Here is a 116,075-nt window from a genome sequence, read left to right as displayed (position 1 = left end):
CCAAAAAAAAAAACCAAATTGGAGATACGATGTTTGCACAGTGTCTTCGACACCTTCCCCTACTGGGACGAAATCCTCAACACCCACAGCTTAAAGGAGGAGAGGTTGCATTTTGGCCTACAGTTGTTAGAAGACACAGTCCATTGCCAGCAGGCTTGAAGGACAGGTGCCCACCCCTGGCAGCAGGATGTAGAGACAGGTGGGAGCAGTGGAGGGAGATGTATCCTTCTAGGCCAAGTCCCCAGACCTGCCTCCAGCCAGGCCCCACCTCAGCTCTGAATGTACCATGATCCAGTCGCTTTTTAAACACAGGAGGCTTTTAGGGACATGATAGAACTAAACAAGGACAATCTGCAATTTCTTAAATGTCGTAGAGCAACCCATTTGCAATACTCAGATTTCATGCGGCGTCCTTGCTTGCTGAATGGATACAGTCGGGGTGTCAGAACTTAGCCGGCAACCTGGAGGTAACCTGCATTTCAGCACGAGGGAGCTCTACTGACAAACATGAATAGCATCTTCTTGTTTGGCAGGAACTGTACTAAGCTTGCAGGGGCAGGTACGAGGATCCCCAGAGAACCAACATACACCTAGATCACTGCAATTCATATGTACTATAACAGAGGGGTGAAGATATTTCAAAGGAATGTTTTCAATAGTTCACCATTAAATATGACATTTGAAATAGGTGATTTTGCTTCTCCTCAGAGTAAGAAATGCCCTTTTATTTCTAGTTTTCTAAGAGGTATTTTTTTATTTTGTCTTTTTGACACAGGGTTGCTATGCAGTTCAGGCTGGCCTTGAGCTCACTTTATAGCGCAGGCTGGTCTCGAACTTGCAACGATCCTCCTGCCTCAGCCTCCCGAATGCTGGGATAGCAGGAGTGCACCACCATGCCTGGCTTCTAAGAGTTTTAAAAATTTAATTTAAATTAAACCTTCTGGAAGATAAAAACCCTTGAAGACATAAGTGTAGCAAAGAATTTTCTAAACAGAACCTCAGTTGCACAAGAGAAAGCAGCAAGAATCAACAAATGGGACTATATCAGTCATAAGCACACAAGTCAATCCATAGAGTGAAGAGACAATCTACAGAATGGGAAAAAATGAAAAATTTTTTGCCAGCTATGCTCCAGACAGAGGGCTCATATCTAGAGTATACAAAGAAGTAAAGAAGATCAAACCACCTAAAATGAAAAACCCTGTCAAGAAATGGGCAAAAGAAATGAACAGACACTTTACAGAGGAAGAAGTGCAAATGGTCAACAAATGCATGAGAAAATGCTCCACATATCTGGCCATTAGAGTGTTGCAAATTAAAACAACACTAAGCTTCTATCTTACTCCAGCAAGAATGGCTATCATTAGGAAATAAAACAATAACAAATGCTGGCATGGCTGTGGTGGAGAGGAACCCTCTTACATTGGTGGGTGTGTTAACTGGTAAAACATTATGGAAATTGTGTGGAGATTTCCCAAAGAATTAAAAGTGGAAATTCCATATGACCAAGCTATTCCTCTGTTAGGTATCTTTCCCAAAGAGCGAAAGTCAACATACTACAGTAATACATGCATACCAATGTTTATAGCAGCACAACTCATAATAGTTAAATCGTGGAAGCAGGCTACATGCCTACCAAGCAGCCTGTATGCCCACATAGGTAAAAGAAATGGGGTATCTATGTATCATGGAATGCTACTCTGCTATAAAGAATGACAAATTTGAGGCATTTGTAGGAAAATGGATGCACCTGGAAAAAATAATGCTGAATGAAATAAATCAGACACCTAAGCTTAAATACTATATGGTATTTCTCATTTGAGTGACACAAAGCACACACAAAGAAAATGATAAAGGATGGATAGACAGAGACAAGGGTACAGATCTTGTCCAATAGGGAGGTAGCCCAAAGGAGGAAGGATGAGGGGTGAGGAGGAAGGAAGGGGAAGTGAGAGGAATAAAGATGTGCCATGTACAGGGTCCTAATAACTCCAATCAATGAGGACATTATATCCATAACATAAGCTTAGATAAATAAGATTCACAAGTGTGTAAAAGGTGATAGGGAGCCAGAGGAGGAGAGGTGGGGGTTGGGGAGAGAAGGGGATTAGGAAAAAAACCCCAAGCTTTAATATGTACATGTAACAACTCCCCAAGATGACTGTAAATTGTGTGAATTACAAACATGTACTAATAAAATTAAATTTTTCAGAGAGAAAAAATAAAAAAATTAATTAAAAATTTAATTTTTATAATCATGAACAAATGTTACATTTATTTCAAAATTTTTTCTATATCTCTTCAAATGATTGTTTTTGACTACGGGGATTGTTTTTCTCCTTTCATTTACTGATGTGGAGACTTACAAAGTTTGTTATATAATATTTCCTAATTTAAATCAGTCTTGCATTTTAGGGATAAAATATATTTTCATAGACCTATTCAGATCTTTCATTCTTTCCATCCTTCCTTCCTTCTTTCTTCCTCTTTCCTCATTCATTCTTCTTAAGTTATACATTTGTAGAAATATATTTGTTTTACCTAAGTTTCTTAATGTGTTAGCATAGAGTTCTAATACTATTAATTTATTATTTAAAATTGATATAGAACCTGTAGTTATGGCCTCTTTATTCTTACTACTATTTATTCTGTCTGTTTTTTTTTCTTGACTATCATTTTAAGGAAGTTTTCACATTTATTAGTCTCTCCAATGATCCCACTTGGACTTTAATTATTTTTAAATTTCTTGATATATATATATCATTAATTTTGAGTCTTGCTTTTTTCCCACTGTATGCATTTAAAATTATAAATTTTCTTCTAAGAAATTCTTTAACTTCATCATTTATTTTGACATATTGGTTTTTCATATGTAATTCAGTTAAACTGTTACATAATACTCCAATTCTGATTATTATTTCCTCCTTCGCTATAAATTATTTAAAATTTCCCATAAAGCAGATTTTTATTTAGCTCTTTTTGCAAACTTCCCTGTGTTACCTTTTGTGTTGCTGGGACACGGTACCAAACAGCGGCAGCTTAAAGGAGGAGAGGTTTAAGTTAGCTCAGAGTTTTGGGAGATTCCGTCCATGGTTGCTGTCTCCTAGGCAGAAACATCATGGCAGAAAAACTTGGTGGAGCAAAGCTGCTTAGTTCACGGTGGCCAGAAATACTGCCAGGCAGGAAAAGGTGAGGTACCAGATACAGTACCAGAGGTCAAGCCTCCAAGCCTCACCCGGAAGTATGTTCCACTAATCCCCTGGGCTTCTCCTAAGCCGATCCCATTGACACAATCAAGTTTAATCACACATTATCTTTATTACCTTGTAGGCTGAGGACATAGCCTATGGAGTCTTTGAAATTTATTAGACTTGTTTTACGGTTTAATACATGGTTAATTTTTGTAAATAGGCCTTGAGAGTTTGACAAGTAGCTGGATGTGGTGTCCCATAATATGTCCTTTAGATCAGGCTTGTTACTTGTGTTATTCAAATCTATGTACTTGCTGCTCTTTGCTTGATCTATCAAGTGTATGAACATATACATTTCTCTTAATGGTATCTCAATTTTGTATTCATGCATTTTGAAAGCAGAACACATGCTTAAGAGTTTAAAACTGTCATATGCTCTTTGTGAATTGAAGCTTTTATTATTATGCAGTGGCTATTCTTATTTCTAGTAATGCTCTTTACCGTAATGTCTATTTTGTATATTAGTATTGCTTCACCTGCTTTCTTTGGTTTGAATTTGCTCAGAAGGAAATACCTTCCACACCGTTCACAGTGTTTAATACTGGGTGATGAGATGAAAGGTAATTTTTATTTTCTTTATCTTTTTTTCAGCATTTTCCAACTTATCTTTAATAAATGTTTAATATTCCCATAATTAGGAAACTTACACTGACAAATTTTGGTTTAAAAAATGATTGAGTCAAGAGAGATCCTTCTTTCTGGTTAGGCTTAGTATTTTGAGATCAGATTCTCAAACAGCTAGCTAGGCAGATAACAATGTTATGGTGTCATGCAACCAATTTTTAGCACTGCCACTTGAATGAGATCTTTCTTGATTGGTTACAAAAAGCCAAATTGAATGATATTCTTTTTTTCCTACTGCATTGTATATTATCGGGGATGAAAAGATGTGAAGTCTTACTTAACACTCCCAGACAGAACTGGTTACTCCCTCTGGGTTTTAAATGCAGAGATATGAATCTGAAGCTATGAATCAAGTGCTCATCCCTCTACTTAGTGGCTTTGAGCTGCTGGGCAGCAGGGACATCTTTCTTTCTGGAAGCGGGGAGCTCCAGACAGTAAGGCAGTAAGTTCCATTGGATGGAAGGGAGGGGATGCTGAAGCAAGGCCCAGCCTCAGGGATAGGGTTAAATGCTAGAGAGAGGTTAGGCATGAGACATCTATCTTGCTGGTAAGGAAGTTGGCAGAGGTAAGTGGTTCTAGTAGCTAAAAACTGGACATGGAAATATAGCATAGGAACTAGCCACTTAGCCCTACCAGTGATTTGGAAGCTACTTTTTTCAGTAATAAAGTTCTTTGTGTTTTAACTATTTCAGTTGGGTTTTGCTGCTATAGTTGTGCTCTGATAGTCATCTGCTGTACAGAAGAGGAAACTAAGGTTCAGAGATAGAAAGCGACTTTCTGAAAAAGTAGGTGTCAGGGTTGGATTGGGAGCCTATGCCCTTTAATGCCAAATCAGGGGTCCTTTGGCAACAGGACGAGTAGCGGATTCAGGGGTCATGCTACAGAAGCCCCTGTAGCTATTGTGATGGTATTAAGGATGCATACATGGAGATCTGAGGCCTTGGTGGCCTGTGATGCTTTGACTATATAATTGAATAAAAGCTGCTGCCACTCTCACAGGCTGGGCTAGACAGAGAGGCTCCCACCAACCCTCCACCCATTACTTCTCCTTTTCTGTGGTCTCTGTGGTCCCTTTCTGTGAAGCTGTTTCTTGCTCGTCCTTACTGGTGTTTTAATATTGAGACCCCATGTGGGTTTGCTTGTTCACGTTCATACTGCTCTGTGGGTTCCTCTGCTACTTTTCTAGTACTGTGTTGCTGCTTTGAAAAAAAAATAATGCAAGAAGGAACAACGGACCTATTGGTTGCTAGGCAGACAAAGAAATATTTAATTGTAATGACCAGATTCTTCATCTGTCTCAAACTAAACTGGTGAGCGATGTCTTCTCCTTCTTGGCCCATTGTTGGCTTGTTATCATAATTATAATTCATTCTCTCTCTCTCTCTCTCTCTCTCTCTCTCTCTCTCTCACATTCTGTTTTGTTTTCCTTTATATTTTCCATATTAGGAAATAAATTAATCACATCAGAGTCCAGCCTATCTTGGTCAGGGTTTTGTCTACAGCCCTACGTTAATCCTGGTACAAAGTGCTATTAGTGAATGAATGAACTGGCTGAATGAATGATTGAATGATTGAATGATTGAATGAATGAATGAAGAGCAGAGGCCATGTTTTGACTGTTTATCTTTGTATCTTAGCATCCAATTCAGAGCATAACACACAGAGAGCGCTGAATTATTTTACTTGAAAAATAAGCTAAAGTATGTATACATGATTGACATTCATGAAGAAGTTTTTTCTCTTTCATGTCTTCAAAATGAGAAACCTTGGTTTTTTCATCATGCACTTGCTACTTATCCAACAATTTTCTGGTTGAGTGAGTTGATACAAAGATCACTAAGAAACAAACCTTCCATAGCATCAACTTTAGGAGAGAGCCCTGTATGTTATATACCTTTAATACATGTCACAAATGAATAAATAAATGAATGATGGGATGCTAAATTTCTGGGACTTGATAGACTTGATATTCCCGTAGAAAAGACATTTAGCATTTTGGGCTAATGGGATAATGTCAGCTACACTGCATCAGTGGAATGTGTAGGAGTCTTTCCACACAAGACAATATTTCCCAGGTGGCTTTCTCTCTTGGTTGTGTTTCCTTCGGCTGGTCAGGGAGAGTGAGGATCCACGACACCTTTGCCTCTGAGTGCCGTGGGTGTGTGTGTGTGAGCAACGTCTTTGAACAACATTCACAGAGCTGACGCACTGGAAGGAAGAGAGCAGAGAACAGTAGCGAAAGCAAGAAGGAAATTTAAAAAGGAAAATGGGAGAGGTCAGGTGATGACACCAATAGAGGAGAAGGTTCAAAAATAACGGTAATATTTATGATGCCTGCCGGTTATCGAATGTTTGCCATAGAGAGCCTCTGTTGTGTTCAGCACATGTATCGTCTCTTAATTTTATTATTTTCATTGTGTAGATGAGTAGACCGAAGCTCAGAGGTTAATAAGCAACTTGTCTAGGCAGACACTGCTAAGAGAGAAAGCCAAGATTTGCTCTCACGGTTGTCTGGCTCAAAGCCATAGTGGTCACCTGGTGAGGGTGACGGAGATCTTCCAACGGGGCCCCGCATGCCTCTGATGTGCTATTTGGGGTACAGACTGTCAGCCACCTGCTGTAGGTGGGATATTTACATATCCACGCGTTAAAGTGCATTTATGTGTCTGTTAATTTCCACACACCTGGACACATACATGACACACACAGACACGGACAGATCCATAAATGCACACACACACCCCATCATCAACCAGGAGAATAAGAAAGGAAAAACTGGTTAATTTCTGTGTACACTTTGGCCCAAGTGCTCTGGAATAAATACTTAACAGCAAAGAGGCATAATAGATGACAAATGGGGCCCACATTCTCAAATGCCATAATTCTAGAAGTAAAGCAAAACCCTAACTCCAGCCTCACCTCCCACATATAGTGAGTAGAGTAAACAAAGCCACATAGACCAAAAAAGCAACAGAAAAATAACAAACAAAAGTTGAGGGGCCCTGAAAATACTTTCTGAATGTCCATTCCCCAAAGGGTTGAGGTCAGGCATATGGTTCTACTCATCGAAACTTAGACAAAGGACTTGGGCTATTTTATTCCCTGATCATTATTGTTGGTTAAATTAAAGCACGATCAAAAGTGTAATGGAATATTAATTTCAGTTACTGTAGCTAATTGAAAACATAGCAAGAGCTGTGACTATGGAAAACGGAATGAGAACACTCAGATGCACGTCCAAGTCTAGCTTACCCTTTTCAAGTTGGGCAGGAGTGTGTTTTTAGAAAATGGCCGTCATCCCTAGAGTCCATACCAACGTGCATCAGGAGAAATAACTGGCCTGGGAAAAGGGAAAAATGACTAACTCAGCTATCAGCACATTGCAAGGACACAAATTCAATTTTAAAGCTATCAATTGTTAATTTGTTCTTATGAAAGACATTGCAAAAATATATAATCCCTGTCAAGTCAAGAGCAGAGCGTCTTTCATCTTGCTGTCCTCGGTCTGAAGCCTGGGTCCTGGCGGTGAGAAACTGCTCATGAGTAATTGTTGGGAGACGGAGGGAGTGAGTGTTGAAGGCCTTTGTTTACTCTTGTAAACAAGAATGCTTTCTGTTTTAGACAATTGACCTCCCTCACCAATGAAAGTGCAGATCAGCAGGATTCCAGGAGGGAGAAGACAGCTCTGCTTCAGCTTCCTCTCTGAGAGCTGAAAAAGGGAATTGGGAATTTTTGTCTGTTTTGCCTATTACTGCATTCCCAGTGTGTAGAACTGCACCTGACACATATTAAGTGTTCAATAAACATTTGCTGAAGTAATGTACAAGTATTCAGAGTAGAGCTGGAAAGAGAGAATGATTTAAGCAAAGGAGACAAAGTGGAGAACTCAGGTTTTTTTTTTTTTAAAGAGATAAAAACCCAAAATTTCAAAACAAGATAATGGCAGGGGGTGGGGTAACAATGGTTAAAACTTTGTATATTGTTATCTTTAGTTACTGAGAGTACAAGATATTGGCATTTAGTTGTCCACACAATAGTAAACTTTTCCTTTCAATGAACTAAGAGAAATTAGTAGTATAACTTTCTTTATCTATCTATCTATCTATCTATCTATCTATCATCTATCTTTTTTTGCTTTTCCCTTCTTTTTCTCCATTCCCTTATCCCAGTCTCTCTTTTCTTTTGAAGTTTCTTCCCATTTTAAAATATCTGTTGTACATTTTGGATCTTATTTACTCTCTCAGCATCTCACACAAGGGAGATAATATGATGTTTACACATGTGCATCTGGTTTATTTCACTTATGAGTATGATCTCAAGTTGAATCCATTTACCTGTAAAAGTCTCCATTTTATACTTCTTTATGGCTGAATAGTATTCCATTATTTAAAAAAAAACACATCTTTTTTATCCATTCCTCTGTTGATGGGCATTTGAGTTGTTTCCAAGATCTAGCTATTACAAATTGTGCTGCTATAAACATGGGAGCATATATATTATGATGTTTTTAATTCTTCTGGGAAGATACCCAGAAGGGGAATAACTGGGTCAAAGGGGGCCTCCAATCCTAGTTTTTTGAGGAATCTGCACACTGATTTCCACAGCAGTTGCATCAGTCTACACTCCCACCAACATCAGGGAAGGGTTCCTTTTTCCCCACAGCCCCTCCAGCATTTGTTATTTCTTGATTTCTTGATAATAGCTATTCTTTCTGGGGTGAGATGGAATCTCAGTGTTTTTTTAATTTGCATTTCTTGAATGACCAGTGATGCTGAACATTTTTGGACTGGGTCTTTAAATTTGGAAGGTCTGGGTTTTTTTTTTTTTGAGTTCTTAACATAGAAAATTTAGAAATTTAGAATTTTACACTGTCATTTTATTTCTTTGCTGAGAGCTCTGCTGAGTTGTGAGTTCTCAAACATTATGTGTATTATCATTTGTTTTTTTCCCCAAAGCAGTATAATCTACTCTGTGGGATTAATCAAGTCTCTCTCTCTCTGTCTCTCCCTCTCTCTGTCTCTCCCTCTCTCTGTCTCTCCCTCTCTCTGTCTCTCTCTCTCTATTTTTTGAGAAGGGTCCAACTGTGTTTGATCTCAAACTCACGGCAGTCCTCCTGCCTCACTCTCCTGAATGCTGGGCTTAGAGACAGGCACCACTATACCTGGATTTCACCAGTTCCTTATGTATTGACATGAAGGACAGGGATACCTTTTCTAAAGGCATCGCTTACCTCCAGCTCAGCCAAAGTTTCTCTAGAGTAATTAAGATGCATGGGGCCGTGTTAGGGTGCTGACAGTGATTTTCATGTTGCAAGAGAATGTTATGTCTTTAAAGAGAATTTGCATTAAGTTTCTGGGCTTTGTACTCTCAACCTCTATTGCTCACTCACACCTGTTAAGTTTTCATAGAAGAGGCTTATTCTATGTACTCATCTCTTTTTAAAAGACATTCTAGTGCATATCAAAGGCCAGCGATGCAGGGATGTCCATGTGAGGCCGTGTTTAAGTAGCAATGTTCTTAGGAGGAAGGCACTGAGGAAGGGTCCTGAGCCTACACTTGACAGCATAATGAAGGGAAACTCTGACAAAAAGAAGCTAGATTTACTTTAGCAGGAGTCATTTGTCTGGGACTGAAAAAATGCCATCAATATTCAGTGGTTACCCTATATGGCATCTGACTTCTCTTTATAAAGTGACTGTGTGTGGTATTCTGTGCCTGTGGGTGGTATTTTTGGGCCCTTCCAGACAAGTATGTATATGCTGTTTGTTGTCTCCTTCTTTTGTTATACACTTACCCATCAACTTAAAGGGGGAAAAAGACTGTTGAAACAACATTTATTTTCATTTAGGCAGGCACCATATTTTCTGAGTCCATTTTGAATTCAGTTCAAATGATGGAAAGTTGGTGAAATTTTGCACAGAACCACAAATTGCCAGAATTGTCACACAGTTTGCTATTCCGTTATTGTTTCATGGTCATCCAGGGAGGTGAAGGCATGCATTTTAAATTTCACCTCTTTGGAATTGAATTCCCCCGCAAAGATGCAGGTAACTATGTTCCCATAGGAAGGAAATGTCCCAACAGGCTTTCTCATTCTCTTCTTGTCCTCAACAATATGAATGAGTCTTTGACATCACTGGTGAGCTCTCGGGTGTTACTGCCCACAATAGGGCTCTCTTTAGCCATCAAGGGAAGGGGAAAAGTCACAAGGGCAAGCAATAAAGCCACGGGGAAACATGGTTTACGAGTACAAAACTTACAGTAGAACTTTAGACAGGAAAAAAGTTGACAATGCAAGTTTAAGCTGGCCCCAGGCAGCAATAACTTACTGAAGTGGCATTTATTTGGCTGATAACCCAAGGTCTTGCTGAATTTGCTAGTACAACAGAAGTAATCTTTATGGAAGAATGAATTACAATAGCAGCTTGCAGTAACATTATTTGATCTTTCCGTTACTTCGAATGACCTTGTAAGCTCTCCCAGAGCTCTGGATTTCAACTTTCTGCTGTGCCTTTGAGACTATAGTGGGAATTCTCCTAATATTCCAAAAGACTTTTTCAGGAGGTTTGCAGTATATCTGAGCTGAAGTAAAGGAGCCAATAAAAATATAATGTGAAATTTTTTTCCCTCATGATGTAACTGAACTGAAAGCAGATTGGGCAGAAAAGTTCTGCTCCATGGAATAAAATGACTCACTCAAAGTCACTTGGACAGTGGATCTGCTTCAGGTGACACGTGGGTCATTATTATTTGAGAGCTAATTAAGCAGGTTGACTGAGCAGCCTCAAGGATTATAAGAAAGATTGCAATGCTTTTATGAGAAGCCTGGATATAATGAGAACAAAAAGAATGTTGAATCTTTTGCAGAGGCTAGTTTTTCTTTATTTTCTTTTTTTCTGCCTTAATTGGGAATGCTATAAATGTGCATTAAATGATTTTGTAGCTGAAAGTTTTAATTCTATTTACAGTACACTAAGAATCTTCAATGGACACATAAACGTTTATTTAACACAAGGAGGTCTTTGGGGGAGGGAAGAATAAAGTTTTATCACTTTAGGTTTAAAACACGGAGCATGCGTTCCTCCAAGACAAGCTTACATTTCCTTACACGCTCTGAATTCCAAACAAAACTCAGTCTGTGTGGGTAAATGTGTTGCTGCACCTGGAGAAATAGCTGAGTCATCCACGCTTTGCAGATCAGGTATTCGGAACTCGCATAATGATGAGGTAACAGATCCTCAGCTTCTCGCCCACTTCCTCAGCTTCCTGGGTCTTGCTCCAACATCACAGCTCCAGTTTAGGAATTTTGGGAATGATGTAGAGAGCTGTGAGAGAAAAGGCTGGAGGTATCAGGATAGTCACTCAAGGAGACCTTGAGTGTCTCTTTCTCTCTCTCCATCCACCAATATTTCCCCTTAATAAATTAACACAACTAAGTCTCTCTAAACATCAAAAAGAAAGAAGCCATTGCCTTCCCATGTTCCTCTTTACAAAGAAAGAGCCTTTTGCTCTTTCTCCCCTCTGAAGACAGCTTCTTGAGACTCTCTAAAGTTTCTTTCTTTCCTTCACCTTGGCTTCTGGACTCTGACCTCTTGTGGCCTGACTTCTGCCTCCCTTGCCTCTGAGCTTCTCTCTGAATTCAGTCCTGGCACCATTGCAAATCCAGAGAGCATGTTAAAGTTCTTGTTTTAGGCAATGTTTCTAGGGTTTGTGGTGTTGATCTCCCTTCTTGTTCTTAAAGCTCCTTGGTTTCCACAAACCTTTTCACTTGCTGTCATCCTATTTGATGAGTCTCTTCCCTTTCCTGTTGGTGTTCTCCAGCAGTCTCTGGGCTCCTCTTCATCTCCTGCATTTTTACTTATAGTTTCAGGTGCCTTATTCTATGCTTTGGACCCACATTTCCAATCGTTTCATGGAAACCTTTCATGTCTGCTCTCTAGATACCACAAGTTCAGTATGTCCCTTATGTACTGAATTCATTGTCTTTCCTCTAAAATCAGGCTTTCTTGTTATGGCTCTGATTCTGCTTAATAGCTCTGCCACATACTGAATTCCCTATGTTATCATTCCTAAGCCTCACATCCTTTCTACTCACATGATTATCCAAATTCTCTTGGTTTTTTATCCTAATGATTCTCTTGGTAAAAGTGGGAAGATGAATGAGGGATGGATTTTAGAGAAAGAGGGATGGTTGAATCTACCAGATTTCATTTACTTATCCATATACAGAGCTAAATAGCTAAGATTTTATAGGATGCTATCCTCGTCAGAAAATTACATTCATGAGCAAAACACACAGCTTCACTTTTCCAAGGAACTTCAGTTCTAGAGAAGAGAGATACACAATGAGTGGGTTTAAAATGAAAGAAGTTAATATTTATCATCAAAGGTTTATGGGGGAATTATAAACAGTGTGATGTGATGTATTTTTGGGCCATCTCTCTGATGAGGTGACGTGTTGGCCAGATGGTGAGGAGTCACCCAGGAGTGATCTAGGGATAGAGAGTTTCAGGAAGAAAAAAGACGAAGCACACAAATCCCAAGGCAATAATTAGTTTGGTGTATTTAAGAAGCAGAAACAAGGCCAGCGTGACTGATTCACTGTGAACCAGGAAAAAGTAGAGGCATATGAGGTCAGGGATTACAGAAGGGAGCTTGAATTTCATTCCAAGTGTGAGAGTAATTTATTGGCCATGGGGAAGGAAGAAACACCCATTAACAAAACATTAATGAAATATCTAATGGGATGAGGAAGTTGAGAAGTGCTAGTTGGATGGGGAAAGAGGATTTTAGTTTGGGGAAGTAATTGGTGACTCTGAAAGTCAGAAATATGGGGTTAGAGACTGAGGAATTAGTTGCTTAAAGATCAGAGTGGAGGCCTTGGATTTGGTGAGGTTACCACGGAAGCCAGCAAAGGCAATGATTGTAAAAAAGAAGAAGGGCAAAGACAAGGCCTTGGAGAAGCAGAAAAGAGGTAAACAGAGGCCTCACAGGAAATCTATAAGCATAGGGAAGCTGGTGCTCTCAAACATTAGCATGGGGCCTACTACAGTTTGAGCGTGTCTTCCGAAGTTTGTTTATTGGAAACTCAATCCGCAATGCAATGACATGGAGAGGTACGAACTTTAAGGTGTTTGGGCCTCTAGGATACTGCTTTCATGAACTGATTAATGATGTCATCACAAGAGTGAGTTTGAAATAGGGCAGGGTTAGACTGGCTGGGAAGGGAGGTGTGACCAGATCCCAAGACACAGATGCATAACAGTTACTGAAGCCCAGTATGTGGACTTCGAGGAAAGCTGTGGTGTGTGGAATGAACAAAAAGAGACAGCTGCTCTTGAGCACTCAGTGTTGTAGCCTTCCTCATGATAGCCTGCCCTATATATATATATATAAAGGGTGTACTTTCATTGTTCCTATTTCTTCTGTTTTTTATTTTTATTTTTACTTGGCCCGAACTTACTCTACAGAGCCAGTTTCTTCCTTATCCCTCATTTAAATTTTTTCCACCTCAAATAAATGTGAAACTTACCCATCATTTTTGCTTGTTTCACTCAGTTTTTCACTTGAGAAGGAAAGAACCTAGAAATGAGCTCTAGAAGAAGACTGCAGCACCCCAAAACCTGGAAACAGGTTCATGATCTCTTAGCGGGTTCCTGATGAAAGGATGAATTTGTGTCCCTCCCTCCCTGTCTCTGTGTCTCTCTGTCTTTGTCTCCAATATGCATGTGTTCCCCTGCCACGTGTGGTAGGCTCCTTAATCTCAGACTTCACAGCTTCTAGAACTGTGAGAAATACACCTCTGTTTTTATTATTACTCAGTCTTGAATATTCTGTTATAACGGGATAAAGTAGACCAAGACATGACTTTGACAGAAGAGACAGAAAGTGCTGTTAAACGTTCGGATGGATTAGGATCAAATGAGCTGGAAGCAAGCAACAGAACACAAACCTTAGAGAAAGGTGAGCTGTGAAGCTGGGGAACCCAAGTCAGCTCTTGGGCAGGATCCAGCTGGGCGTCCCAAGACCTAGTTTGGTCGAGTACCAATGGGAAGAGGGCTGTCAGGTCATCTCCCACGAGTGAGGTTAAGTTAAAGAAGTCAAGGTACAGACCTCCAGATGAAGAGTGTTGAAAACCACCACTGTGGTCCCCTGTAATAATTAGTTAACAAGGGATGAGTAAAACCATTTCTGAGGATCAGTGAGAGCCCAGCTGCGGTTAGAAAGCATTGCTTTATGGTGGCCCAGTTTCCATGGTTTCCTTTCTTCTGTAGCTTGGGAGAGGGAGCAGAGAAAACCAATTATTGTCCACAAAAAGTCTAGGTAGAAATAGTAGCTTGATGTTAGAGACTACTATATATTTTTCTCCTAGAACTACAATGTTATTCTGAATTTTATAAAACAACAACAAAAAACCAAAAAGGTGTAGGTCAAAATAAAATTTGTTATGTTTTTATTAAAAAATTATTTATGACTCAGCCTGATTTTAAAAATCTAGAGGAAGTGCAACCAGGGCTTTACGTTAGCAGAGCTGTAGCCATATACATTTAACTCTGATTTTGAAAGAAATTTGAAAATGTTGGCCCACTTATTATAGTGACTTGGGCTTTCATTTAGCAGACATGTACATTGGAAACCAGAATGTACAAATAAATAGTAATAGTATAACACAAATTTCAAATTTTTTGAGTGAAGCATTAACAATGTGAAGTTTTCCACTGACTGATATTTTAATGTCACACCCCCAACAAACCTATAATTAAAGTTATTTTGGCATTTTCATCTCAAATCCCTGATTTTGGGGGTTGGGCGGGTTATAATTTCCCTTTTAAAATGAGCTTCCAGATAAAATTTGACAGAAAATAAAAAGTCTTATCCTGACAACAATTTTCCTTCTACCTTTCCATCACGAAATATAGGAATACGTGCCTTGTTAGTTGTAAAAGTTATAAAGGTATTTTTTGAAATGGAATTGAACTTTTCCCTGCTCACTTGTTTGGATTTATTGGCCAAAGCATATATGTGGGAACTAAAGTCTGACTATAGACTAATTCACACAAACATTGGAGGTCAATATAACATACAATGGACCATTCTGGTGGAAGCTAGTATCCCCATTTCTTATGTTTTTGTTCTTTTAAGAAGAACATTAATTAATTCATATTTTTCTTTATGAGGAATACTTGTCCATGATTATACACAGACAAATAATTTAGCCTAAACTGCACATTTTAAGCAGCGTTAAGAGTGAGAGCAAGAACATCAAAATCAAAAACAACTCAAAAGTCAAGGCAGCTGAAGGATGATCCGCTGTCTCTCTTTGTATACTGTCCCTTTCTTTCATTCTTTTGAGCGCAAGAATTTCACACGGACCCTAATGGCTTCCCTTCCCACTCGTTCGTTATATCTGCTTACTGTACATGCAACTGTGTGTGTCCATGTAGGTAACTCAGGGGACAAATCTCTAAAAGGAACATCTTTAGCTTACTCTTGTGCTTCAGAGTTGAACATGCATTCTGATATAGGAGGAAAAGCTTTACACACTTCTAAAGCAGGGAGTTAAATTCTCCACTGGAATTCAGAGAGTAGAAGAAAAGTGCTTGGGAAAAATTTTATGCTGAGATGGGGGGTCACAGAAAGGCCATTCAATTCTCCTAGGCAGGTCACAGGGGCAGTGGGAGGAGTCATGGACCAGGGACCATTGGAAGAGCGCCATCCTTTAAATAGGTTTTAGGCACATCACTGGTAGGGAAACATCAAAATAGTCTTATACAAAAAAAATTCTAGGAAATGTCTCCTAAGACCTACCACAGGCCAAGATGAGGATGGGCTGCAGTGGAGAGTCCAGCCATCATTTATTCCCATCGGATGAAGTACTGAGGCACATATAAAAATCTTTCCCGAAATCATTTTGTGGCACTGATGGCTTCATTTTTCCTTCGGAGGAACATTTTTCTTATCAACCTCTTTCCCTCTCTCCTCCCTAAACTTATATATAATTTAATTTCCTCAGGAGTAACAGAATTCATACTTTATATGTATAAGTCCTTCTCAGAATCTCTGGTGTCACTGTAACATATAAATATGAAAGGAAAGGAGCGACGTCAGACACAACCCTTGAGTTAAATGCAGTGTTACTTAACGTAGTTCTTGATAAACCTTTATAGCAAATTAGAGGTTCCCATTTCCCCAGTGGGCTGGCTATAAGATGTTGGGAGTTTTTTTTTTTTTCTTTAACACAAGGCTCTTAAGAATTTGTAGCGATGTATTTTTAATACTGTCAATAAACAGCTTCCTCAAGACTCGGAGGGGCAATAATGAAAGCTGTTAACAAAGTGTGAAAAGCAACAGGCTAGCAAAGGTTAATCACACGGCTGCCCACTAATGACCTCTACGGCCCTCAGTTTAAACCCAACAGCACTTGTAAAGACCAATCACGTGAATAATTTCCTGTCTGAGGTAGCCTTTATGGTTAAGAATAAAAGCAGAGCTGATTGTGAATAGAAAGCCCCCCCGCAGGGGAGGTGGTTATTATTTTTAAGCTGATCTAAACACCTGGGGTTCCCACTGGACCCTATTAAACGTCCGCCATTGTGTCTAAATATTTCAATCACTTCAGCAGCAGTTGTGACTTAGAGCATTACTAAGGTAGTCTCGAACTAGGAAGGGGGGCAGGTGACAAGTGGCAGAGGCCCCCTTCTTCCAGGTGACGGCAGTCAGGTAGGCAGACTCCCAGGCTTTGGAGGAGATTTGGAGAGGTCGTCCCTTCCTCTGTAGCTCTTTGACCCCACCCTGCCTCAAGGAAGACCACACGGAAAACCATTCAAACCAAGCAAATTTTACTATTTTAAAGGCCTCTAGACTAGGAGATTCCATAGCTTGCCCTGGTAACCCATTGCATTGTTTAGCAGCCTCACAAAACAATGGTTTTCCCATATAAAGGACTTAAGTAATTTCTGCTGTGGGTGAGACCCATGCTCCTTGCCCTGTCGTTGGGTGGTTGTATTTTGCCCATACTTCCGCATTTTATTATACACTTGGTTAAACATTACTCTCTTCCCAACAAAATGGCTTGCCTTTGAAGATTTTGTGTTCCACCTCCAAATTACAGATCTGAGCATATTTAAGTGAAGAGCACTGACTCAAGCTCTTATCTGGCAACAATGACATTTTTAGGTTCATGGTAAGGACAGGGTTTAAAAGCAGTAATAGGGCTTCTAACTTCCAATTCAGTACCTAGAATTTGGGTGGTCCCTTGGGTCTTTCTTTACTCAAACTTCCTCTCTCTTCATTTGTATCATTTCATATTCCATGATATTATTTGTGTAACTATCTGTCTTCTGAATTGTACTATAAGACCCTATAAAGGGTAATATAGAGCAGAAGAATAAGAACGGTGTATGAATATCACATTTCATTTCCGCCTCTTGTAGAACTGAGACAAGTTACTAGCCAGACTAAGCTCAATTTTTTCTTTTTAAAAAATTTTTGCTACATGTTTGCAGAAAATGATGCTTATATTCCTGGTGGGGTGTTAGTTCATGTACTAGCACTTCAGAATTCTTTCTTTCTCTTCCCTCCCCTGCCCTCCCGCCATCTCCTGATCCCTTCTCTTTTGTCAAAGACTTCCTATTCCTATTTCCTATCTCTCCACTTCCTATTTCAATTTTCTGAAGGCAATGCCTACTGCCTCTAGTTGCTAGAAGGGAGAATATTATAATTTACAGATATAATACTTGAAATCTAGTAAGCATCCAGTATGTATTAGTTTTTGTCCCTTTCTTCTTTATTAACAATCCTGAATCCAGCGCAGAGACTTATAGTTAATGAAAGACCCTTAAGAGGCATTTAAATGTAGCATAGTTTGGAGTATTGGGTATCAAGCAGCAGACACAATTTTTTTTTTTTGTTTTTGTTTTTTGTTTTTTGTTTTTCTCCGGTACCGGGAACTGAACTCACGACTTTGCACTTGCCAGGCAGGCGCTTTTGCCGCTGAGCTAAATCCCCAGCCCAGCAGACACAATATTTGAAGTCACCTAAATAGGAAAGGGACGTATTCTTTCACCTGGCCACGCAGCAGCAAAAGCAGCTCAGGCATGGATGGTACAGAACTCTGGGAAACAGGCTGCTGAACACGCTGCGTCTCTCTTCTCTGCCGCTTGCCCAGATCCCCAGCTTTATTTTCTGAGCCTATTTTCTATTTTGATTGAAACATGGCCTTCTGCTGCTTTCAGGTTTACATCCTCCATCTTCACCACAAGGGAGGGAGCCATCCCCTCTGAGGTCCAGTTAGAAAATCACGGTGTAGGCTGTAGATTGGCACAAGTGGGTCTTGTACTCTTTCCCAAACGCATCAACGAAAGTTGGGAGCTGAGAGAAAGAATTGAGACGGTCGCTTTCTGTTAAATTTGTGTGGTCTAAGTAGGGTTAGGATCGATTTCATAGGAGAGGGACACTCACACTGCTGTGTACCAAGGCCCATCCCAGTGCTAGCATGTGCTTAGTATTCAACAAGCCTTATTTGAAAACAACGATGACATGAATGATCGCAAGTACAACCACAACCATAACGAGGAGACCCAAGGGACAACAGGACTGCATCTTGACACCGATTTCCATCATTACGCGTGCCCCAGCTGCCCGGGCTCCAGTTCTGTCTCCCCTGCCTGGTCCACCTCCTCCAGGCTACACCGGGCTCCAATCCCACAGCAGGCTAACGCCCACAGTGAAAGTCCATTTGTCCTTTCTAATTTCAGACCAAGCTGTCTCCTGTGGGACTGAAAACCTGATCTGATAAATTATTCAGTTAATAATAGATTTTTATGACTTAGTGGCACATTCCCGTGGATGATGCTAATGTACTAACGAGCACACACACACACACACACACACACATGCAGACACACAGCGGCAGGAATTTTATCCTACTGGCAAGGGACAGAAAGATTTTTGGGAAACAGGTATTGAGAGGGCAGGGTTCTACGCTTCCATCTGGAAATCACGTTGGATAGGAGGATTTCCACTTCCGGTACAAGCTGCCGCTGCCATCTCCCTGATTCTAAGACAGTTTATGTTTGCTCTCTTCAGTTTGGAGTTCAGGATTTTGTGATATTATTTTAGGGGCACAAAATCTGGAGAAAGAATGGAGTTAAGTGAGTTTTAAAAATTTATTCCCAGCACTGTTTTGCTTCATTTTTCTAGGCCTTCCAGAACCAGTGAAAGAACTGGGGGATGTCTGCTTCATCTGCGGAGCCGAGGCACCAGGTCTCTGTAAGTGCATATGACCGGGGGAGCTGGGAATGTCTAGGCCCTGAGGTTAGGGTTAGCCCAGCCCCTGAGGGTGCTGCGCATGTCCCTGTGTCATGTCATCTCTGTATGTGTGTCTCCGTCACTCCGTCACTTCTGTACAGCAGAACGTTACGCACTTACAGACCCCATTCCATAAACACTTATTAAGTGTGTACCATGAAGTGGGCCCTATCTTGGGACCAGCAGTTGTGAAATGATAGGACAGAATCCTGGCCTCAAGTTTCCCTCCCTCCCTCTCTTTCTTCTTCTCTCCTTTCTTTCCTTCTCTCCTTGCTTTCCTTTCCATTTTACACTGGAGATTGAACCCAGGGCTGCTTTTTCTTTCTTTTTAGTACTTGAGATTGAACCCAGAGCCTTTGTATTGACCTACATCCTCAACCTTTTAAATCTCTCTCTCTTTCCCCCCACCATCTCCATCTCCATCTCTATATCTCTACCTGGTATTTTTTGAAACAGAGTCTTTCTTCAAAGTTGCTAAATTGCCCAGGCTCAGCTTGAACTTGGGATCCTCCTGCCTCATCCTCCCAGAGTGCTGTGATAACAGGCACCACCAAGTTTCTTCTAATCTAGTAAAGGTCACATGTAAGAAAATACAGTACAGAACGGTGCCTAGCAAGCACAATGCAGTATTGAAACAGAGGTGTCGTGAGACAGAGTTGAGCGAGTGGGGCAGGACCCAGGACTGAGAGGGGCCTCCTGGGAGGAAGCAGCATGTGGACTTTGTCTCCCAGGAGGTCACCAGGCATGCTGATGGGTGTCGTTCTCCTGCACAGGATGGCCAGGTCCATCCCACAGGATGGCCAGGTCCATCCCATCATTCAGGTCTGCATGAATGATGGGAGCTAGGGCTCACTGAGAAAGCTTAGCCCCGACACGGCCAGGTGCTACATTTATGATCTCATTAAATCCTCACAACCCTTTGAGGGTGTGCACTAGCCATTTTATGATGAAGGCCAGGAAGCTTGGCGAGTGAAACTTCCCAGGGTCGTGTAGCTGGCATGATGCAGCCCCCGAATTCTGACTCCCATGGGTCAAGCTCAAGCCCTAGCCCCAGTGGTACACACAGTGGGAGCTTTAGGCTTGTCATGCTCTGCTCGCCTCTCTGACCCAGCTGAGCTTCCTCTGCTTTCCTGGGAAGACACTGGCTGGGCATCATTATTTCATTTGATGACAAAAAAGGAAGTTTTAGAGCAGGAAAGTCACATAGTATGAGGTAGGGCTAGACCAGCACGTGGGCTGGTTCACATCCAGCCTAGTGCCGTCTTCCCTGCAGAATGAATGGAAAGTCACACAGGCAAGTCACACAGGTATTGAAGCTATTGTCATGTTGCCACACATACCTGCTGCCTCCTCTTCCTGCTAAGCTTCCTGTATCTGATATAAAAACCCAACAAAGATGTCCCTACACAGCTGGGTCAGAGCAGGCAAAGACTACCTTAGATTCTTGCTCATAGATTACTCTTATAGAAGGAAGAATGTAGGCTGTGTCATGAATCCACCGTGCTACTCCAGGAAGGTAGATGATCTTACATTTCCATTTGAAAGGAGCAGTCAGAGGTGTGTCCCTTGTAGATGACTCATCATGAGAACTGAAAATGGTGTAAATAGCACACAGTGCCAGTCAAAAAAAGACAGGTTATTATCAAATGGATTTGGATGACCGGTGGTGGAAACGCATACTGGAAATGATGTTGCCGTGTGGGTGGAAAGGTTAGCAATACCCATGAATTAGCGAGGTGAGCCACGGTCCCATCTCCAGCGCAGTGTCTCTCAGGGTTTCCAGCAAACAAAGCTGCCTTGTCCTTGTCACACCACCCCTGTCCCAGGGCCCAGGGTCTCTCCTTCGGTCTCCGCTGAGGAATTCCAAGGTCAACCTTCACCACAAACAGAAAGTTCCTTCACGTGATTTGCATTCTTCTTACAAGGCTTCCAATGTTTAAATCTCACTATTTTGAAAAACATACGACCCCGTTGTTTTCCTGAGATAGATATTGCTGCATGGCTTTTCCCCCAATATGGAAGGTCCAAATTTAAACAGTCTTTCACAGTGACCTGCAGTTGGATATTGAAGTTGGGATGGAGCATTTCACAGATAGAAAAAAGAAAAAAAAAAAATATAAGGTTCCAAAGGAATTGAACCCTTGTAGGCAAATTAAAACACAAATCAAATGTGTGGTATGTATTTGTATAAATCCATCCAAATGAAACCTATCAATCTATATAACCAGTATACCCTGATAAAATGTAATATAATAGCCAAAGTCATAAATATATTCAAACACCTAATATATCTCATGTGTTCAAGGAGATACAGAAAGTTAGGATTGTAATAATATGAGAAAACCTTATAAACTGTGACTTGTTATACATGTGTCAGGAATTTGACAGTGCTGTCTCATCCTTACCTATGTCACTGCATGGAGGAAACTTTCCCTAACTTCCTCCTCATTCTCCTTGGCTCAGGTGGGCACTTCCCCTTCAGCATTCGCTTATCTGATGCACATCGTTCTCACCAGATGCAATACCACGCCATATTGTGATGAGCCATTATTATGTCTGCCTCATTGGACTAGGGTCCCGGAAATCACCGATCTGATAGCTCCATGTCCAGCATAGCTGCGCCCCAAGCAGAGCAGGTTCTCTGTAACTAGTTGGGGTATTCATGATCAACTGAATAAGTAAACTTTTGAATCTTCATTCTTAAGTGAAACTCTGTGACACAGATTCAAAGCTTTTTGCTGATAAACATTTTCCCCTTCTTCTTAAAAATAGACTTGGGAAGACCGAGTGCTATCTGTAGCACTGGAGTGTCACAATGAAGGAGCTTCTTAATAAATTACTCTGAGATAGTTTGCCGTACAATTTGTTCAACTTGGTGCAATCCAGCTGGATTAGATTCCAACGGCAGAGTTATGCTGAGGAACACCAAACAATATCATACTTGTGGAAATGCTGCTTTAACAGTTTAATAAAAATATGAGATGTCACAACACATAATTTACGCCAGATGGCTGCTAGACTTTATATGGTACCAATTTGAAGAGGGGAAAGATGCATGTAGAAAGGTCTGCAAAGTCTTCTTGATGGAAAACGGAAGTTTGAAGGACAGATTCTGTCTGGCTTGGTGGGAGGTAAGGAAGCACCACGGTTTGCCGTCTTTTTAGTGAGGACTCGAGTGCTTGGTTTCCTTGTGGCGTACCCTGACACCCAGCGAGAACAAATGATTCCCTCAAGGCCATGCTGACTTAGGATTGGGTCGCGGGGTCCGATGAGGGGAGAACTGGCCTGGTAGCTGGCCTCATGCTGCGGTGGGAGAAAAGCTTCCCATTCACACAGGTGAACTGGAGGAGAGACGCAGCCTCTTCACTTTTCTACTTCCTGAGTTACCAGGAGTAGGGTGATTCCACCTCCGTGATTACAAAATTGGCCATCTTTTATTTCCAAAGGCTCGCAAGCTTTTAAAAGGGGCATATTTTCCCCGGGACTCTTGGCTAGATCTAAAGTCTGTAGCAGGGATTCTCTGAACTCTTTATTTGACCCAAATTTATGTGCTTTCTAAAAAGTGTAGCCCCCACTGCGGTTGAACCTCTCCAGTTGTCAAATAATTGCTTGAACGTAGGAATGGGGTGAGGCATCTTCGCTTCCTTCCCGCTCCAGCTCTGGAACTCTTGCCTCTCTTTCTGTGATTCATTTATATTTTTAGTGATTTAGTGAATTTTCCTGTCTTATAAATTTGACTTATTGTTTTGCTAACTAGTCCTTGTGTTGATTCCAGAGTTTCAGGTTGAGAACAATTCTCGCATTTCAAGTAGATTTTATTTGTATTTTTTCAGACAACTGTTAACATTTGGAGCCTTGGGTGGGGGGCGGGGAGGGGCAGCGGGGTGAATCTAGAGACTTTCAAACTTGTTCTCATGCCTCCAAATTTCTGTTGAGCTTGCTAAGTAGGCTACATTTTCAGTAAAAAAGGAAGTGTTTCTAAGAGTCCAAGGAGAAAGCCTTACAAACACTTTCCCGCTTTTCAATATGAATTATGTCCTTTTGATTTTTTTCAAAGCAAGCAGAGACCAGGCCTAGCTTATTGGGAGGTCAGTCTGAAAATAGGTGAATCTGGATCTCTCTGACAACAACGACAAAAAAGGTCTTTTCTGGGGCACTCAAGCACATCATTCACAGTGGACTGTGTGTTATTCTCCGGGGTGGGTGCAAGCGTATACGCTGGAGCCTGTGCTCAAAGCCCACATAATATGGAAGTCGTGAAATAATGTATCCCCATCTCAGAAATAGAAACCGCTGAAGGAAAGATCCTTGGGAACAGAAACTGTGGCTTTTATATGACCTGATTTGAGACATGAAGCTTTTATTCTCTTTTTCTGTAGTGTGTGTATGTGTGTATGTATGTGTGCGCGCACGGGCACGGGAGCGTTTTGTTTTGTTTTCTGAAACCATACAGAATTTTACTCTAATACTGGGGAAGGTCTGTGTCTGTGTGCCAGTGCAGATAAAAAAGCCTCCTCTTAGCTCTTCTCACCTCCTTAGTAAAGGCCTGGTGGAAGCAACTTCCTGGAGTCTTCTCAGTAAGAATAAAAACATAATTCCAAGCAAACGTTAGGGAGAAACTGCCCGCGCTCTCAAACAGCACCCGCTGGCAACTCACTTGAGAAGAAAGTATAGCGCAAACACCTAATTTTTTTTTTTTCCAAAACTGCTTGTATTGGGAGTTCCTAATTAAAAATCCTCATGCTCTCCCTTCTTTTCCTGTTCAAATCTGCAAGGTTATTTAATTGAAGTCCTATTTTGTGGGTGCAGATGCATGATGGGTTTGAATCATCAAACAGATTTGGTGTGTTTTGATTGTTGTGCGCGCCTCATTGCTATTCCCAGAATGTCGAGTGCAGCTTATGCCCCTCCTCGGCAAGACTTAGAAGCACGAAACAGTAAAAGAGCCCTTTCTTCTCCTCCCGCCCCCTCGCCCCCCATTTTCGTTGAAACTTTGCCAATATCAGATCGCACTCTGTCTGTTGCTGCATTAAAATGAAGTCATTCCCTCCCACTCGTCGCTCTCCTCCACTCCCACCCTCCCTAGCCTTACGGGTTTCTTCCTAACTCGGGGAACCTCTTTGGCTAGCGATGGGCCAACTTTTAAAACATTTTAAATTTTTTTCTCTGCGTTTCTCTCCTTCGCGTTTCCTTCCCCACCCCCGCATGCTCCTCCCGCCCCCGCCCCCGCCCCCGCCCCCGCGGAGCTTTTCGGATTGGAGCTTGTGAAAGGGAAAGAGAAGAGGCCTGTTTTCCTCTCGAGGTGAAAACAGCCTTGGAACCGGCAGGTGCACGGCCCCCAAGCAGCTGCTTGCGACTTGCAAGCTGAAGCGACTGACTTGCCCCTCCAAGCCAAGAGCACTTCATGTAATCCTCTCGTGCAATTCACACTGTAATTGCAGACAGCCCAACCGCTAGGGCTCAACTTAGTATTATTATTATTATTATTACTACGATTATTTGGGTTGTTGTTGTTTTGCAGTGGTAACGAGATCCTCTGAACCGGGGACCCTCGTGTGAATTGGGTTTTTGTGTCAGAGGGGCTGTCCCTCCAGAAGAAGGATTCTTTTTTTTTTTTTTGTCTCGCTCTGAGCCCTGTCCCTTGCCCCCTTCAGCCCCTACCCCTTGAAGGCCACTCAGGGGTGGCACATGTGGAACTTTTATGCGGCTCTATAGGCCCTTTTATTGTCCCGTGGGCCTCTTCCTCTTCTTGAGAAAGGGTCTGGTGATAAGGTGCTGGCCCTGAAGCTTACGCTCCGGCGCACCAGCTTGCTTTCTCAGGGCTCCGTGTGTTTCTTCGGTAACTGTGGGGCAAAAGAATCTTTTTTTTTTTTAAATTGGTTTTGGTTTACTCAGGAGTGTTGTAGTCTATGAAACAATCACTTTACAGTTTTGAGGAAGAGTGGTTGAAAATTATTCGGGGGATATTCTAGTTTTTTTTTTTTTTTTTTAAAGAATGCGTTAAGAATGCTGAAATATTTTATTGCTGACATAAAGAAAACCTCGTATTTTGAAAGCCAAAAAATATCTAAACTATTACTGTATAGCTATGTTTAGCTTGTGATTTTCTGTAACTTCCGTTTACTTCTTATTGTTTACCAAAATCCAGCTGTTCATGACCGCTGGCATAGTTTTTATCAGAGTCACAGACGACCTGCGCCTATGCAATTGTTTCGATAGGTTATTTTTTATGTAGATTTTAAGTACAGTTTATTTGCAAAAAAACTAAGACTACCAAAACATCCCTGCTATAAGTAGTAAACAAATGTGACTTTCCTTGAAAAGGAAGTAATTCTAAAAAGAAAATAGGAAAATGTTGCTATTAAATTTCTGATCAGAGAGGTTAGCATTGGAAAGGCGTTTGAGATGAGCACAGAGGTGTCGATCTCACCATAATCACAGGATTGAAGAGAGGGTAGCTTCCCACTCACCTGGATCACGGTAAGCACTGCCATGCAGTGTCCTCCGCGTGCCACCCCCCCACCTTGTGCCATGTGCACACGTGGGCTCTGCCCTGCCCTTTGGGAAGCACTAGCGTCGCGCTGCGCGTCACTCGGGTGGTCCGAGGTCCACCACGGATATTTGATTTTGGAGTGGCTGCTTTTTAAATTGCCTCCTGATGTACACAGAATGTGTATTTCTGGTCAGAGAGAGACAAACACGACTGGCCTTTAGGGTTGGACGCTTGGTATCTGCCACTGTCCAGTAGTGGAATCAGTCAAACCTTGAGCGTAGGGAACCAACGTTCTAACAATACATCAAGGGGAAATTTAAGGAAACGAAGTTCCAACACCCAAATGGCAATAACAGGAATCAAAACTATGAACCAAAGGAGATTTAAAAAAAAAAAAAATTGGAGAAAGTTGAATAAGATAAAAAAAAACGTGAAATGTGTATTCTGGAGAATACTGCGAGCAGAGCTGAGGTGTTTGAGGTCTTCATAGGCTGGGATGTGACACGCAGCAGGTTTTGGCTGGGTAAAACAGTGGGTAAAATCAGAGCAGAGGCATCCTCATCTCTGTGTCTATGTCTGTATCATCTCTCTTCTCCACTAAACACCGTGAGTCAGAAAGCACAGTGGGGAAAACGTCCCGGCTCACCTCCACACACCCAGTCCCACACCCTCACACCCACAGTGCCGAGATCAAGGAATCTCACACATTTTCTTAGTAACAAACAAAACATTTTAAAAGATTTTTGTTCAAAATTCTTGCCCACAGCTAATAAAACTTCACTAGTTAACTCTTTCCAGCTATTCCCATTGGTTGTATGGCCTTAATGTCCCCATAACACTCTCCCTGCCATGTTTTTTAGCCTTCAGGATAGGGATGACAGCCCTGAAGATGCATAAAGCAGCTCACAAATGCTCCCTCAATGGAAATTTACATAGGAGCATTCACAAGCGGTCTCCTTGCAACCTCCGTGATTTTATTTCCAGGGCAGTGCCGCAGGATGGTGAGTGTTACGTGGTTCGCCAGGTCTCTGCCTGTTCTGTGGTTGGCTTGTTCATCGGCCATCTCTAAAGTTGGTGGAGTTTATTAAAAATGACCTTTACGACCAATGGGTCTGTTTCATGTCGGCCACAGAAGATGATGTGATCATTGCGCTAAGTACTCTAATAACGTAAGAGAAGTCTATTTAACAAATACTTGTTGAGGAATTGATATGTGAAAGGCTCTGTGCAGGGGCTAAAAGAGCAGGCACGTGTGCAATGACGTTTGATAAAAACTCCAGTAAGGGTAAAGCCTAGAACTTCGTAGAAGACACGATCAGTTCCCAGAGGCTTCCATAGAAGTTGAGAATTTAAAACCAAGTATGAGGGGCTGGGGATTTAGCTCAGCGGCAAAAGTGCCTGCCTGGCATGCGCAAGGTCGTGAGTTTGGTTCCCAGTACTGGAGAAAAACAAAACAAAACAAAACAAAATAAATAAAACCAAATACGAATTAGTTCGGGGAGGCCTGCGGTGGAAGTTCACGGAGAGAGAGAGTATTCCAGAAAAATGAGAAGCCTGGAAGACCTGGAGGTGGAGTGGGATGGGACGTGGAGAGCTGTACATGGCTCAGTGTGACCAGAGGTTGGGCATTAGGCAGAGGACAGAGGCAGAGGTTGAGGCTGATGATGTGAAGATGGAGTTTGAAGGCCGCATGAAAGAGTTCAGACTTGGTACTGAGCAAAACAGAAGCTTAAAGAGCCACACTGAAGTCTGAGAAGAAAGATGGCCCTAGGGCGGACGTAGACACAATGGCGCAGAGGGGAGGGTGAAGTGTGACTGGGTCTGAGGGAGCGTGTGGGTGGGTGAAGGTGACTAACTAGGACAGGTGGTCGTCTGGGGACACTGAGAGTGCAAGAGGTCACGGTGCCCCTGAGAGGACTCTCAATAAAGGCTGCACACTGTGACGGTGACCTGAGGGTGCGGGCAAAGGAGTGGCTAGGAGGTATGGAAGCATTTTTATTTTTGATCAAAGACACCATTTAGAGAAATTATTTGGACAACGTTTGGTTGAGTGTGTGTAGTCGCTTTTCTGTGTAGTATGTTCAATACTATTTGTGCTTCTATCCTAACCTTGACGATCAGCCTTTACTCTTAAGGGGAACATCAATTCCCGCCACCTGGTAATGATAGTTTTAAGAAGACATACACTAATGAGATGCCTTCGCTGGGCCAAGTACCGTGCTGAGTACTTGACATGTATTACCTCATTAATCCGCCCTCAAACTCTGGGAAGTGCCGTGATGCTGATACTGATGATGATCTGTATTTTACAAATGAGAGTGCTGGGGCTTGGAGAGGGGGATAACTGCATGATAGAGAAAGGACTTCAGCCCAGGGTTGATTCCAGAGCCTGAGACTGAAATCCAGCTGCCACAGTGAAGGAGGTAGAATGTCTAGGACACTGAGTCTAGTGGTTAATGGCACACACATTTACATTTTTAAATGAAAGAAACTAACAAATCAAACTTTTTGGTTTCTTTCTGCATCTTTCTCTTAGAATTATGCTCCAAGAAAAGTCTTGTTGAGTAAAAAGTCATGACTGTTCATTTCAAATTAAATTTAGTACAAAGGAATACTACTGTGCCATAAAGAAGGATAAACTTGAGGCATTTCTAGGTAAGTGGATGCACCTTCAGACCATACCCTTAAGTGAAATAAATCGGACACACATGTAACTATTGTATTGTTTCTCTGGTGTGAGAAACTGAAAGGGTAAATAAAGACCAAACTGTATACTAGGTATTGGGAAAAACCAAGAAAAACATTCAAATGAGAAGGGAATGGGGGAAGGGGGGAAAGAAGGAAGAGAAAAGAAAAAAGAATAGAAGGAAAAATGGAAACAAAACTTTTGTAAATAAGGAGAGGAAGAGGGGCTGAAGGGAAGGGAGGGGAATGGGTAAACAGAAGAATCAAGGTATGTGCAGGTGCCAATGCCCTATGATGAATGCGATCATTATTTATATCTAAAGTGCGCTAATAAATTAACTTAAATTAAAAATAAAATGCACTCAAACAAACAAATTACACTTTACTGAACTTGCAAAAACAAAAGGAAATACAAGCAGAACATGTCTTTTCTAGGGATCGATACTGAAATTTTGGAGGGATCCAATCTGCCGAGAGTACATCAGCTTTTCCTTTTGTATTTCACATTTGGAGGCCACTCACTGTCATAACCCTTATATTGGAGAAGATTTACAGAGTTGATCTATGCTATTCTTTATTAGCTGCCTGTCTCTGTGGAGAAATCAGATGTGTCATCAGAATTATTGCAACATGCTAGTAATGAAAAGAGTTTACAGGTCAAATGCCTAATCTCACACCCTCGTTTTACACAGAAGGAAGACAAGGACCAAAGCAGCTAAGGGACTAACTTGTCCAGTGCCACCCAGTGGGTCTGCATCAGGGCTTAAGACCAGAGTCCCTCTGACAAGGCGAGTTTATTGAGTGCCAGCCCATCTCTCCTTGTTTTGCTTGTTAGCATCTCAGGGGTCCCTCCTCCTGTAACTATGGTTTCATTTTCCATGGTTGCAGTTATCCATGGTCAGCTGAAGTATGAAAACATGCAGTGCAAAATTCTAGGAATAAATAATTCATAAATTCTAGATAAATTTTATATAACCATGTTATTATATCTTTCCTATTTCATAATTAGCTATTCTTGCTAATCCCTTGTTGTACCTAATTTATAAATTAACCTTATCGTAGGTAGACGGGTATAGGGGGAAACATTGTACATAGAGGTGGGTGCTCTCCAAAATTTTAACTGTCTACCAGGAGTCCTGGAGCACAGTCTCTGTGATTAAGAGGAAACCGTGTTATCCCCAGGGGCATTCATATGGTGCATCTTCCTGTACCAGTTTTACTCTAAGATTTAAACCCAAGCAAGCAAAATTGAAACAGTAGTTAGTAATTTAAAACCTTTTTAAGACATTAAAACAAACACGATCATATTGTAGAATCAATCATAGAGATTCAATAAAAAAAGAGAGGAAACTTTTAAAAAAGTGCCCTTTCTTGGAAGAGAAGGAGGAGAGCAAGCAGAAGCACTGGTTTAGCCCTCTCTGCAAATGTCTTGTGGTTCAAAAGTGCCCTCTGTCCATTAGAGATTTTCAAGAGGGAAAGTGTTCTGAGTCACCCTGGGCTCGATGGGATGGATAATAGTGAGCTACAGTTAATAACGTTGGCCATAATGATGCTGTTAAATGACATCGTGAGAGGGCAGAAACATGCTTTTCAATCTGCATGAATATAAAAATTAATATTGTTGAAATACGTGTTCCAAGATCCTTTAAAACAAGAGATTTTAATTTCTGATCTACCAAATTTAAATTTTAAGCTCACTTCAATAAATAATGTTACCAATTAAAAGTGCGCTACATGAATGAATGCATTTTGCCACCAGGGCTATCTTTGAAATGACGCGAGTAATCTGCTTTATGCCCACAAGTACTATAAATGCTAACACTTCATTCTTAACTCATCTAGTTGTCATTAGGTGCAGCAGCTGATACAATCTTCCATTAGGCACTCTCAGAGCTGTGGGTGGTCTTGGAAACTATACCATATGAACTGTAATACACAATAGAGTGAGTTAGGAATCTGGTTTTTTTTTTTTTTTTTCAGTTTTAATTCTTAATCTTGCAACTCCCATTGGTTGAAATTGAGCAAAACAATAAAAAGGGCCTCAGTTCCCACCTATATTGATGTGTTACAGCAGAGCCTCTTCTCTGCCCCTATTAATTAAAGAATCTAAATGTACAACAGTCTGGTCTTTTCTACTTAAATTGTTTCCTTACCTAGCCAAAGAAGTTAAAAGGACAATACTAGCAAGCAAGCTTGGCTGTTTACATTTTTTAAAACCAGATGCTTGTGAAATAAGATACTGAACGGAAACTAATAATGCACTTTAACTATACTTTGATTAAACTAGTGCTGAGTCAGTTTTGTTGGGACAATTTGGACAAAAACTACACGATTCACATCAATACCAAATTGACTATAGTGTTAAGATAAAAGGAATTAATTCCTAATGTTTGGAAACTCAATGCCACTTTAAAAGTCTAAAACTTAAGTGGTACATATTTTTAAAAAGTTTCTTTACAACTATGAAAATACCTTTAAGTGCCTTAAATATAACAAGCACTCAATAAGGAGCTATTGATGTGATTTTCCCACAAAGCACACTGCATTGGAAGTTCAGAGAAAAAGGAAAATGAAAGGTGAATTAACAATTTTGCATGAAGTCCTAGAAATCATATTATGGTGGTGATAGAAACCGGTGGTATGCATGGTCTGGCCAACTTGGGATAGAGAAACCTGCTTATAGATCTCTATGAAAACAGTCATTTATTCATCTAAATATTCTTTTTAATAAACATATTAAAATGGACATATTCTTTTTAATAAACCAACCTTTGTGTGTATGCGTTTAAATATAAAAAGAACCTTCCCATACACAATGGGATGGCAGGCAAATCGTCTCCCATTTCCTGTAGATGAGCTCCAAATGTATGTGCTTACAGGTTTTAAAAATATGAAATGAGCAATCTGCAGCCACAAAAAAGTTTCGGGTGAAAAAGTGCTACTTTTTCTTTCTTCCTGGCATTAATGACCCCTCCTCCTCTGGTCTTTTTCACTACAGTCTGGAGTCCTTCCTAAGAAGCCACAGCTATTCTCTGGGTAGAAGTATTTTGGTTCCTAATTTCAATTTCATTTTTTTTTTTTTTAGCTCAACAGGCAGACAACTTAAAAAGTTTTCTTTGTCCCATCCTGTTTTACTTCTTAGCCTCTTTCAAATGGCAAATGATATTACTATTCATTTTGCATCTTCCACCCCTACCTGCTGAGGTGCTTTTGTTTTTTAATGGTCTAGCCTTAATAATTAAAAATTCAATTCCCTCTCCCTCTCTCTCTCTCTCCCTCCCTCCCGCCCTCCTTCCTTTCTTCCTTCCTCCTCCAGCTCCTGGTCCCCTCACTCCTCCCTGTCCCCTTTGGAAGCCCCCGGGATGACACTGCCCATTGATGCAGCTCCTCATTAGCATTGCTGCTGCTCTGGCTCGGTGGTTTCAGAGGCAATCCGTCATGAGAAAACTGAAGAATGTGCCCCATTTGCATGATTCTGTGCCAGAATGCAACTTTTTCTCAGCTGTTCTTTGTGTAATTTCCCCTTCAGCATTCAACTTTCCCATGAAGTCCTAGAAATCATATTATGGATTTCCAACCCAGTTGAACTACTCCACAGATTAGTTTTATGTACTTGCTTCCTTCCCCCGACAACTTCATAGTTCTGCGAAAACAGAGCAGATAAGTGCGTAAAAAACAGGTTGAGTCTTTTGTTGTTTTGGAATGTAGGGCATGTTAAATGATTTTGAAAGTTCAGGGGTATGGATTACATGTGCAAATGTATATTTATTATGCATATCCAAATGAGGCCATAACACTAATAAATACTTAGGCAATCTGGGCTTCCTAGTCATCCAGGGACTGCAAACCACTCAGTAGAAACAGCAAAAGAGCTGGATGGGGTGCTCCCATTCTAAAAACTGTAAAATTACTCTTTAAAAAAAATGACCCTTTGGCTGCTGGTTGGAATATACTCACTTGGGTAACATACTGAAGATATCCTAAGAGTTTTAGTTATAACTACTTCACGTCTTATTTCATAATATTTTGGAAAGGAAAAAAAGTGAATTGAGAGAAGACAGAAAATATCCAACTTATAGCCCACTGAGTATCAAACAGAATAATATAACTTCAAGATAACTCCTTGCACTGACACGAAAAAAAATTAAAGCTTTTAAAATACAAAAATGTGGTCACTGGGGATTTGCTCACACGGTGATTAGAATTAGGTTGCAGAAGATTTCATTAATTATAGGTGACTGCCTTTCCCTGAGCAGACACTCAGGTCTGCAGGCCCGGCCACCCTCCCCTCCACCCCCGGCTCATCTCAAACTGTTGTCTAACCTTTCCCTTAATCCATCTCATCTTGAGCTGATGGGAACTGCTTTCATTCCACCTCTTGTGGAGGTAATGAAACAATCTTCTTATTCACTTGGTTCCTCTGAGCCGGTGACATGCAACAACAACAAAAAAAAGCGAGCGCCCTGATTAATGGCTGCTAATTAGCAATGTTAATGACCAGGTGTCCGAGAGTACGGCCAGCTTCGCTCAGCATGGAGCGATCTCTCAATGAGGGCCCTGCAAATCCATTCCCAGTGACCCTTCCCCTCAGCTGCCGGTAATGAAGCTCCCTGGCTCGTTACTCCTGGGAGGGGCACAGGAGGGGACCCGGGCCTGGGACCCAAAGGGGTCTAGTGGGTCTTCCATTAATTAAAGTTAGCATTTCTGTCCCCCAAAAGCTCAAAGGTAAAGAAGTGAGGAGATGTACTCAAACCCTCTTTTGTCTGGAGGAGATTTCTTTTTTCCTAAATAGAACCAGTAGTTAATTTTAACCGGCTACACGTAAGTCTGCAGTTTTGCCTACAGATTAGCTATACATATCTTCTCAGTAGATTCTTTTATGATCTCAAGATAATTCACATGGGTGAAGCAAATCTCACACTAACTCTCATACAATTTTTTTATCTGGGAGGTTTAAGTTCTCTTTTTTGCCATTCAGTGCAGATTACAAACTCCAGGCACCTAGAGCTCTGTTTAAAAAATAATAGTAATCCTTGAAAACATTATTCTTGATTAGAAGGTGGGTGGAGTACAAGTTATCTTAGTGCCTATATTAGAGTGAGGGAATTATATTATCTTTTAAAACAAAACGACGAACAAAACCAGGCTTTCCCAAGAGCGTTTTAGAGAATCAGCTATATAAAGACCTGAAAAATTATTTTACTAATTAGAGTTGGTACCTTTTCTTGAATGCTGACTAGAAAACTGAAAAGTGACAAGACTGAAGTCTTTGCAGATAATTAACCTTTAACTGTATTTGCCAATTGGTGACAAGCCGATTCTGCCCAAGAGTTTACACAATCATTTATTTTCCTTCCACTACAGAATGGCTTTGTACTTTCTCCAAGGGGAAGGAGGGGGGATGGAGTGTACAAGAAACAGACTAAAATGAAAGGAACTATACCATGTCGTTGTTTCTGCTTTTAGCATGCTCTTTATAATGTATAATTTCAGGTTATGTTACCATCTTGCCTGGCTGTAGATAGAGGGACAGATATGACTGAAAGGTCTTACGTTTGATAGCACTGTGATAAGCTTCTTTTAATGACATTTTAAAAGACTATGTCATGTAGGAGAATAAGTGCTATTATGAAAATACCAAGTATTCACAGGTGATGAAACACTACCCACATAGTGCACGTAATAGCTGGGTTTTAAAAATTATGGCCAATAGTTTGTAGCTGGCTAATAAGTCCAAGTGACATGAAAAATGTCAGAACTTTACTTTCAAGTGCGGACGAGGCCAAACAATGCTACCTCCTAACTTAACAAAAGGAGGCCATCCAGCGGGGAGTCTGGCTTCTCCTTCGTTGGAGTCTACCTACCATTGTGGTGATACTTGGTGTTGTTATTTTAAGGGGAAAAGATACAGTTTTTCTCCCCATGATTCAAAAATTTATCTGAACAACTCATTTGAAGACAACAGTATGCAATATAGCAACCATTGGTGAACTCCTACCATCTTGTCTAGTGAAGCTCTGTATCGTTTCTAATGGTTTTTTAAAATTATTTTTTATTCTCTTTAATGGTTTGATCAATCTTGCATTCTCACATCTGGTAATCTGAACAACTTCGTTGAAGATAACAATTTGTAATATAACAACCACTGTTAATTCCTATCATTCTGTTTTGAAACCCTGTATCTTTTTTGTTTTTGCTTTGCTTTGTTTTTGTCTATGCTGTTGTTATTTTGTCATTTTTTATTCTCTTTAAAATAAAAAAAGAAAATGTGGTACACTTTCCTTGCAGAATATTTAAAAAACATGGGACCGCATGTGCCCCTATGTTATACATGCTCACGTATGCCCAGAACCCACAGTCCTAACCCAGGCTATCCATGGCCGACATGTTGCTATATGTGTCAGGCATCTAGTTTTTCACATAGATACTTTTTCATTGAACTGAAATTGCATTCTACTGCACATATCTTATAAGCTGCTTTTTAATATGAACAATATAAGTTTAATTTGTTTTGAAATATTCTTCTACAACGCCATATTCTGACAGCCCCTAGCAAGAGCTACAATTCTCTGTCAGCCACGAATGGGTTAAGGGCGATGCCTATGGTGCTAACAGAACCATTTTACCGTGGCAGTCCAGCCTCGCTAGTCTCCTACACGGTGGACTGTGAGGTTTGGTTCAGGATTGAGTTAGATCCCTCCATCTTGCTCTGCGATTCTCTCCAGAGCCCGCAGAACAGTGGAAAGGAGCCAAAGAGAAGAAATAAATGAAGCAAAGGTGCACTCTGTCCAATTCATTAATTATTAGTAAAGAAAGGGCCACACTACAGAATCTAAGCTTCATGAGAACCGAGAATTTGTATATCTTCACACTTGTGTGTCTGCCGTGTCTAGAACCATCCCAGGCATGTGGTAAATACTCAATAAATATTTTCTGAATAAACAAATGAGCAACTAAAGGGGCTGGGGATTTAGCTCAGCGGCAGAGCACCTGCCTGGCAAGCGCGAGGTCGTGAGTTTGATTCCTGGTACCAGCAAAAAACAAAAAACAAAACAAATGAGCAACTAAAAAACAAATTTGACTGTATCTTAGTTTACTTTTTCTTGAGTGTCAGAGAGTAAGGAACTTTTATTTGGTGCCCTGGAAATGCCCATGGTGCATATCTCCTAAGAGAACGCATCCTCCTGCAGGTTGCTATTGCCCTGGAGTAGTAAGGAACCAGCACAAAGACAAGGCCTTGTATTTCTACCCAGAATTCACGTAAACCCTGAGACTTCCACTTGTTTCTGTGTGTCCACTTCTGCCTGCTGCTCTATTTTGTCAAAAGGATCTGGCCAAAAGAAAAAAAAATTTTTTTAGCTTTTGAACCCCACAGTTAATTTGGACTTGAAATTAGTGTGTGTTCTAAAACTAAATCTGGTAGTTTAAAGATTTTGTTTATGTCTTTTTTTCCCCACTCCTTTAGGTTTAAGAATTAGAGTCCATCTGTAGATTGAATGTTCGTTGGCCCAGGAAATGAATAAATAAGTTAGCAGTGACAAGGAAATGAGTTGTACTGAAGCTCCAAGTCAGCAGTTATGGGGTTTTAAAATTGGTAGGGCTGTTGTTTTTTTTTTTTCTTTTTTTTAACTTAGTAAAAATTATCCCCAAAATGTCCAAGGATGAAAAGAAAATAGCCACTCTGCCTCTAAGGCTGTTTTGCAGCAATTAGCCAAAGAAGAGCCGCATCCTCGGCAGGATGTTCTCTATTGTGTGTGGTGGGGACGGCTGTGCCTTGACCCCCTCACTCACCTACCCCTGGCGCTTTGTTCCGGGGGCAGAGGCAGAGTGAGACCCCTTTGGTAAACTTAGCCTGTTGTAATAGCGAATGAAGAATGCCGAGATGCATTCACCCTCTCCTCCATCCATCCATCAATCGCCGTATTAATCAATCAGCTGAGAAGCCTGGTTAAGCATCTCTCTACAGCCCATTATCCACATTGAGTCCAAGTAACATGGCTTCTATGCTTTGCAGCTTGTAGTTTAAGAGAAAACAACAATGGAGGTAAGGCACAGTGGACAAATAGACAACAGGTAAAACACTGAACAAGTATGTGGGAAGAAAAGCGTGAATAATATTAACACTGTCAATCAATTAACAGGTACTGATGGTGTGCTAATTACACACTCAGCCCCAGGTTGGGTCGCTTTACCAGTGAAATAGCTGAAGATCGGGAAGAAGTTTTGTAAACTATCATCTTAAATTGAGAAACTCACATTAATCTCCACTGAGCGAGGGGAAGGCTCAATGGAAATGTCCAGGGGTGAGGGGGTAGCGTGTTCCCATTGGGGGCCTGTTGGAAACAGGATGGCTAGGATGAAAGGGAGAACATAGAGGGCTTAGGGAGCTAGATTCAATAACTTTAAAGTGACTACATTGCAGAGTTGGAATCATTTTTTTCAGTTCTTTCCATTCTGTTGTAATTTTTTCTAAAACACGGAGGTAGACTCTGAGGTCTGTGGAGAGTGAGATGATGATCAAGCTGGCCTGAGAGAAGGCAGTCAAGGCCTGCAGAAGGAAACAGAGGAAGTGCATGTCACCCTTACGTTGGGTATCAGGGTGACAAAGCTATTCAGAAGGGTCTTGTTTCTGATTTGTGGTTCAATAAGGTTTTGGAAGAGGGTTGCGGTAGTCAGAACCCATAGTGTAGATGTCTTTGGTGACAGCAAGTTCAAAGTCCAGTGGAGAAGAAATTGTCCTGATTTGGGCAAATGATGCCTAAGGCCAAATTATGGATATCTTATTCCTCTAATTCATGATCTGAGAAAAGTAAAACTCTTATCACCTGAACTTTATATGATGTCTAGAAGTTCTAAATCCCAACTCCTAATCAAAGTTTGCTGACATTGTCTTCCTGGCTTACTATAGTGTTCAGCCCATTTTTTGGAATCTGGGTAAAGGATAGATTTTTGATAGATGAGCTTACTGTGGAAACTAACTGCGGCAGTGATAATGTCATTTTAAAAGGAGTAAAGAAAAAATCTTTGTTGGCTATCAACCCCATGGTAGTTACTGTGCTAAACACTATACATTACTTAATCAGTCTTTACAGTCTTCAAAATAAAGTAGTTTTGCTCACATGCTACAGACACTGAGGGTTAAAAGTCAAGTAAATGGACTCAAACCCTATATGTAGTTACTAACATTGTGGGTCTTCTTTTACCAAGCCCCTGCTTTCTCACCTAATTTGGACATCTTTCTTTTCTTTCATTGTTTCCCTTTAGATATATATTAGCCCAAATTGGGTGAAATCAAAATTTGGTATTGATACGCTCTCCCTTCCCCAATTTATCTAGCATACAGATTATAATAGTTGAGTGAATGTATGGGCTTTCATATTTTTGGATTACAGCTTTGGTACAGTATTTGGATATGGCTGTTGAATATCCAGGAAGTCTTTATGCTCAGGACCTGGTAAACAGCCTGCTTGGCTAAAATCCTTAAAGCATGAGGGAGAAGGTTTGATTGTAAGAGATTTTTTCACCAGTGGCTCACCCCAGAAAAGGGCTGGGGCTGCTGACAAAGTGTCTTGGACTCCAGCCTGCCCTTCTGAAATCAAGCCCCAGGCTTAGGAGTGCTAAGACTTCAATTTGTACTCCTAGGTTCTGCACAGTCAGCCTGGAATTTTGATCACCTGCTCTGATTTGTCCTGAGGTTGTGCTTCCCAGACCCTTATGACCATGTCCTTGAAGACATTAGAATAGCTTGCACTTTTATTTCCATGATGCATAAAAGTGTCTTTCATTACCTTTTAGAAATGTATTTGTGAGTTACTTGCAAAATAAGGAAGTTCTCCTAGGAGCCCTTAGCTATTTTTCAGTAGAGATATAGATGTAAATTGGCAAAATTATTGGAACATTGGCTCTCTGTGTTTTGACAAGGAGGTAAGAAGAGGTTGGATTGTGGTGAACACCCAGGGGAGTGTACAGATGGACTCGTAGTGACGACAGCCTGCCAGGGACCCCACGTGCAGTGCCATGTGAGTATTCTGAAGATCCTCTGGGTTTTATACTGTTTGAGAGAGAGAGATCTGTCAAAACCAAACCAAACCAAACCAAACCAACCCAAACCAAACCAAACCAAACCAAACCAAACCAAATCAAATCACATTTTCATTCAATTCTAAAAGTTACTGTGGGACAAACGGGAACATTGCAGGAAATTTGTTTTTAGTTTTGAAGTGAAAAAGAGTTAAAAGGTTTTCTCTGCTTTGTGTCTGGTCCTTCTAAGTGTTATTCCACCAAGTAATACTAATTTAGACTAAGGGAGAGAGTCTAGAGTGTTATACATTGCACTGCACCAGGTACTCTACATATATTGTACATTTTGTACATGATAGGTACTACTTTTTGTTTCATATGTGAAGAACCTGAGGATCTAAGGGATTTAGTGTCACAGAGGTGCTCATTGGCACAGCTGCACAGTGAAGTCTAGGTGCCCTTGAAAGAACTGTCCTAACGGTGCTGTTCAGTGTGGTAACCATTAGCCGTTATAGCTCTTTTAATTCAAATTAAAATATAACTGAAAATTCAACTCCTTAATCAAACTAGCCACATTTAAAGTGCTCATTAACTGCACATGGCTGGTGAGTGTAAGGGACACTGCAGATGGAGAATATTTTCAGCCATCAAAAAATGTTCTATTGGACAGAGCCTCTCTATAACCAAATCAATCATTTTTCCTTGTCATAAGTATTTGTGGAAAATAATAGTAATTGATCTTTTTCTTACTTTAGTGGAGATTGACCAGAGTAAAGATGGAAAGACAGAAGGTGAGAGTTCATGGTTTTTTTTTTTTTTTTCCGGTACCGGGAATCGAACTCATGACCTTGCACTTGCCCGGCAGGTGCTGTGTCACTGAGCTAAATCCCCAGCCCTGAGATTTCATGTTTTAAAGATTTCATATATGGGGAAGATTTTCAACAAATGGAGTAGTTTAGTTACAAATATATGTCTATAGTATTAACCAAACCAGTGAATACAGTAATGCCCTGTAATTATCTATTACTTCTTATTTGATGGGTACTTTCCTAAACTTGTTATACATTTAAACCCCATTGGTCCTCGCTTCAACTCTGTGAAGTAGGTGCCATGTTTATCTCCATGTTATGGATGAGCAAACTGAGGCTTAGTGAAACTGACTTTGTAAGATTATCCGGATAAGGAAAAGTGAATCATGTTGCATTCAGCTTGAGTTCAGATGTAGGGTGCATAACTGGGACTCCAAGCAAGTATATTTTATAGGTTTACTCAGGAGAAAATTTTGAGAATGAGTTGGTGATTAGAAATGGAGTTATAAAAAGCAAATCCTTTAAAAGATATTTCTGTACCTGTAAAATTGATATTATATATCCACATATCCACACACAATGTATGTACATATACATTTACAAACACATGTATCTATCCATTTATGAGACCAAGTCAGATGGAGTGTTGCTAGTGGCAAATAAGTGAGCTAGAAAGGAGAGGATCATATAACTGGACAAGAATGAGCACTATACAACTGATTCTGAGAAAATTCCCCTGCTTTCTTCAGCCACAAGTGAAGGAGAGAAACATCAATTAAGGACCTACCCCAAAAGGGTTCATTTTAATGCTTCTGTAACTTTTCAAGTTGTGAACTAGATTTAAAATTTCTGCAAATGTTATGGAAAAATTCTGGGACAAAGACTGAGTTTACTGTAAAGATCAGAAGTCAACTTCCTATTACTCTATCTGTCTATAATTTGTGCACTTGGAAGTAAAAATTCTTTTGTAATCTGCTTATCTAATGCATTCCCAAATGGTATTATTTTGCCCATCCATCTCAGTTAACTTCACAAAGAACAAGAGTGGCCCAAAACAAGAACCATATCCACGGAGGGTCAGTGCAGCATCGCGTGAGTGGCCTTATTGATTTCCTTCTGGCTGGACAGTGTCGTCTTATGGATAGAGCTTGTATTTTTTTCTTCCAGTACCAGGAATCAAACTCACAACCTTGCGCTTGCTGGGCAGGCTCTGTGCCACTGAGCTAAATCCCCAGCCCCTAGAGCTTGTATTTTAAGTAAATACAGAAGTATTTAGAAGGTGCTAGCTCTTATGTTTATAATTTTTAAATTAAGGAAAATAATATGGAAAACTAAATTAAATTTACATCATTAACAAAGTTCTTCAGTTCCCAAGTGGAAGTAATTTAAAATTCAGTTTATTTTGTACCATTTTAGCTGATGAGTGATTAAAAGTGGCTTTATATGAGAAACTTAGGACTTTTAAAAAATAGAAATACAATTCATATTTTCCATTTAATTTGGTATGATTTTCTAAATTAAGCTATTAGCCATGAAAATAAAAATCTTACAGTCATTTGGAGGATATGAAGTTACCTTAACAGACTGGCATGTATAACTCATCACTACAATGACTGTGTCTGAAAAGTTATCTTAACTTTGTAGTGCTATAATCTTATCCCTTTTCCCATCACGATGTCCACTTTAAATATTTATAAAATGGTGCAAAAACTGTTTACTGAAGAGAATATTTGTTTTATAATTATTCATACCAGTATCCATTTTCACCAAGAAGATAGAGAAGGAAGCACTGAATAATACCGAATCTGGTGCTATGTATTTTTTTTTTCTTCTATTTGAGTGGTAATTTCAGGGTTGGAAACAACTTTAGAGATCTGAAAGCTTTGGTGAGCTGACCCAGAACTATCCAGGGTCTGTAATAGTCGGGACTTGAAACCAGTTCTGTCTCTTCAGGAGCTGTCAACTGTCTAAGCCTTTGGTTCATTTTTTTATCTGATCTTGGACACACTAGCTCTTGATTTAATAAAAATGTAAACCATTTGAGAATAGACTGCCACCTTACTTTGTTAGCTACTGCTATCAAATAGGGACTAAGTCACCTATGTGTGTTATCCACGGGGTACTATGAACACACAAAACCACAGACATAGAAGGGACCTTAGAAATTATCTAGCTCAATCTCCTTGGCTGTCAGGTGGACAAAATGAGGAGTTCATAGGGTTACACAGCTAGTCAGCAGCACATGTGATCCCCAATTCCAGATGGTTTGATCTCTAGTCTGGTCTTCTTATTTCTGTGTTATTTCCAGTGCAGTGTACATTTCTGGGGGTGGGGTGGGGGGGTGAGGCTAGTCAGGTGTTCAAACAAGGATCCAAACATTGTTGAGGCCTATTGACTCTTGTTCCAGTTGCCTTATGGGTGGTTGAGACATTGACAAGGCATAAATATTTGCCAAAGAATCATGAATAAGCTCAGCTGGGAATAAACTTTGATATGCAAATGACAGAGGTGGTTATAAACATGAAAAAAGTTTCTTTCCTTTTGTTTCTTTGAAAATTTTTAAAATCGGTGATAAGAACACATGGAGTCAGGCACATGTTTAAGAAAATAGCATCTTCTGTGGGCTCTTGTTGCTTTTGGGAATACTGCATGCGAACCGGGGCTTTGATAATTTCTGCAAAGCATAGTGGCACGAGGAAAGAAGGCTGCTTGCTGACAGTAACCTACAGACAAACGAAAACCCGGGCTGTGTCCTGAGAGTTTTAGGTAAGCCAGGCTCATAATTTGATTTGAGAAGAGCTACTCCAGGCTACTGTGTAATTACAGAAGCATTCACTCGGCTGGCTCCTGTTCGCCGCACCACGTTCTACTTCATTGCCCTTTATACTAAAGCCCCTGTTGATGAGAGGGCGGAAACAGTAAGTACAAATAAAGCAATTAGCAGGTGGGGAATGCTACCACTGTTTAAGGATAACATGCAATCTTTATTGGTACTTATTAAGTAGAAGTCTAGAGCTTAGAGACAAAGGGAAATATCGCAAGCCACAAAAATGAGGAGCAGTGTGGGAACGAGAAGAACAAGGGGGAAATTAGACCAACGTATCTATTTGATATTTCAGAATCTAACCCCAAAGACTAGTTTAAAAAATGTCATTTAAAAAACCTCCATCGTGTTTATGTTGCAGTGAGTTCCATTCTCAAGTAAAATTTGCCTTTCTAGAAGAGTTTTCTTCCTCCTTCTGTTCTCTTTTATCATGCGAGTTAATTTGAAAAATATTTTTAACAGTTATTATTGTGTTCAAGGGAGTTTTGAGTTTGGGTTGTAGTCAAACCCACCAGCAGGGGGAGTTAGGATAATTAGCAAACCTTCTTGGTAAGGTCCTGACATTTACAGCGTAGATTCATAGACACGGTTGGCAGCATTGAAAATGCCCAGGGTGGATAAGGGATATAATGGGTGAAATCAAGAGGACTTCAAAAAAAAAAAGAGGACTTCAAGTGTTCTTGAAATCCTAGCACAGCTATTGAAAGTGGACAAGAAAATAGGACACAGGCTTTCTGTGTCCTTTTGCAGAGAATTCCAGGCACTCTGGCTCTCAGTTTATTCATCTGAAAACAGGGATGATCCAACCAGAATGTTATAATCCTTGTAACTCCGTGGATGGCATTGCTCATTCTGATCTTACCTCATTTTGTGTGACCAGGTAGTAAGGCAGGGTATAAATGATTACATTCCTCTCAGAACAGCCCAAAGAGATGCCTTGCGTCTGGTTTTGGTCATGTTCTTTTGTCTTGGGATCTCTTACTAATTAAAACTCTGCTCACCAGTTCAACTACTGAAGCGGGGCATATATTCTGACTTGAGTGGTAGATTTCTAGTTGCCTCATGTAAAATGAAAGCATGGGAGTTGGAGGAAAGAATCAGTATGTTTTGCCTTTGATTTAGAGATTGGTGGGGACTTAGAGATGGTGGGAGGGTACTGTGGACTGAGATGTGCACAGCTTTCTATAAAGGTAAATTTGCTATAGTAGGGGTGGCTTGCATGCTAGAGCACCAATTGCTATTGGAACATTAAATTCTTTTCATCCTAGGGAAATTATAGTTCCTTTCAGGGGATACTTTTAGTGCTCAATATAGGTTTTTCATCTTCCTCTTTCCCATTCTTTCATCAACTAGCAGCCACTTGAGGTAAACACGGAAGATCGAAAGTAAAACCTCTTGGGCAATGATACTGAAGGAATGTTCATTTCATCCTTTGGTAGAAACTACAGCACCTGGATAGGGCAGGGCATTATCTCAGAAAGACTAAAGGCCAAAGAGGACAGGACCAGACCTTCCTCAGCTTCACTCAAGGGAGGTGACTCACTAGGAAAGCAGGCAAAGAGAATGTCACGAATTGCGCAGTGGTCACTGCCTTGCATCTTTGTTACCTTTTAATAGAGCTAGTAAATATTAGAGTGTGTATGTCATGAACCTTCTTTGGAAAAGTGTAAATTATGTGTTTAAAGTGGTTTTCGTCTGAGGATTACCATTATACTTATGTACTTTTATTATACTAGTACTGGATGTGCAAAACCATGAAAAGTTCTAACTGATGCCTACTAAGTCAAAATTTCACAGAGGTACAGAATTCCCACCACCTGTGAGCTCTCTCACTGCCACCATCATCATCATCACTGCCATACCCTGGGTTAGTTGTAGTCTTTCATAGTTTTGTAAGGCATTTTCATGTTCATGGATTCAATTCTTCTTAACAACTTTATGTATTATGTAGGTTAGATAATATCATAGGGGTTTTCGTAACTATTAAAAATTTGATTTTTATTAGTGCATAGGTGCAGTATATAAGGGTTATATTGCACCATGGGGAATCGGTGATGTCCCTAACACATCTTCATGGTTTTGAAGGTAAAGAAATAGACATGAAGAAGCTCTCTGACCAGCACAAGCTGGCAGCTTGGAACAGTAGCCCAGTGCCGAAATCAGTCTGAATCAGAACTGGTCTCTACCTGTTCTTGCTTTAAAGATGCATGTGCAAGAAACTAGAATTTGTTTCAGTAATTACCCAGCTCTTAGGAATTGTTAGTACTTTGTCAAAAAATGAATAGAGCTGAAGATTCACACATTCTCTTGAGAGCGGGCTCTGGGAGTCTTGGTATTTTAGAAATGTGACAAGCAGCGGAACAGGATACAAAGAATGTGATTCATCTTTTTACCACCCCTTTTCTTACCTCGACGTTGTCAGGTTAAGAAAAATAAAGCATGGGCAAACCCAGGTGGTTGTGGTTGAACAGAAGGATGGGTGACCCTCCCTGCTTAAAGGCCTCAAATGCAACTCCCGGCATTGCCGCTCTTCTCTAACGTTCGTCCTCCTCCTGGGAGTAAGCCCTTGATGGTGCTTGGAATCCACATTGGGAATTTTTCTGCTTTGGCAAACTCAGAAGTATACATTTCTGCTGCCCGTTTTGTCTCGTCCAGTCTCAACTCCTAAAAATTTCTTTTTCCTCTACTTAGTGAAATGCAGTTGACAGCGAGTCAGTGCAGTTTATATTGATGGCAAAACTTCAAGAACATACCCATTGGCATTTTGAAGCAGTCTGCGTTTAGAATAAGCACTCCCGCCTCAGTGTTTATAAAGGTCTGATGCAGTTAAAAAGCAAGTGACTGCTGCAGATTCTTCCTAGTGAAGGAAAACATGGTCTTTATTTGACTGTGAATGGAATCACAGATACCCACAGTCTTCATCAAACACAGATTCTCCAGCTCACAGTCTCCCGCATGGTTGCCTTTTAGGCTTTCTTGTCCTCCTCACGGTAGCATGAAGCCTCTGGGAGCCTGGCCTGGAGGAAGCCAAAGGGAATTATCTCCTTACAGGTCATCAGCAGTGGACCATGAACGATGACTGATGCTTCCAGGTTGCCGGGAGGGAGTGGCCACACTGGATAACATCTGCCACTCCTGCAGGAAATGTGGGGCATCCCATTCCAAAGGGTCCTTGGAGCCAATAGCCTCCTTCTCTTCTCTACTCAGAAAACGTGCTCCCTGTTATAGTGGGGGATATGTCCAATACCCAGAAATGTTTAACAAGGAGAATAAACATATTGTAAATTCACAACTGAAATACTCTCTGAAGTGTAGACCGTGGCCGTGATAGCGTGGTGTGGAAATAACGTGGTTGTCTATTTACTATGAGCGTTTGATGACCGGTTGGCCTGACGGCAGATAGGATAACATCTCCCTTCACTTTGTGGAAGCCAGTTCCTCCTGGTGGTTCAGGTCTGTTTCTGACTAAGCAAGTTGTTCCTTTAGTTCCTGTTTCAAGGCAATTTCTGATGGTGGACACAGGACATATTTTTCTCCGCTCGGCTCTGTGTCTGTCTAGTCATCGGTCAGTCGGAGACTCCAGGTTGGAGGTCTACATAAGTTGGAATCTCGCTAGCCTTTCTAAACCAGATGAAAGTACACACCCCAACTGGCTTATAAAAGAAGTTCATCTAATCACATAATGCCTCTGTAATGTGGTTTTTTAAATTAAGTGACCCACAGGATATTAATCTAGTGGTAACAACTCCCAAGGGACGTAGCATTGGCAAACACTTCAAGAGCAGCTAGAACTACTATTAAATGGGATGTTCATTTCATCTGAACATATGGAAATCAAAACAAGCCATGGGGGAACTGCAGTGCTCTGTACATGCTATATTGTTCATAAACCTGTCATAAATAAGTGCCTCTTTAAAAGAAACCAATTAATAAATGTGCCTTGAATTACAAAGTTTAAATATTCCATAATATGGGATCTCTTTCCCTGGCCCCTCCACCCGAATTCCCACTCCTGCCAGGGGCCCCTTGTTATTCAAGCTGTTAGAACATTTTCCACCGTGTAACACATCTCTGTTTTGTTGTTGTTGATTGAGCAATTTGGTTGGTCCAGCAGCTTAAAAAAAAAGAGGAAGAAAAAATCTGTAAGCTATAAAATGCATCTTCTTTCTTCCTTTGTCCGTGTATTAGAGTCTGGCTTGGCGCTAGAACCCCGCCCCAAACCTCCCACCAAGAACATGTCATATTTCTATGTGCTCGTGCATGTTCAGCTCTACCTCTTTTGAAATGATACCCAAAACTTAGCAATGTTTACATAAGTAAAAGGGAGTTTCACTTTTATGCTGCAATTTCTGCATGGAGCATAGAGTTTTCCTAGCCATACCTTGTACTTTGTTCATAGGTGAGCTTCTATTTTTCTAATGTGATGGTTTTATCCACCTTTGACAACAGATTTTTTTAGGAGATTATACACCTGGAATTAACTTTTTCTGCCAAGAACTGCAGTGCACCTGGAAGTACTAAATCATTTTTAGCTATGTTTTTGAAACTTTTCAGAGTGAAATTGCATCTCTTGAACTTCACTTGTCTCTTGAGGAGAAGCTAAAGAGTACAGTTGGGTAGGTGTGTATTCGCTGGTGCTATGAAATAAATATATTGAGGGTGTGTTACTCACCACCCAAACACCAGCTCCCTGAGCAGCTCACTTCTTAAATGACTCTGCTTACCGCATAACATATGGAAATGTGAGTCTGCACTTTCAGCAGATTGTTTGCTATGTTTACACCAGTTCTCACACTAATCCCCATTAATGTTTGATATAGTGCCCAACAGGTCGAAGTAGATGTCAGACACCGTATCTCTTGTGTACATGTTGGGCATGATATCCATTTAAACGAGAAGAATGATGAAGAAGAACTTATAGGGATTTCCTTTCTTTAGATATGTTTGCTAACTAAACTCAGTATTTTGAGAATGTGAAATACTTTCTGTGAGTGTGAAAGCCACCAAAACAAAACACTGATTAATGTTAAAAACTCCTGCAGCGAGTTCTTTGTAAAATCCAGTCGCACTGTTCAGTTGGGAGATGTATGACATTTTCTGTCTGTTGTGAAATTGGTAATAAAGTCTTGTGAGGTACAATTGTAAGCATATTCACAAGAGATTTAGAATTATGAGTCAGAAAATTTTTTGTAAACTCATGCCAACACATTAGGAGATAATAATGTGTGTGTTAGAAATTACTTACATGATTTCTTTGGCTGTGGTGAGGGGTATATGACATTCAGAGAGAAAAATTCCTTTCAAGTTCTACTCTCAGTATTAGGTCTCCTGTTTTTACCAAGAAACCTGAATATTTTCTTGACACAAAGTCATAGGGGGAGAATAACAAATGCTTTCTGTCCCTAGGCATCTTAGCTCTGCTGTGTTGGGTTAAACTCAAAGTTTGCCAAACTGGTTCTGCTTATTCTTGTCCAGCCTGGATAATTTCTTCTCTTGGTTGTCTCTGACACAGTGTCAGCATTTTAGAGGCCAAAAGTTCCCATAGTGACAAATCACATGAGTATAAACACTTATTCTATTTAGATGAAAACTCTCTAAGCTTAAGAAAAGGACTAGAAAAATGATGGATAGACCAACACATTCAATTCAATGATATCTTTAAGCAACATAAGAATGATATTGTCAGTGATAATGTAAATGACTTTTAATAAAAAGAAGTAAAGAAAGACAACATTAAAATATTCTGCTTTAAAGTCAAATGCCTATAACTAAATTTGTCCAATTACTATTTTCTGTCATTGTGGTTTAATTTTACATGAATGGGGCTAAGTTCTGCCCCAGGTATAGATAAACTCATTATGTCCTTTAAGTAGTTCAAATTTCCTGATAAGTAGCAGTCAAACTGGGGAACAAGCAGAATTAGTAGCCAAGTCTCATAAACGACTGGGAAAAATTGTATCTGTCTCATCCTTCTGGTTCCCACACACTCCGGTTACATCATTACTTAGCCTGTAAATTTGGGGGCCAATGGCGCACCAGAGCTTGGGTCAGGTGACCAAAACATCAAAATGTGTCTGAAACTTTACCCTAAAGATGAGGTTTCAGCGGAGGCCTCTGGATAGCCAGCTCCTCCATGGCTGCTGTGCAATTTTCGTATTTTATTTCACCTTTGCTTTCAGGCTTAGCTTTTGGTCCCACAGATTGATGGCCAAAGCAAACTGGTTGATGTGGGTTTTTCTGTGCAGGTGCGTGGGCAAAATTGTTTCCTGTACCACATATTGTACCCAGTTACATAACAGCTAAAAACCAAAACAACACAAAACAAAAATAAATTTTAAAAGACAAAAATGAAAACTAGGTCTTTCCTGTAAATTGAGTTTCATCAGCAGAGGGAATTCTAACCTGTTCCTTTGCCTTTTACCTTTTTTTGGTGGGGGGAGGCGAGGGGTTGTTTTTGAAAAGTGTCTTGGGTTTTATTTTATTAAAAAAGAAAAATCCACAAAACTCAAAAGCCCAGTTTGTCAGGTCTTCTGGATGCAACTCCCCGAGATGAAGCTGAAATGCTGCGCTCTTCTTAAAGGAACGGAATGTGTAACTCTATCGCCTCGCTAGGGTTTCACAGGGCAGGAATGGTGATGACAACAACTGCTTGTTTTCCGCAGATGTAGAAAGGCATTTTTTTTTTTACATGTGCAGGAAGCAACAAAAAACCTGGTCTTAGGGGACAGGTGAGTGAGTTGCAGTGCAAGAAATAAACCAAATAATCCTTAAAGTTGCCGTCACACAGAGCCCCAAGTTTGACACCTCTGTACACAAACCTATTTTCATGTCCAGGTTTACCTTTCCCTTGACTGTTACAAGAGCTGTTGCGAGCATTATGACCGAACATTTGCTCTGAATTCTCTCAAGGGTAAAATCCACCCGAAGTGGCAAATCCATTGAAAAACAGCCTTGAGGAGTTGCACTCAGGTGTGCAGAGAAACCTTCAGAAAGCAGGAGTTATGCACTAAAGAAGGAGTGTACCTGAGTGAAAATTAATTTTGTAAGCCAAACCAGAAACTTGGCCCATGTTCATGGATGAAAGGATTGCATGCAAAATGCATCCCATGAGTTAGATAACTAACAGTAGTATTTAGTAATCATTATACTGTGTGCTAGGGATACCAAGACGGTGGTGGGGTGATCTTGATGATACCAGCCAGCATTGATCTAATGCTCATTATACACTGACTAGGTGCGCTACCACATGCTTCCTCATCCTTACAGGAATCTAGAAAGGCGATTGTTACTCTCCTTTCACAGATGGATAAACTGAGGATCAGAGGAGTTAAAAGATTTGCTCAAAATCATGGAACCTTGAAGTGGTGAGCCACGGAGACAGGATTCCAACCGACAGCCGATCTGATCTGAAACCTCTGTTCTCAGCAGTTCAACCACATTGTCTAGAGATTGTGTAGAGATTCGGTTTTTTTCTTTGTTCTTAAGGAGTTTTTAATCTTGCGGCAGAATAAAGCAGGTGGAGAAATACATGAAATTATACATGCTGAAAGAACTGCAGGACTAAATGCTGGTGGAGCATCAAACTTTCAGGGAAGACACGGTTTGGGCCAGAATATTTCCCAGGAACCCGTGCCTATTCCATGGCAGTGAAGAGTGGGTGGTAGAGACTGCTCAGTTATCTTTTCCCCTGCAGGAGATCCCTGGGAAATAACTGATCTCTGGTTTTATTCTGCAAAATGATCATGGAAAGTGCTGTGTAAGACAGAGCAAACTCCTGTCCCCACAGGTGCCTGCCAAATACAGTAACTAGGTGCTCACATATTTTCCAGTACAAGTGCTTCATTATTCATTCATGGTCCAGGTCTTCAGTACATGCTGTTACTAATATTGGGTTTCAGCAGAGAATAATGAACAGGAGCACTGGCCTGAATGTCTTAACCCTTTTTAAACAATGTTTGCAGTGCTAAGCTCTATTTCTGGCTTAATTGGGGTCTTTACATAAACAAGAGGAGGGTTCTATAGCATTGGGAAGGCGTCCTCGTCCACAGCTTAGCAACAGCAGAGGTGAGAGCCTGATCCGGAACTGGGGAAGGCGAACGCCGGTGGGGATTTCCCCACTTAGGTCTCTGTGTTTGTTCCCATGTCAAACTAGGAAAGGGGAGGTCTCCCGAGTGAGATTCCAGCTACAAAGCCTGGATCAGCTCCTGGCTCAGAAACTCCTCCCATCAGGAAAGGAGAGTGAGGGACAACCAGCTCTGATAGGGCAAGGGCCCCGCTCAAGTAGCCCCCAAAGTGCAGCTGACCTCTTCAACAGGCGTCACAGACACAGTGTCTAGGGCACCCACAATACTTTTAATGTTTTAACTTTAATAACATTTACAACAATAAAAGTGAATTTAATAATATCAAATGTATGTTATTGCTTCCAGCGTGAGTTACATTCAGCAGTTGTAAAGTATAACAGTGGATTATTGTTTGGGGGAAGAAATGATGACAAGACGCCTGAGCCCCTTGAGAGTCATCCTGTGGCCCTGCCTGAAAGGGCTGCTTACCAGCTGGCACTGGGACGGGGTGGCTAGCCCAGTTACAGGACTTCACTGCACATCCCAATTTTCCTTGCTATTGTTTTCTCACTGTAGATGTTAGTGACACTGAGTCTTCGAGAGGGAAAAAAATAACACACACAGAAAAACTCTGCGGGTTACTAAGAACATTAAGGTCACATTTCCTCCAGGTCCCCAACAGTGCCCTGCCTGGTTCAGAGTTAGAATTCAATGATTAGTTAAATTTAATTGAAATGATTTAAGGAAAAAGCACATGGGTGCATATATTCACTAATACAAGAACTGTTTACCAGTACCAGCTGTGTGTTGGGTCATGCCTGGGGTGTTAGGTACACAACAGGAAATAGGACGGATATTCTCTCTGAACTCAGAGCTTCAAAGAGCAAAGGGAGGAAACACAAAAAGGACTTTTTTTTTTAAAAAAATAAAGATTGTTTTGTGATTTTCTGTGAAATGAGAATTGCTGAAACTCAACTAACTGGGCTGATTGTCCAAACACAGAGTGGGTGAATGTTGTCTCTGAAAGGGTTAATGCTACTGCTAGGCGGTTTTCTCTTTGCTGTTGATGAGTCTACTAAGGTACATGCTCAATTGGACATTTATCTAATGGAAGAATAACTTTTAATAGGGGTCCCAGAATCCTTTGTTTTAAGGAAGCACCAAGCTCTACTCAGGTTCTCACGATGGAACGTCTAGGCAACGTGTGAGTCTTGCCTGTCCATTTATGTAACAGACATCGATTAAGCACCTGCTATGTATCAGGCTCTGTGCTATCTTTTTGGCTTATAAGGAGGAAACAGTAACACACCTCCCTTTGTGGGGTTTGTATTCTTGCCAGACAGGGACAGATACTAAAATATTTTAACAATGGGCAAGGGAATAGCAGGTTTCTGTGCCCTCCCAGTGGATGTTTTTTATTCTGTCTTTTTGTAACAGCAACCCAATTTTTCTTGGCATATGGTTTTACATAGGTCCAGAGATCCTGCCTTTCCCAAGCCAGCTTGCACCCAAGCTCAACAGATCAGAATATTGGATTTTGAGGGACTGGATCTTGATTTCATGGACATGTGACTGGATTCTGGAAAAAAAAAAACAAACAAACAGGTAGACATTGGTGTCACATACTAATCATAGGGAGCCACATGAATGAGACCTGTGAATTAAGGGTGATGCTTGTTTTAATTTGCCATTGACAGAGCTGAGTTATTGATCTATGTTGACTGTGAATCCCTTTCACCGGATGCCTACCTTTTTAGAAAAAAAAAAATAGAAAGACAGAGATCGCCAAAAAGAATTTAAGCATAGATATATGATGTTTGGATCAGCACAATATAATGGAAAGAGCTTGAGAACTGCAGATTTGGGTCCCCAGTGAAGCTTTATCACCTGTTTGGGTACCTCAACAGTTGCCTCGAGTCTAAAACTGGACGTGTAGCACTGACTTCACCGCTGACAGCTCACGCTGTCTTCATGATGAGTATGCTACCAGATTGGTTAGAAGTTTTAAAATAATGTACAAAAATGTGCAAGAATGACTCTGGGGAAAGGGAGGAAATAGAATTGCAAGGCAGTTTGCTGGCAGCTTCGCCACCTCCCCCTCTCTTCGGAGAGCGTAGGCTTAGCGTGATGTGTGGACCGGAAATTCATCAACAGCCTAGGTCTGTGGCTCATGACCCCTGCCTGGCACGAACACTTCTGTCTCAGCACATCTGTGATTGCCATATCACCGGCCTTTGCAGAACGGAGGATTAATTTTATTGTGCACTGGCTCAGCAGATCTGGTGACATAATATTGCACGACGAAGAAGGATTACTCACCAGTTTCTGGATGCAACATTTTTAGAAACCAACTCCACTTAACGATAAGCGTTGGATCTAACAACTTCCCCCTTCTCCCCACTCCCACTCTCCAATCACCCAACCAACAAATACCCCTAATGCAAAAACCAGCTCTCTTGGGACCAGATGGGTACAATTTCTCTTCAGGATGAAACTCTGGATATTCTTCCGAAGGAAAGGTTTTATTACACTTTGTCACTTATTAAAAACAGATGTGCCATGTTCATCATATGTCTTCAAGAACTTTTTTTCTCTTTTCTGGGTTGATGGAAAACAGTTTGTGTAAGGCAAAATAATACAGCGTTTGTGAGTCATTTCTGAAGGAAAAAATAGGCAAACTACATAGTCTGTGAGCCAGGCAGGGAGCATGGTGACATTCCAGGGCAAACAAAGAGGAGACCTCGTTTCTATTCCTGTCATACTCCCACTCAGGGTTCTGATGTATCTTCTTTTCACCTGTGACCTCCATCTGCAGAAAAAGGGATTCGGAGATAGGCTGTTGCAGGCCACCTGGCAGCACCTGGCCGCACGCTGCATCTTGTGTCCCTACCTCACACTAAGCCGGAGCCACTTCTAGGATCTCATCAAGCCTTCTTGTCCCCACCCCAAACATGTTGAAAAGGATTTTGGCCCTTCTCTAGAGCTTCTCTGTCGCCCGCTCTTCTGTCACTTCTACTTGCTGGTGGCAGACCAGCTGCTAGCCCCGTGTCACTCATCAGCCACGTTTCACGTCTGTGCAGTGTGCAGAGTGGGCGAACAGGGCACTACGGGCGGACGTGAAAGTGAGATAGGTGTTTGCACGCATGTGCCCTGTAGCCACTGCTCATGGCATGCCAGGCACTGCCCTGAGGTAGTTTTCTGTTTGTTACGTTGAATTTTTGTGGCAGCTGTAAAAGGTAGGAAGTTGGTGAGACCTGCATTTCAACCCTGCTCAGTTACTTCTTTGTAGAAATATGTAAGCTTGTAAGTAGCCGGTATTCATATGTGTATGGCTAATTCACACGTTATCTGTTTATATAGTTCCAAAAAATGTCTTATCTCTTATATAGCTGGAGATTTAAAAAAAATACTTAAAAAATATTCTATTAGTATTCTTTGTGTTTGAAGCCCACAGAACCAAACTACATATATACTATGTTCATTTTTAATAGCACAAATTATAAAGAAAATGGCTGAAAGTACACAAGCTGCTTTAGTTTAGTGCAAGCAGCAGACAGTAAAATACAATGGTCTGCTTATTCTGCTTGATGGACATCCACACTTTAGATCAATTTGCACTCTGAGAAGACAGCAGGTTTTCTCCCATGAGCTTGAGGTCCGAATCCCTCTGCCCCTTTTTCTGTGACATAATCTGCCCTTTGGCCCTTTGGCGAGACTGAGTCCTCTACCTTCTAAAAGTCTTTCCTTGGTCCTCTGCTGACATGTGCATTAAATACTGATTGTCTCTGTTCTGTGAGCATGGCAGATATGGAGAAACACCTAACTCATGCTCGCAAAGCTTATCCTAATTGGCACCATAATCAAAAGTTGGTGGAATGCTTCAGAAACTTACCCGGAGACCTGGATTTGCTGTTTTTTCAAGTTTTGGTAAAATAAGTGCTACCTTCCTTGTGCTTGTATTTTCTTCCCTTCCAAAGAACGAGCAAGGAAGCAAAGCAAATTGAAAGCTGCGGCATTTCTTCTTGCACAGACCTCCCTTCCCTCTTTTCCTGCAGCAGCCAGTGCCCCGGCTGCTGGGCCAGCTCCGGGGTTACGCACAGACAGTCCTCATCACCCGTGCTTTTTAAAGAGGAAGGGAAAAGTGTAGCTGAAAACACCCTGGAGGAAAGAGTGTCTTGCAGAGCAGCCAGGGCCCTTTTCATCTTCATCCGAAGGCAGCCGTCACCCAATTTAATGTATCATTTAGTTCACCATTAGTGTAGAAAGCCTCCCCAGGCCTGCTCGAGATGACCCTGGGGCTCCACAAAAGGGACCGAGAGGGAGGGTTACAGCTCTCACTTCCCTGTGTAGAGCCCCTTCTTAGAGCAAAGCACAAGCGTGGACCTGGAGCCAAATGAGGAGGTTGAAGAGGGCGAGCTTTAAACGACAGAGAAGTGCGCTCTCCAAAGCTGTGGGTCCAACCACCCAGAGATGCGGGAGAGCGCACGGCACACTTGCGGAAGTTCGTGAAGAAAAATGGACGGAGGAAGAAAATCTATTGAGAAGACACTCCATGAGGGCATTGGGCCTCATGTCAGCTACTCCTCACAATGCCATGAATATTTTTACGATTCAATCCCAATTTTATAGCGTAGCAGACATACTCCTAGAGGCTGGGTCATTTCTCCAAAGCAGGAACGATATCTGAAGCCAGGTCATCTGCCCCTGTCTTTCCCCCTGTCGCTTTCGGGTGGGTGTTGGGATCAGCACCTACTGCAGCCTCTCCCAGTAAAACCAGGCCACGGTGCAGTCTTCCCAGCTGGGAGCTCAACACAAGGCTGAACTCACTGCAACTCCTTCTCAAGGAGCTCAGGAGAACAGTCCTTCCTATCTCACAGGCAGAAAGGACAGGCGCAGGGCGGCTGGCTGTGGGTGGGGCAGTTCACCTACCCAGTCCCATCACAGGGACACCCGCCAGTCCCCATATCGGACCTACAGTTCATGGTCTGTGAGTCAAAAGCTTATTGCTCATTTCTTTATTCATTTTAAATCCATACAAAGTCTTTGGATTAGGGTAAGAGTTCTGGTTGCTCATTCTGCTAAACTACATTCTGTTGCTATCTTCTCCAAATGTGTGCTTTGAGATTATTTTAGTTGTGAAACTTAGTTTGGTGGTTTGAGCTTGCAGAGAGTAAATCGCTGTACAATTTCAGGCAATCAATTGACTAGTCTACCATAGAGAGTTGGGTGTCTTTTCCACTGATAATCCTATTTAATGTATGTGTGATTCACTACAGCAAGATGCAGTTTAATGTAATGTGCCAGGATATATTTAGTAGATGTGTGCCAACATATTTCTTGCCTCTCGTTACACACTTTTGTTTTGGTACCAGGAATCGAACCCAGGACCTTGTGTTTGACAGGCAGGCACTTATGCCGCTGAGCTATACCCTGGCCCTTGTTACAATCTTTTGAACACAAGGTTTGGAGTTGTTGCTCAAGCAAAATATTGACAGAATAGGCCATGGTAATGACAAATATCATGATAAAACTCTGTCAATAAGGCATCTGCGATAATTGTTGGAATGATGATATTTTGTCATTTAAAATAATGAATTTTATTCAACAAATAAATCCAGTGAATTACCCAACCCTGGTCAAATGTCAGTTCTACCACTTACTTGCTTCATATTCTTGGGAGAAGGTTTATGCATTTTCTAGGTCTTATATTTCTCATCTGTAAGATGGGAACTAATATCCCAGATTTGAGCATTTGTTCATGAACCTGAGAATTAAATGAAGTAAATTGGCTAGTGTATGTACTTGGTATGTTACAAGTGTTTATTAGATGGAATTTATTATCATTAACCCTAGAGAGCAGTGCCTACTTAAAAAAGCTTTGCCTGACTGGGATTTAGTGATATTATTCTGAATTGGAAATTCTCATAATAGAATGAAGGGCACCCATCATAATGTACAAATATTTTTAACATGGAGATATTTGAAAATTGAAACCAACCAACCTCTTAATCTGATAATTCCAATAGAAATGGAAATATATGAAGATTATTATATCAAATCTCTACATACAGACAAGCTCCTATATATAACACAGATGTTATGATAGACATCAGCATTGGTAGTAAGGTTTGATTCATGTTTGCATTAGTAATGCAAGACAAGAATATACATTCTTGTAATTTTCTTATTCATTACCAAAATAATGTGTATATGCCACTTACGTTTAAAGAACTCTCCTGTCCAAACTTATGGTAGATATAATGTAGCAAATATAGTGGTTTACCAGTCTAAGCTATGGAGCATGAATAGAATTTCATAAAGAAAATTCTTTTTCTCTGAAAGGGGGACTGCAGAGGCTACATACTTGATAACAAGTTATAACCCATTAATGGCTTGCTATGTGTTCTTTATCAAAGCCTTTTAGGTGTATTTATGTTTTTAGACAATGAGTTCTCTGAGCAATTTCTGAAGAGTTCGTAAAACCCAGATTTTATGCTCAAATGTGCACTTGCTTGGTGAGTAACTAAGATTTGGGGGCTGCTCCTCTTACTTCTGTATTGGAGGGGTTTCCTTGCTTATGCCAAGTTTGTGGAGGGGGTGATCAAAGGGTTCTGTGGACAGAGCACTATACAGATGTAAGAAATTTACTTAAATTTCCTTTTTTGGGTAAATATCTTCCTTGTTGTAGTGTCCTAATTATTGTGTCTTGGCACATTTGTTAGAATTTGGTGAACAAATACATGTGAAAGACATAATGTGGGAGAATCGCTTCACAGGATATAATGAAAGTCAAAAGTGAATGGTCTACTTAGTCTGTAGATTAACTAGAGATGGTCAATGATTTTTAATATGTAATTCATGATGAATTTTTCATGTTTGTTTTGCTTCCTCCTAGATCTTCCTATTGTTTCTTTTATTAAGGAAATGTGAAATAGGAACAATTAGCACTGTTCTTAACATAATGAAATATATTACCTGTTCTAACCTCATTTCTTCAAATGCATTATCCAAATAACCTGTTTTAACTTCATTTCTTCTGAGAGAATTATTTATGACCTAATTACCTACTACTTTTTGAGAACTAAACTCTTAGCTAAACAAGGAGCGGATCCTTTGCTTTTATAATTTATTTAACAATATCCTTAAGGATAGAATGTCCATTAAGAATGAAATAATAGTAAATATATGCTCAAAAACCATGTGAACAAGGCATTCATATGGTTCCCCAATAGCGATCTTCCCAATTCCCAGATTAGAGGAGCCACAGATTACTAGCTTTAAATAAATATTTTTTGTCTTTCACTTTCCACTTTTAAGTGTGACCAATTGTGAATCTGACTCCTAATTTTTTTGCCTTAATACATCTGAATATGAATAGATGCTGTTGCTAAAAGAAACCAGGACAACTAAAAAAAAGAAATAATTTGAGAATGAGACAGAGAGAAGGCTTCTTTAGAGATCAGTGTTTTCTGGAGTGGAAATTTATACATGCAAAAAAACTCCAATCAGAGCTGGGGATGTAGCTTAGCGGGTAGGACTCTGCCTAACATGTGTGAGGCCCTAGGTTCAAGTCCCAGCAACACAAAATTTTAAAAAATTTAAAACTTGCCAGATGTGGTGGCACATGTCTGTGATAGCTTCATTTAGGAGGCTGAGGCAGAGAATTGCTGTGAGTTTGAGGCCAGCCTGGGCTACACAGTAGTTGAAAGCCAATCTGGAAAGCATAGCGAGACAACCAATCAACCAACCAACCAACCAACCAACCAATCAACCTGAAAAATTCAAATGATTTAATCAGGTGAGGAGTTGGCATGGTTAAAAAAAGGCACAGACATAGACTTCCCTTCCTGAAACGCCTTCCCGCTCCCAGTTCTCGTGTTCGTCATCCCTTGTACTAAATACATTGTGGTTCGTATTCCTGGCTTCCGAAGTGAACTGTCATTTGCCATAACCAAAAAGATACATTAGCTAAAAGCACTGGGATATTTTAGAGCCAGTCTTCTCAAAAGAAAATAGTTAAGCTTTACACAAGGAAATATTCTACCATTCGCTTTATTTCTCTAACAATTTTCTGGCCAAGAAGGGAGCAACAAATACTTATCCATGCTCAAGTAATCTCAAATAACTTCTTAGCAATCCATTTGTTTTGAAGTGCCAATGCATATTCAGGATGTCGTCTCCCTGACATTTCTTCCTCGCTATTGTTGGATTTGCTAGTTCAAAAGAAATATGTCTTACAGAATTACTCTTAATCACATGGATTGAGATCAATAGTAAAATAAAATATTACATGTTGTCTACTGAAACACTTCATCACATTTAATCTTACAGATCACATTGGAAGGTTATAAAATATGAAAAATTCACACGAGAACAATGAGTGGTAATTACTGAAGATGCCTGTAGGATAAATTTCATCACTTAATGCCTTTTTCTTTTTCTAAAGGATGTTATGGTTTCTCATGTGCTGTTCATTACCAGGATCAAGAAGAAGATGAGTTGTTTTAAGACAATTCAAGGTGGAAAGGCTTACGATATACAAATAATTTACATTATAATTTTAAATAAACCCTGATAACAGAAGTTCATACTTGTCCATAGTTTCGGCTAGTTGTGATGATCAAAATTTTTCATCAGAACTTTAAGAGTTTGAAAGAGATTATTAACTTCAAGCAGATAGGTGCTTCCTCCTGAGATCTCAAGATTGAGTAGCTAAGCATAGTTTCTCTATGTGAAAATAAAATCAAGGTCTGTCACTGTTTGTGTCTATTTTCTCCTTCCCTTCCCTTCCCTTCCCTTCCCTTCCCTTCCCTTCCCTTCCCTTCCTTTCCCTTCCTCCTTTCCTCTTTTCCTCCTTTCCTTCCTTCCTCCAGTCCCCACCACCTTTCCTCCTTCCCGCTCTCCTGTCCCATCCTTGTGTTCCTTCTTCTGGATTTTACTTTTTATATTCCACTTCACTAATAAGACGAAACTGGAGTCACTGTCCTAAGGTGAGCAAATGTTATATCTCAGTATAGGCACAAGAAAGAGATGGAGTTGGATAAAATTAAATGAGATTATGGGTTAAAATAAACATGGGAGTTGATTTAGAAGAAAATTCATAAGCTCGTTCTTCGATGCCATGACACTGTGTCAGAATAATGTTTTCTATCCCTTCCTCAAAGGTGTCCACATCCTAATCCTGGGAGCCTATGAGGATGTCATTACATGGCAAAGGGGAATTAAGGTTTCAGTTAGAATGAAGGTTACCAATTTGGTGGTTTTATGATAAAAAGATCAGGCTGGATTCCGTGGGTGGGCCTAAGGTAACTGCAAGCGTCTTTAAAAATAGAAGAAAGGATCTAAAGAGGAGGTCAGGATGAGGTGATGTGGCTTTGAAGAGGGAAAAAGGAGGTCGTGACCTAAGGAATGCTGGGAGCCTTTAAAAACCGGAAAACGCAAGGAGACATATCCTTCACTATGAAGAAAATTTAGCCCTGCCGATACCTTGATTTTTGCCCATTGCCACCTATGCTGAACTTCTAATCCATTAAACTACAAAATAATAAATTTACATCCTTGTACACCACTGAGCATGTGGTAATTTGTTGCAGCACCAACAGAAAACAGATACTAAATATACTCCTCCCCAGGACAATTTTCTTTTTTGTCTTTTTGAGACAGGGTCTCACTATGTAGTTCAGGTTGGCCTCAAACTTGCAACGATCCTCCTGCCTCAGCCTCCCAAGTGCTGGGATTGCAGGCATGTGCCACCAGTCCTGGCAAACAATTTATTTTTTATTAGTAGTTTTTTTGTGGGGAAGAATGTGTAAAGGAATATGTGTGCTATGGCTTGTATTTAGATGTACCCCCAAAGCTCATAGACTTATAGATGGGGCTTTTGGAGGTGGCTGGATCTAGGGTGTATGAATACGACGAAGGGAGTATGAGAACTGGATTAACCACCGATTGGTTTAGCATCGTTCTGCGTGTGGATATTGGGAAAGTGCACCCTGGATGTGGGTGACACTATTTAATAGGTTGATAGCCTGAATTGAATAAAAGGGGAAGGGAGATTCCCTGCTGGCTGCTTTCTGCCTGTCCCACCATGGATTGATTCTTGTCTGCCGTGCTCCTCTGCCATGCCATCCTGCCTTGGATCCAGCTGATTATGGACTGAAATCTCTACATACTGTGAGCTACATAAACTTTTCCTCCTTTAGCTTTGAATGTTGGGTATTTTGTCTCAACCAGAGAAAAGTAACTAAGAGAGTATGTATCCTAACTTCTGTCTTATGGTGGAGAAAGTAGCTAAAATGAATGAAAAACTCTATTCCCCTCACAGCTGATGGTTTTATATAATGAAAGCTTGTATTGTGTTGTTCCGCAGCATTTTATCTTATTTGCAAAGACTATGTTGACTTTCATTGGCTTCTTTCTTAGCCTGAGTGGACCTGGAAAGTGGAGGAGCTCCTCTGGGCTCATTTGCACTCAGAGAGCTCACTTGGGAAGTGACTTGAGGGATGACAGGTGGAAGAATTTGTCCTTAGTCCTTTGTCCTTCGACATTTCCTATGGGTCAAGAGTTCTCTCAGGTGGTGCAATCTCCCCTTGCTTGGGACATGGATACACTTGTGACCCATGTCACAGCTCCTATGGGTCTCTTGCTCTTTCAGCAACAGAAAAATAGCATGGCGAGCCACAGACATGCCCAAAGCAAGATGTGGTCAGTACTGGAACACTTTCCTCCTTTCCTGGGTAACATTTCCTCACAGTCATGACTGCCAATGGCCTCAGAAGGAAGAGTGGTACAAGAAGCATCAGATGCAGTCCACGCTTTTCTTGCACCAGGTATGAAGACCAGTTTTCTCACTGGGACCTTCAGAGTGTTAGCAGCTGCAATCACTCCAGAACAGAGCTTAATACAAGGGATTAGTGCAACGAGCTGCAATCCTTGCTGCTTCAAATGCGCTACAATCGCAAAGGTATTCATCACCTAACTTCTTCAATGCCTATTCTAGATTTCACTCAGCCTTGGCCAGCATTTCGGCTCCTCTATGCTGTTCGCTTGGTGGTGTGCCAACATCTCCAGGCTTGAGGAATCCGAGCTCTTAATTTCCTCCTTTATGCTGGGCTGTGATTGCTAGAATTGGTTATTTGCCAGTATCACCTTGCATAGAAGTATGCAGACACCCACCCCCGGAAAGCCCCCTGTGTTACAGACATGGTCCCTCTGCTCCTGCTGTATAGCGAGCAGTCCTGCCCCTAGGGTGGTCACATCCTTTGCCCCCTCCCCTCAATGGAGTAACTCGTTTCTTTCCATGCTGAGTCACTGGTATGAAGAGCCCAAAGTAACCGGCAGTAATTGTAGCTTCCACCTCAACGAAGGTCTTGCTATTTGCCTTAGAGAAAGCCGCACTCTGGGTACCAGGGCTGTTAATCCTAGGAAATGTAAAGATGCAGGCCCGAGAAGCGTACATTCTCTAAGTGGACTCCTGGGAATCCATTGGACGTGATAAGAGGGCTGGACAGGGATACAGACCTGCTTACTCTAGTTATTGGAGGACAGAGCGTAGCTAATTGTTTAATTTGTATACTTTGTCTTTGGCACCTTAGTTTATTTATTTTTAGTAAGCAGCCCGATTGTTCTGGTAAGCCGATTGTTTTCAGGGGACGCTCTACATGTTCATGCGTTGATTGTTGTGCGTCTTTCCTTGAAACCAGACCCCTTGATTTGAAGTGATATTGGGTTGGAATCTCCTGATAATTAATTAGAAATTCTATATGCTCTTGAATGGTGGTTCTGGAAGGGAGAGGCAGACAGAAAAATGAAAGCCAGGTGAGAATCTGCCAGTTCTAGTAAGGATGGATCACTGTCGCTCCAGGGTGGAGAGAATCTCCTGTAATCAACCTGCCACCAAGTGTCTGGTTGATCTCAAGCTTTGTTGCTTTATAAGGGCTTCCTAGGAGGTGGGTAACACCTTGGTAGAACTGGGTGTACAGTAGAGCCCTGATGAGTGTGTTTGCACTGTTGAGTCCATCCACGCATGGCCGGTGTTTCCGTCTCTTTGGGCCAATTAAACCTCTCCTCTTGAATAGTGAATGGCAGGTACTTTGTCCCAGGGACGGGAAAGTGAACAGTGCAGCCGAAAGGTTAGTTGGGAGAGACAGGCCTCCTAAGAGGTGGGGCTGAGGGCAGTACACTTGATTTTTCACTTTTTATGCCGGAAGAAGTGGCTCAAGAGGATAGACATGTGGGAGTTCCTCTGAGTGTCCCCCGAGGCTGTACTGTATTTCAAAACCTCCATACTGGTTTTGGCCAAGTGAAGCAAAATCTCAGTTTTAAAACCGTAGTACAATTATCTGCTGTGCTGATTATCTAGTGCTTCCTACTAAGCCTCCTGTATGTTCTGGGGGCTTACAAAATCAATGTATTATTCTCTCTTAAGTTTCTGTGATTGGACTGTGCTCAGCTGGGCAGTTCTGGCCTGGGGCCTTTCATGTAGTTGCAGAGACCAGTTGGAGTCATTTGGAGTCATAAGATGATCCATTCAAGTGTTGGTAGTGACGGCGGATGTTGGGCAGCTCTCCCACCTCTGTGACCTCTTCACATGGCTTCAGATTCCTCACTTTAGAGCAGTCTCGAGGGTGTCCGACTTCTTTGTTGCTGGTTACATACGATAGGATAAAACCCAACTGATTTTTCCTACTATCCTCTAAACACAGAATACTTCTAGTCATCAAAATGTGTTTCTCCTCCCACTTCAGCATCCAACAATAATGACACTAAGTAGGTGTCCTGCAATTCACATCATTTCTCACGCTGTCTATCTGGAGATGGCATTAGAACCCCAGGTTATGGCTCGGTTCCATAAGAACTGCTTCCCCCTCCCATGTTGGTAGTGAGTTTCCACGTTACCCACAACTCCTTTCTGAATGGGTTGCAACGTGGAGGCTCCCCAAGGCCCCTTGTTCGGTGTGAACTTTTGATAGCCTGGCTCATAGGACTGAGAAAAGCACTTTGATTATGCTTTTTTTTTTTGATTATGCTTATTGGTTTACTAGAAAAAATATTACTAAGGCTGCGTATGAACAGCCAGATGGAGGGCTATTCCCAGGGCAAAGTGCGCAGGAAGGGGTGCAGAGCTCCTAACCCATGTCTGAGTTTACCACTCTCCCAGGGTCACCGTGACAGCAGCACCCTAGAAGCTTCGCAAACCCTACAGTTCAGGCATTGTTATGCAGGCTTCATTATGCAGGTCTGATTGATTCAGTCTGCAGCTCATCTGCCTTTCCTGGAAGGCGGTGGTGAGACTGAAATTTCCAAGCTTCTAATCACATCTTGGTGTTTCTGGTGGTCAGTTTACACCCAGGAACCCAGCAGTGGTACCGCGTTAAGACGAAAATACTCTTTTCACCGTTGAAATTAAAAGGGTTTTAGGAGTTCTGTGCTAGGACTTGGTGTCAAAACCAAAATTCATGTTGTGTAATATATCACAGTGGCACAGAGGCTCAGAGCTCCAAGCGAGCAAGGCAGAAGCTACACACTTTCTCAAAGTCTGGCTGTGGAACTGGTCCAGCTTTCTCTCTGTCATATTCCATCGGTCAGTAAGTGACTAAGTTCAGTTCCGATTCAAGGGGAGGGGATACAGAGTCCTCCACGCAGTGAGATGAATAGCCAAAAATTTATTCCTGTCTTTAATTGGCTGCCCTGGCTTTCAAAAGAAAGACCAGCAGGATTTCCGGTCCCTTGTAAAGAAACAGAAATACTGTTAGAAGACCAGTGAGTATGGAGTTTAAAAGGAAATAAAAATTATGATCTTCATCTTGAGAAAGCTTAGCACCTCATTAACCAAAAAGGGAGATAAATGCTGTTTAGAAAAAGAATTATCTCCCCCTGCTTCTGCATTCTAGAGGAGGAACATTAATTAAGGCATCAGATATGTCAGAGGTTACTGGATTTCTTTTGAGCTTGTTAGAACTTCTGGATGAGAAGGATAAGTCCTACTTAGGCAAGACCCAATTAGGAAAAGTTTAGCTACTATGGCTAAATTGCTCTGTGTTGGGAAGTTAACAATAATTCTGGATTTTCTAATAGCAGCAGGCAGGCACAAGAACTCAGAAAAGAAGAAAGAGATGGAGAAAAATGACTCAAGAAAGAATTGTTAGCCTGATGGAAGAGTGAGTGGTCTCGACTCAGAAGCCCCCAGATTTGTTTGAGATGACATCATTACTTACTAACAGGTAAGTGACTTTTATCCCCCACTACAAACTTAAATACGGAGTGCTTCTAAAATTCAGACATGGGTGCACGGCTAGTCCTTTACACATTTGTACTTTAAAAGTTTTTGTCTTTTTAGAGAACATGTCAGACTAATGATTTAAATTTTAAGTGTGTAATTAAGTAATTAGATTTGAGATTTTTAGGTTAAAAGTTTAATCTATCACATTTACATAATTTATATCAGCACTTTGGAGGACCAAAAGACTATACTTAAGGGGAACTTGAAAACAATGAATTGATAAAAAATACAGTTAAATATATTTTAGCCAGGCGTGGTGGTGCATGCCTGCAATCCCAGCACTTGGGAGGCTGAAGCAGGAGGATCATTGCTAGTTCAAGACCAGCCTGGGCTATAAAGTGAGCTCAAGGCCAGCCTGAAGTGCATAGGGAGACCCTGTCTCAAAAAGACAATGTATATATATTTTAAGGTATTTAAGTAATTAAATCTATAATTCATCTAAGGTTCTGAAAAATGTTTGCTAAAAATGGTAAAAATGTTTGCTAAAATATGTTAGGTTTTTATTTCTTATGTGGTTAATTTAAAATCTCATAAAATTTTTATTTTGTAACTACAATAATGTAAATATTAATTTTTAAGTCAAAGTAAACCACTGAGCAATATTATCTTTGCACAAAAACCACTTTCAAGGGCATTAAAAAAACCTCTCATAGTTAATGATGTTCACCCTTGGAGGAGAAAGTTCTGGTAACGGGACACCCTCCTGTCCATAGGTTGCTTTCTAGACATTTTGATTTTGTGACCTTTGCAGATTCAGTCAAAAAACCACATTGATTGGGCTTTCAGACATCGCCTAATTATCCTCTCCTGTTCTTTTAATTCCTCGGTAATTCCCTAGATGGTGACATTTTTCTCAAGTGATGAGTGGCTGTTATGATTATCTCGACTTCTGTTAGCTAGTCTTTCCAATGCTCTTCTCTTTAGCAGCTGGACAGACTGAGTTGCAAGTTTATGTGAACAGGGAATGGAGCCTGGCAAGTTTTAGGCTGAAGGGAATGTGTCAGAAAACTTAGGAGCTGGGGAAGAGGGGGGATTACAATGAAAGTCTGTGTGATGACTGCAGTACTCACTAAGAAAATCATTATAGCAACATAGGTTGGTGTGTTGATAGCTTTTTTTCCCCACAAAAGATTAAAAGAGAAAGGAGAAAGGGAAGTGGATGAGACATTCCTGTGATCATACAGCCTAAAATAGTAGACTTCAAAGCTCCTGGAGAAACCGTTCTTGTAATCCACTGCTTAATTCCCCCTAACTACTAACTGGCAGGGTAGATTGGAACAGCTTAAATATTTATTAGGATTCCCTGTAGGAAACTAAATAGATGCAGTGACCACTGACATTTGGGGAGTGAAGCTTTTATTTCTCCCATTATTTTTGGGTGAAAACTTTTTGTTTTGAAGAGCTCAGAATTCTTAAGAATACTGATAATTTGTTGCTTCATTTCATGGGCTTTACAAATGTCATATTTTCATTTCCTCATTTTTTTTTTTTTTTTTTTGCATTCTGTAAATACCTCTAGGCCAAACAGTGTGTGGGATTCTGCCTGGAGCTTCAGGGCCAGGACGAGATTAGAGTTAGAAGTGGCTGGTGTTTAGTTGGCCCGTTACTTCCCCAGCTCCTCTCAGCTACAACCTTGGACAACCCATTTCCTCAGCTCTTCTTAACAAGGACAGGGAGGATCTGCTGTTGTTGACTCGGTGTGGGGCCTCAGCCAGGCTCTTTGGAAATTGCTTGTCCCTATTGTGTGAGCTTGTGCAAGTCATGAGAGTTTCTCTTCCCATCGGAATCCCAATCTGCAGATCCGAGGGCTGTTCCTCAACTCAGCTCTTCCCAGCTTCCTCTCCAAGGGCCCTGTCTTGCTCACCTTGGCCTCAGAGAGTAGATGGGGAGGGGCCATGCACAGGACGAAAGAAGATATGAAGGTTAGAACTATGAGGCTGAAGCCAGCTTTGACCTTGGACTGACCCATCCACAGCCAGCAGCAGTTTGCAGGCCCTAGGTGGCTTTGTCCTCCCCATCTCATCCTGCTGTGTTCTACGGAACCATCTTCTATCCTTAGGGGCCTCTCTCTCTCCTGTGCCACCTATGTTTGGTCCTTCCCTCATTAGTTACTGTTCCTGAGAGTTTTTTCTGGCTTCGATATTATCATAATAAGCTTGGGAAATGAGTTGCAACCAAAACCAAATCATACTACTTACCTTTGAATATATTTAAGTATTAAAAAGTAGTTTTATTTACTTTCAAATAGCATCTTATAATTTATACAATTCCATTTAAAGTAGTCTTATATGCTCAATATGGATGATTATTATCTGATTCTTTGAAATTCAGATTTTTATAGAGATAAAACATAGTGGGGAGTATTTAAAGTAAATGAATTTACACAATAGAATTAAGTTTATATTTACAAATATATAAAACTGTGTTAGTTATGAAATAATTTCTCTTCTACAAGCCAGCATTTCCAGTATATAGACAAATATTTGAGAAAAATGAGCAGCTTTTGATTCAATAAAAATACATTATTCTAATAGGCATTTTTAAAAAGTGAAATTTATAGTTCAAGAGAAATATGAAAATAGTCAAACATGCTACTAACACATGAAACAAAAATTATAAAAAATGAGACGCTGTTTTCAAACTATCAGAGTGGCAAAGAAATGACATAATTCAAAGGTGTCAAATGAAACTACTATTATAGGTGCTGGTACAACATTTCTGAAGAGCAATTTGGCAACAGACATTAGGAACTTTAAAATATGCATTTTTTGGAGATCTCCATGTACATGAATATATTTTAGTAACAGCAACAAGTTGTAAATAACCCAAAATGTCCAAATGTAAATTATGGCACAGTACATGAAACAGAGCTTTTTAAATTGACAATCCGCATTTTGAGAAAAAAGGGCAGGTTGTAACGTTGACATTTTAGAAAAATGGTGCATTTGAGAGATCAAGTGAATATGTAACTGTTCATTGGTAAAATTAAAGATGATTTTCTCACATTGTATGCCATGTTTCCAAGTATAGAAAATAAAAATATGACTCTTCTTGACACAATGACTCTACTTCTAGGAATTTATTCTAAGAAATTACCAAACATGTACAAAAAGGCTGTCCACTGTAACACTGTATATAACAAAAAAAAAAGTAAGCAATACAAATGTCCAAAACCAGGAGCTTAATTAAACCAATGAAAATGCAATCATTATAGTGGGGGCTGTAGAAAAATTGTTAATGATATTCACTGGTTCTATGCTATATTTAAGTACAAGAGAAGTAAGGTTGAAAATATTATCACCATATCACTCTATTTTAATTATATGTTCGTCATGTATTAATGGACTAAAACAGTGATGGCGAACATTTTAGAGCCTTCAGTGATAATAAATAGCCAGTTTCGGCACACGTGCCGTATGTTCCCCATCCAGTGGAAACGGACATCCCTATGCCAATGTGTTAATAATGTCTTCCACTGAGTGGTCTGATTATAAGATATTGAATCCTTCTCTTTACTTATTTTTATATGGTGGTACCTTGGATCATGAACTTAATTCTTTCCACAATTCTAGTCACAAACTGAATTGGACAAGAACCCGATCAAATATCCTCACAAGGTCAACATTGAACCTAGCCATTGAATTTGATTCAATTCTCGTCCAATTTGATCAGAATCATGGAGAGAACTGAGCTCATGAACCAACGTACCACTGTACCCTAAATTTCATATCACCTTTATAAATAAAAGTGGAAGTTAAAAATCATTATAGAAAGAGAAAAAGGATCGGTCAAATGATTGCTTGTGTGATTGAAGGTGATGGTTCTCAAACGATTTACACTTGAAAACTTATTAAGAAATTCAAAGAGGTTGTATTTATGTGGGTTCCACATATTTATATGTACTATATTAAAGTTAAAACCAACAAATTAGGAAATTTTGTGCATTCATTTAAAATTGCAAGGTTGTGAGTTCGATTCCCGGTACCGGAAAACAAACAAACAAACAAAAAAAATAAAATAACAAGAGTAGATGCATGTCATGTTAACATATAAGAACAACAACTATATTTTCCCAAAACAAAACCATTTAGTGAAAATAGTTGCACCGTCCTACATTTTTGCAAATCTCTTTAAAGCCTGGCTTCTGAGAAGAGAGCTGAATTCTCATATCTGCTTCTGCATTTAATCTATTGTGGTGTCACCGGCTCTGCACTCTCTGGAACACTCCACTGTGCCTTCCCGACTGAATGACCACGAGAGATAAATTAATAAATAGTTATTATCTTTTTGAAGGTAGTATTATTTTGAAAACATCCATCAAAAATTGAAAAATTTGAAAACTTCCCGTGGGAGTTTCTGAAACTTCTGGGGTCTGCAGACTGTACCTTGAGAATGGCTGGTTTAGGGTATTCCAGCTGGGTGGTGGGAAGAAATGAATCAAAACACAGCAAAGGTTTGCTATGTGCCAAGAACTACACCGTGTGGGTGGGAGGGCCAGCGGGTCTGCTGATGGATCCAGAAGCAGCACCTTGCCATGGAATAGGAGAAGGCAAAATCTGAGGGACGCTGAAGAAAGTTTTAGGGTTCTGTGCATGATGTCAGCTTTCTAATCCTAAGACCAACCCGAGGGCTGCACAAGAGCCCCCACTCCCTGAACCTGTCTGCAGGTCTCCTGGCCTGGTTCCTCGCGACCTAGGTCTCCGTTGCAGAGCTGACTTCTGCTCTTTTGGATTACATATTTCCCTCTGGGTGGGCATCAGGCCTGCTGGAGGGCAGGCATGAATTATTGGGGTTTTCAGCGCAGAGCACCCCGCCTGGAAGCAAACCTCTGTTGGCTGATTCTGAGCCATGATCCCAGCATAACTTCAGTGCACCCAAGGGCCGCGGGAAAACCTAAGGCTGACCGTACTTTCAGAAGGCAAGCCTTCTTTACAGCTAGCAAAGTTTGCAAGGCCAGATTTGAAATTATGCTTGTCTGGTGTGGTTTATCTGTCATCTCTATTTCTGAACTTTACTTTTGGGTCATCTCTGAAAAATACGCAGTTATTACTCCTTTGCATGGCTGAGTATGTGGAAGCAGGACATCTGCAATGCATCTGCAAAGCCTTTTCTGTGCCTATAATGAAACATGTGCTTTGGACCTCTCTTCCCGTCCTCCTCCACCTCTAGTTTTACTTATCCTGAAATACATGCTTCTCTATTTGCCCAAATTACCAAATAATTACTTTTCTACGTTCTTGTCAAAAGCCTGTAGATGCATTTCTAGGAGGTGCTTTCCCTCAGGCTAGTAACCTTTGCCCTTTGGAAGCAAGCCTCTAGTCTTTGCTACCTGGCCCCTACAACATGCACATGACTGCGAAGGAAAGGAAAGGTTTGATTCACCTCTGCTACATTTGTACTTTGTGCTAGCAATATATACAATAAAATCATGGTGAGTTGATCCTAGTGGAACAACTCTTAAAATACCTTTCTTCTTGTTTTCCTTTGTACCTTTCTGTCATCATACAATACAGGTTTGTTGAGTTCCTCCTTGGAGCTGGTCAATGTGCTAAGTTAGTATCAGGTTGTGTAGCTCATATTCCTTGGGCTCTGGAAGCTCAGAGTCAAAAAGCCAGTGCAAAGCTACATACTGTTCTTTCTCTCTCTCTTTAGTACTAGGGATTGGACCTAAGGTGTTGAATTATGTATACCCTCAGGCCTTTTTATTTTTGATTTTGTTTGTTTGTTTGTTTTTTTCCGGTACCTGGGATTGAACTCATGACCTTGCGCTTGCCGGGCAGGCGCTGTGCTGCTGAGCTAAATCCCCAGCCCCTTATTTTTGATTTTGAGACATGGTTTCCTTATGTTGCTATATTGTCCAAGTTAGGCTTCACTTGTGATCCTCCTGCCTCATCTTCCCAAAGTGCTGAGATTACAGGTGTGTGCTTCCACACCTGGCTGCACCTCTCTTTTGGATGTGCAAAGTAGTGAGAGGAGTTTAGATTAAGATAGTATCCTGAGCACATACCTCTCCTATTCTTAAAATGGGCACAAGAACTACAGGAATAGTATTTCAGAGGGCAAGAAAGTAACTATACTGGAAACCAAGAAAGAATGATAATAGTAGACCAAAAGTCAGAAGGAATTCCTAAATGTTAGAACCATAAACCAGAACAAGTAGAATGACTTTATGGGAGTAGCTCTTGGAAGACATAACCTGTGGAAATGGTGCAGAACAATGACCTGACGAGTGGACTTACAGCCGGGCGGGTTCTAAGGGAGCGTGGCTCAGGGTCCACAGCTGCAGAAGGAAGGAAGGTCTCCCAGGTCCTGCTGTTGCTGCCCCACATCCCTGCCCCATCTCTCCCGACCTGTGCTGATGGGAGGCAGCTGCTGCGGGGCTCCCAGGCCAACAGGACCGGCACTGGAGCCAGAAGGGCGGCAGATGCCTCAGGCAGCTTCTTAATTCTCTTCCTCCAGGAAGCTGGGGAGCCTCACGCCTGGAAGAAGAGACCCTGGCAAGTTGTTGGCGGCACATCCCATCTTTCTACTGGCATTGCTGAGTCTGCTTAGAGTCAACACAGCAAGCAGGGCACAGGGATTTTAAAAAAATCATCCCACATTCCTGGTGTGGCTGCACCAGCCTGTGATCCCAGCTACTTGGGAGGCTGAGACAAAAAGATCTCAAGTTTAAAGCCAGTCTGGACAGTCCAGAGAGATCCTATCTCAGAATGAAAAAGGACTGGGGATATAGCTCAGCAATATGGTGCCTCGGGTTCAATCCCCAGGGTCACACAAACAAACAAACTCCACATTTGTGGAGGAATAAGATAAATAAGAATTTAAAGTAAGCATAATTAGTATTGGAGGACTCTAAGGTATTATTTTATGCAGCAAAGATAAATAATAAGAGATTTTGGAGGTTATTTGTTACAAATGATGAACAATAGTGAATGAAAAATTCTTCTACATCAATAAAAAGACCAATAATACATTAAGAAAATGGGCAAAGATAAGAGGATATAAATGGTTTTGAAAATTTTGAAAAATGCCCATTCATAGGAAGAAAAATGCAAACTTAGAAGTAGAATTAGAAAACATTTTTGCCTACAAGATTCATAAAGTTTGAGTGCATTGATAATGTCTTGATTTGGTAAGAGAGTGAGAAAATAAGATCCCAAATGTTGCTGGTGAGAATAAGATCAGCTCAGTCTGTATGCAGCATATCTCGGTCGCTTTCTCATCCCCGGGACAAAAGACCCCACAGCTACAGTTTAAAGGAGGAGCAGTTTATTTTGACTCACGGTTTTAGAGGGCTTAGTACATAGCCGACTGGTTGCAAGGCAGGAAGGGCATGATAGAAGGGCACAGTGCAGGCAAGCTGCTCACATCATGGCAGTCAGGAAGCGGAGAGTGAAGCAAGGATCCAAGGAGGGAGACACATGTACCCTTTGGGGTCTTACCCCCAGCGGCCACCCCCTAGCAGCATATTTAGCTTTAAACTCATTGCTGGATTAATCTACTGATGAGTATAGAGCACCCACGATCCAATCACCTTCCAAAGGCCCAACCTCTGAACACATGAGGGTTGGGAAGAATACTAAATCTAGTGTTTAGAATACTAAATCTAAGCCATCACACAATGGTTAGAGAATTTACGCAACAGATATCAAGTCATAAAATGCCCTTGGCCCAGCAGTTATACTCCTAGAGAGTATAACTTAGCTAAGAGGTATATATGCATACAAGTGAAATTTTACTTGTATGTGTACAGAGAAATTAACTGTATTTTTTTGTACTAGTATGATACTGGAAACCACCAACTATCCCCCAAAAGGAAGCTGGTTAAATAAACTACAACACTGCATGTCTGTACGAGGAAAAACTATGCATTCAAAAGACAGCATAATTGTACAACTGGGAATTTATTCTAAAGATATTTTTGCATATAAAAGATATATTTGCACAGATACACTTGTGAAGTGAGTTAAATGATATATGAAATAGGTTATTGAAAAATTTGTTGTTTTGCAGAAAGTTAAAAATAAACCAAATGTTTCATAGTATAAGACTGATTTAATAAAGTACGGTGCTTTCAAGGGATGGTGTGCAATTTCATTGTGAAAATGAATGCATAAACTCTACCAGTAAGATATGGAGAGGCCCCTGCTGAGGAGATTCTGTTAAGTGAAAGGGCAAGCACACAATGTTATCTTTTGTGAATGTGCAAGTGGGAAATGTATGTATCTGTACTGTGCTTACAGGGTAAAGTGGATACAATGCAAGAAAATAAGAATAACGATTCTATGGTTTGGTACTGGAAACCAGGGAGAAGAGGAATTTAGGAGTTAAAGAGTTTTCACTGTATGCCTCCATTAAAAAAGTAATGAACAATATGAATGTATTATTTCCTCAATGTGTTATATCTTTAAATTTTTTTTGAAGAAAAACAACAAAAGTCAGAGCCAAAAGAAAAAATAATGAAGTGGTTCCCTATGTACTTATATTAAAAATGTCCCAAACTTTTTGCCCAGTAAAAACAAAAGATAAACAAACAAAACACTTAATCATCACTCTACATAGAACACGTATTCTTTTTCCTTTCTATTTTCTTTTTTAAAAGCCCAACTCTCAGCCTGCATATGCATGAGCTATCTCTGGGGAAACGGACAGGAAATTACCAACAGTGGTGTCCAGGGAAGTGAGCAGAAGCCTGGGGGACAGACATGGAGGGATGTTACACTTCGCCGTACCCCTCTGTGTACATTTTGAGTTTTTCCTACGTATATGTTTTACCAACTTAAAAAAAAAAAAGTTTTTCAAAACTGATATCACGAAGTATTCAGTAGGTGAGTTCAAGAGCATCATGAAAGCAAGTTAGGGAATCTGATGTCTGATTAAATCTTCCCACTGGTGGAAAATATATGGTATATGCAAGAAATATTAGCATAAACACTGGGAAAATTGAAACCATACTTGACTTTGAAATCATGTAGAAAGGCCAGTAGGACAAATCTTTCCACTTTCTAATTAATGTAATAATTCTACTTCATCCTATATCAATACAGCAAAATACAATTCATAACAAAAGAAGACAATGAGAAATTTCAATTAGAACAAGGAGGAATCCAAGCTTTTTTTTTTTTTGTCTTTTTGAGACAGAGTCTCTCTATGCAGTTCAGGTTGGCCTTGAACTCACTTTGTAGCCCAGGCTGGTCTCAAACTGGCAACGATCCTCCTGCCTCAGCCTCCTGAGTGCTGGGATTACAGGCATGTGCCACCATGCCCGGCTCGAGTCCAAGCTTTTAAGTAATCACTGTTGATGTGCTCCCACTTCTAAGAACTCTCAGTTTGGGTAAAGAAAACAAAGAAGAGTGAAACTCTGACTATATTACTAATTTCTACTAGTTCATTGAAAGGAACTGTTAGTGCTTACATGGTTTGATCAATTTTGCGTGCCTATATCTTGTAATCTGAGCAACTACTTTGAAGACAATATGCAGTATAATGACCATTGTTAATTGCCTATCACCTTGTTTTGAAATTCTGTATCATTTTGGGTTTTTCTCTCTTTAAAATAAAAAATAAGAAATATATCACATTAATGTTAGCAAAAATAAAATTTAAGTATTGTTAAATTAACCTAAGGTGAAACAGAATTCAAGGGGAAAAAAGCATCAAATTGTACAGAAAAGAATATTTTGTCTTGAGAGGTGGAAAAACCCATAAGAATATTTAACAGTCACGAACACTATAGATCTATCAGCATAGCTTTAAAGTATACAAATCAGCCAGGTGTGGTGATGCATGCTGTAATCCTAGTACTCAGGAGGCTGAGGCGGGAGGATTGGCAGGAGTTCCAGGCCAGCCTGAATTACATAGCAAGACCTTGTTTCAAAAAAAGAATTAAGGTGTGTAAACAAAAAACAATTAAAAATATGAGAGAAAAATAATAAATTTTTAATCATAGTGGGAGACAACTGAGTAGAAATTGCCAGAACAATTAGAAAAAAAAAATGAGAAAGGATCTAAGGTTTTTAAATAGCACTATTAATATGTTTAATATTTGCTTGGATCTGAAACAATTCTGTTTTGGCAAACATGCACAGCACAGAAAAGTAACCATTTATTATTAGTCTACAAAGACAATCTCAACTAATTGCTGAAAGCAGAAATCACACAGACCACATTCTCTGATCACAGAGCAGTAAAATTAGAAACTAATAGGAATAGAAAAAAAGAAATCACTCATCCATTAAAATATAACCTATTCTTCAAAGTTAATTAAAAGAAAATGGGATGAATTGGCCATTTCTGGGGGGCTGGCAGAACTAATTTCCTTGCAGTAGTGTATCGTGTAGTACCCAAAGTGGGTTAAAAAGCTCTGCTCTTGGTCCCCTTCTCATTTACAAAAACTTTATTTAAATTTTTTTCTTAATTCTTTTCTTTTTCCCATCCTCTTTCCTCCCACTCCCTGCCCCCTGTCTCTATCTCTTGTTCCACTTCCCATTTAAGAAAGATTTCCCTACTTCTTATTACCAGCTTTTATTTTGCTACTTATTTATATTGTGAGTTTCTCATATAAGAGAAACCACAGAATATTTAGTCTTCATGTCTGATTTATTTCACTTAATATTATGGCCTCAAGGTGCATCCATTTTACAAATGCCTCAAACTTATCATTCTTTATGGCAGAGTAGTACTCCACTGTGTATAAATACCACATGTTATTTATCTATTCATTTGTTGGAAGGAGCAGAGAGGGTAGGAGGGGTAGGGGACAAAGAAAATTGCTAAGACCTGTTATGTATGTGTATCAATTTCCTACAATAAATATAATCATTATGTACCGCAAACATGTACAAATAATAAAAAATAAAAACTCAGCTCAAGGTAGCCTTGTGTTCAGGGGGAGCATCCAAGTTGAAGACTTTCATGTGCCTACGCACTTTGAGTCTGATATAGCTAACCTTTGGGCAACATCAGAGGACAGGTCATGGGAGACATTACCATATCTAGAGCATTTGCAGCCAAACGCATGACAAAATTAAATTAGTGAAATAATAAGAATGGTTTAGGAAAAGGTTACAGAGATACAGGTAGGTCTGTTAACATTCGGAGGAGTTCAGCATTAAAAGAGAAGGTTTATTTTGTTATGTATTCTCCTTTCCCCAAAGTTAGGGTGAAGCACACGCTCATGTAGGAAATAATTTGGAAGAAACAAATGCCTCTAAAGAGGTTACAGCTCCTTGCTCTTTTCTCCCTGATAAATGGCGCTGCCGTGGAACTGGAACACTTTCCAGAAATGCTAGATGAGGGATTCAGAAAACACCTCGGCGTTGCTTCCTGACTGCTCTGTTGGTGAAAGGTTTACCTGGACCTTGGGGCGGGAGGTCCCAGTGGCCAGTGTCTCTAGTGGGGTGTCGTGTGGGTGACAGTTGTTCACCGGCACTACTGCCATGGCCGTGATACAGAGAGAGGCCTGGAACTGGGGTCTGCCCTTTCCCAGCCAGAATTCTTCCTGCTTTTTTTCTTCTTGCTTAATCTTTCCTTCAAATATTTCTTTTCAGGAGTATAAACACTTAACAAGTCGAAGATCCCTTAATAAAAATACTCAGTGCAGTTTTACTGCTTAGAGGTACACATCTTTAAAAAGTCAATCAGAAAATAAAATGTGACTGCTTCTCAGACAATGCGTACTCTGTAAACCCTGGAAATCAGGAAGATGGTATAATTGGCACCTTTCCTGTGTTCAGCCAGTCAGGGCCAATTAAAGGGATTCATCTGTGTTAATTTTGCAAGCAGTAGAGAAGCCTGGGATGGGAAAATACATATGGCAAGCCGGAGCACAGAAAGCGGCTTTTTGGCTCAGTCTGAGAGAGCCCCAGGGCTGGGACCTGACACTCCTGATCTTTCTTCCTTATCTGATTACAAAGTATGATAAAGAAGAGGAACATCTTTTAACTGCAGGGGAAATTTCAGCTCTCCAAGGGAGGAGTGAATCACTTCACAGTTGTGAATGGACGAACATGAGTGTTATTTGTTCTTTTTTTTTAAAAAAAAAATTCACTATCTTCTCCCTGAAGCACCCCAGCCCCATCAGAACGCAAGAAGGAGATGCACATAGAAGGTGAATTTCAACCTTACATATGGCTCAACTTCGCAGTGGTATTGACGATAGGAACCTGCTTAAGATTTGCCTCTCCTATTGACAGTAGCACACTTGCTTCCCCTGAAGTCTTCTAACTGCCTCCCCCGTGGGACAGCACAGAATGTTAGAGAAGCATCATTCAACAGTGTTTTCTTTACATTTAAAAAAAATCGTGGGGATTAGTTTTTAAAGCTAATGGGAACATGAGCCTTTGATAGTTTTGTTTTAAAATTTTTGACAAAGGGTTTGTTCTGTGTAAATTTCTCCACCAATAAAAACTGCTGGACACTAAGAGTCCCCACCTTTTTTCCTCCTTGTTATCACAATCAAAATGCATTTCTTTGCAATGCATTTTAGTACTTTAAATATAATATTTTACAATTTCAAAGTAAATAATTAAGATTTTATAGACATAGTGAAAAAATTCTACCTTTAATTCTCACTCTCTTAAAAGCGCAGAGCACACATCCAAAGTGAATTAGCTTAGCTCAATTTCTACAAAGGCAAGGGCACCATAATAGGTGACAGTTTAAAGTGGGCGGTGATTTAGAGTAAAAATGCACAAGAATAGAGATAAAAGATTTGGGATTCAATTCTGACTTGTTCCCCATGTATGCCACGTAGAGCATGTTACTAAATCAGTTCCCTTAGCAAGGAAGGGAGGGTAATAATACTTCATTAAATTATTGTGAGAATTACAGAAATCTACAGAAGTGTGAGTTCTCGGAAGTTGGCACTGCATTTCATTAACCTTTTTCTTTTTCTCCTGATTGTTATTAATTATTGTTCTTTAGCCAACCCCTCCATGGTACAGCTGGATTGTCAGGGACTAAAATATTAATTTGAATGTACTTTTCCTTTGAAACCTTCTAGTCACATCCTCCGTGAGTTTTATCCGCTTGCTGTTTTCTCCCAAGGCAGAGTGGAGAGTCCTAGAGCTACAGTCTGATAATCAAGCTAATGACTCTTGCTAGGAAGAGGTTTCAGACTGCACCTATTTCCCAGGTCCTTTTCTCGTGTCACCTTTTACCTCTCTGCTTTCTGCTCCTTTGGCTCCAGACATACAGGACTTCCTGGTATATCTCTGGGCCTCTATATATATATATATATATATATTTTTTTTTTTGTCTTTTTGAGACAGGGTCTTGCTATGCAGTTCAGGCTGGGCTTGAGCTCACTTTGTAGCCCAGGCTGGTCTCGAACTCGCAATGATCCTCCTGCCTCAGCCTCATGAGTGCTGGGATTACAGGCTGTTGCCTCTGGGTCTCTGCACTTGCTGTCTTGAGCACTCTTCCCAGGTGTCCCCTGGCTGGCTCCCTGTTGGATAAGGTTGCTCAAATCTGTGTGACACCCCTGTGCACTCTGTCATCCTTTTAACTGCTTTTCATACTATTGTTACCAAGTGAAAAAAAACCCCACATATTCATTTGCTTTTGTTTGTTTGTTTTCCTTATTATCTATCTCCTTTTACTGGAATGGAGCTTTGTCAGGTCAGGGACTTTGTGCACGCAGTTGATCCTACATAAATGTTTATAAAATAAATGATTAGATGATTGAACAAAACAGGATTTCCAAATACCTCTTATACCACAGGTCAAGGTGGGACTCGGGCACGCTGTTCCAGAGCTGCATGCAAATACTTTCACATTCTGCACCTCTTCCTGTTCTGCTTTGATGTCTGTCTTTTCTGTTGCATGGTAAATTCTTTGGGAGCTGGTGCTCCTGTTTATTTGTTTCTCTGTCTTTCCCTAAATACCAGGCTTGGCACCTAGTTCACTGTCATACTTTCATTAAGCAAAACAAACTGACACATTCCAGCTTGTGTAATTGTCTAAATTAAGGAACGTAATGAGGACTGCGATATTAAATTTGATTTGGTTGTGCTATATATATACATTTACAGCATACATTTTTATGTTATATACATCATGCAACTTACACTTTATATCTATAGCTATATACATATATCCTGTACTTTTTTTTAAAGGCTTAAAGGTATTCAGCTGGGTACTTTACAGTGTTTCTCTTGCTCCTAGAAATACCTAAATAACACTTCATTCCCAGCCTTGCTCCTCAGTCCCAGGCGGTGCACAGATAGACTTCCAAATCTCTGGCAGAAGAAAACTCCTGTGTTATGTCAGCTGTAAAAGTTGGTGGGATCTGGGTTTGGTTTTTTTTTAGCAGGCAATTTCGGGAGGAAACAACTTTCTGATCAGCTGTTATCAGCTCCCCTTTTTCAAGTGAGATTGTGTGAAGAAGCGTTTAAATGGTAGGCACATTTTTGCAAATGTGTAGCACACCAGATTTTCCAGGGAACCAAAATGGTTTCCCTGGATCGCAGATTTGCTTTAAGTCTTTCTTGAGCGTAGGGAGAGAGAGGGTAGAAGGGAGGGTGGACATGATCAAAACTTGATGCGCACGTGTATGGCAATGTCACAGTGAAACCCACTCACCTGTACAATTATTATGAATTGATAATTATAATTTAAAAACTCATGCAATCAAAAAGCACTTCACTAATAGTGAAGTGTTGATTTTCTTACAGTGAAATTCTGAGAACTCCCTGTAGAATTTGTGGCTGCATTAGAGAAGTTCAGTGTGTCGTGTGTGCTGTAGGAGCATGAGGTTTTAGGTCCTGCCTGTTTTCACACTGGGCTGTCCTCCCAACAATGCTATGGGCACCCATATGAGAGGTGACTGCCTGGGGCAATGCACCTATGCTAAAAAGTAGATATATGTTTGGCTTTAATTGGTAAAACCTGGATGCATGCCTGGGAGACATTCCTGAATGCTGCTTCTTGCTGGTGCGTGATTAGAAATCAGCATGTCTGGGTCTTCCTGCTAACTCTCTTACCACTTTCTTGTTACGTCTGTCAGTCATTTGTCCTCTCTGAATCTCATCTCTATGGAAAAAGCACTTTTAAAATACCAAGACTGCGTGTAAACATTTAAACAATTAGTGTTTTCAGGTTTCTGACGCTCTACTCCACTCTACCAATAAATCTCCAACTTTCTCTGCACCCTACCTCACAGAGTAAATGATGGCCTGATAATGACGAAGGTAATTACCTTAAGAGTATGCAGAGGGTGTCCCATAATTTATATGTCAATTTACTGCAAGTGACTATTGATTTGGCTTGTTTGCTTTTACTCTGAAGAATGTCTAGATAATAACCTGTTAGATCACGCAGCAAAGCGTGTGTGTAACAGGACCCTCTTCCTGTTGACAGAAGGTCAGCGTGCCTGTCTTTGCTGTGCTGATTGACATCTCTGTGCTGAGTAACAATTAGAAATCTATATACATGTGCTTGCTGCAGCATTGACAGCCATTGTTGACGGAGGCGGCAGAAATGGGGCCAAACCTGAAGGACTGGGATGTGCTTCAGTCCGGACCTTATCTGAAGCACCAACACTTTGCTTTCTCATCCTCATCATTTACAGCATTTCTTTCCTTTTTTTTTTTCCCCCTTAAGGGGACAATGAGTCTTGTAGGAACAGGGATGCACCCTGAGACCATAATCTTAAGGTGAAATGAATCAGATGGGCAAGGGTATACACCACTTGGTTTCTCTTCTAGGAGAAACTCAGAGTATAAGTAACTTAAAGAGAAGAGCAAAAGATCCATAAAAGGAACAGGGAACCAGGACTTTTGCAAATGGGCAGGAGATGCGGGGACCAGGAGACAGAGCGGGGAGGAAGGAGGGGCGGAGCAAGGAAAGTTAAAAGAGTTAAGATGTGTCATGTATGCGTACCAGCCTCCGCCATAAATGTAATCATTATGTACTGCAAACATGTACTAATTAAAATTTTAAAAATTAGAAATAAAAAATAAAGAAATAAAAGGACAATGAGCAAGTCAAGGACCATTTTATTTCTTCAGAGACTTGGAGGTTTATTTCCTTATAGTCAGCTAAGTGACCCTAGCCTTGAGCCTATGTCTGTTTTAGGCTGCTTCTTTGAATTCTGAATGAATTCGATTTTTAGGAAGACATTTTTTGCAGTTCAGAATCTACTTTGTGTCTTCAGGCAACTGATTCAGTCTATGTCATTGCCCCAACCTGGAAATATTTATATAATTCTTTTGGTAAGCTTACCCTTAGAGTAGTACATAGTGAAACTAATACCTTAATATCTTATCAGTAAATCTCTAAGGTAGAGATAAGGACCTTTAATGATCCGTTAAACACACCGGGCACCAGATGAATCAGGAACCTGAAGCCATACTACACTCAGTCACCCAAGCCAGAAGCCTAGTGATGGTCTTTGACACCTTCTTCACCCTTTCTGCCTCAACCAAAGGGTCCCTGACTCTACCTCCAGCACACACACGGACGTGATTATCACCACCTCTGTGGCCACTCTTACAGCCATCGCTTGGGTCTTTATTTTGTCTTGACACTACTGACCTCGAATCTCTTAGTCTCAATCTTTCCTACCAAATTAGAAATCAAACTTTCTAAATGTAGAGGTTACTATCACAGTAGTGCCTAGTGCATCACAGCTGCTTAGTATATGTTCTCTAAATGAGAAAAGGGGTGAATTCTTGAAGAGAAAGCCCGGGACCCACAGCAAGACCCATGGGGCTCTCCACGCTACCATGCGTTTCACTGGTGATATGTGAGGAGGTTGGGGCATTTCACTAACAAATACCTTTACATCTGTATAGTTAACTTTTATGACTGATTGCCTATTATTGGCAAAGTTACTGATTTTACATATGTCAAAATGACACCGAATGTACTTGTAAATACACTACGTTATAATGGCAAGTTCATTTCTAGAAAGGATCTTAAGTAAAGGAGAGGATGGATGAAATGGAGCCAAGATCAACACTGAGAAGACAGCACAATAATCCTAACCCAGCTCACTCACTGTAAATATCTGCTTGCATATTTGTCTGCCCTATTAGACCATGGCTTCCTCTGGAAGTGTTAGTCCCTCCACAACACTGACCTGTAGTAAAAGGAAAATATTTCTTGGGTGACTGAAGTCAGACCAACCCAGTTTGGGTACTGCCTGGATGAGGACCTAGTGAATGTTAACTGCCAGGAGAGTGTGCAGACAAAATCTTCAATGCCCAACCAGACAGCACCTTCAGTGCCCAGCCTTTGAGATTTGTTAGTGAGCAATTAGACATGCATTTTCAAAACTGGTCCCAAACCAGTTTTTTATGAAATATCCATGTACTATCAAAGAGTTTCAGTGAAAGGTGACAAATTCAGCCAATTATTTGAAGAATCAGCTTTCTTGGCACCAAATCAGAGAAACCATGCAGAAGACTGAATATTTACTTCCTCTTTTGATTTCTATTACTGTATTGTGGTAAGTATGTGTAGTTGGCTGCTTTTGTGAAAGGTGCTAGAAGAAAGGTGTTACAGTTCTTGCTGAGTAAAATATAAGAATCACTTTGAAAAAAGAGTTTCAAGTGATGTGTAAATGCAGCTCAGTCTGATATGTTAAGAAATGTGCTCTCTGGTATATTTTGCAATTTAGTGAAGATGCTTACAAACTGTTTCCATAAAGAATTTTTGATGACATCTTTTAAATACAATATCACTGCAGTGGGTGCAAGGTTCTAAAGGTGTTTTTGAAAGGGGAGCAACAGTATATGTATCTAGAGCTCTTCCTAACAAGGCAACTTGGACCATGATGTGGAACTGGGTCCCTTATTGGGGGCCTGTTAAGCAGCTGCCCACGGCTTTCTTGGTTTACCCTGCTTTTCCATCTGTTTTACCTGTCTCTATTTCTGAATAATTTATTTTGCCATCTGCATAAATAGAGCACCTGTCTGAAGGCTAACTCTTACACCTGAATAATTTAGAGAAAATAACCTCTTTCATCTTTATTGAAATAATATAATGACTTTCAAGAACAAAGCCCTTAAATAAGTAACTCTTGGGGACATTTCTAGATTTTAAACTATTACACTGACAATCTTACAAGGTTAATAATCGATCTATGTTTTTAGTTAACATTGCCCTCCACTCCAATTTTTTTTTCTTGAGATCACTGGTTCTAGAAGCTGTTTTGGTTTTTGAGTTTCTTGCTAGTATGTTTTAGGCACCTTCATTTAGAAGAACCATTGTTTATAGGCAATTATGACCCTTTTTTGGAGACAGAGTCTTGCTATGTTCAGGCTGGTCTTGAATTCACTATGTAACCCAGGCTGGCCTCAAGCTTGTGGTGATCCTCCTGCTTCAGCTTCCCAAGTGCTGGGATTACAGGTGTGCACTACCACACCTGGTTTGACAATTATGCCTTTTTAGAACCTAACTTAAAAATCAGCTCAGCTTTTCACTATCTGTGAGAAATGGCAATATCTCCACAAATGTTTTTTGATAACAGTTTACTTCAGTAAATGCTCACATCCCCATTGTCAAATAGGCGTGACACTCTCTAATAAGCAGTTCACCGGGATGAGGTTATCTTGGTGAAGAAACTATCTGACATGCTTTCTACTGTGAAAGGAAATTCAGCTGTGGTGCAGATTTGTGAACTGAAGGGAAACATCCGAGTTGAACTTCTGTAGAGCAAATTAGTAATCAATAATCTTCTGAACTTTCAGTCACATTTCAGTGATGACAAAAGTGAGAAGTATCTCATATCAAATCTCTAGTCAGGCCACTAGCTATGTGACCTTGGGTGATTTACTCTGTCTTTCTGAGCTTTGGTCTCCTCATCTGTAAAAAGAAGATAATCATACTTACCCTATAGGCTCTCGGCAGTGATGGTGAACCTTTTGGAGCTTTCAGAGACAACAAACAGCCTGCGGCACACGTGCCATAGGTTTGCCATCACTGCTAGTGAAATGGTCAGCATGTGAAGAAGCACTTAGGTATTGATAATGTCTTTAGTTAGTATTTATTCACATGAAATACACGCTTAAGACTAGTTAATTCTGCATTATATTGCTAAGTAAAGTTTAAGCAGTTTTCTAAAATTCATAATTTTGAAAAAATTGTGAAATTACTTCCCACTACTCTTCTTCCTTTTATACAGAGTTCTCTGAACATAACTGTAGTTGAAAAAGTAATACCTCTAATGTCATCAGCGGTCTTCAATGTGCGCAATAGCGGTACACCTCATGCTACACACTCCCGTGTGGAATAATTCAGTGATGCCCTTCAGATAATTAACACAGAGGCTGCTCAGACTGGCCCTGGATAATTGTTCCTTTTGAAATCCAAGATCTGGTTTTCTTAATTTTCTAACTTCTCTTTGGTTCCCAGCTATCATTTCTTGCAACAGTATATGGGTTCTTCCGCGGCATTCCTTTCTCTCATTTTACCTTCCTGCTTTTAATCTGTTGCAGGTTTATAACATAAAATTCTAAGGCAAGAGTTTTCCTCTATAAAGTGCTTTAGTCCAGGAATATTGAGCTATTTTGTTGTTCACTGGCCAGTGGCTCTTGATTTGTGCCGGAGAGCTGGCTTCTGCAGCCTTGAAATATAACTGCATTGGCTTGCAAATCCGCTCTATAAGAGCTGAAAGTGCTTATTAGATAAAGACGTGGTTACTATATCAACTGGGAAAGGGGCGGAGTAAATTCTCATCTATCCAAAAATTAAGCACTTATAATTCAAACAACTGGAATAAAGCTAAAAAAGACTACAAACCAAGAAAGGAAGTTTAAGTTATTTTTGGTAATGTTTTTAATTTTGTCAGAAACAATTGTGCTCAAGTTATTCACTTGTACTCAGAGTATTCACTTTCATTATGGAATTCTTACTGTAAGCCAGACAATATACGATACAATGTAAATACCAAAGGAATGAAAGGTGAATCATCTCTAGGAAAAGGTCAACCTGGTAATGGCATGATTAGGGGAAAGGAGCTAGAGTCATAAACAAGTACAGTAAAGTGTAATGGAAACTGTGATACTCATATGCACGTTCAGAGTATAATTAGGAGCACAAAAACAAGATGGTCCACTCTACGCTCAGGGGACTGAGGAAAGGGGAACACAGATGTCTGGATAGGGTCCAGAAGAAAATGGGATAGGCCTTAAGCAATGCATTGCTGTCCTGGAGCAAGATTAGGCTATTTATGCTATTTAGAGACTGATGTGGGGAATCTAAACACTGAAGTGGTAGCTTGCACCACTGTTCAGGTAGCAAAGAGGACCATAGACTGGAATAGGATGCAAGAGCAGAGAGACAAGGTGGGTCTATCATGGTGGATCTGTCATGAGGGAATTGAAGTAATGTGCCTAGAACTCTGAGTTTTGAAGCCGGGGCATCATGGGAAGGCTTTAAACAGGAAACTAATGTGATCAAGTCTGTTTTTTCCCAAAGATTATTCTGATAGTACTGTTGTGGGTGGAAAGAAGGAAAGGAAGAGTAGAAGACCAGTCACAGGTAACAGATTTCTGGCAATAGCTCAAGAAAGCCATTGTTGTGAATCCTGAACCCAGGAAGTGGGAATGAGGGGATGGGGTGGAGACTTGGGAGGTATTTAGGAGGTAGGAATCAACAAGGACTTGAAGATTGATTAGATTGCAGAGGGTAAATAGGGGTGACCCTTGTGAGGGAATCTCAAGGTGTGAAGAGTTAAGGACAACTGCCAAGGTCTTGGCTGGGGGGCTCAGAGTGGCGAGTGCTATTCACTGTGATGAGAAATAGGAAGGAGAACCAATTTTAGTGAATAATTAATTTAGTTTGAGACATGTTAAATTGAAGGCACTTGTATCCTAACTGGATCCCTGGTGCACCATTCAGCTACTGTACTCACTGGATGAATACCTGCATATTATCCTATGGAAAGACAGAGTTAAAATGCATAGATTCATCTGGTTAGTATTAACAGCACATGGTGTGTGCGAGAGATAGTGTCTGGGAATAAAGGTTGAAATAGGGGAGGGAAAAGAAGGCGAGGCATTTTGTAGAAAAATCCCAGGTGATTTCCTGTTCAAATTCAGTACGAGTTTATTCTTCCCCCACCTCTGTGTTCTATTTGGGCCCTCAATGGGCTGGATGGTGCCCAGCCTCGCTGTTCTTAGTCTACGGATCCCAATTCCCCCTTGTTTTTCGATGCATCTGCACAGCTGCACCCAGAAATAATGTTTTACCAGCTAGGTAGCCACCCCTTAGCCCAGTCAAATTGACTTGCAAAATTAACATGAAAAGCCTGCTTTTTGTCAGTTTGACACCAATACATCCCCTTAAACCATACTTCACCTCCGAATAAGAGACAATAATGAGGTCATCATTCTGCCCAGCTTCCTATAAGCACCTTGCACACAACTAAAAATATCATCCTTCCCTCAGGATAGGGGGAGGTCAGGTGTTGGATGATGCTAACTTCCCTTGATATCTCACAATTAAATATTTTCGTGTAAAGTTTATAGTTAAATACTTACATGTAGTAAATAGATCTTATATTGCATGATCAGAGAATAAAAGATACTTCCTCAGTATATGTGTACCTATACACAAATGTCTTCAAAATAGACAGGAAGTAATCCTGATAATTTCAGTCCTCATATCTGAAATGGATCAGGTGGCCACAGCTTGTATTTGTGACTGTTTACTGCTACTCAGTCTGTGTTCCCTTTGCCTTGGCACGGACCTCAGCTGGTCATGGTTCTTTACCAGTGGGTGACTTTATTCCTGCGGGGTCTAGGTAATTAGTAGTCCTGCCTAAGTTGGGTTGCTGTAGGTTTCCTTTGACCTTAATCACAGGGCAGGAAGAGACCTGTTTTCCATCTATACTGTGGAATAGCAGCCCAATTTCCCCTTTATAGTCCAGACCAGTCACTGGAGCCATCACCGTAACGTCCTTCTGTTCCTGTTGGCAGAAAAGATGAAGGGACCTAAAACGTCTGGATGGCGGCCTTCACTTCCAGTTCAATGGAATCATTTTTTAAATTCTCGGTAGAAGCCTTGCTCTTTCAGGAATTCAGACCTGTTAGCCAACCCGCAAGCATAAACTCATGGGAACAGGAAGCAAAATGTGCTCGTGGGTCATCAGGGTAACAGTGAGCGATACCACCCTTATTTCCACACCTTGATTCCTGGAGCTGTGAATCCTGGTTCTTGGAGAAACCCTAATAGATAGCCAGACTTCTGGAGGTCTTGGGTGCAGTCCAGCAAGGTACTGCCATCTAGGTTATCACAGAGTCTGTGAGGAAAGGCTCTTCTATAAGTCACTCAAACCAGCTACTTTGGGATGATGGGGAACATGGTAAGATCAGTGAATTCCATGAGCATGGACCTATTTTTGTATTTCTTTCCCTGTGCAGTGAGCTCTTTGATCAGGAGCAATGCTTTGTGGAATATCTGATATTGGGTAAGGCATGCTATAAGTTATGGGTGGTAGTTTTGGCACAAGTGTTCTAGCAAATCTGTATCCAGTATCCTTTACAGTAAGGACAAAATAGTGCCCTTCCATGACAAAAGTGGGCCAATGTAATCAACTCGCCGCTGGGTAGCTGGCTGTCACGTTGGAGAATAGTTCCAAATTGGGGGCTCAGTCTTGGTCTCCGCTGCTGACAAATTGGGTGGGTGGTGGTGGATGTAGACAAGTTGGCTGTGCTGATGGAAAGTCTACGTAGCTGGGCTTGTGTGTGGTCTCCATCCCTGGTACCATAGCCAGTTTATCCACCATCCCATTTGGCAGTGGAACAGTGGCTCGGGTGAAAGGGTGACTGAGATCCACTGCATGAATCATCCAATCCCCTTGACAGTTAAAACCCTCTCTGTTGAGGTCACTGTCTGGTAAGCATTCACATGGGACACAAATACCTTCACATTTTTTTACCCATTCAGAGAGGTGTATCCACATAGCTCTTCCCCAAATGTCTTTGTCATCAGCTTTCTAGTCACGTGTCCTCTAAGTCCCTGACCATACAACCAAGCCTTTGGCCACAGCATGAATCATAGCTTTTCTGGCCACTTTCCCTCCATGCAAAGTGAATGACCAAGTGTGTCACTTGAGGTTCTACCCACTGGGAAGATTCTCCTTCACCTCTGTCCCTCAAGGATGCCTCAAACAGGGGTCTAGGGTTAGGGCCTTCGTATTGTACAGGAACAGCTATAAAGCAGCCCTAGTTTCCTTTTCCTCTGTCAGTGGGGGGTAGGGAGCTCCTTATGAGGCTGTAGGTGCAGGCTGGAAGAAGAAGGCGTGGTAGCAGGAGTGGGGACCTTGGGAATTTGGTCTGCTTCTCCTGGGAACTTACTAACACCTTCCAGCCCTGCTGAGTTCCGATCACGCAGATACCACTTGCATGTGTGAGGGAGTTTTGCTGTGTACAAGCAGCTGAATAGCTCGGTGAGTCAGCTATCACCCAGTTCATGCCGGGCAACTCAGGTTACATGGTAATTTGATGGCCCGTGGTCTAAGGTTCAGTTTCTACTAAGGTCCAGTAGCAGAGCCGTGTCTCTAAAAGGGACTTGTTATCTGCAGATGAGGACAGAGTCTTCTAAAATTCTAAAGGTCTGTGCTGTGATTCACCCACTGGGACTGCCGGTGCCTCCCAACAGCACCCTTAGGTGCCACAGACTTCCAGCACCCTTGGATCTGATGAGTCATATGGCCTCAGTGGCAGAGCAATTTCACAGACGCTTGGACCCGCTGCACAGCCTAGCTTTTTGTAGGCCCCATGAAAAACCATCGCACGCCTATAATCCCAGCACTTAGGAGGCTGAGGCAGGAGGATCACTGTGAGTTCGAGACCAGCCTGGAGTACAAAGTGAGCTCAAGGCCAGCCTGAACTGCATAGTGAGACCCGGTCTCAAAAAGAAAAGAAAAAAGAAAAAAGAAAAACCAGCAATTGTTTTGGTGTCATTTGATAAGTGGGTAAGGCACCCAGGTGAGGAATATGTTACCTGCATAATAAAAGCAAATGCACTAGGCACTGTGCTGCTGGCTTGGATGAAGGAGAGGACAAGTACAACGGATTCTTCATGTTAGAAGGGCTATTTCAACCTGCCCCACAAATTCCACTGAGGCAGAGACTTCCGTATTTTAGTGTGGTTTATTTCATACCCCCTACCATGTAAATGTCTTATCCATAAGTCTAGGGGAGGTGTTCTGCTCCCTGGGTGAAGTCATCAGAATGCCGTCAATTTAATGGACCAGTGTGACTTTTTTTTGAAGGGGAGAGGCCATCAACATTGTTGCAGAGTGAAATATGACACAGAGCTGTCTGCAGAACTGATTTATTCCTGAGGAAGGACGGAGAAGGAACGTTGCCGGTCCTGCCCGCTAGCCTTGACAATGGTAACGATGAAGAGGAGAAAAGAGAGAAATTTAAATGAGGCAAAGTAGGAAACGAAGAGACAAGGGTGCACACTGAAAACAAATGTTTCCTTGTATAATGAAAGGAATCCACAAGGAGTCCAGGGTAACGCATATGTAACCCTAGCATGTGGTACACAGTGAGTTAGGTATATAATATGGGTATAACTATATATATACACATATATGCATTTATATAGATACAGGTACACTGACGCATATGAAAATGTACTATGATGTAGCGGGTGATTTTAAAAGACACACTGCAGCTCTCCAGAAGGCTAATAATACAAAGAAAAAATGTAAAATCAGAATAAAAGAAAAATAATTGAGAATCCAAGTTAAATCACAGGGATGAAAATGTCAAAGCATAAAAATTTCTCAATTACATCTTATGAAATATTAAAAAGAAGAAAGGAAAAGGAGAAAGAATTTGCGTATCCAGTTTAATAGGTATAAATGCTATAGTAAGAATGCGGGTCTCTTCCGTTGGCCTCATTATTTTAAGTGATAAAAATCTCCTTCTTTAAAGAAAACAGGTTAGGCACCCACTAGAATAGGTGCTCAGTGCAATTGTGATGTATATACTGACTTCTTGAATTAGACACAAGACCCATGATGTGGATTTTGTGTTCTCTGCACACTCCACATTGTACACATTCCTGTCACGTTGAATGCCTGCCAAAGGCTCTGAGGACAACATTTCCAGCCTCAGAAGACTCCAAAGGAAGGTGACTTCCTTGAGACAAAATATGGCTCTGCCTCCTCTGAGGGAGCCTCACCTGAAGATGGCCTGGCCACTATCAGACTCTGTGGGCGGCACAGTCCTACATGCGCCCGCCATGTTTGCCTGAGAATGCAAGATGCCGGAAGAAGACCGTGGAAGCACTTCCTTCTTCTCGTCTCAGCTTGGGTTAATGCAGCCAGCGCTGTCCTTCACAGCTGAGGATGAGAACTGGAAGGAGAGAGGGCAGGGGAGAAAGACGGGCGAATGGCCTTCGTTTGCCTTCATGAATGTGTGGGGAGGGGTGCTGGGCTCGTGCTCTAGGTAACAGTCATTCCCTTTTGTGACGAGGAGATTGGCTAAATATCTGGATATACTGACATGAGGTCTTCACTGAATTAGTAACTGAGCTCAAAACTGCTTGTAGGACTGGTATTCACTGGGAGATTTATTAAGTCCTCTGGTTTATGTCATCTCTCTGGCACTTATTGTTCCTAAAAGGTACAGTTTTAGTCCTCCCAGGAGATCTAGAGACTGTCATAGATACCTTGGTTTCCAGCCTTTGTTTCCTTGGCAAAATAAATGCTTAATAAATACTTATTACATGAAGATGAATCAAAGATAAAGGCTTGCAAATTATGAACGGTAAGATAATCGCTTGATGGCTGGAGATCTATTTACCATTCACCTTTTTCAGCAAATCATCATGGAAGTGATTCTGTACGTCTTTGTAACTTCAAAGATTCCCTTCATGTTTCCTGTGTAAATAAAAACACAGAGACATACTATTCCCTCATGTTGTCAATATTTAGATTAATCTCTTACATTTTAAGGGGTTACTCCAATTCTTTCGTAAGCCCACCGGATTCTAAAAGAAGTTTCCTGCGAGGTGATGGCAGCTTATCTTCTCCCATACCTACTTTCTTAACTACATGGCACATTTTATTTTCTTCAAAGATTAACACCCCTTTGCTTCTATATGTAAAAGCAGGGGTCAGGAATCTCAGAGAAAACACTTCGTCACAATTCCACAATAGTGAGAAAACACAGTGGCAGACTCGAAAGTCTATCGTGGTATTTTGGCTTCCTGCCTTCCTTTACTTTTACAGTGAGGAAAATCGAGGTGAGACCTGACCCCCTTTCGGAGCCCCTTTCCTGTGTGCTCTGTCTCCAGCCAGGGGCGAGACTGACAGAAGGATAACACTCAGTGCCAAGCTCCCCTGCCCACTCAAAGACCCTCCCTCAGGTATCAGTTGCTTGGCTGAGCTTTGAGGTCAACTAGACACCTCCCCTGAGACTTACCTGGCCTGAGGGACGGGCGACCAGAAAATCCTCTCAGGGAGAGCAGCTGTTATCTGAGCTAGGATCAAAGTCCCCTCTGTACTCCAGAAAAATATCTCCCAAACTGGGTCTCTTTCTCCATGATTCGAATGAATGTTGAATGAGTCCCCAGGGACGCCAGTTGCTTTGCTCAGGAGCAAGCTATCAGAAATAGCGTGCAATGAAAATTCACCTCCTTTTTAGGGCTTTTTTTTTTGTTGGAACATTTTAATACATTGTCTCAGAGGCTCATCAGAAGTTAATCAGGAATTTAGGCAACAGGGAAATGTGATGATTATTTTTTTGTGTGTGACGGTTTTCATGTGTGGATTGGGTTTTATCTTTTTTTTCCCCTGAAGTACAACGCTGCTTCACCCTGGTGACATCCACAGTGTCCATGAAAGGCACGGTGAGCATAAAAAGCCATTGTTCCGTCAGTTTTGTACATGACAGTGTTAACAATGATAAGTGGCTTTTCCATTGGTTGGATTTGGATTGCAAAGTGGTAAAGTTTTTTGTGCCATGAACCAAATTTTCTTATGGTGACTTTAAGCTAGGTGGCTTGCGGGTGCTTAATGCAAGAATGGTGGTCCAGAAAATTCTAACTATAATTTTCCAACATGAGCCATTTACCTGGTGATTTTAGATTTTCAGAGACTCAAATCCCAATTGGTGCTTCCTTCAGTCCACTGTGAGGCAGGTCTAGACACTGGAGTGTAAACTCTTCAAGATCTGGTTCGTGTCTCAGCCACTTTAGCATCTTAAGCCACTGCCACAGGGCCTGGAGTACGGCAGAGGCAACACGTATCTCTTGAAGTGAGTGGAGATGTCAGCTTCTGGTTAGAAATACAGAACTGATGAAATGAATTAAAGGTAAAAGTGTCACAGGGACAAAATGTGTAAAGAGAGAGAATATAGCATGTAGAAGTATGCTTTTTAGATGAGCCTTTTTGAATGTATACATTCTTTTCAGCAGGAGTGGATTTTGCTGACACTGTAGTTATAACCAGCTTTATTTTTCACATTCAGGTTGCCTGTTTAAATTGCTGTGTTTGGTAGCATTACCAGTGGGTAGGTGGGTGGGTCAGATATTTTAGTCATGGCACACACTATTGTACAGACATCTGTTATATTGAATGGATTATTTTGTTTATCAAGTTTCTTTGAATAGCAATTTCAGTTTTGTATCTTATTTCCTTCTTTGATGAGGGTATTGCCAGCAGATGCAAGCTACATATTGGCTTGAGTTTCTTGCAGTTCCCTGGCTAGTTTTTTTTTTTTCCTTTTATGAATTTTCTTTTTCCTCTCCTTAGTACTTCTCAACAACTGTGTCTTTCTAAACAAACTCAGCGTTTTGAACACAATCTCCTAAAATTAACAGTCTCATTAATTCCCCTTGTAAGACACATTTCTTATCTTCCCAAGGTCATTACCAGTAATAACACAATTTTCTTTTCCCCCTCTTTTTTTTTTGGTCTTTATTTCTGATATTTTTTTCCATGTACAAGTAGCTCATTTTTCCTTAATAATAAATATACATTGAGAGAAGAGTTTGTAGTTTTGTCCAGGATATGATTGAACAGTTGTTCTACTTAATTAACTCACCCAAGCCCCCTAGGTTAGGGTTTGTGCTAGCAGGTTGGAACACAAAGGATCAGAAGTTGACATTTGATTTGAGTAACCCGGAAGTCAGACAAATGTAAATTAGTGTTATGGTAACCCTGAGGAAGGGATTACAGGGAACCAAGAACCTAGGGTCAGGATAACACATCTGACATTGATGATGATGATATAGCTGTGGTGACAGTTAATACCCAGCATTTAATTGTCAGATATCCCTTGAAACTTATCTATCTATCTAACTATCTGTCTCTCTATCTCTCTCTCTCTCTCTCTCTATCTATCTATCTATTTATCTACCTATCTCCTACTTACTTACTTAGATCTGACAACAACCCTGTGAGGTAAATATTATTAAATATTATTATCCTCACTTTACATCCAAGGAAACTAAGAGAAGTAATGTTAATTACAGCCCTGAGTTCAGAGGGAAACAACTGGGAAATGGCTGACTCAGGATTCAAACTAGGGCCAGAGAGCTCCAAAGTATAGATGTTGAGCCCAACGCTACGTTGTGTGTGTCTACACGACTGGAAGGATTTGGAGGGATGATTTCTAGGTGCTGTGCTGGGTGTTAAGAATGAAGGATAAAGTGTAAGCTGCTTACAGTCTAAGGGAGGGTCAGAATTGAGAAAGGAGGACAAAGAGAAGGTAGAGGGTTCTTGGAAATAGGAACCTGGTCCATTGAAGACTCAATGAAGGTAAGGCAGGCAATGATGTGAAAGCTTGGGGATTCCAGAAACAGTATGAGTGGAGGCCAAAGCCAACAGTGTGGTTGGGAGGAGATTCCCCTCGCAAGGTAGTACTGGAATCCAAGTGGGATCCAGAGATGAACATAGAGACGTAAGTGTTACATAGGAGGTGTTTGGTGATATGGTGTCCCCACAGCCAAGACAGGAGTGCTAATAGAGCCCTTGCCCATTTGGAGGCACCCAATTCTCCTTTTCTTTTGCCACAAGAGGGGAGCACTGGCCTGTGGGGCCTGTGAGCAGGTGCTCACTGCCCCAGGTGTTTTCCACCTGTGTTCCACCTTCGCGCTAGGCCCGGCTGCCGGGTGTGCGTGGGAAGCTGGCTGGCTCCCCTCCCTGGCTTCTTGATCACTTTGGGGTGTGTCCTCCTCTTCCACAGTGTGGCCGTGAGTTTGCATGCTGGTAACCTTGCTGTGTTATCATACTGTGTCCTTTCTTTCTTCCTTCCTCCCTCCTTTCCTACTTTCCTTTCTCCTCTCCCTTTCTCTCTTTCTCCCTCTCCTCTTTTTACTTTCTCTCTCTTTTTCTTGCTTTTTTTTCTTCCTTTCACCTGTGAAAGAATCACATGATTATGTTGGATAAACAAATATACACTGCCTTAGTAGTTCGATGGGACTGCAAAATCAGCAGGTTAGCCATCTTAGGGAAGATGCAAAAGGCGGAGGAATATGTAGGAGAGAGATTGAGAAGGAATTTAAAAAGTGAAACACTAGCAAAAATAAGATAGAGGAATACTATGAAAAATAGAAATATGGGCTCGCAAATGGTTTGCTAATGTCTTGTAGAGTTCAAAATACTGGGTTATTGTAGCTCCAAAAATTTTTCCTACCTTTATTTATAGCACTTCAGTACCTCGTTCCACTGCAGTTAACTGTGAGATCTGTGAGTGTGCCTCCTCTTTCGGTATTTCCAGCGTTTATCCCAGTGTTGGTGGAAAGCTTGGCCTGAGAGGGGCAGAGGCTTTCCCAGCAGGGTGGGTGGCCCTGTAGTTTGCAGCTGAGACCCCCTCCAGCACTCACCCACCCCATGGAGGCTTAGCTCACCCATAAATGGCGGTAGAGCAATGCCGCATTAAGGCAAAGATCCACACCTGACTTTCTCAGAAGCCAAAGCCCTTGCACCTTCTGCATCACTGCCCCATCTCTCCTGATATATTTTCCTTCTTGGGGCTCATCCTGTGCCCTTTATGTTTCCTCTGTGCCTTGCCACGGGTTTTAAACTCAATATACATTTATTAAGCAGTAACTTTGTGCAGAGCACTGTGATGAGACTCTCAGTCTAGCGCTAGAGTCATGTTGGTGTGGGCTTATTAAGTGGGGAGCTCTTAAGTGGCATAAATAAATGTAGGATATTGTTCTTTGCATTTTCTAATGTGTAAAAATCAGGGTAGTCGTTAATGTTGGAGAGATGGTGAAAGGCTTAAGTGTTTGAACATACGAAGGGGGTGGAGAGTTAAATTTACTAAGTAATATTTACTCTGTTTTTTTGGAACTGTGGTGGGAATTTAAACATATCCCTTTTTGCCCTCAAATGATACCTTGGAAGTTGTTATTTCCATTTTGTCACTGAAGAAGTGTAAAGTGTGGAGAGTTCCAACAATGGAACCAGGATCTGAAACAAAACATCAGCCCATGCCATCGGACCACACCACTTCCTCTCAGAGACTTGGAAGGAGACCTGGAAAGACAGTTCATCCTGCCGGAAGCTGACTCTGAGGGCTTGTAGAGCTGGCAGAGATTTGTGTAAGGAGAGAGGGGAGGGACAGGACAGAGAAAGGGTTACTATAAGGGGCTTCCTGCATGTTCAGGCGATCACTCACTCCCACTGTGAGCCAGGCCTTAGACCCTGAGCATTCAGTGAGGAAGGTGGTTCTGGCCCAAGCCTTACTGGGCAGAGAGTGTGGGGCAGGTACATGGACTTGGGACATTCGCCGGACATCTGTGTCACCCTATAGAAGTACTGCTCTTCCAGGGTGCAAAGTTGAAGAACACCAGACTGAACAGTGTTCGAACCTTTGCATCACAGAAACGGATGTCCAACAGGTAGTGAGGGTGAGCAGAGTGTCTATACCCAAGGGTGGCTCCAGGAAGGCCTGGGTTACTTTTTTCAAAGGTACCATTTGAAGCAAATCTATTTTGACACAATTCTTATTTTGAAAAATACTTCTGACTTTACCTTAACATTGAGCCTTGTAAGCTGGATGTGGTAGTACAGGCCTGTGATTCCAGCAACTTGGGAGGCTGAGGCAGGAGAATTGCAGGTTCAAGCCCAGCCTGGGCAATTTAACAAGACCATGTGCACCCCCCAAAAAAACCATATTTAAAAAGGCTGTGGCTATAGCTCAGTGCAAAGGCCCGGAATCCAGTGCCCAGTAATGCAAACCAAAACAGCAAAACAAAACTGAGGCCCTGGTCTCTTTTGCCTCCTCCATCTCCCGTGAGTGGTCTGCTCCTGACCCGGGGGTCCTTCTGTCAGGTGCGTGCTGGCTCATCTGCACCTGCTCATGGTGCTGCCTGTGGCTTACATTTTAACAGCTGGTCCCCGCCTGCGCTGCCCGAGTCCCCGCTGGGCTGCCACCCCCACCCCGCAGGCAGGCCCAGTGAAATGCGGGTACGAGGACTGGAGGAAAGATATTAGAGGGACCAGGACTGCAAACACTCATGTTAGTTCTTGCTTAAGGCTGTCCGTGCTTTGTCCAGCAGGCTCCATCCCATATTTATTTTGATCCCATGGTAACCCTGTGCCACGTTGTCATATCAGTGGCAACCCTCGGCAACCAGAGAGACCGCCTGAAACATCCTTCACGATTTGAGTTCTTGGGGAGTTTTGAAATCTGGAAACAAAGTAGGGAACGCATGGGGGAGAGAGAGAAAGAGGAAGAGAAAGTGACTGACAGACAGGGAAAAGGAATAAAGTCAAAGAACTGGCAGAAAATGGAGCTGGCTTCTTATTTCAACAGAATGCAATTTAGATTTTGTTCTACAATAAGCCATAATGAGCAACAAAATCAAATTGATTGTAAAAGGACGAGTCTCCAGGTGTTTGGGCTGGTTTTTTTTTTTTTTTCGGTTTTGTTTTTGTTTCTGTTTTTTAATATAATTGCTGAGGGGAGGGGTTGCCATTCAATTGGTCGGCTTTAATTCTGTGATAGGAAAGGGTTAAGTCACTTCCCTTTACTTGTCCATAGCTCAGGAGTGGACATAAAACTTGCATGTGACGTTTCACCACCTTCCGGCTGGAGGGAGCTCCCTGACGCTCCGAAGGTTGCTGGGTGAATGTGTTGAACCTGTGCCTTCCCGAGGTCCACACAAACCAAGTCACATCTGGAGGTATAATAAAAAGGCTGGGAACTGCTACATGGTTGTGAAACAGGACAGATGTTTCAATATATTCCTCAGCCTTCATCACTTCCTCCTTTTTATGAGACAAATTCTCTTTTCTCCCTGCAAGCTTGACATTTTTTACAACTCTATTGAGTGCATAACTGTTCCTCTACTCTATTCAACTCCTTACCTTATAATTAAAGAACACGTTGTTATTACATTTAATTGTCACTCTTTACATGTTGATCTGATTATATTGCTTTCTCCTTTTTATTAGGAAACTGAAAGTCTGTGACAGTAGCTCTTCTGCCCTATTTTGTCTGAGGTAAACAGCTTTTCCTAGAGCTTTTCACACGGGTTACTTCCCTGGTGAAATTTCTGTGCATACCTTCTATGCTTTGTTGTTCTTTGGCCCAAACTCGATCCCCTACTCTCTTGATTTTCTTTCTGCGATGCCTTCAGCGTGTAGCTTCGTGCAGATAGATTACCGTCTGCTCGGGGAGACTGAGATTCTATCAGCTCTGGTCCAAGTGTTGTGCCCTAGCAGACATCTTTGGGAAAGGGAGCCGAAGCAGCAGTGAGACAACATTAAAGACAGACTTGGCAACGCAAACAACAATTTCAGAGAAATTTGATTCCTGTGGAGCTAGCCCGGAAAGCTCCAAACGATTCCCGTCACTGTTTGTTGAGATGAAATGTGTGCCGCCCTGAGAATCTGGTTCTCCCAGCCAGTGTCTGCCCTTGTTTCTTGCTTACAAATACATCCCATCACCCAATTTTACACAACTTACTTTATGTTCTATTTGTGCGTGAGTCTGGCTACCAGCATCTCAGAGTGCTGCCCTGGGTGGTATTTCGGGCCACTATCACCCTGTAGGAAAGACATAAAAGTTGTGATTCTTGGATTGGATCTGGATAACAAGGAATGTCCCCATTTCTAGGATTACGGGAGCACACTTGACTGGGGATACTGGTTTTGTCTTACCCTATTAAGCAAGACAACCACAGACGAGGACATAAACAGAAATAGGAAGAATCTGTTTTTAGAGACCCTAATCTTTCCTCACATTCTTCCTTTGCCAACATTTTATCTCAGGTGTAGAAGTTTCCTAGGGCTGCTCTAACACAGTCATGGTATAAACTAGGAGGCTTTAAACAATAGAAATCTATTGTCTCACAGTTATGAAGGCGATACAGCCAAGATCAAGGTGCTGGCAGGGTGGTTGTTCTGAGGGCTGTAAGGGAAGGATCTCCTTCAAGCCGCTCTTGCTGGGTTGTAAGTGGCTTTCTCCCTGTGTCAATACATGGACCTGGCTCTGGCCAAATTTCTCCTTTTTCTGAAAGCACCAGTTAAATTGGATTGGAGCCCACCCAAATGATGTCACCTTAGCTAATTCTATGTGCAATCGTCTTATTTCCACATAAGGTGGCATTCTTAGCTTCTCGGGGTTACAGTTTCAGTTTATGAATTTGGGAGTGGGATAAAATCCAACCCATTATATTAGATATCCAATTTTCTTTTTTTTTTTTTTTTTTTTTTTTTTTTTTTTTTTGGTTTTTCTCTGGTATGGGGAACCAAACTCACGACCTTGTGCTTGCCAGGCAGGCGCTTTGCCGCTGAGCTAAATCCCCAGCCCCTCAAATTTTCTTTTTCTTCCCACTTCTTTCCTCCTTATAAAAAATTTCTAAGGCATTCAAGGGAGGATGGGAAGTCACAGCTTGCCAAAAATGCTTACATTGTCTTAAAGTGTTAAATATTGGCAAACTGATAGAAAAGACCATAAAGCAACGCAAATCTTTTTTTTTTTTTAAATTTAATTGCTAATCATTCATTTTGTATGTGCTTGGGGACATAGTACCTACCAGGAGAATCTGTGTGGGTATTTGCCTATTTCACCTACATGTAGGGCTGTTCATGGTAGTAACATTTGCTTGTTTGCTTTAGAAAAGAATGTGATATTTGGAAAAACACAAATCAAAGACATATTTATTTCTTAATGTGGAACCTGGGCTATTGCCAAAGAATCATTGATTAAAATGCAAATTCCTGGATCCCCCTGCACACCCAATGACCCCAAATCTCTGTGAATGAATTTGGGACCTTCCTGACAAATCCTCCAGTGAAATTTCAGAGCCATTCACACAATGAAATAAGATGGATTGTACTGGGGAATGCTGGTTCATTGATAGGTATCACATGACGTATGTGAGCATGTAGATCAATTTTCTCAAACTTTCCAAAATCCATAGGCTGGAGTTGGGAATGATAATAAGGACTGGCTGATGATGATCATAAGGCCTGGTCAATGAAACAGGAAGATGGTACAAAGCTTTGAAGACACACATTATTTTCTTTCACATACACTCCTATTCTTCCAAGAAGTTGGCCTGCTGCCAAAAGCGAGATGCCCTTGAACCTGAGGGACAGTCGGCTGTGTGCTGCAGCATTTGGAAGTGAAGTCGGCCTTTTCTAATCAATGCAGCCTTAAGAAGTAGGACTATCACACTCTTTATGATAGGCGGCTACACAAATTTACACACATACCAGCTACACCTTCTGCATTTAATTTTCCATTTAACACACACAGACAATATATATTTGTTTTCTCTCTAGGTAAAATTACTTTATTTTTGCTCTCAGGTGAAAAAAATCCCTGAAAACCGCAAGTATTTAAAAAAAAAAAAAACAAGAAGCAATTTAGGAAAGATTAAAAGCAATTGTTCTGTTACCCTTGGCAACAGAATCTGGATGCAGCCAATCAGCAAAGTTGATATATTGTTTTGACACACGTGCACATATTTCTAACATAAATAGCAACAGAGACCTAATAACAGTAGGTTTTAAAGCTGGAAACTGATGTCATTTCAAATGTGTCAATCAAAGAGAACCCATGAAGTGTTTTTTTCTATCAAGCTGACATTAAGTACATGCTGTACCGGCTTCCTAAGTGATGGTAGACTTTTGTCAGGCCATACAGGAGATGCTAAATCTATAATTACACTCTTGCTTCTTGGGATGTGTCCTTTAGCACATCTCAAAAAGAAAAAAAAAAAAAACTTGAATAAGAAAAATAAAATTCGAGTCCTACAGGAAAATTCATCTATTCATATTATCAAAAAAGTGTGCTTATAATAATGAACAAAATTAGACTAGAATTAGCTTGTTTATCCCTAAAATAGATGCATTCCTTTATTGCCTATGTCTGTTGAATTTATGATCAACTTGTGCCCGTAAATCCTGCTATTTAAATTTTTAAGAGTCTCTCAGAAATTAGCGTTTGGATAGAACAATGGGAGAGAACAATAGTATTAGGCTGCCTTGAAGAAAATAAATGGGATGGTTAGGAGTCCAGTCCTGCTGACATTTACTGCTCAGTGTGAAAGGGATGGCTCATGGCTCAGTCGTCCTTCCCCTGAATAGCACTAGTAGTAGTATGAGTTAAGGAAGAGAGAAGGAAAGAAAGAAAGGAAGGAAGGAAGAAAGAAAGAGATGTCCTATTTATTTAGTGCTTAAGTGGGGAGTTCACCATGCTAAAGTGTTTCGCGGCCATTATCCCGTGTAATCCTTCCAATAATTAAGCAGTGGGAATTACTTATCCCACTGTCAGATGAGGAAGCTGGGTTACTTGCTTAACTGCCCTGGAGTGGCTGATGAGTACGTAGCAGATTTGGGGTGTTAATTCAGACCTATCTTGCTCCAAAGCTTCCTCTTTCACCCACTGTTCACGCAGACTCATTGCGAGTGTCTCCCTCCATGGCAGGGGCCTCAGGATGCCGGTGACACTGAAGATTCAATACAATCCTGGCTTTGTCCTCCAACAGATGCTTGACCTGAGTAAAACCACACAACTCTGAGTCTCCTCTTCCTGATCAGCGAAGAGAATCTAATCTATTTCCTGGAGCTACTGCAGAAATCATTGAAATATTTGATAAAATTCTTGTGCTTATCCAGGAGCTTAAACACAAAGTAGCTTTCTCTTTGTCTTTCTTCTTTTAAAAATCTGTCTCAAACACTAGGTGACATGAGGTAATTGTAGATGCTACTAATTTTTTGAATAAATGACTTACAAAAGTGTAAATTATTAAGATTTAAAATATCTACCTAGTTATCTGAATAAAGGTACAAGGAAAGGTCCAGTTCAACTTTTGCTGCACAATAAAATCACCGGAAAACTTTTAAAATGACTGAACCTTGGCCTCTAAAGATTTTTGTTTACTTCATCCAGGGACAGCAAGAGCCCATATATACTTTCTTTATTACTTCCCCCTGTCTTCTATTAAAGTGAAAGTTACATAACATTAAGATGAACACAATTCTGAAGCAAATAAGACTGTGGCATTTTGCTTATTCACACTGTTGTACAACTATCTCTACCAAGTACTAAAACACTTCATCACCCCGAAGGGATACCCTGTACTGATTAAGCAGGAGCTCCCTTTCCCGGTCCACCTCCTCCCCTAACAATCACCAAAATGTGTTTTGTTTCTATACATTTCACCTACTCTAGGTAGTTCATATAAATGGAGTCATAGTACATAGTCTTTTGTGTCTGGTTTCTTTAATTTAACCTGTTTTTGAGGTTCATTATGTGTCATAACTTCATTCTTTTTATGGTTGAATAATATTCCGTTCTATGGATTCACCATAATTTATCCATTCATCTGTTGATGGATGTTTGAGCTATTTGCACATTATGGTTATTGTAAGTAGTGCTTCTGCAGACATGCGTGGACATAAATTTGTTTGTGTAACTGTTTTAATTCTGTTGTGTACATCCTAGGACCAGATTTTGTGGATCACATGGCAATTCTACGTTTAACTTTTTTGAGGAACTGCTGGAGGGTTTTCTCCACACCCGAACCATTTTACATTCCCACTAGCAATACACAAGGATTCCAATTTTTCTCCATCCTTGAAAACTTGACTTTCCTTTAAAAATTTAGAGACATCCTAGTGGATGTGAAGAGGTAAGTTCATTACAGTTTTGATTTTGCATTTCCCTAATAAGGCTGAGCATCTCTTCGTGTGCTTGTTGGCCATCTGTATATTTTCCTGGAGGAATGTTTATTCAGCTCCTTTCAACTCACCCAGGCACAGTAGTTTTCAAGATGGTCACTTGCTACCACAGGTGATTCTGATGTGCAAAGGCTGAGAAGAATCATGGATGTAAGAGGAAGTGAAGAGCAAATAAAGAGGATGTCAGTGTCTCGTCTTTGCTGTTGTACATGGATGAAACAACATGGTGTGTAACGTTATCAAGCAGCGTTTGACAAACTCCTGCTACACTTGAAGAATTTGAGTGACAAGAACACACTTGAGAATATGTGGCCAGTGTATGTCTTGTGAATCTGAAGAGGTATCAAAGAACAACTTTTTCTAGTTTTATTCTTTTATTAATACATGTTTGCAGTATATAATGACTACATTTCTTGTGGTGAGTGGATACATCTATCTAACACATATGCTTTCTTTTTTAAAGAAGAATTTAAAAGGCCTAATCTCATGTCCTATATTTAAATAAAATGCCTTACATATACAGAACATCTGTCTCAGGGAGGTCAAAAAAGTTTAAACACCTTACTGCATTTTTTATAATTAGGGTACAGATTTTTCACATCTAAGAAATCATGACCGAGGACAATAATAGGCCTGAGCTACTACTGAATTCAGCAGAAAGCTGCAAGTTATTTGTATCTTTGGCCTCTGTGGGCTCCTCTGTTTTTCCTTCCTCCTTCTCCTTTTCTCTTACTTCCTTTTTGTCATTCTTCACCTAATCCTTTCTCTTTCCCTCTCTATCCTGTAAACCTTGCTAGGTAGACAAATAGTAGAAAGTTTTATTTTATTTTTGTGCTCTAGTAAGATGTGCTATGGTCATTGTCACTTTATTTTAGTGTTGACTTTTTGGAATGCCTGTCCTGAAGTTCCCAGGTTAGAGAAATGCAAAAGTAAGAAGAAACCCATAGAAATGCTTAGATATCTATTATTCACTTTCTAACATAAAGAAGTGGCACTTATGTATAGGGGATGACATTTCCTTTCATGAAACAGCCTCATTAGAACTTTGGTCTTGACTGTCAATAGCATTGTTGTCAGGAAGTACTGTAAGTTGGGGTCTCCAGGTAGTAACCTGGAGAAGGACAGGAAAAGGCGAAGCAGGGGTGGACAGAGGAATCAGGAGACTGTTGTAGACCTGACAACATCATGGCCCACCCAATGGAAAGGTCTGGAGCAAAAGTGGCCCATTGATGATCCCATCTTAGCCCTTGTCTCATTGGTTCAGACCCTTGGATCATAACCTTGTGCAGTCACTGTTCAAAGGAACCCAGAGTAACATGTAACTTTGGCTCTGATACTAAGGCTGGTTCTGAAGAAGCCTACGCTGGAAAGTGTCCACATACCAGGTCCCTTCCAACTGCTCCCCTCAAAGGGGCTCTGAGTGGCTGTTCATGTTGACCACAGGACCTCTTTATGTGTCAGACTTCACATGGGCAATTATGGTCAAGAAGCAACAAAATGTGTGTTAGTTATCTCTTTGCCTCTAACCTAATAATTTTTACAATATATGTTGTGGATTTCTTCAAATAACACAATCCTTTCACCTCTAGAACTTAGTCCAGTATTTCATGTGTGTCTTTTAGACTTGTCCTTTGGTCAGCTAATCTCAGCACCGAAGTTCTGTTAGGACGCAACACCACTTCATAAATGTAGAGATAAAGAAACCGGGCAGAGTGCTGATCCGCAGTAGGTGATTGGTGAGGTTTGTTAAGCGGACGCATGAATAATTAAATTATGCATGAACTGCAGCAGGACTCCTCTGAATGCTGCTTCAGCACCATGATCTCAGGAGTGGCAGCAGGACGATTAACATCAACATGTCAGAATCAAGCCCTGATTTGAGTTTCTTGAATGTTTTCAACTCGGTTTTGAGATTTCGGTTTCAAATATTTGGACCATAGCAAAAAGTCAAATTCAAAAGGCATTTTGCTGGAGAGTTTTCCAACTTCACTGTAAAATCCTTGTGTATTTTAAGGGAAATTCAACCCATATGCTCCAGTATTTAATTTACACTTAATCATAAAACAGTTGTTTCATAAGAGTCTAAAGTGTCCAAGAAGTCTTTGGTATTTTTCTTCTACTTTTTTCCGTAGAAGTAGGAAGTGTTGATTAAGGCAACCTAAGAAAGCCGCCCATCAGAGACTCTGGGCTGAGAACGGAGTAAGCAGTCCTGGGTGTTCTGGCTGGGGTTCCAAAGTGGGGAAGATGATTTATCCTTTTTCCTGCCTCCCTTCCTGTCCTGTGGCCTGTAGTTCTGTTATACTGTGTGGAAACTCCCTGTGAGGCCTTGGGGACCAACCCTGCCCTCAGTCTGTTTAGTGGGATAAACCTTGTGACAGTCACCATAGCTGTTCACTGTGGCCTGGTGTTCTGTCACAGGGTGGTGGGGGCCATCCCCAGGTCGCTAAGTGAGGATGGCATCTGTCTAGGGGCCCAAGGAGTAGGAGCAGTCCTAGTTGAAAGGACTTGAAAGAAATGTAGTGCTGGTTCCCAGGTTTATGCATTGCCAAGGAGCCTGCTCTGAGGTATAGTTACTTATTTCTAGGATATCCTGAGACAGGAAGAGAAATTTGGGGAGAAAGTTTGCTAAAAATTAAGGTATGATTAAATATGTGGAGAGGAGGAGATGAATTAAATATAATTGCTAGATCTTTCTAGAAAGTGATCTGAATGGCGCCACAGATTCCTACCAGGTCATGGTGAGTTTTCTTCACCAATGTAAATGGGAGTGGGGCAAGCAAAGCTATTTAAAAATGTTCGTAGCTGAATTTAACATAAAAGAAAGAACTTGGTTGGGCATTTTCTTAAAGTCACAGGTTTCCCTTGAGTGTGGTAGCTTCCAAACACTCAGCCCAATCAGTCAGTGAGGGGGCCGTGATGAGTTCTTCCCTGTTACGGAGATGTGTTCTCTTACTCCTCTTCACTTGGATTTTAGAGACATTTTGAACAGCTCCATGCTTGGCCTGGGGTGCTGCCTGGTAGTCCTTTCCTCTGCAGGGACAGACATGGCTTGGTCATGCTGGGAGTGGTGACACAGGGTGGCTGTGGGGAGGCAAGAGAAGTTTCCAATTCAAGTGGCCCAGCTGGGCTGCTCATGCTCCCCCTGCGCCCTCATGATCTAGAAGCTGAGACAAGATGGCCGGGGAGGTCCTCTGTGGTAAAACCCAGCTGCTTTTACACAACAACTCTAAATAACACAGTAATAATTTGGGGATTCAACTGATGTATGCCATGTACCTGGATGATCAATTGCGCTGAGAATGAAACCCTGGTGGGAGAATCCATGTATTGTTTATTTCTTACTTTTCTACAAGACTTTCCATTTTCTAATCAGTGAGGGAGGCCCTGAGGCGGGTAGTTTGGCAGGCAGATGCCTGTCCCCACCACTAGCTTGCACAAAGTCAGGGATGATGCGGTCAGAGGGAGAAATCTTCACCTGCAGAAGAGGAGGCACAGCAGGAGGTACTGAGGCTGGTGCAGAAGATGGAAACAGCTCCAAGTTCGATTTGTTAGGGTGTCTTTTGAGAAGAAGAAGAGGAGGAAAGAAGAGAAGGAGGAGAAGAAGGAGGAGTAGGGGAGGAGGAAGGAAAGAGGAAGAGAGGGAGGGAGAGGCTTGTGACTATAAAAAGTGACCAGCAGAGCGAGCCCGGGAATCAGACCGGAGTGTTCACCTTCACTTTCCCAGCTTTGGGTGCTGCCTTCCATATGGAGAGAAGAGACAATGTGCAACAGACTAGAGGACGCCTGAGAGGTTTTGTCATGATGGGGGTGGTAAAGTCAGAAATATATACGTGCTTTACCCATTAATAGACAGTCCACAGGTTGTACGTCCCTCTAGAAAGTACTTGGACATATCAATCGATGGTCCAGGTGCATGGCACTGAAGCCTTTCTGAAGATTCTGTAAAGATGTGAATCTGTCTACAAGCCAGAGAATCTTGTGACACCTATCAGAAATGTGTCTGTACAGGTGACACAAATGGCCTTCACGTATATTTTTAGAATGAATAAACCATTGGTCTCAGTTCCTGTTTAACATTATTTTTATAGACAAAATCTGGCTCAGGAATAAATTCTCTCCTATTTCATTCAACAGATGTTCATAGAATTAAGGGTACAGAAGTCAAGTTCTACAAGTCAATGAGCCTTTACTTCACGTATGTCAAGCTTTACTAATAAGCAGAATAAATGCAGAAGAGTTAGCGAGGCATGTCATCATGTGACTATTGGGATAAGCAGAAAGGTGGGATGAATGAGACAGGCCTCTGTCAAAAGGTAGGCAAGCTGCAGGTATTGTCTGCATGGATAGTGATGAAAGAGTGGCTACTATTTTGGGGGTACTTTCTTTAGTAATGTGAAAGAGTTTACCTATTGAAGAGATTGGGAATTGCTCGTCATTTCTCAAGGATCTGCGTGCTTGATCAATTGCTAGGACTGGTTCCAATGGCCAGACAAAGTAGCGACCTTTTTAAAATAGTCAATAAATTTTATTTATCTGCTCCTCAAAGGTGACATTGCCAACAGTCCCAGATTCACATACAGTACAGTCTGTATTTACTATGTACAATTTACGGTAGTATTTTTTCCTCTGAAAAATGTAAGTACAGAAGTTAAGTAAACAATGAGGTACTGCTATTTCTTCAGTTTTCTTTTGGGAAGAATTTCATGTCATTTGAAAGCTATTCTGAATAACAACTTGATTTACGGGCTCAATTAATGTTCCTTTCATTCTTGTTGTCCCTCTTTTGAAAGATTTGCTCACCTTATTTATTTTTAGGGTGATTTTTTTTCTCTTTTTTCAAAGATCTGTGCAACACATTTGAGGTGAAACTGGATTTTTTCTAATAAAGTACAGCATTTGATTGACTATTACTTGCATTGTCTCTTGAATATTTGCTAAAGACTAGTTCTTTGAGCTGTGACATATGATAAACTCCAAACAGTAGCCCCCTTTTCAAAGATGCTTTAATTTCCTAAGAAACCTTTGCTCTGTTGCGATCAGAACTTACCCTATGGTTTTAGCCACCATTATTCTTTTGGAAAATATACTTCTGTCTTGGAAAGTTGCCCTGTATGGGGCTGGGGATTTAGCTCAGCGGCAAAGCGCCTGCCTGGCAAGCGCAAGGTCGTGAATTCGGTTCCCGGTACCAGAGAAAAACCAAAAAAAAAAAAAAAAAAAGAAAAAAAAGAAAGTTGCCCTGTAATATATCAATATATAAAAGTCTGCCTACATAAGCCATCTAATAATGTATGTCCATATATTATATAAAGTTTCTAATAATTCCTCTATAAAGAAAAGGTTTGGGGTAAATAAGAAAGTTTTTCAACAAGTTGTTTTGAACTCTGGCCTTATCCATAAATAGTTCTTTTTGTTTGATTCAGGTTCTCTTTCCAATCTGTGTGTCCTTCCTCTTGTGTTCCATACCTGGTGTATTTTTTTCTGTTTCCCTCCTGACTTGATAGCCATCACTTCCTTAAAAGAGAGGCTCCAGACCTGCTGTCCTAGTGGCTTTTCCCGACTGCTCCTTTGAGTGCCCCTCACTTCAATTTTATTCCAATTCTTATAAACACACTCATGTGTACTTAAGTGCATTGTAAATATTTTCTTTTAATTTCAGGTGTGTGGGTTTTATATTCCATAAGCACATAATAAAATACTTATTAGAGTCACACTTACTGAAAAATATTATTCTTGAAAACCTCTAGAATGTGGGCTTTATGGAGGCAGGGATCTTTTTTTGTGTACTGATGATCTGGAATTCCTAGGATTTAGCTAGGATTATTGTACTGCTAATATCTGTTAGCTTATTGAAAGGAACTGTTAATGTGTAATTGATCAGTCTTACATGCCTGTATCTGGTTATCTGTGCAACCATTTTGAAGACAACATTATGTAATAAACAAGCGTTGTTAGTTTCCTATAGTTTTGTTTTGAAATTCTGTATCATTTCTATTGTTTTCCATGTTACGTTTATGTATTTGTTTTTGTTATTTTGGTTTTTTTCTTTTCTCTTTAAAATGAAAAACAAAATTTATTTGTATATACAAGGATAGCTGGGATAGGTGTATTGCTGATGTCTGTGGTTTATTAAAAGGAAGAATCAGTGCTTAAAATTTTCTTATTTCTTGACCAATTTTGCATGCTTATATCTGGTAATCAGAACGACGGATCTGAAAACAACAATATGCAGTATAAGAACCATTGTTGAACTCCTACCATCTTGTATGGGGAAGCTCTGCATCATTTCCAATGTTTTTGTTTTTATTGCTTGTTACTGTCTTTGATTTTTGATCAATCTTACATTCATACATCTGGTGGACTGAGCAACTTCTTTGAAGACAACAGTATGTAATGTAGCAACCATTGTTAATTCTTATCATTTTGTTTTGAGGTTGTGTATTATTTTTGTGTTTTGATTTTTGTCTTCATTGTTGTTTTGTTAGTTTTTTTGTCTTTAAAATTAAAAAAGTGAATCAGAATTCCTGGGATATAGTAAGTGCTCAATAAATATTGGTTGAATAAATGCCTATACAAAGTCCAATGATGCTGCTAATTTTAATTGTTCTCAAAGCTTATCCCCCAGTAAAATATCTTGGGGCTGTAAAAATCTCAGGTAACCTTTAGATACTTTATCTTCCCATTCATTTGATGAAATAGTAACAATCAGGTAAACAAGTGCTTGGGAAGTTCCCTGCTCTTTATCCAGCACCTTCATGGAAAAATCCTCCAAACTAATATTCTATGCACAGAACTCTCCATTCTTCAACTGACATGCTGGGAGTCAGAGAGGAGTAGCTTTCATTTCTGACCTGCATTAAGGTGATCGGCAGCCACCGGCACTGCTACACATTCTAAGTCACAGTTTTGAAATGAAATCATGGACTGCATGGCCAGCCCTTATTATCTGAAAAACTATGGACCAAACTTGGCTTTTATTGTGGTGGGGTGCTTTTGAAAGGAGGACAAGCACAGATGAATCCTCGTGGTTCAAAGAAATTGCAAAATTATGGCCTGTAAAATAACATTTTTTTTTTCCCATGCAGATGCAAAAGCCTCGAAAGGTAGAAGACAGTATTTGCTGAGCATGCAACTCCTTTGGAAATATTTGGTCCCCAAATGGCTGAGAATTAACACCTGTAAAATTCCTCCTTCCTTCAATCCCCATAACTAATTTCTCAACTTATTATTGTATTTGAATTAACTGAAATCAACCACCAGGGCAACTGCTTGTCAGGAATTCTCTGTCTATCTGAGAAGGAAAGTATTAAGTTAGTCAGGTGACAGGAAGGAATGGGAGCAGCACACCGTAGACCCAGTTGCCTGAAGTCTATAAAACATGTCAGTTACTTAGGGGATTCTCAGCCAAGACAGGAGAGGGGCAGAGGGGGAAGTCTTCGGGTTGCATTTCTGGGCGGAGTCCCTCTACCCTAAACCCAACACTCTGAGAACTGAAACTTGGCCCCTTTGCAAGATTAGGCTTCCCAAATTAGCTGTCTTTGGTGACAGAAAAAATACCCGCCTGTCCCCTTAAGCAAGACTCTCCACCTGAGTGAGAAAGGAGAGGTACAGCCCAAGCCCAGAACAGGTGTTTAACGGGGAAGTCGAAAGGCAGCAGGCCGCCACATGCAGAAACCTTGAGTTCATTGCTGTAGGGATTTGGCTGCATGAGAAGCTGTTATTACTGTTGAGTAAAATTAAAGGCAGATTCTGTCATACTGGCACAGGGGCATATTTGCTGGCTCGCTTGGAAATCCTAAGTTTTGCTGCATTTTTAGAACGTGGGCATCTTTTATTGCCATCAAAACCTGGGGTGTGAAGTGATGTTTAAGTTTCAGGTTGTCAAGATGTTTCCAGAGGTATTGTTGTTATTCTTACCTTTTAAAAATATGTGCTTAAATATAAACTCTATTAGTGCTGTTCTAAGTGATCTGTACAACACTGGAGACAGCCTCCCAGTTAGGGTCCTATTTTATGCGCAAAGTTCCTCTATGATGTGAGCGGGTGAGGATCATTATGATCTTCTGTTTTTTAAAAGAGAAAGTTGAGTCATCATGGAAGAATGATATTCTGTTTCTTTTGCTGAAAGCTTTGTCCCAGAAAATACATACTGTACCTTTAAAAAGGTAGTCTTTGTCCAAAACCAACTTAGAAAATAACAGCATACAGGTTGTGAGGTTTCTGCCACTTCGGTCTAATGGTTCCCCATGATATTAATTCTCGCTCCCCCTTTGTTGTTTTCCTGTGTGCATTTAGGACAACGTGAATGCACCTGTTAGTGGGTGTGACTGTTTATTCACGGAGCCCCTGGGTCCTGGACTGTCAGCTCCACGGTGCAGGTGGGTGTGAGTTTCCCATATTCCTGCACCCAGTATCACTGCCTGGCACATTTGGGGAGATTGATGTGTTTCTATTCTAGGAATAAATACTTAAAGAGTAAACATAAGCAATATATTCCTATTTGAAGCCTGTAGAGTAGTAGATTAGGCCCACACCCAGGTCCTCCCATGTTGACAGTGCTTCCTTGGCAAAGCCACTTAGCCACTTTGGGCCATCGTTCTAGATCTCAAATCAGAGAAAGCAGCTCCTCAGCCCTAAAAACCTGTGGGATTTTTGTTTCTGTCCTTTATGTCTTGCTTTGAGAATGTTACGCATCCTTTGCAGGAAAAGATTCTCTACATTTTTAATATTTGTACAGTTTCACTGTTTTAGTAAAAGTTCTGCCTTCTGAGGAAAAAAATCTATATTTCTTTCTGTAGGAAACCTACACAAGCCTAGCTGTATGGACCATGAGGCTGTAACACAGGTGCAGGAGTTTGCCCTTGTGGTTTCTTATCTTTTTTTTTTTTTTTTTTTTTAACCGGTACCAGGAATCGAACTCACGACCTTGCGCTTGTCAGGGAGGCGTTTCATCACTGAGCTAAATCCCCAGCCCCCGTGGTTTCTTATCTTAAACACAAAATACATACATGGGACAGAAGAGCCTGACAGACCCAGCAGTGAGAGAAATTTCCTTTGTCCATAGACATGTCATGGGTCGATCTCCTCATCCAAATCCACTGCTTTTCTTGTTGGCCCATAATAAGATGCCCTACTTCCAAATGCATGGGGAAGAGTTAATGTGTGTTCTGAAACGTTCAGTTGTTATTAGTGACAGCTTTGCTTTAGCCCTTCTTAGGAGAAGTAATTCTGGATGCTTTGATACAACAGGGTATCAGGTGTTGGTGGCTAGAATGGGTTGGGTCTGGGAAACTGGCCAAGAATCTGGAAAGGACCATAGGTCAACTAGGCCATAGGTGGAGTCCAACCAAGAAAGGCAACGACAGAATAGTGTGCACATTGTGGGTTGGTTAGGCAGAAGGCTGCTACTCCATTTGTTTCCCTAAGTACTTGCCAAGTAGAATTCAGGTCTTTGTGGCCTTTACAACAAACTTACATCTGTTTATATGGTTGTGTTGTAATGACTTACATCCTTGTTATCTCTTCTAGTAGTCAGGATCTGTGAACACAGGGACTGGTTCCTCTGTGTGCCCCTTTAGCCATTGCCTTAGTCTGGCCTGGCACATCACGGGTCACTCTCTACATGATTAGATGAGCACTAATGGTTATTATTGTAAGAATAATGCAAACCATCACCGCTTTTGTCATGAATTCTAAATCGCACCCCAAATAACCAATGTACGGAAACTACTCAGGGAAAATGGGATATTGTTCATGAGATATTTTTTAATCTTACTAAAAATGTACTTACTTTTATTGGAAGTAAGGAAGGACTGATAGTTCTCCTTTTCAATAATGTGTTCATAGGGGGATTTTCAGAGATATGTACTGGAACTGACTTAGGTCAGTCTGAAAACTTAAACTCTCTACTGTGTACTTTTCTGAAATCCAAGATGCAGGCATATTCTGTTTCTTGGCATGTGGGTAATGCAAAGGATCTCGTCATGCGTTCTTACAAAGTACTATCCTGCAACCTACGAATCTAGCCATCTCTTGTTGCTCTTCATTTTTATAGTTTTGTTATATGCACCAAAATTATTTCCAGTACAGTGCCAACCCTCTCAGGGGTCCCTGTGTTTAAAATAAAAGGGACTGGAAGCAAGTTTAACATCTTTCTCCTCAAAAGGGCATAAATTCTTAAAATAACAAAACTGTATGATCCTTAGGAATACATCTTAGTAGTTCAGTAGGGGCCTTTTTTTTTTTTTCCTTTTTCTGTTTATAAAATCATTTGTATGGATACTTCCCTAACAAACATTTTATATGTGCCTTTGGATTTTTTTCCCCTCAAGAAATTCTGCACATAGGGACACTACTGTGCAAGGTAAATAATGACACAATTTTGGCCTTTATGATTCCAAACACCAGTAATGCCCTTTCCTGGGCCTTTTCACGATTTGTCTAATCCTCTGTCGCCCTTACCATCTTAGGCTAGTTGCTGCTCGTGTCCGCAAGAGATGAGCAGAAACACCATTATAGGATTCCCTAACAAAAGACTTTCGCGATCATTTTCTAGCATCTTGGAGATTGACAAGGTCCCCTCCTGTTTCCCAAGCCCATTCCCCCCCTTATTCCTGGTGATTTCTTTTCTTATACACCAGAAAGAAAGCACCTCGCTGAGTGGTGACCTCTCTCGCTACATGGATACCTACTAGAAACAACAAACCTCACGTGTTAAAACCGCCCCTTGATGTGTTGGGATTGGTGTGGTGGTTCCTGTTTGATATACTGGGCTGCTTGGAGCTGCCTTTAAAAAATCAATCCATATTAAAAATAAAAGTTCCTTTTGAAAATTACTCTTCATATTTCTTTTGGGGGGATTGTGCCATAAACCAGCTAAAAGTGCTGAAAAGTGTCACATAATGAAACCACCAGGACTCTAACAGGCGAAAAGGTCTTGAGTAATTACAATACTTTTCACTTTCCAATTGATGTTCACATTACCTGTAACATCTATTCTATTTTTTATTGAGAGGACTGCAAACTTTTAGAAGATTTTCAAGGTGTCAATTTTAACCTTTTATGCAGTTTCTTTCAAATTGATAAATATATATTTTTTCTGTTTTCGAACTGTGTAGAAAATAATTACCTATATATTTACGAGAGGGAATAGCTGTTCATTCACTGTTAATGACAATTGCCCTGAAATGTTATCCTCTATCCTTTTGCCAGATTTTCTATTTCTTTTTGTGTATATGATAGATCATGAATACCAATGAATAACTTTAAAAAAGAGTAGTTGTTAGAAAAGCAATACAACAAGAAAAATTTTTGCAAATAATCTGCACCGTTTTTGACTGAAGAGAGTCCCTTGTTACATGTGTTTCATGAGTACAGTTTTTTGTCATCCGTATATAGGCACATGCATGTTTACCTGCAGAATCTACATATGTGTACGTGCACTGTTCAATTTTTTAAAAATATATTTGGTAAGGTACCTACTCATGTGAAGAACATTATCAAGTGCAGTTTTTGAAATGCTAGGTTCAAACACGAGCATGCCAGGTGCGGCGGCTCCTGCCGCATTGATGAGGTGGCCCCGGCATGCAGCCAAGAGGGAAGGGTAACTAATGGCGAGCAGCTGTGTTGGTTTAATGGCCTGCAAAAGGATCAAACTTGAGCAAGGTTGTTGCAATGTTCTAACCACAGATAAGAGCTTGGTTGGCTTTTCTTTCACAACTCAGGTAATACATGAGAACAGGAACACCACTCCTCATGTAGACTCAAGGATTAAGAGAAATTGAGGGTAGGATTTGAAGAGTGTAGAAAAGCATATGTTCAGCCTTTACTTGGATGAAGGAATGTTCCTATCAGCCAAAAGAATCAAGTTAAAACAGAAAAACAAATCAGAAAAAATTTAGTAAAGATTATTTACAAAAATTCTCCTTGCTGTATTGCTTTTCTAGCAACTACTGTTTTTTAAAGTTACTCATTGGCACTTGTGATTTGTCATGTACACAAAAGTAAACAGAAAATCTGGCAAAGAGATAGAGGATAATTGCATAGAAATGGGCTGATTGTTTCTCCAGTTTCTGTCTGCATTTAGGTGGTACGCAAGTCTCAACTTCTCTAACCGGCTCCAGGCCCTTCCCAAGCCAAAGTCCATGTCCTGGCTCAGCTCTTTGAGTTCCTTGCTCTGATTCAATTAGGTCAAACGCCAAGCTGCCAAACTGCATTCATTCTGCATCTTGGGGAGTACCTTGCTGCATCCAAATGCCATGATCTTTGCAATGAGAACTTTCCAGGCAAGAGATAGTGGTGCAAGGTGCCTGGGCTCATTTAGTTGGACCCGGGCTGGAATGTGGGACCATCTATTTGTTTGCTATAGGGCACTGAGGCTGTTTGATTCCTTTGAACCTAGGATAATGGTGCTTGCTTCTGTTTTAGTAATTAAAAACTGTACTGGCAGTAGCTGTCAAGTACTGAGAGTTCGTTACACATGAATACTCGAAGCTTTATCATAATCAAGGGTAAGTATTTTAATGTCCATTTTTCAGACAAGTAAAATAAGATTAGAGAGAAAGAAAAGAAAATTACCTTAGCTCACAGAGCTAGGGCAGATAGGATTCAAATCCAAAGGGGTTTTGTTTCTTTTAATAATTTCACAGCCAAAATATTTTTGCCCACTGTCATTGTTTCTCTACTTTACAGAATTATGGTGAAGATTATAAATGATGATGTAAAACACTTAGAGCATTGTAGGCATTTAGTAAAGCTTTTATTATTTATTTATCTCCTCTTGGTTATCTTTCCATACTCATTTTTCTGTAATATATATTTTGGCATTAGCATCAGTTGCGTTAATATTTTGTAGACAGCTCACGGGGGCATCTTTCACTTACGTAAGGCTGACTTTGCTTCTAGAGGAAGCAAGAGATGATTTGGAGGTATGATTTCAGGGAAGCACTTTCTAAAATTTCCATGCTTTTTCTTAGGGCATGATGCAATGCCTTTTTATTTTTTAATTAATGTGGTACTTAAAAATGAAAAGGCATCCCTACCCTGAGAATACTTTGAGTTGAATGTATTCATTCAAATTAACCTTCATTAAGTACCCAGTAGGGGTGTCAGGAACAATTTTAGGCAATAAACACTTGAGATAGAAAAGACAAAGTCTCCTTTCAGTCTAATAATTCTAATTCAATGTGAGGAGAGGGACCAATTGCTTATATTTTTCTCTCTCCTGTGTAGGAGCCATTCATCACGTGGGGCTACTGAGCACTTGAGATGCAGCTACTTTACGCTTGGATGTACTGGGAATGTAAGTTACACACTAGATTTCAAAGTCTTGTATGAGAAAATAAATATAAAATATCTCATTAATAATTTTTGTAATGATTACATATGGAAATGAGAATATTTTGTTTGTATTGGACTAAATAGAATATATTTTAAAAATAAACTTCATCTGTTTCTTTTAATGTGCCTACTAGAAAATTTAATATCCCACATAAGGCTGATGCTGTCGATCACATGATATTTTTATTGAGCAGCATTGAGCTGGAGTCATTGGGGAGTGTCTTGGAGGATGAGTTAGAAGTTACCATTTGTACGTATTCCATTCCACAAGAATTGGATCATGCCGCTAATAACTGGTTGGTGACCATGTTTTGCCCTTTCAATAATATAAGACATCTTTCCATAGCTGTATGGCACGTTATTCTTTAACTTGGACCTGTGACCAGTGGTGGATTTGAATAGTCTCGGAGTAGGATTAGAACTATGTCTCTGTCTATTTTCTGCTGCTATAACAGAATACTGTAGACTTAGTAATTTATACAGAAATTTATTTTCTTCCAGTTGTGGAGGCTGGGAAGTACAGAGGCAAAGTGGTGGCATCTGGCGAACACTTTCTTTCTGCATCATGCCATGATGGAGGGATCACACAGTGATGGCGCACAGGACCAACAGAGCTGGTTTTTATACCAAAGCCACTTCGCATTAACTAACCCAGTCCTGCAATAAACCTGCATGATTTAATTACTTCTTACATGTTCCACCTCTTCATACTGTCACAATGATGATTAACTTCCAATTTGAATTTTGGAGGGGGCGTGTACACCCTAACAAGCTGTGAGGGTAGAATGCAGAATTGTCACAATTAGAGGGTAAGTAGTAGGACAAATGCTTCATCTGTGAGACGAGCAACCTGAGGACCTCTCTTTGGACTCTTTTTTCTGAGGAGAACCTGTGAGTACTGTCATGTACACTACTCTATGCTAGGCATCTTCTGCACTATCTCAGTAACATCCATGACAAGTGTATGAGGTAGACACTGTGGTTTCTTGCACTGTACCAGTGAGGAATCGCTCTTAAAGGTCACCCAGCTAGTAAATGCAAAGCTGGGACTTAAAACAAATTTACCTGACTTCAGTGCATTTTATTCTTTCTTTTTTTTTTTTTTTTTTTTTTTTTTTTTGGTTGCTATCCGGTACCGGGTAGATTACTTCTTTACTGAAATAATTTTTTCTTTGATTATGAGTTAAGGTTGGAATGCTTTTCATAAGTGTTTTTGTAGTTAATATATCTTCTTTCTTGAATTGTATTTTTTTTTTTTTTT

General features: G+C 40.8%; 2 long non-coding RNA genes across 2 annotated transcripts; both read left to right on the top strand.

Moving 5' to 3' along the window:
- The first annotated feature begins 19,075 nt into the window (after window positions 1-19,075).
- LOC102024466 lies at window positions 19,076-39,175 on the top strand. The gene is made up of 3 exons (XR_260704.2): window positions 19,076-19,145; window positions 38,284-38,381; window positions 39,138-39,175. It is a non-coding gene; the product is annotated as an uncharacterized LOC102024466 (long non-coding RNA).
- Window positions 39,176-41,767: 2,592 nt separating this feature from the next.
- Window positions 41,768-115,502, top strand: LOC102024234. Its single transcript, XR_260703.2, has 5 exons — window positions 41,768-41,957; window positions 64,155-64,300; window positions 109,772-109,854; window positions 114,707-114,776; window positions 115,316-115,502. It is a non-coding gene; the product is annotated as an uncharacterized LOC102024234 (long non-coding RNA).
- The last annotated feature ends 573 nt before the right edge of the window (window positions 115,503-116,075 follow it).

This window comes from Chinchilla lanigera, unplaced genomic scaffold, assembly GCF_000276665.1.
Source record: "Chinchilla lanigera isolate Chin_1 unplaced genomic scaffold, ChiLan1.0 scaffold00019, whole genome shotgun sequence".
In the NCBI taxonomy this organism is placed as follows: domain Eukaryota; kingdom Metazoa; phylum Chordata; class Mammalia; order Rodentia; family Chinchillidae; genus Chinchilla; species Chinchilla lanigera.
Note: the sequence above shows the minus strand (reverse complement) of the source record. Positions and strands in the feature narration are given on the sequence as shown.